General features: G+C 41.0%; 2 protein-coding genes across 6 annotated transcripts in view; both read left to right on the top strand.

Annotated features, from left to right (window-relative positions):
- The window catches only part of SLC38A2 (solute carrier family 38 member 2), a 14,205-nt gene extending 13,450 nt beyond the window's left edge, over positions 1-755 (top strand). For both annotated transcript variants that reach the window (XM_041736200.1, XM_041736201.1), the window contains one exon: positions 1-755. This exon is cut by the window's left edge and continues 2,260 nt beyond it. The gene's annotated coding sequence lies outside the window, so the exon portion shown is untranslated.
- Positions 756-41,137: 40,382 nt separating this feature from the next.
- On the top strand, positions 41,138-111,664 carry SLC38A1 (solute carrier family 38 member 1). 4 transcript variants are annotated; one of them, XM_041736251.1, is made up of 17 exons: positions 41,138-41,308; positions 58,657-58,771; positions 62,048-62,264; positions 72,413-72,488; positions 72,781-72,896; positions 92,992-93,065; positions 94,493-94,585; positions 94,897-94,978; positions 95,939-96,021; positions 96,966-97,024; positions 97,141-97,257; positions 98,477-98,556; positions 100,157-100,257; positions 102,583-102,701; positions 103,437-103,578; positions 103,680-103,777; positions 105,714-111,664. In XM_041736251.1, the coding sequence occupies exons 3-17, from the start codon at positions 62,143-62,145 to the stop codon at positions 105,813-105,815; spliced, it is 1,464 nt and encodes a 487-aa protein (XP_041592185.1). In that variant the 5' UTR covers positions 41,138-41,308; positions 58,657-58,771; positions 62,048-62,142; the 3' UTR covers positions 105,816-111,664. The 4 variants fall into 4 exon arrangements, with proteins under 4 accessions (XP_041592185.1, XP_041592182.1, XP_041592183.1 ...); XM_041736248.1 differs by lacking the exon at positions 41,138-41,308 and adding an exon at positions 42,236-42,450; XM_041736249.1 differs by lacking the exon at positions 41,138-41,308 and adding an exon at positions 42,564-42,818.
- The last annotated feature ends 32,515 nt before the right edge of the window (positions 111,665-144,179 follow it).

Genomic DNA, 144,179 nt, shown 5'->3' with positions numbered 1-144,179 from the left:
TCTTGTCTGCCTTGAGGTTCCTAAAACAGTGAATTCCCATTAATGAGCAGTCTTCAGTATTAAAACCACTGTCTCGTCACCTCATTTTGCATTACTGTCTTCCGTGGATGTTTCAGTTATAACTGTAATGTTATTTATAGAACAGCATTAATCCATTAAAGCTAACCTATTTTTCAATATTTATGATAATCTGTACATACATTGTCTGTCCATATGTATTTGTAATATAGGATGTATATAATGTCAAGTTTGGGTCTTGGGTTCAAGTGTATATATTCCTGTAAGTTTCTTAACTGCATTTTGATGAATTCACATGTATCTATAAGAATTGTCCCCAAAGTACCTGTACAGAGATTTCAATATAAACAAATTGACTAATTATGTAAACACTAAAAATTTAAAATATTGCCTAAATTGCATTTGCAATAAACAGACTGAATGAACATCACTTTTTTTCATGAAAACTTGGTGCAAATTCAGATCTCTTGTTTAAATTTTAAATAAGGTCTAATTTTCAAAATGCAGTAGTTTCAAAATGTGATCTAAGGTAACGGAATCAAATGTGATCTAGTGTAATGAAAGATCTTTGAGAACCTGGGTGTGTTAGCTTTCTGTATATAGTGTAAATACCCCCACTCTGCTGTTGGAGGCCAACAGTTCCACTAGGACTTGTTGGCAAAGAGTGCTACACCGTTTCAATGAAACAATGTATGTTTGTTTTAACTGAACTAAAATAAATACATGCTTAATCCTGAGTAGCAGTGTTTTCTTTGAGGTTATGGGATAAGCAGTGTCTGATGGGTTTTACATCGGTGCTGAGTAGGTCCCATATAATGATAAGGATTCTAAGGAAGAGGAGAATGGTCAGGGAAAGTTGGTTTTTGGTTTCTAAGGTTTGCAAAGTGAGGAGGCACCTCAAGGACCCAGGGTTGGACCTGCTATAGGTAGGCCACTAGCGCATCAGCATCATCTGAGAGCTTTCTGGAGCATGTGCCTACCCAGGTACTGCTGAGGGGCATGTGAAAGTAAAGGGTGCACCAATCCAGGAAGGGAGAGGAAGCGCGCTGGCTGCAGAGGAATGTGCAGACAAGCTGAGACTAGATGTGAGGGGAGTTGCTAAAATACACCAGGTAGTTCAGGTATGGCCTGCTGGGAGCCTGGAAAACCTAGGGCGTGTGCAGTGAGACAAAAAGCAAGATGCCTCAGAGCAGCAGGCGTGCTTGGGAGTGGTTGCAAAGGCAGGGGAAATTTTCTGCAAGAAAATAATCCCGTCGTGATAGTCAAGTGGGAAGGGGTTATGTGTGGTGAGAAAGTACAGCAGAATTTGCAACACGTCTGAATTGGACAAAAAGCCTGGAGGAGTTAGCAGTTACTTGTCTGAGAAGTTTTAATTGAATGCTTACTGCATACAATTAACATGCCCATGGGAAAGAGGGTGGGGTTATGTGTCAGACTCCACAGTTTTAACAGAATTCATACACTTGCAATGAGCCATTCTAGAAAAATGATACCGAAATGAAGCACCATGCCAGTTTATTAACCCCAAATAAATATATTTGGTGGGTAGGTCTACTCAAGGGACGAAAATACAGCTCTGCAACCAGGGAGTCAGCTATTCCCAAAAGACATTTCCAGTAAACCTGAGGAATATTCTAGGAATGTTTCTAACTAGAGAACCAGAGTAGACCTGACTAGGAAATACTCTTTCTTGGACAACTGGCTTAGTTAAGTTTCTGGTAACAGTAAAGAAAATCATTTAAATTAGCGTAAGCAAAAATGGTGGCAGAGGAAAAGAACTTAGAGGACCAGGTACCCCAGAGAATTAAAAGATAGGCTTCCCAAAGGTCAAATGCTAGATTTGTTCGAGAGACCTTCAAGACAGACACCTTCGAGAACTCACTGTAGAGCTCTGCAGTTAGATTCTGAGCAATTTCTTCAGCCAACGTCTCAAGATAAGCATTGGCCAATAATGAGTCCTGGTCTCTAATACAGGCAGGTGGGCAGGATGACACAGCCCTGGTGGGGAGAATAGTTCTCAGAGGGGGAGTGATAGGATCATGGGCTGGAAATAGGGTCACCAACTGTTGCAGCTTTGGCACTGCAAGTATTGCATCCTGGGGGACCCCTCAGTCCATGCAAACTGGGATGGTTGGTCACTCTTGTTAGGAAGGCACGCAGCAAAGTGATCAAACAACCTCATGATACCGATCAACTCATTCTCCCTGGATTTCCTTTTTCTAGACTTCTAGGTAGAACCACTGTCTTTTATGACTTCGCCGCAAGTCCATGATTATATCTTCCTTAAATCACATTTTTTTTCCTGATTTCTCCCACATGAATAGTAAGCTTTATAAGAGCAGACATCTTTTTATTAATTTACCCCCAACATTCACAACAGTCCAGCAAATACCACATTAAGTCCTCAAAAAAATTGTTGAATGAATAGACATGGCCTGTATCTCTTATAGCATAGTTGAGAGGAGGCTCAAACTTCTAAGGAAAAAAAAAAAAACCTTACTAGATGCTTGTAACATAAATGCAGTGAGTACTATGAAATTTAACACTCTGACTCAAACAAGATCGTTTATTCATCTCCAACCAGAAGCCTAGGCTGTGATCTGCCTCCAGGTGGCAGACGCCATCTTTAACCTCTACTCCATAGAAGTGATTTTGTGGCGGTGAAATCCATTTCAAATGCTAGCCAGACTTGGTTGTACTCCAGGTGTTGTGAGGGGAAAATTCACACAGCCAGTCTAGTTCTTCTGGTGGCTTGCTACTTATGTCTTCAAGGGAACCACGAATATTCCTTGGGCAACTTCTGGGAAAGTGGGCCTCAGAAGGTTTCTTCTGTTAGTGATTGACGATTCTGTTGCATACACCTGAAACAACAGACCAGGCTATACTGGCTTTTCCGGTTACTCTACACAGACACCAAGATTAATGATGTGCACCTGGTTTCATTGTTGGGGTCCTGAGGTTTGGTTGCCAAGACTGGTTGCCAAGCAGAATATGCCTACATAACCGGTCCCCCATAAAAGCCTTGGACCTTGAGACTCGTTTTTGTTTCCCTGAGGAGAGACATTCCACACACATCCCTGTAGTTCACTGCTGGAAAAACCGCACTCATTCCTGTGTGGCCTCGGCCGAGGAAGCTCTTGGAACCCTGTGCCAGACCCCTCTGGATTCCACTGTTGCATATCTTTTCCCTCTTCCTTTTGCTCTGTATCCCTTGCTGTGATAAATCTTAGCAGTTAGTATTATCTGATTTTGAGTCTTGGGAGTCCTTCTGGTGAATCACCAAATGAAATATGTGTATGGTATCTGTTTTTTTTTTTTTTTTTTCTACACTATCAGTTTGCAAACCTCAATACATCTTGCCTTCTCCAGGAAGAATCTATTCACAATGAAACCTCAAAGCATTACTGAGCACATTTCACTAAATATTATTTGGGGTGTGGGGTATCAAGAGGGTTAAATAGCAAAGAAAATTTCTTACATTGCACGTCCTACTGTGTGCCACTTTGTAAAATCCCACTTGACGTATTTCTCCTCCCAAGTCCCTTTGGCTGCGCTGTAACCTGGAGATCCTCTGTCTGCCCTTCATCCCACAACATAACACAGCCTGTCTTTGATTCCCGCGAGTAGTTCAACTCTGTCTTCAAACCTGTCTATCCTTCTCAGATAAACGAAAGTTTTTAAGTCATCAGGACTCACTTTCCTGAGATGGTTTTTTACTGGACATAAATTTACTTACTAGACTCATCTTAGTATCCTTCTTAACTACTTACTTTCCCTACAAGGAGTTCTGACAAGTTCAACTTTCCCATCTGATTATCTGAAAAATATTTGATGTAGAGTCCAATCTATAAAAGAGATAAAAGCAGAGCTGTGCTGGCTAAAATGGTGAGGGGTGAGGTCTACATCCTAAATGCTGTGGCTTCCAACCTCTCTCCATCTGATTAATCTCTCCACAATGGTCTATGAGGGAGCCCTGGAGCCCTATGGAACATGGTTTGAAAACATGGCTCTAAATTCTTTCAGGAGAACAAGACCCAAGATACTAAGAATCCTGCCAGTCTGAAGCTCACCTACTAAGTCACCATTTTCAAACAGTCTCTTCTCATTGACAAGGTGGGGGGGTTGTAGCATCCTCTCTGTAACCCTATGATCTTGACCTCTGTACCACCCAAAGACCTCAGATTGACACTAAGGTCACATAGAGGTCAAGTCTCCTTGACTATGATCATGTGGCTGAGGAAGGACTCAGGTCCTTCCAGGTATCTACCTCTAAGGTGGAGTAAGTAAAGAAATCAAAGTAAGGAATCGATACAGATATTGAATAATCTATTTCCTGCCCCCTAATCAATGATGATGCCATTGCCAAGAAGTGCCTTCCATTTGCTGAAAAAAAGCCGTAGTCTTTTCAAATAGGTAGGGGAAGAAATCTTTAAAAACATTGAATTCCTGTTAGATCTAGTTCTGGAGGTCTTTAGTTTTAAAAGGGCAAGTGATCACAAATGAATCCCGGGAATCATCTGTTTCTCAGAGGTTTCTGGAATTATTTTCAGGTCCTCAGTGTATAACTATAAACTTCCAAAGTTATACACTGTTTTTACTGGAAATGTGGCAAAATCATACATTGATATAATTTTTTAAAGTGAGGCATCTGGTCAACAGAAAGTAAAAGAAAGCAAATATATTGAAGATGCCTATTTTGAAGCTGTAATTCCAGTAAGCAACTGTTTATTTTTCTTGAGGGGAAAAGTACCCCTTAAGTTTTGGTAAATGATGAATTTTCTTCCAGTGTCTTCAATCTCCTGCAGCCTATCACAGAATTGCCCTGTTTTCCAAGCCAAGAACAAGCTATATTTGTTTTTTATTTCCTTTCATTTTCTTTGTATTTCTCCTCTAAAGTGACTGAAAGTCTCAAGAGATGTGGAACTCAGAGTTCACAACCCTTTTGCTCCAGATAGGGGGATTGTATTTTTAAACCAATCCCTAAATAGAAAGATCCAAAGAAGGAAATATGTGGAATATGAAAATCTCTTCTCAAAATGCATGAGAGCCTCATAAATTTGAAAACATTCTTCTCTCATAAACTGTTCCAAAAAGAAATGTTTAGTCCTTACTGCCTGTATTAAAGGCAATGAGGCAAGAAGAGAAATTCCTTCTTGCTTGTGAGAGAAAGAAAGCCTAATGAATTACATTTTAAACAAGCACCCTTTCTTCTTACACACACACACACACACACACACACACACACACACACACACCATAATACACTGAAAAAGTCTTGGGGAAAAGCATGACCTGGTAATTGTATTGTGTAAAGACAGGTGCAAGCTCTGGTCTGCCATTACCAGCTCTCTGATCTCCAGCAAGTTCCTTAACTTGCCTTTGGCCCACTTGGTTCACTTTGTAATAAAATCTAACATAAGTCACATCATTTAGTGCTTACTACCTGCCAGATAGCACTGAGGGTAATCACTACCATCCCCTGAGGCAGGAGCTTTTTTTTTTTAATCCAAATTTTGCTGAAGAAGAAATTGAGGCTTGTAGGTCAAGCCTCCCCCTTACAAGGTTAAGTCATTTGCCCAGAAAGTGATGAAGTTGAGATTCAAGCCTCAGTCCTGATGTCTTGCCATTAATTAACTTCCTATCAGAGTAAGGATGAACATTAACTGCCCATTGGGGGGATTGTTTTGGAGATGGAGTAAAGTAACCCAGAAAGTGCCTTTTGCTGTGTATATCACACAATGGAATACTGTAAGCGCTGAAAATGAACGAGCTACAGTTCATTTTAATAAGACTTTCGAGAGGGATGCCTGGGAGGCTCAGTGGTTGAGCATCTGCCTTCAGCTCAGGGCCTGATCCTGGAGTCCCGGGATCTAGTCCCACATCAGGCTCCCTGCATGGAGTCTGCTTCTCTCTCTGCCTATATCTCTGCCTCTCTCTGTGTCTCTCATGAATAAATAAATAAAATCATTAAAAAAAAAAAGCATTCAAAGATGGAGGAATTTTTCCCTTCTTTTAAGAAGTTCAAGATCAAGTGATCAAGCGAGGGGAACAGATGAATTGCAATTTAATATTAGAAGTGCTATCATAAAGCGGTACAGCAAATAAGAGAATGATTTATGTAGTATATGAGCAAGAGAAGGCTTGAATGCACACTTGGAATTTGAATCCCAATCCTGCACTTCCCAGATGTGTGACCTGGAGAATGTTATTTTCCTAAGCCTGAGTCTGCATCTCCGTAATGGAGAAGATAGTACATAGCACGTAGACAAGCATAGGATTCAGGGGGAGGGTTAGTACAGTAAAGCTTACATAAGCTAATATATATCATTTTAACTGTTCATTCAGTGGCGCTAAATATATGTGCAATGTTGTGTGACCATCACCATTCTCCGTGCCCGAAACTTTTTCATTATCCCCAAGAAAATAAATCTGTACCCATTAAACAACGACTCTCCTTATCCCCTCCCTTCTGTTCCTAGTAATTTGTTTCCTGCTTTCTGTTTCTGTAAGTTCATGAATTCTAGGTACCACGTATAAACAGAACCATATATTTGTCTTTCTGTGTCTGGCTCATTTTTTTATGTTTCTGGGTCCATCTATGTTGTTGCACATAACAGAATTTTATTCCTTTTTATGGTTAAATAATATTCCATTGTATGTAGATGCCACATTGTGTTTATCCTTTCATCTGCTGATGGGCACTGGTCGCTTCCATCTTTTTGGCTATTGGGCTATGAACATGGGCATACAAATATCTGTTCAAGTCCCTGATTTCAGTTCTTTTGCATACATACCTAGGAGTGGAGTTGCTGGATTATAGGATAATTCTATGTTTAACCTTGTGAGAAACTCCCAAAATGTTTTCCATAGTGGCCGCACCATTTTACATTCTGATAAGCAAAGCCCATGAGTTCCCATCTCTCTAACCTTCACCAATACTTGATCTTTTCATGTTTAAAAAAATCAGAGCCATCTTGATAGGTGTAACTTAAAATAAGAACAGACTTCAGCTTCCTATCCTTGACGCATGATTCACAGAAAAGACAGAGGGCCTCTTCGGACATGAAAGGTAAAACTCCCCCCTCCTTTTTCCTTCTGGGTCTAGTCTGGAAAAGTGCAATTAATGGAGAACCCAAAAAGAGGTGGGAAAATGGAAAACAAGGGTTAAGAGTAAAGGGAGTGAGGAGGAAGGAGAAGGTACATTTACAAGGCAGAAGGCTGAGGTACTCCAAGAGGCAACCAGAGGACATGCTTTGAGGATAAGAATGGGCAAGGGGGGTCCTGGATGGCTCAGTGGTTGAGCATCTATCTTCGGCTCAGGTCATGATCCTGGGGTTCTGGGATCAAGTCCCATATCGGGCTTCCCATGAGGAGCCTGCTTCTCCCTCTGCCTGTGTCTCTGCCTCTCTCTGTGTCTCTCATAAATAAATAAATAAAATCTTAAAAAAAAAAAAAAAAGAATGGCCACGGGACTTTTAAGAGCGATGTAATAACTTAAACACAATTATATAAATTGCATTTTTTTTGTTTTCTTGAAAAAACGACATAAGCCAAAAAAAAAACAAAAAAACAAAAAAACAAAAAAACGACATAAGCCCATGGTATAAATGAAAAGCCCCGTCTTTCACTCCTGAGCCCTCCAACCTCCAGGTCCCTCCCCCTTAGGCATCTACAATTAGCAGCTTCTTGTGTATTCTTTCAGAGATATTTGGCATAATGTTCAATTTTATAGTGTATGTTGTGCTGCAATGCAACATGCGACTGTTTTTCTCAAGACTTTGGTAACGACCTGCTACCCCCAACTACCTCATGCTAATGAGTGTGGTGAAGATAAAGAAAAGGTCCAGGTTCCGTGTTTGATATAAAGCTGAGTGATGACACAGGCAGGAGAAAAGATCCAAGTGAGGTCAGGGATTCAGGAGGAACGGAAATAGAAAAACAAGAAGACACAAAGAAAACAACCAAGCTCTCAGACATGGGCAAAAATCTTGGGGAAGACAGTGTTTATGGTAAGGGCTCACACAACATTGACTCTCATGCTAAAGACACAAAGATCCCAGACGCCTGGAAGACTCATTCAACCAATATTTGTGTTAAACAGACCTACACATGACTTATCAGGATTCAGTGAGATATTGTGGGTAACGCCTTTACCCTGGCACCGAGATATGGTAAGCATCCAATAAGTGATAGTTGCTGTCATCATTTATTGGTTACTTACTGTTTGCACGAGCTGGGAATACACAGATACACAGGGTCCTTAAAGAACTCACACTGATGAGGATAACAGAGAAGTGGGCCACCGATTACTGTGACTGGCTTCTTTCCCTTAGCGTAATGTTTTCAAGGTTCACCCATGTTGTACCATATATCTGTGCTCGATTTCTTTTTATTGATGAATAATATCCCATTGTATGAATATTTTTTGTTTGTGAATATACCGTATTTGATTTATCCATTAAATGATAGAGTTTGGGATTGTTTCTACATTTTGGAGATTATGAATAATACTGCTATAAACCCTTGCGTACAAGTTTTTGAACAGACGTATGTTTTCATTTCTCTTTAGTCATACTTCTTGAATTTTCTACATTTCTTTGTCTTTTTTAAAATTTTTATTTATTTATGATAGTCACAGAGAGAGAGAGAGAGAGAGAGAGAGAGAGAGAGAGAGAGAGAGGCAGAGACATAGGCAGAGGGAGAAGCAGGCTCCATGCACCAGGAGCCCGACGTGGGATTCCATCCCGGGTCTCCAGGATTGCGCCCTGGGCCAAAGGCAGGCGCTAAACTGCTGTGCCACCCAGGGATCCCTACATTTCTTTCTCTTATTGCACCCCCCTCCCTTCTCTTTCTCTCTCTCTTTCTCTCAATTGAAATTACTTTGGGGGCAGCCCGGGTGGCTCAGCGGTTTAGTGCCGCCTTCAGCCCAGGGTGTGATCCTGGAGACCCAGGATCGAGTCCCATGTCGGGCTCCCTGCATGGAGCCTGCTTCTCCCTCTGCCTGTGTCTCTGCTCTTCCCTCCCTCCCTCCCTCCCTCTCTCTCGAATAAATAAAATCTTAAAAAAAAAAAAAAATGAAATTACTTTGGGCCTGTCTTTGGTGGGACAGTCACATTTACCCTGAGCTAGTCTGTCCAACTGAAAAGTTACAGCAAGTGCCACCCTAACCAATACAGAGATTTTTAACAATATGTCCTATGGCTGTACATTGATTTGATCCTCGCTATGGGTTTGAGGGTTTTTTTTTTTTAATTTTTAAAAATTTTTAAAAGATTTTATTTATTATTCATGAGAGACACACGGGGAGAGAGAGAGAGAGAGAGAGAGAGAGAGAGAGAGAAATAGGCAGAGGGAGAAGCAGGTTCCCCTTGGAGCCCAATGTGGGACTCGATCCCTGAACTTTAGGATCATGCCCTGAGCCGAAAGCAGAGCTTAACTGCTGAGCCATCCAGGCAGGTTTGAGTTTTAATCAGACTTTGTCATCAGAGCATTTCTTTAATGCTACTTTTTAGGTTCAAGCTTCAGCAATGGTTGCCTTTTACAACCTTATAAAATTCCCAAATTTGTGGACACTCTATTCCCTTCCCTGCATGCAAACTGGCCAATTCTTTCCTAAGCTTATCTATTTCTTCTAATACCTTGCCAAAAGTCATCATCGGCAAGCAACATACATTCTATTCTCCAACCTCTTTTTCTTAAGCCATAAATTATTAGAAATTCGATGTGCCACACAAATTACTTCGGATGACAACTGTACCAAATGTTTTGCTCCTGCAGAGTACGGATATACATCCTTTCATCTTCCAGTAATAGTTTTCTACCACCTGCTACTGGCCCCTAAGCCAATACTTCATTTTACAGGAATGTAATTAAAATAGAAATTTCTATGACATCCCAAATCGGCTAAGTTATGCTCTGGTAAAACAAAACTCAACGAAACTAAACAAAAACCTGAGAATGTCAGCAGCTTAATCTTACAAAAGTTTCTTGCTTATGCTTCATGTCCAATGCAGTTCATCGAGGCAATGAGAAAGTAAAAATAGCTCGGACTGTAAAAATCCATCCTGCCATTCATCAGATTGGAATAAAAGACACAGATAAAGCCAGCTGCAGAGTTAACAGGAAACAATATTTTCCCCAAGGACACACTGCAGCTGTAAACTGTCATCACACCCCTCCTCCTTTAAGTGACTACTGCTTTCTCACTCACTGAGAAAGTATTGTCTAAAATCAGAGATGATCAAAATTTGAAATACTTTGATTTAAATTGTTTGAGATGATGTCAGTAAGAATGAAACAACCCACTTGCCTGGGGGGTAAGTTACTTGGACGCAGAGAAGCAATCTGGATTTACAGCCCAGGTGCAAAGCTTCAGATAAGGGGTTTGAGTACATAACATTCCACATCTATCTTAACTTTTGTTTCCCCCAAGGAAACAAGGCCTTTGGTCTCTTGCAGTCCAGACGTGATGTTAAACACTTTACCCAGCCTTGCTTTGCTTGGAACCTATCAAAAGACTGATTTATTTAAATTTTACCTAAACTCTACTCTCCTGGAATCGTATCAATCCTAACTCTATCTTTCCCTTTGTTTGGTGAGATGCCCTGCAGTTTCTCTAGTGTGTGGTCCCTCCCCTAGCAATGGGTCAATAAATCTGATTTTGCCTAATAAAGGGGTTTGTTTTTTAGTGGTTTGGAGCTGATTGGGCTAAGAGAAGACATTCAACTCATTATAAACTTCTGGCATTGGAAGATCTGTATTTTATATAATGAAATAATTGGAGGTTCTTGTCAAACCCTGTCTTGAGTCTAGAAACTATCTTTGCTTTCTGAAGATTGCTCCTTTCCTAGAAAAACAAAGCCAGCTGGTCCCTATAATATAAACCCTCACTCAAGAGCTATGAGGTTTAGAAATAACAGTAGCTGAAGTCCTAAATGGTTCATGGTGACTTGGGTCCCAGGTTGTCTCTAAAAATGCCATGGGTGCACAGCCAGACTACCCACTGAGCCCCTTTCTGTCTTTGTCCCTCTAAGACCAATGATCCGGACAGAGGAAAGCCCTGCACTGTGTCACCAGTAGCTGCCATCTCTCAATAATATTTGGAGAATGAAACAGAAGGAAAGGAACTGGAAATATGCAATCCTTTTTTCACTCCCCATCATCAATGTGGTCATTCCTAGAGAATAAGCAAGGTGTTCAGAAGTGGTTAGTAGGAATCGCACCAAGAAGCCTCAGAGTTAGGTATCAGGGAGATGCTCAGGGAAAGAAATAGGATGTCAGTCACTGTCCCCACAAGAAACAGAGGGGGGCAGGATTAAAGAGGTCAACGAGGAAAGATGAGGCATCTGAGACAAGTACTAGCAGGAAGCCATTATCACCACTTGTTCTGAAAAGGCAGAGACAGAAAGGTAGAGTCTACTGGGAGGTATAGAAGAGGGGTCTTTGGCTGTAGAGGGATGAAGCTATGGCCAGGATCACAAGGAAGCGAGGGATGGGAGTTGGTTAGAAAGACCATAAGGATAAATATCCCAGGGGACACCCCCTCCAACCCCCTGATGGCTCAATGGTTGAGCGCCTGCCTTTGGCTCATGGTGTGATCCCAGGGTCCCGGAATCGAGTCCTGCACCTGGCTCCCTGAAGGAAGCCTGCATCTTCCTCTGCCTATGTCCCTACCTCCCTCTCTGTGTCTCTCATGAAGTAAAAAAAAAAAAAAAAAAAAAAAAAAAAAAAAAAAAAAAAAGAATAAATATCCTAACCTCTCTACCTTCACCCTCCAGTCTGACTTCTGGTGCCTGCCATTGGCCAAACCCAACTGGACTCCAAAAAGCCAAAAACTCAGGAGCTGTTTTAGTGAAGCTCAACCTCTAGAAAAGCACAGTTCAGGGTGGAAAAGAATAAATAATCACATAAGGTTGAGGGTAAGGTAAATGGAGACTGAGAAGCATATGTGAGTTGAGGAAACAAAGTAGAAGATAAACTTGGACAAATACATGAGTTAGGAGAGGCACTGGTGAAAAATTAAGTCTAATGTAGTGAGTCCCAAGGTATTAGAAGCGAATAGGGGTCCCTAGTTCATGACCAGATATGGCTGCCTTGTCATTGGATGGGTCATATCAAAAGTAGGGCCACCAGAAGTGACTTCAGAAGTTTAAAAATGTATCATAAAGACTCGCTGGGGGGTGGGGAGGGCAGTCCTGGGTTCAGATGTCTCTAGTCCAGGAAGCTGTCCCTGGAAACTGGGGTATCTTTGCACTTCCACCATAGTCCTCAGGTATTGCTATATATGGAACTCAAGTGACATCAGCTGAAAAGAAAGCTGTTTGGGCTCAGGGAAGGATCATCTCATTTGACTTTAAGGAGGTTGTAAATGATTGATTCTGTCTCTCTATTTCTCATTTAATTTATTTTTGCTTTATTTTGGAGACTGTTCTTAGAGGACCTAGTAGTGGATAGGTTCATTGACTATTATAGATAATTTCTGATAATAACTGACAATAAAACTAGCTGGCAGGCTAAGAGGATTGGTGCTGTTATTTCTAATCTGTTTTATAGATCAGAAGTTATTTTTTTTCAAAAAGCGTGATTAAATGTATGATCCAAATAAGCTCTGAATCTAATCACATTATGTGCTTTTTTTTTTTTCTCTCTGCAGGAATTTTTCTATTGGTAATTAAGAAATGATTCCTAGTCCCAAAATATCAGTTGTCATACCTACAAGATTAAAGACATAGCATAATTTAAAGCCTGTAATATTATTTCAATGTAATTCCTTACTTTAACATATTGATGACATTGTTCATTTTAATCCTTAAAGAAGAGCAAATGGAAAAGCAATCAAATACTCAAATTCGTTTTTAGAGGAGACTTTATCATTACTTAATGGGTTTTCTGTTTCTGGAAGAAATTCATTGCTTAAATAAACAGGGCATAGGAAAACAAGCCTCACACTTACTAGTAGAGAACAGAGGTAGAATGCAAAAGCTTAGCCTCAAACTTCATTAGTCATTCTCTTTAATTCTTCATGTCAAATGCGTAATGCTGTTTTGGCATTACTCTTAATAAGAAGAATTCTTCTACCTCTCCAGGAAGCGGGAAACATTCAGAAAACAAACATTGCCTCAGAAGCTTCAACTGATGAATGTGAATAGAGAGTACGAATATTTCCATAATCCTCCAAGTGAGCTGGAGCAAATTTACCATTAATGTTGCCTGCTTTTCCTGGAAAATTCTGAATTTTATTTTTCAGAATAAATTGGCTTTATGTAAATAACCTTCAGGTTATTTATGAAAATGCTCTAACTCTGCTATGGTGAAGTTATATATAGATGTGATAAAAAAAAAAAAACAAACAAACAGGTCTGTGAGAACCTAGTCATGCCTTTCTTTTCCTTTTTCTGAAAGCAGCTTTAAAAAGGGGGTTCCTGGGTGGCTCAGTTGGTTAAGCATCCAACTCTTGATCTCAGCTCAGGTCTTGATCCCAGAGTTGTTAAGTTCAAGCCCCAGTTGGGCTCCATGCTGGGTGTGGAGCCTACTTAAAACAATAAATAAGTAAAATAAGATAAAAATGTCTAGCATTAAAAAAATAAAATAAAAAAATAAGGTGCTCTATTTTGATATAATCCACATACTATAAAAATTACCCTTTTAAAGTATACAACTCAGTGACTACAACAGAGTTGAATAAATACAAATATGTATATATTTATATACATACAGACATATTCCATTGTATGAACATACCATATTTTGTCTATTCATCAAGGGATTGACATTTGGGTTGTATCAACTTTTTGGCTATTATGAATAATGCTGCAATGAACATTCATGTACAAGTCTTTAGATGTATGTTTTCAATCCCAGTATACATTTACATAGCTTATTGACATATGCTTTTTTTCTTCTGCATGCCTTCTAAGAGAAAGACACTTTATCATCAATTATTCCTTCACATTCTCTTAAGTCTGAGTAAAGAAGAAAGTAGGGGCAGCCTGGGTGGCTCAGCAGTTTAGCACTTGCCTTCAGCCCAGGGCATGATCCTGGAGACCTGGGATCGAGTCCCACATCAGGCTCCCTGCATGGAGCCTGCTTCTCCCTCTGCCTGTGTCTCTCTGCCTCTCTCTCTGTGTCTCTCATGAATAAATAAATAGATCTTTAAAAAGAAAAAGAAGAGAGTAGCTAAGGAAGGTAAAAGAGAAGGTGACCTGGAACCCCAAATACCCCTTTCCTGATTCAAAATAAAGGGGTACATTCACCAAGGTCATCTGGCAACTGTACATTTCTTTTTTTTCCATAGGAAAAAAATGTAAGTAGGCAAACTAAGAACACAAGTGTGTGTGTGTGTGTGTGTGTGTGTGTGTATGTAAATACTTCATCCAAAAGGCAAATAAAAAGTGAGAAAAAAGACTTTCAAATTTAAATACTAATATTATTTAAATTGTATTTCTTTTGAATTTCTGATCTCTAGGTCTTGTGGGGGAAAACTAAGGCATACAGCTAGGTCTTGAAAGACTTTATTTTACCCTTGTTCTCAGAGGCCAAATGCTCACTCAGGCCCAGTTTGTGATTTTAGGGTAAACTCATGTGAAGTAAGTTGCTTTCTGTATGCTTATTTTCTAAATTTAATTGAAAGCTCATTCTCTCTTTTAGGAAATCCACTACAAATCTGCATGCTGTTGATATCATCTAATCATAAAGCAATGCTCTGGGTGTAATTCCCCTCCACACTGTAAAGTGGCTATATTATGCTGAATAGTGACTCATCACTAAGCAGAATGAGCAGGAGAGAATTCTGGAGCTTCTCAGTATAGTGGTAACACACCTTGGCTCTCACTGGTGTCAGGCTCCGTGTATTGTATCATTACCCATGCATTTTCTCCTTAATCCTCACAAAGGACCCCACAGGTAACTGATTATCTCCATTTCATGAATAAATAAACTTAAACTTGGAGAGGTTGCATAACTTCCCAAGATCACATAGGTAGTTCCTTGTGGAACTCAAATTCAAACCCAGATCTTCCTGACTTTTTCTGACTCCAGAGCCTAAATTTTTATCCACTTCATTACAGTGCCTTTATATATTATGAACCTGGAAGAGGGCAAAGAAACCTATATCAAATTTGCCAAAGGATTTCACCCATTTAGAACTTTGGCTCTTGGACAAACTCCTTTGCATAAAACAGAGCACAGAATCAGGAAAGAAACAAAAAAAATAAGTTAAAACGGAGTTTATAAATGTCGTATACTAAAGCACACACACACTGCTTGTAGGGATAATTCCTCAGGTTCTGTCTCAGAGATTTTTACTGTGCTAAAACATACATAATGTAAAATTTACCATCTTAGCCATTTTTAAGTGTACAGCTTAGTGGCATTAAGTATGTTCTTATTGTGCTATCATTGCCACCATCCATTTCCAGAAATCTTTTCATCTTGCAAAACTGATACTCTGTACTCATTAAACAATAATTCCCCATTCCCTCCTCCCCTCACCCCCTGGGAATCACCATTTTACTTTCTGTTTCTATGATTTGACTAAGTGTCTTTCTTTGGCTTATTTCACTTAGCTTAACAGTCCTCAAGGATCATCCATGTCGTAGCATATGTCAGAATTTCCTTCCTACTTAAGGCTAAATAATATTCCATTGTATGTATATACCACATTCTGCTTATCCATTTATCCGTCAAAGGCTACTCAGTTTGCTTCCACGCTTTCATGTTGCTACTGTGAATAATGCTGCTATGAACATGGATGAAAAAATTTCTCCCCAGGACCGTGCCTTTAAATTTTGGGGTATTTACCCAAGAAATGGGGTTTAATGGATTAAACTGAAATTCCATTTTTAAGTTTTTGAAGAATTGCCATATGGTTTTTCACAGCAGCGGTTCCATTTTACATACGCATCAACAGTGCACAAGGGTTCTAATTTTTCCAGACCCTAGCTAAGAGTTGCTAAATTTCTGAGGGTTTTTTTTTTTTTTTATAGTAGCCATCTTGGTGGTTTGAAGTAGTATCTCATTGTGGTTTTGATTTGCATTTCCCTAATGATTAGTGATGCTGAACATCTTTTCAAGTGCTTGTTGGACATGTGCATATCTTCTTTGGAGAAATATTTATTCAGGTTCTTTGCCCATTTTTGAATTGGATTTTATTTTATTTGTGGTTACCATGGGGATTACATTTAACATCCTAAAGTTATAACATGCTAATTTGGATTTATAACAGCTTAATGTCAATAACATACAAAAACTGCTCCTGTACATTTCTGCCCCTACCCCTTTCACTTATTGAGGTCATAAAATGACATCTTTATATACTGCATGTCCAAAAACATAAACTGATAATTTTTAAAAATGTGTTTGTCTTTTAAATTATGTAAAAAACAAAATGTGAAGTTATAAACCAAAGTTGCAATAATACTAGCATTTAGACAAATAATTCTTTTTTTAAATGGATCAGTCTCTTAAATCATGCAAAAGATAAAAGATGAAGATACAAACCATTGTTACAGAGATACTAGATTTTATAATTGTCCTTGTATTTATCTTTGTTGGGCTTTTTATTTCTTCACATGGTTTTGAGTTACTGTCTATTACCCTTTCATTTCAACCTGCAGGACTCACTATACCATTCCTAGTAAGGCAGTTCTTTTTTTTTTCTTTAAGATTTTAATTTATTTATTCATGAGAGATACAGAGAGAGAGTGAGAGGCAGAGACACAGGCAGAGGGAGAAGCAGGCTCCATGTAGGGAGCTCGATGTGGGACTCAATCCCGGATCTCCAGGATCATGCCCTGGGCGGAAGGCAGGCACTAAACCGCTGAGCCACCCAGGGATCCCAAGGCAGTTCTTTTTTAAAAATATTTTATTTATTTATTCATGAAAGACACACAGAGAGAGGCAGAGACATAGGCAGAGGGAGAAGTAGACTCCTTGCAGGGAGCCCGACGCTGGACTCGATCCCAGGACCCCAGGATCACACCCTGAGCCAAAAGCAGATGCTCAAATGCTGAGCCACCCTGGTGTCCCTCTAGGTAGGCAGTTCTAATGGTAACAAACTCCCTCAGATTTTGTTATCTGGCAATGACTTAATTTCTCCCCTTAATTTTGACAAATAGTTTTGCTGGATATAGACAGGATTCTTGGTTACTAGTTTTGTTCTCTTAGCACTTTGGATTCACCATCCTACTGTCTTCTGGCCTCCAAAGTTTTGAGAAATCTGCTTATAATCTTATGGAGGATCCCTTGTACGTGATGAGTCACTTCTCTCTTGCTGCTTTCAAGATTCTCACTGTGTGTTGATAGTTTGATTATAAACTAATCAGTTCAGTGTGAGTGTCTTTAGGTTCATCCTACTTGGAGTCATCAAGCTTTTTGAATGGTGATACTCATGTCTTCATAAAATTTGGAGAGTTTAAGCTATTATTTCTTCAAATATTCTCTCTGCCTCTTTCTCTCCTCTCCTTCTGAGACTCCCACAATATGTGTGTTGATCTGTTTGATGGTGTCCCACAGGTCCCTTCTACTCTCTATGTTCACTTGATGGTGTCCCACAGGTTCCTTAGACTCTCTATGTTCACTTTTCTTCAATCTTTTTTCTTTCTGTTCCTCAGACTTGATAATTTCCATTGAGCCATCTTCAAGTTTAATGATTCTTTTTTTATTTGCCTACTCAAATTTGCCTTTGAATCCCTCTAGTGATTTTTTTCATTTCTGTTATTGCAATTTTCAGCTTCAGAACTTCTTTTTGGTTTTTCGGGTTTTTTTTCTCTCTCTATTGATATTTTCATTTTATTCATACTTTGTTTTCATGATTTTCTCCACATCTTCTTTTAGTTCTTTCAGCATCTTTAAGACAGTTGCTTTAAAGATTTTTTCTGGAAGATCTGCCATCTGGTCTTTTTCAAGGACATTTTTTCCTTTGACTAACTGTTTTTCCCTTGAATGGGCCTTACTCTCTTGTTTCTTTGTGGTCTTGTGATATTTTTGTTGTTGTTAAAAACTTAACAGTTGAATCTAATAATGTAGTAACTCTGAAAATCGGATTCTACCCTTTGCCCAGGGTTGTCTGGGTTTTGTTTTGATTTTATTTGTTGCTTTTATTTCTGTTTTGATTGTTGTGAGCTATCTCTTTGTCAGAGGTCAACCTGCAAAGTAAAATTAAGGTGTTCTTAGGTCTTTTCTATGCATGTACTCTTCTCTGGGCATGTGCAGTGACTTTCTAATGTTCCCATATATGGACTTACTTTTTTTTTCTTTTTTTTTTTTTAAGTAAGTCCATGCCCAACATGCGGTTTGAACTCAGAACCCTGAGATCAAGAGTCAGATGCTGTACCAGCTGAGTCAGCCAGGCACTCCTGCAGTTGCTTTTGAAAGTCTTGAGATCTTTCTTGTTTTTCCAAAAACAAATTTTTGGCTTTTAATGTCTGACTCCCAGAAGGGAAAAAAGAAAAATGAAGGGGAAAAAAGGCCATTGGCCCTTCAAGTTCTCTGGAAGTCATGTCAGCCAGAGCAGGAGGGACTTGCAAAAATGGGGAGAAGCGCAACAACAACAGCCACTCCCTTCTTTGTCTGCATCTCTGTGATCAGAGCAATAATTAGTGATTGGAGTGTAGATCCTCAGTGTTTGGAGGACAGGGTTCTTACTGCCCACACCTACAAGCTGCATATAGGCTTCTTCTGGAATGCATTCATGGCTGCCTGTGGGGGATCTAGAGGGTGAGGGCTGGGTAGCTGAGACTGTGCTAAGAGCTGAAATTGACCAAAATTAACTACAATTTACTGCAATTTACCATCCAAACCTTCCTCTGGAAGTTGCAAGCCTTCAACAGATTCCACAGTTCCAAAATAGTTACATCAGACAGAGTCTGCCAGTATAATTTTTGTCTAGGTAGGGAAACAGATTTCTGGCACTTCCTATTCCACTATCATCCCAGAAACTTTTTATTGTTATTTTACCCAAAATTCTAATGAGATTGGGTATCTGGTTTCCAAGCCCAAAGTGGATCAGAAGCAGTAATTCAGAAAGAGGGCAGCAAGCAGCTACAGGGAGGCCCATGGCCTCATACATCATCCATGGTGCCAAAGCACTGCTGTCCCTACCTCAGTGCCTGGTTTTCAGCCATCCCTGCTCCACTGATGGTTATTGCCCTGCTGCCACCACCTCCCATCCCACCTCTCCCACCCACTCAAGGGCTTTTCTCACTCTCCAGCTAGTTGGAGACGCCTGCTTTTCCTGACCAGCTGTTTCAGAGAAAGTTGCCACAGCAAAGATGCTGTATCCTAGGTGATATTTTTTTTTCCTTTCCTTTATTACTATCTTCTTTTAAGAGCTCAGAAGCATGCCAGCTGCTTTTAGCAGTCAGATCCTGCTGTTGAACCTGAGCCACTCTGTCAGAATAAATCTTTACTCAAAAGAGACTTTTTTCCTCAAAGTCTCAACTGCATTTTCCTAAAGTTTAATACATCTTAAGAAAGAAAGATCTTTTGGGGGGATTCTTTTTTTTACCGTTAAAACCTTCTACATCTGAGGCCCATTTGTTGTAAATTGAATTCTGATTCACTCCCACTGAGCTCCTGAAACAACGCAAATCGGGAGATACAGTTAGGCATCTGTCTGCACATCCTGTGGGAGTCAAATTTCTGGAACTTTCCAATTCAGTTAGGAAGTTAGTTCACCCAGATCCTGCAGACTAGGATCCTCTAGGGAGTGGTGCTTCCTTGTTCCACATGCCAGCCTATCAGAGGCTTGCTCTGGCTTAACAAAAATGCTGTTACATCATCATTTGCTTTTCACCACGTTAGTAAGCATACACAAACACACAATGTGTGACATGCATGCAAGCATGTGCGTGGTACACGCATGCACACACACACACACACACACACACACACAAATTAACTTTAATATTCAATCCTGGCAACAATACAATAAAACTATTGTTTTCAAATATTGATGATGGCATTATAAATTGGAACATATTTGAAAATCAATATCGTAAAATGTATCAAGAACCATAAAAATGTTCATTGACACAGTAATTCTTTTAAATTATATGTATAGTCTCAGAAGATAATCTAAAATGTGAGAAAAGCCATGTCCTGCATTATTTATTATGCTGAAAAATTATAAGAGAATTAGTGGTCACCAATAAAGATATTAGAGTAAATATATCTGCTGACATTCTATTTTGAAATTAAAATATTTTTGATATTGGTATTAAAAGAATTATAAAGTCTATAGAACATTATATTTATGGTACGATAGCTACCATTCACGGAATGCTTATTGTGTCCGGGGCTATGTAGTAGCTATGTGGTGGATATTATTTCATTTCTGTCTCATAATAATTCTGTGAGGTAGGTATTACTCCCCTTTAAGGTTCTTTTCAAGGTTCTTCTTTTATCCCCCCTGCTTCCTTTCAATTATCTCTCCACACTGACTTCCCTTTCTACTTAACAGAAAGAAAATTCCTTAAAGAAGCTCCTACCTGACTTTGGAGCATGGGTTTTTAAGCATTACCCTAAACTGTCTCCTATTCAATATAATGTTAAACAGAGAGCAAAAAGAAATCAGATACAAAAGTATTATATCCCACACAATTTAAAGTTTAAAGATGTTGCCTCTAGAAAAAAAAACTTGGAAGAGAACATACAGAATTGATGACGGTTGTCTTAGGGTACTATACTATCCCTAGACAACTGTCTACCCAGTAGACAACTGTCTGCCCAGTTGTCTTAGGGTAGTGTAATCTGAGGGGGATGATATTTTACCCCAAAATTTCTGTAACATAGCTTCATTATTCTTTTAAGCATAAGCACTTTAGGGACGACTGGGTGGCTCAGGGTTTGAGCATCTGCCTTTGGCTCAGGGCATGGTCCTGGGACCTAGGATCAAGTTCTGCAACAGGCTCTTTGCAGGGAGCCTGTTTCTCCCTCTGCCTGTGTCTCTGCCTCTCTCTCTCTGTGTCGCTCATGAATAAATAAATAGAATCTTTAAAGACAAACAAACAAAAACACTTTAAGGCCCCCCAAATGAAAATAATAGGATTTTTTTTTCTTTTAAATAATTGGAGTCTTACATGATTGATCCTTTCCATGTTCTAAAGCATTCTTTATGGTCATTGTAATACTGTTTTCAGAATTTTAAAATATGCCAAGTAATAAAAAAAATGTGGTCTATTCCATTCACAAAAGTAACAGTGGTTAAGCTTTAAAGTCTTAGAGCTTAAGGAGAGAAGTAAGTGTACTCTCATACAAACACGTCAAGATAGTGTTTTTAGGTTTCAATTTTATGTATATTGGCTCACTTGATCTTTCTGACACCTAAAAGGTACAACTTCAACTTTCTGAAAGTTGTCCGGAAAGCCCACTCCCTAGGGTTTCAGGGTAGCCCCAGCTCTACCCTTTCTCCCGGCTGCTCTACGTGCCCCCAGAAAAGGGCCACTGGGGCACCTGCCAAACACAGCATCCTGCCCCACTCAGCACAGCTGGAAACACAGCTGCAAGCTGCAGCTGGCTGAGTCCCTGGAGTAATCATCACTGAAAAATGCTGAAGAGGAAGCTCTCCTGAAGGTTCTTCCCTCACCACCACTCCCTCTTTCTGTTCCTTTAGGCTGACTCTTCCACATAATAGGAAGAACAGTTAACAGCGGGTGAGAGAGGAGGAGCCTCACCCCTTCCCTGCTCTTCGCCCAGGGACCAATAACATGACAACGACAGAAATCCTGGGGACTCATACTGCCCCCGCCAGGCAAAAAACTCAGCCGAAACTGAAGCTTTTGTTCAGAGTTAAACACGGAATGGGGAACACAGAGGTTCTAAATGTCACTCTTCTTTTTCAAAAGAATGGGATTCTTGTGATTATACAAGGAGCACACGCTCAGCGTGGAGAAATGAAAATGAATTTAAAGAAGAAAATAAAATCCCCCTAAGTCTGTTCCACCAAAATGACCACTAACAGTTTTTGAAAATAAAGTCCTGCCTTTAAAAAAAATAAAAACGATGTGACAGGGACATTTATCAACACTTTTTTTTTTTTTTTTACTTTCACCATTTAAGACTCCTACAGCATCTAGTATTTAATTTTTTATTTAACATTCCTTGTAATGTCCCATTTTCCTAGCCATGCTGCGCAAATGGTTTTAGTGCCTTATGCATAAAATCATAACTTTAGGAACCATTCCCTGAAGTTGGGTTGTAATATTAGCACCATCTGACTCCTCTTCCTGTATTCCTTAACTCTGCTGAATCCTCATGGGCATTTAGCATTCTCTGGCTTCAGTGAGAATTGAGCACAGGAAGAGGAAAAGCAGGCCATCTGTGCAGGAAGGTAAAACCAGTGTAAATTAAATGGGGTGTGAAAAAAAGCCACTTATGCTCTTTAAATATGTGCTACTTGAGAGGAATTCTCACCTGTGTACAGAACTAATCACTGAACACACAGGCTTCAGGTGAATGACCAGTTCTGAGTGCTCTTTGTTCAAAAAGCAAAAGCAAAAGCAATGCTCTCTCTCTCTCTCTTTTTAAATAGTGTCTTGTAGCTCCAAAATGATCCAAGAGATTTTAATCAAACCTTAAACATTCCAAGGACAGTAAGCCGAAATCAAAACAAGCCTCTGTCTCTGGCACCTGTGCCGATTTCCTCCCAGCTCTGCTTACCGGCTCAGAGTTATTTTGGACTTTGTATGCTCATCCTGTTTGCTCACACACTGCCATCTCTCCTCATTGATGGGTGTTTGTTGGCTCCTCTCTTTCTTTTCTATTTCTCCCATCACACTCCTGCACCTTGTCTTCAAGGAGACACCAGTAATGGAATGGCATGGTGTTCAAGAGTGTCAGATTTTTTTAAAGGTTTTATTTATTTGATAGAGAGTGAGCACAAGCTAGGGGAAAGGCAGAGGCAGAGGGAGAAGCAAGCAGACTCCCCACTGAGCAGGGAGCCCAACGTGGGGCTCAATCCCAGGACCCCGGGATCACAACCTGAGCCAAAGGCAGAGGTTTAACTAACTGAGCCACTCAGGCGTCCCAAGAGTGTCAGGTTTGAAGTCACATTGTGCATTTGAATTCTGTCTGTGGCAACTTGAGCAAGTCACTATCCTCTCTGTCCCTCAGTTTCCAATCTGGAAAATGGGAATAACAGCATCCACCTCATAGGACAATGGTGAGAAGTGCATGTGTCACTTTCTGTAAAGCACTTTAAAAAAAAAAGATTTTATTTATTTATTCATGAGAGACACAAAGAGAAAGAAAGAGGCAGAGACACAGGCAGAGGGAGAAGCAGGCTTCATGCAGGAAGCCTGACATGGGACTCGATCCCGGGTCTCCAGGATCACGACCTGGACTGAAGGTGATGCTAAACCACTGAGCCACCCAGGCTGCCCTGTGAAGCACTTTCAGAAGAGTGCCCCACACTTACGGGCTCTCATCCTCCCCCTACGCCCCACCTGCATAATTACAACTACCTCTGTGCCAGTTGGGTGCTTCCCATCCATGTGCCAACCCTGTCTAAGCTCTTTATATAGTTTATTTTTATTCCTTACAACAATCTGTACACTAAAAATTACATTCCATTTCACAGATGGGAAAACTGACACTTATAAAAGTTAGAGTCCATCCTTTACAGCCTCTTGAAAATTGCAAAATCCTTTTTAGTTACATCATTTCTTTGCTCAAATGTCCACAAGACAGTCTATTAACTGCCTCCACATTGCTTCAGCTTTCCAATCATGGGAATTGGGTAGCGCCTGTTAATTCATTCTCACTGCAAGCAAATATGGCCATCCCATGTCTATTCCTGAAAACAGCTCCAGTCCTGAGGTTGCTTTTGGTTCTACTCATGCCCCTCTCTTTCCTCATCACCATTTTTACCCAAAGATTTAAATCTCCATCTTTTCCTAGAATTACAGTGAAGTGCTCTACCCCTATACTTCTTGGAGTACATACCCCATAGTTTGAACACATTCAGTCAGTCTCTTTAATTTTTCTTCCACAAGAAATGTTCACACTTTCAGCTAGAAAGAAGAAAGGAGCCATTAAAAAAGAGGAAGGAGAAAGAAGTTTAAGTGTCAGGAGTTTAAAAAATCAACACATGTGGTCAAGGATAAAAATGATTGGTGTATGTTGGTGGAATTTTGGGACAAAGCATCATTAAGATTTCCCAGCCACTGATAAAGAAGCATAGTGTATTTGCAGGTGGCTATGATGGCTTCAGTATGCGAGGTAATCACTTTGGGGTCTGGTTAAAATGCAGACTCTGATTCTGTAGGTCTAAGGTGCAACCTGATGTCCTGCACTTCTAACAAACTCCTGTGTGATGCCAACACTGTTGATTCTTGTGTAGCAAGAATTAACTGAAGAACTAATAAAGAGATAAAGAAATAAAAATAATGTATAGAAGACAAATACTCATGAAGGAACAGAAAGACTCAAAGTTTAAAAGGATTTCAACTACACATTTGACTGGATGTATGTTTTCTTCTTTTATATGAACTTAGACCCTAACTCTGTGCTCCCCTCCACCATCTTCAATCTGTTACTTGTGCTCCTCCTAATACATTCTGATCACTCCTGAATTCCGCATCCACTAGCACCTTAGAATAGCATTTAGGGTTCTTTAGGGATCGGGAACTTTCACAGGTACCTATGCAAAGTATTTAGGAAGTTGTAATGGATTGAAAGGAAAGGGAGAGAGCCAGATCAGGAGTCAGAATTAGAGAACTTGGAGGAATAGCCTCGTGGTCCAAAGCAACATCTTCTCCAAACAATATTTAGAACACATGATCTGACACTGGAATAGCCAAAGTGAGCACAGATCATATATTTGAAAATTTGAAAGTGCAGAACATATTGTCAACACACATACAGGGAATGATCAAGGGAACTAGAAATACTCATGCTGAGGCAGGGAAGACAAGCAGGTTAGGGTGGGGTTGGCCTGGGCCAGATGGTAGCTACGGAGAGAACACTCTTGAGAGGTTGCTCTTGAGTATCTAGTGTCTGTCGTGTGGAAAGGAGGGTTGGCTGGTGAAGGGCAGACCCAGGAGAAACAGAATAACCTGAAAACAAAACAAATAACCCCATGTGGCTAGACCCATCCGCTTATCGGGGATGTTGTAAAGGAAATGCCAGAGTCCCATCTTGGAAAGATGTATTTCTATGAAGCTTCCAAGATCCATCTGGCCACTCATTTAGCTGCACCTGTGTGGCCACTGGCACACTCAGGCAGGTCTGGCTGGTTCAAGGAACCTCCTGAAGCCCTCACTTAAACTTCTTTCTCCTTCCTCTTTTTTAATGGCTCCTTTCTTCTTTCTAGCTAAAAGTGTGAATGTTTCTTGTGGAAGAAAAGTGTAAGAGACTGACTGGATACCCGATGATGCCTTTCTGAACCCAAAGTAGGAACCCTTGTGTGTTGACACATAATCCGGTGAGGGAGTGGAAAGAGCTGACACGGGTCGTATTCAGCAAAGCCTGGTCACAAAACCCTGCCCCTCCAGAGGAGGAGCAGGTAGAGTCGGAAAGAAGGGCCCCACTGCTCCACCCCCCTGCTGCTGGCTCTCACCATGACCCTGACACGGGTTAAGAAGGTGGGGGGCTGAAGGGGCGGGAGCAGCAGAGCAGATATTGCCCCTTCCTACCTCCTGTATAATATGAAAAGGCCCTCTGGGAGCTGCATACCTGAGGTTCTCAGCAATTGCCTTAATTAGAGTTGGTACTTTGGCAAGGGCTCATGGCTAGAAGTCACTGAAACTGGAGACCAGACACAGGAGAGGGAGGGCAGGAGAGAGTGGGAGTGGCAAAAGGAAGGAAAGGAGGCTGATAAGGGAAGTGAGGAAGGCACCAGGGTTACCCTTTGCCCTGGGCTGGCAGCGCCACAGGCTGCTCATTCCTCCTGTCTTATCTCGCCCTTACATTCTGTTCCAGAAGTCAGCTCCCTTTCCTTTCCAGGGGAAATTCAGCAGAGGAGTAAGTGCACTCACTGCTGGTCTCCCCAGAGAACGGTCTGTAGCAGCGAGGACTCTGCAGCTGAGGTGTGTTTGTGCATGTGCGCATTCCAGTATGTGGGTGTATGTCTGAGGGCTTCGGGTTTTGCAACATCAACTGATCTGGAGAAGCACGTGTCTTTAACAAGCGGTGATGATGATGGTGGTGGTGATGGCGATGATAGCTAATATTTACATGGCTCTTTCTTGCTTTTCTTTCTTTCCTTTTTTTTTTTTTTTTAAGATTTTATTTACTTATTTGAGAGAGAGAGAAACTGGGAGCACAAACAGAGGGAGGGCTGCAGGAGAGGGAGGAGCAGACTCCCCACTAAGCAGGGAGCCCAATGTGGGGCTCCATCCCAGGACCCTGAGATCATGACCTGGGCCAAAGGCAGACATCAGCCAACTGAGACACCCAGGCGCCCCTACCCGGCCCTTTCTGCGTGGTACTATTACCCTAGAGGCTTTATAGACACGTACTCACTCAATCTTCACAATAACACCGTGAGTGGGAACTGTGTAACCTCCACTTTGCAGACAAGGAATTGAGGGATAGTGTGGCTAAGTAACTAGCCCAAAGTCATGCAGCCAGCCCAAGGAAGAGTCTAGGTTTGAATTCTGGCTGTCTGGTTCTGGAGGTCATTTTCTTAACCATCAGGCTCTACTGTCTCTCATGCCGACTACAAATAGAGTTAAATATGTGTTCACGTAAAAACTACCAATTCTTTTTTTTTTTTTAATATTTTATTTAATTATTCACGAGAGACACAGAGAGAGGCAGAGACACAGGCAGCGGGAGAAGCAGGCTTCATGCAAGGAGCCCAGTGTGGGACTCGATCCGGGACTCCAGGATCACGCCCTGGGCCCAAGGCAGGCGCTAAACCGCTGAGCCACCCAGGGGTCCCAAGACTACCAATTCTTAACAAGAGCTAATAAATAGTAAGCAATAAGTACCAGGCCCTATTTAATCTTGAATCTCATGTAATCCATACAACGAACCTATGAGATTGGTACTGCTCTCATTCCTATCTTACAAGTGGAGATACGCAAAGACCGAGGTGGTTAAGTCACTTCCGCACACGTGCTTCTTACATGTGGACAAGACTAGAATTTGGGTATATTTAGTAACAAAGCTCATGCTTGTGAGCAGGACCCTATACCAAAAGAAAGAATGAGTGGCATCTAATTTACTATTTTAGGTTCTTCATTAAAATCAACAAACAATTCAGGAATGCCCCTCTTTTTTTTTTTTTTAGATTATTTATTTATTCATGAGAGACACACAGAGAGAGAGAGGCAGAGGCACAGGCAGAGGGAGAAGCAGGCCCCATGCAGGGAGCCCGATATAGGACTCCATCCGGGGACTCCAGGATCATTCCCTGGGCCGAAGGCAGGCACTAAACTGCTGAGCCACTCAGGGATCCCCAGGAATGCCCCTCATAACTTGCATTTTTACTCCCATGATAGGAGTACAATTTTACTTTGCCTCCCTTTCAAAAATGGGTCACCTTTGTCTCCCTTCCCCATGCCAGGATATCCACCTTCATCTCCAAAAATCTATTTAAAGGTGTACCTTATGCCTTTAATGTCTTTCCGATGCTCACACTCATTTGTGTAGCTCAGGCAAGCCATCAAAAGAATTAATTACGTAACTACTTCAGTTACTTTGCCACTGGTACAGGAGCAAAATAGCAAACACCCTAATAATTAACGGGATGGATAAGCTCTGCAGATCTTTGTGACTACAACTATATTTCATTCATCTCCTTTCTATCCCAACAAAGAGTCAGGTGCGTGGTAAGCAGTCCATAAATATTCATTAAACCAATGAATGAAAAAAAACTGAGTTATGCTATGGGGGTTCCCCGGGCAGCTCTGTTGGTTAAGCATCTGACTCTTGACTTCCACCCAGGTCATGATCTCAGGGTTGTGACATCGAGCCCCACAATAACAATGGGCCCTGACACGCTGGGTGTGGAGCCTGCTTAAGATCCTCTCTCTTTCCCTCTCCCTCTCCCACCTCACTCATGTGCAGGAGTGTGTGCACGTGCTCTCTCTCTAAAATAAATAAATAAATAAATAAATAAATAAATAAATAGAATATTTTAAAGGCGGAGTTATGCCAGAATAGAGGAATAATTTCTAATTGTTTTGTCTGGTTCTATCCCTCATATTTACAGCATATAGAAAAAGACACACAGGCATTCAAAGCAGCCAGACCTGAGTTTGAACTCAGCTTAGCTGCTGTCTACGAAATTTCGACTAAGTTCCATCCCCTCCCTGCCTGTTCAGGAATGTATGGTGAACTTTGATCCCTTGCTATTCCTCCTGGCTTCATTTTATTTTGCTGTTTCACAAGAGAAGGGGATGGAAAACAAAGGAAATGAGCATCGAATTCTTCGACCCTAGTTTTTCATGCCCAAGAGTCAGATAAGTCAGAACAATGAGAACCCTAGGATCCTTCCTTTTTGTATTTCTTCCTGTTTGTGACATGAAGTACAGCAGGCTGTGTGTATTTTAAAACCATTCTCTCAAGAATTTTCTAATTTTTTAAAAAGATTTTTTATTTATTCATGATAGACATAGGGAGAGAGAGGCAGAGACACAGGCAGAGGGAGAAGCAGGCCCAAGGTAGGGAACCCAATGTGGGACTCCATCTCAGGACCCCAGGATCACACCCTGGGCCAAAGGCAGGCGCTAAACCCCTGAGCCACCCAGGGATCCCCAAGAATTTTCTACTTTTGCATTTACATTTATATTTCCTGAGTCCACACCGATGCACGATGGGGCAATCATAAGGCCCAATTTCAGTCTGTGCTACAGAGGACACCATGGGACACTGTCCTTGTCCTCCTTTGGAAGCCCACAGAAGCCCCCATTTATTTGCTCTTTTGCAGAAGTATCTTGACCACAGAAGGCTGATTGGCCCCAGGGCACCTATCCTGCCCCTCCTCTAACTCAAGGCCACCCTGAAGGCCTGTCACCGCTTGGGACTCCCTGGGGGTGTCCCTTTGTCTGGTCTTGCTTCCTTCCCTCCAGGGTAGATCCCAAGGTAATCAACTTCCCGCTCATTAGTCTCAGTCTTAAGACTGACTCTTCCCCAGAGAATCCAAAACTTCGACAGATACCTACTTTGTGGATTATTAAGTATTTTTGATAACTTGGACCGAGGCTCTCTTTACTGGAGAGAGCCAACCCAAGTGGTGTCTTTCATTTCGACCTACAGAATCTCCACGACTAGATCGGGGGTCGCTACGACCTGAGCGCATCTACTGCGGTGCGGGAGGCGGCTCGGCGTCCGCAGGGTGGGGGGGCCCAGCGGACCCCGTCGGTGGGGTGGGGGACACAGTGGACCCCGTCGGCGGGGTGGGGGACCCCGTCGGTGAGGTGGGGGGACCCCGTCGGTGAGGTGGGGGACACAGTGGACCCCGTCGGTGGGGGGTGGGGGGACCCAGCGGACCCCATCGGCGGGGGGTGGGGGACCCAGCGGACCCCATCGGCGGGGGGTGGGGGACCCAGCGGACCCCATCGGCGGGGGGTGGGGGACCCAGCGGACCCCATCGGTGGGGTGGGGGACCCTGTCGGTGGGGTGGGGGGACCCGTCGGTGGGGTGGGGGGACCCTGTCGGTGGGGTGGGGGGACCCGTCGGTGGGGTGGGGGGACCCGTCGGTGGGGTGGGGGACCCTGTCGGTGGGGTGGGGGGACCCGTCGGTGGGGTGGGGGACCCCGCGGATACTGTCACCGGGGGGGTTGGGGGACCCCGTCGGTGGGGTGGGGGACCCTGCGGACCCCATCAGCGGGGGGTGGGGGTACCCAGCGGACCCCGTCGGCGGGGGGTGGAGGCGGGGACCGTGACACGCTGCCTGGATCCGGCTCAGCGTCGGCAGGGGGGACCCCTGACCCGCGGACGCCCCTTCCTGCAGCCTCCCCCACACACCGGGCCACCGTGTCCTCAGCCCCTCGGCCCTGGGCGGCCGGCACCCTACCTGGGGCTCTGCTCCCGCCCCGCCCGCCCCGCACAGGCCCTCCTGCCCTCCTGCCCTCCTGCCCTCCTGCCCTCCTGCCCCCCCCCCCCGGGGCCGCCCGCAGACCCGCAGACCCGCAGCCTTCCGGGCACCCCCCCCCCACGTCCCCCTGGTGCGGGGGCTGGTGCCTGAGCCCCTCCGCGGCCCCGGGCAGCCGTGGACCAGGGGAAACAATAAAGCTTTTTGCAGCAAAACCCAAAACCAAACCCAACTCCCCTCCCCCCAAACTCAAGTACATAAGGTTATTTATGCTTTCCTAATACAGAAATGTAATTTGTCTAAAAATGGGTGCTTTACTATTATTATTATTATTTTAAGATTTACCTATTTATTTGAGAGCCTGGCAGTAGGGAATCTTCCCTGCTGAGCTCTGAGAGGTTGCGGGAGGCTCCATCTCAGGGAGCAGGAGGTCATGACCTGAGCGGAAACCAAGCTTGGGATCCTTAACTGACTGAGCCACCCAAGTGCCCTCATTTTATTGTCTTGAAAATGGATCTATGGGTCAGGGTGCCTGGGTGGCTCAATCTGTTAAGCTTTGGACTCTTGATCTTAGCTCAGGTCATGATCTCATGGGTGGTGAAATGGAGCCCCACTGGGCAGGGAGCCTGCTTAGGATTTTCTCTCCCTCTCTTGCCAGTTCTCTCTTAATAATAATAATAATAATAATAATAATAATAATAATAAAAGAGGCGCCTGTCTGGCTCAGTCCGTAGAAAATGAGACTCTTGATCTTGAGGATGTGAGTTCAAGCCCCATGTTGGGTGTAGAGGTTATTTATAAATAAAATCTTAGAAAAATAATAAAAATAAGGGTTATTTTAAAAGTTAATTTTCTTTTCCTTTTTTTTTTTTAGATTTTTATTTATTTATTCATGAGAGACACAGAGAGAGAGAGAGAGGTAGAGACACAGGCAGAGGGAGAAACAGGTTCCATGCAGGGAGCCTGACATGGGACACGATCCTGGGGCTCCAGGATCAGGCCCTGGGCTGAAGGCAGGGGCTAAACCACTGAGCCACCTGGGCTGCCTTAAAAGTTAATTTTCTATAAATTAATTTAGGAAAAAATTGTAACCTTCTGCCTGTACAGTATATTTCTCAATGTATTCAGTACGTCATTTATATATTAGCAATATTTTATACTTTACTCTTAAAGTGTGCTTCTTTTATATATATATAAAGATTTTTTTTATTTATCCATGATAGACAGAGAGGGAGGCAGAGGCAGAGGGAGAAGCAGACACCCTACTGAGCAGGGAGCCTGATGTGGGACTTGATCTGAGGACCCTGGGACCATAGTAGATGCCTAACCGACTGAGCCACTCAGGTGCCCCCCTCTTTTATATTTTTTAAAGTAATCTCTACATCCAATGTGGGGGTTAATGTGGGGGTTCAAACTTATGACTTCAAGATCAAGAACCACATGTTCTACCAACTGAGCCAGCCAAGCCCCCCTATATATTCAAAATTATAGATAGAGAGCCTATACATTTCTTTTACAGGAACTCTTAGATTTTTATGCGTTTTTATGGTAAAGGTTTTATGTGTATGTTCACATTGACTTATAGGCATAAAAAAGTTCAAATCTATGGTTTTTGTTTTATTGACTTAGTAATGATCTTAAAATTCATGTGGAATAATAGATAAGAATAACTAAGAAAAATATGTAAAGGCTTGTGCCCTAGTTGATATTAAAGCCCACGACAAAGGTCTACTAAATCAGCATAGGTGATAAAAGAATAGGCATATCAGCAGACAGAGTAGTTAGATCAGGAGTAGGAACTTATTACATATATATTTTAAAGTGTGATGACATCTGATAAAGGAGGCGCCACAGCAGTAGAGAGAAGGAATTTTCACAGCTGGTACTAGAATAATTGGTTAGTGATTTGGAACAAATCAATTTAGATTCTTAACTCTTGCTCCTAGGTGGATGAAAGAAAAAGCCCAAGTCATAAGAACTAAGGCCAAATTCTGGTTAATGTTGTATCTGTGAAATAAATTTGTAGGTGTAAGAAAAAAATTCAAGAGTTTATTGACATAAAAATTTTAACCTTCTGAACATAACTAAAAAGCAAACAGAAAGTTGAAAAAATGCATAATTAGCTACAATTATGACTTTTAAAATATAAAACGCTTGCACAACTGGATTTAAAAACACTAAAATATTGGAACAATGAGTAAAGCCTATGATATAAGAATTCATAGAACAAATTTAAAAAGGTCTAATAAGCACATTTTAAAACTTCAGTAAAACCAGTAACAAAAGAAATGCAAATTAAATCCAGAAATTCTTTTTTCACTTACTACTAAATTATGAACAAAATTATAATTCTCAAGACTGCTAAAGATGCCATGTCACAAGTACCTTTACATGCTATTAATGTTTTCTTTTATGGGAGTTCAATTTGCCAACATATAGCATATCACCCAGCTATTAATGTTTTAATGCATACTCTCTTTCTAAAAAGTGATCTTAAATTTGTATCAAATATTTTAAAATATTGCTACATTTAAGCCCTTTGATTCTACTTCTAGAATTTTATCTTACAGAAATACTCAGAGATGGGGAAGAAGTATTATACACATATATAATAAAACGAAAACCTGAAGTTAATGAGAATGCAAAACCATATGATGGGATATTTCATAGTCATTAAAATTTATGTTTTTGAATAAATGTTAATGATGTAATAAAATGATCATAATTTCATAAAATACAGAACTGGACATGATTCTGAATGTAGAAAAGATGGGCACAAAAACAAAATGAACTAAATGTCAGTAGTGCTTATCTAATGGTCTATAAACTTATGGGTGAGTTTGGTTTTCCTTAGATTTTACTGCGTTTTCCAACTTTTCTACAGTGAGTAGAAATTAACTTTGCAATTTTGCATATATGTGTGTTTGTATTTAAGGAATGAACAGGAAGTTAAAAAAATGGAAACATATTGTTAACTATTCTTTGGAGAAGCTTGCTCTCAAATAGAAGAAAGAAAAAAGCTGCATCTAGAGACAGATGTAAAATCAAGAGAAATTTCCTCCCTTTTTCCTTGTTTTTCTTTCCTCTCCTGTTTCCTCCCTCCTCATCCCTTTCTTTTCTTTTCTTTTTTTTTTTTTTTTTTTTTTTTTATCCCTTTCTTTTCTAATGATGAGAGGTCTGAATACTTTACCGTCAGTAGAGAAGGGAATGAAAATACAGTAGTAAAGAAATGAATGCAGGAGCAAGTTTCCAAAGATGACAGAATCAGTTAAAGAATGCTGCCTTTAAAAGGAATTAACTTCAAGCACATTCCTGGAAGACACGAATGAATGAATGAATGAATGAATGCACTAACACCATGCAGTATGATAGTTTAGCTGCAGTTCTGTTCCTTCTCAAAACTGAAATCAGTGGATTAAGAATAACAACTTGAATAGAGACAAAGAACTATCATATTCATGGTTAAATTGCTATTGCTAAATGGTTCATATCCTAACTATAGGATTATATCTAAATTCTCATTTTTGTATGAAGGGCAAGGAGGAACAATAGAACAAATTGGAACTTTTCTTTAAAGTACAAAATTTAATTGGACTCCATTTACAAATGTTAATTTCATTCCCTGTTTTTTACAGGGAGTATGAGGTGGAGAATGCTGGCACTCATCCCAATAATTCTGGAAGTAAAAACTTCCCGATCATTAAGGAAGTGGTTTGGGCTCTGAATTTTCTAGATAATTCACATAAGCTAGAAAACTGTTAAGCTAAATATACTACTTCTTAAACACAGGCTGGGGTTTTGTTTTTTGTTTGTTTCCTTTTAAGAATGATATTCAATAGACACCCTTGGTGTTTTAAAATTGTAAATTATTCATCATGGGATTCCAAAAATTGCTGTTCATTTGATAACATGTATACAGGCTCCTAAACTTTCAAAACTTAGCTAAATGTATATTTGATAAATATTTTATATTTTTGTTATATTCCTTGTCCTTTTAAAGACCTGACATTTAAATTAAACATGAAACAAGGGACACCCGGGTGGCTCAGCGGTTTAGCGCCTGCCTTCCTTCGGCCCAGGGTATGATCCTGGAGTCCTGGGATTGAGTCCTATGTCCGGCTCCCTTCATGGAATATGCTTCTCCCTCTGCCTGTGTCTCGGCCTCTCTCTGTGTCTCTCATGAATAAACAAATAAAATCTTAAAAAAAAAACATGAAACAATTAGAGCTACTTAACTATATTCTATTTACTCTTTCATACATTTATTAATTGCACAAATATTTATTGAGCTCCCATTATGCCTGAGGTGCTTGGAAACAAGTGAAAACATGCCATTTGACTTTATTGACTTTATGAAGTTTGGAGACTAGTGGGGAAGGGATCTTTGAATAAATAATTTCAATGTAGAGAAGCATGTAAGCTACTTTGGACTTCAGAAATGGCAAGTGACTTCTAAACTGCAGTGGAGACATTAGGTGATCAAGAGCAGTTAGACTGAGTTTTTGGAGGGTCTCAGGGAAGGCTGATGTGGAGTAACAAAGTGGACCTCGGGGAGAAAATACTAGAACTCCTGTTTAGATTAATACATAGACCATTGGTGACCCTCCCTCAGCCCACATGTTAGAAGGGCTCCTGTCACTCGCAGCACTCAGGATATCTTGAGGAAGGAGTCCAGGAAGGTATAATGGTGCCCTTGTTAATTTGTCTCCTTTTGGCATATTGTGATGTATTGCTTTTCTGTGTGCTTAGTTGATTAAATTAACAAATTATATTTCAGTTTAACTTGTCCTCCAAAAATGAACAAGTAGATTGAAAAGATCCGTCTAAAGAAACTTCAGATTTAGAAAAAATAACAATACAAGCATAAGGAAATAAAAAAAAGTAGAACTGACACTCTCACTCCTAGTAAGGGCTCTTTGGTTGGTCACACTGCAAGGTAAACCAATGCCTATCTAGTCAAAGTGATAAGAAGTCCATTAAAACAAACTCAGAATTATCAAGTAAGATTTATGGGCTCTCTTCCATGGTCATTAATGATGATCCTTATCTAAGTGTACATTTGTAGGTGGACAATGAATAAAATAAGTCTTTGTAAATTAGTGGATGAGATTGAGAAATGAATGGCTTCATTCACTTCTTCGGGAAGCTAACGGTGCACTCCTCCATCGGGACATGTGTTTTTGAGGTTCTTTCCCAGTTATGACAGCCATTAAATTCAGAGTCAAAATAAATCAACTCTGGGACCAGACTTGTGAACTGCTGTACCACGAACATTAAGAACAATTTTAAAAATAAGGTATACTGAATCAAATACATCCCATTAAAATGTTAACATTTTAGTAATAATTAGGAATATATTTTAGTAATAGAACAAAATATTGTTAAATAAATATAAAATGCAAAATCCTATTTAATTGTTAAAAACTTGGGGGAATGTTTTTAATGTATATAATAAACGGGACGGTAATACACATATGTTATTGACAAATATGTACATGTACATATCATGTTGAGTAAGTATAATCAGGTGCTTTTAATGATTCAATACATAATCAACATCCTTGGGAGAGAAGTTGGCCAGGAGTGAGTTGACGGAAGCTCATGCTAGTGATAGCCACGAGGATGGAGAAGATGGAACAGATGCAGAAATATTTAAGCGGTGGAGCAATGGGACTGGAGATTATTCCTTTGAAAATGCACACTGGACCATGTCCATTACCCTCTCCCTGTTCAAACCCTTAGCATAAAGAGGACAGAATCCAAACAAGTCCTCGGGGGAGCCTTCCTGACTCCCAGGCTAGTGCATGTTCCTCTGTCACTCTCACAGAATCATACTCTGAGTTCTTTTCCTCGGAGCATTCCTCTCCATCTGTAATTTTTACATCCACTGCCAAGATCATCTGAGGAATACTGGCCTCCCACTCTAACTCCAAGCTCCGTGAAAGACCAGCAAAATGCCTGGCACTGGGACGCCCGGGTGGCTCAGTGGTTGAGCATCTGCCTTTGGCTCAGGTCATGATCCTGGAGTCTTGGGATCGAGTCCCACATCAGGCTCCCAACATGGAGCCTGCTTCTCCCTCTGTGTCTCTGCCTCTCTCTCTGTCTCTCTCATGAATAAATAAATAATCTTAAAAAAAATACCTGGCACTTAGTAAATGTTAATTCAAAGAATTAATGAATTCAATGTGAAGAGTGAAGGAGACAGCCAAGAGACTCCCCTTCTCTTGGCTTGAGTGGTTGTGCCCATGATGGTGCTCTTTCCCAAGATGGCATCTATTGGAGGAGAAGACTTTGGGTTGGGGGAAGAAATGATGAGCTCAATCTTGGACATGTTACATTTGATTAAAGAACTTTGAGCATTTTATTCACGTGTGTATAAATAACTATATGTGTATAAATATACATCGTATAAATAACCATAAACATGTACAACACAAGACTATCAGTTTTACATCTCTTGTTAAATTACCCCCTTTGTGATTATGAAGTAGCTTCATATGCCTAAAATAAACTGAATAAAGAGTCCTTCAAAATGGATATTTCTGGTTATCTCCTATTTTAAGAACAATCATTTAGAATAGAAACTTATTTTAGTAAAGCATGTTACTCTACTCAAGTAATGAATAGGATTTTTCCCCCTAAGAATGCCTACAGTAAAAAATAAAATAACATGAAATAAAAACAAAAAGCAGCCCCTCCATTTCAAAGCTATCTTTTCATCAGAAAAGGCAAAAGCTGCATTTCCCCCCAGTGAGACTGCAGCATCAAAGAGCGTCAGGAGAGCCTCCAACACCCTGGGATGACCCAGCTCTAGTCCTGCCCTGATTGCTCCATGCCAAGCATTTCCAACTTGTTTCAGATGTTCCTGCCTCCTGATCTTGTCATTCATATTCTCATTTTCTTGTCTTTCTTATCTTTCCCTGGTGTCTTTCAACCACTTCTCTATCACTTTCCTTTCTCTCACTCTTGGATGCAGATCCTCTCTCCAGCTCTCTTGCGTTTGGATACCCAAACTGATAAGAAAGAAAGAAGGATCACATTGGATCAGAATAAAGGAATAGTCAGCTCTGTATCCTGTTTCCCAAAGTATCTCTAAGGGCTATGGAGGGTTTATAGCTCTGCCTAGCCACTGGAGCATTTTATTTCAATTTGTCATTTATGAATTTATGTCATCCTTGCTTTAAACGAATACTTGGGGGGGGGGGAATGAATGCTTGGAAACATGCCTTTGACCTTTACTTGTGTGATTCTAAAGCCTGTGTCCATGCCCTCTGTGCTAGTAGTGACATCTTTGTGTATTATATTTAGGGTGCAGTTTCTCAGAAGTGAAACTGATGAAATCTAAGTTCCTTCAACTTATTGCCAAACTGTTTTCCAGTAACAATTTTCATTACTTGTTGAATACTTAAGATATGTTGTGAACTCTCTTAAGTTTATTGACATACACATTTCACCTAACTTTATGAGATAGGTATTATGGTTCACTTCTGTTTTTTTTTTTTTTTAAGATTTTTAAAATTTATTTATTCAGGGAGAGAGAGAGAGAGAGAGAGGCAGAGACACAGGCAGAGGGAGAAGCAGGCATCATACAGAGAGGCCGACGTGGGACTCGATCCAGGGTCTCCAGGATCACGCCCTGGGCTGCAGGCAGCGCTAAACCGCTGTGCCACCAGGGCTGCCCTGGTTCACTTCTGTTTTAAAGATGAGGACACTGAGGCACAGAGACATTAAGTAACTTGCCCAAGGTCACAGAGCTAATAGGCTGTGGCGTCAGAATTAGAACTCAGGCAATCTGGCCCAGAGCCCACACTCAAACACCTAGTTTGCTGCTTTACAAAAAGTTGTACCAATTTCCACTGGCACCATTAGTAAGTACATGCTAAGATGCTACACTGCTCTGGAACACTTCTACTTTTTAATTAATACATTATTAGGTAGATCCCAAACTTCCCTTTCTCACCTTAAAGATAAGGTTGAGAGCCGAAATGGAGAGCTAACTATTCTCTAATACCATCTCTCTCCCCATTACCACAGAGTGGTGAATGAAAGGGAGTAGAGGCGTGGGCTTGATACTCAGTATGGGGTGAGGACAGTAAAGTACACATTGTGCCCCTAAATTCAGGCTTTTAACAGTCAGTGCCGCATGCTTTTTTTCTGCAAAGTGTGAAAATAATAAACAAATATAACTTACTGAGCACTTATGCCCCAAGCAAGCGTTATGGTAAGTATTCTGTAGACACTGACTCATTTGACCATGAGATGGGTATTATTACCCCATGTGGCAACCAGCTAGGGAAATACAGTCACAGTTGACCTGTGCAATGATGCCTAAATGTCAGATAAATTCGACATCAAACTTTCAGGACTGGTCATCAGCCCTGGTTCTTTATCTTGCCATACAGTCGCAATACTTAATGAACCCTACTCCCTGCTCCCCTAAGAGATGAAACAAATAAATGACCCTACAAAGCTGGCCTGGGCCCAAATCAGAGACAATAGACACCTTTAAAGAGGCTCGCTCTGGGATTTTAATTTACATTCAGCTTAGAGCTGGGATTGTTGACCTCCTGCCAGGACTAATCAACTACAAACCCAGCGAGGTAGAATGTTCATCTCAGTGCTGGAAGAAGGGACAGTAGGATCTGTCTGTCACAGTGCTACGGAGAAAGGTTAGTTCTCATAGTGCCACGTGTCTGGAGAAAGATGGCCAGGACAACTGGGAATGCCTTTAATGGCAAATTACTTTTTGCTGCGGCTGTTTAACTCCTAGTACCAAAATATTGGCATCTATGGATATGATCCAAAGAACAAGAATGATAAAAAAGGGTTAATCCGGCCAAGAAATGCGATTATATCAGTCAAAAGAAGAACCAGTAATTTCAAAGACCATCTGTGATTTTAGAGTAGATCCTATCAATAGGGATTTAAAAAAAACCAATTTCAGAATAAATAACTTATTTTCTAATAAGGTAAGTTTTGTTCACAGATGGCTGTACTGCTTCTGTTACAAGTAGAAAATGTACAGGACACTTATTCTGAATTAACCTCACCAGTCGACTTTTCTATTTTTTATCATTATTAAAATTCAGACTGTCCTGAAATAGTCCCTTGTAGATTAAAAGGAAAAACGACATATTCAGAAGATAGTATTAATCCTATGACTCAAGATTCATCCACAAGATGTCTGCTAGCATTGGGCCAGATGTATTTGGAAAGTTTTGAAGATGCACGGAGAAAGCACATTTTCTCCGTAAGTGCACAGCTAGTGGTGACCCTTCTAGCTATCCCGCCGGGCAACCCACCCAGGGAGCGAGTGCAGGCCAGGTGAGGACACGGTGAAGCTGCATTGAGAGCAGCTGTGACTTAAGTTTAGGCTGAATCCTCTTTGGGGATCTTTCTTCACAAAGCTACCCCTCCTTCCTGGAACCAAACAGAAAGGACCTATGGGGCTACCAGAAAACTCCCAGGTGACCCCAGGTGATTCAATTCTCCTTTCACGATACAGATTCCTTCCTCAACATCACATTCAGAGCAGACACAGAATTTTCATTTTCTTGGTTTCCTGGAGCAGTGTCCTGACTACCTTTGTACCATTTTGGGAACATTAGACACTATCGACAACAATGCCTTTGGAGTTCACAAACCCATTATATATATATATTTTTAAATTTTATTATTATTTTTTTTCACAAACCCATTATAGAGCAAACCGACTCCCTGGATTCTCTGGAAACAGGCCAGTGGTTTACCACCAGAAGGCACAGGGGCCTGGGACCTGTCCCACCCCTCGGCCCTCCAAAGAGGGTTGTTTTCACATTGGGCAACATTTTAGACCTAGACACAGAGAATCAGCTTTGGAATCAGCTCAAGATTCTAGAGCTAGATGGGCCAGTTAGACCTTGGGATAATTTCCTCAGTGTCTGAATCAGGGGTTTGGATGGCCGGCACCTCTTAGGAATGTTGTAAGGATTAGGTAAGAAACCATCTGTAGGGAGAAATGGGTGGCCCAGCGGTTGAGCATCTGCCTTTGGCTCAGGGTGTGATCCTGGAGTCCTAGGATGGGGCCTGCTTCTCCCTCTGCCTGTGTCTCTGCCTCTCTCTCTCTGTGTCTCTCATGAATAAATAAATAAAATTGGGACACCTGGGTGGCTTAGTGGTTGAGCGCCTGCCTTTAGGCCAGGGCCTGATCCTGGAGTCCTGGGACGGAGTCCCACATCGGGCTCCCCACATGGAGCCTGCTTCTCTCTCCGCCTGTGTTTCTGCCTCTCTCTCTCTCTCTGTCTCTCATGAATAAATAACATCTTTTTAATAAATAAATAAATAAATAAATAAATAAATAAATAAATAAATAAATAAAATTAAAAAAAAGAAAACCACACACTGCAGAGAGCAGGAAGTTGATCTGAGCAACCCCCACTCCGGCCCCTCACCCCCAGTTCCCCACGCAGGAGCAACCCTTCTTTCAGCTTCGTTCATGCTTACTTACACTCTCCTTCTAGGTTGTCAACTCATATCCAGATGAGGGCTGAAGCTCCTTCTCAACCCGAGGACCAAGAGTGTCTGCTTGCAACAGGCCGTGCAACAGGCCGTAGTGTCACGGTTTAAAAGACTTGAGCATAGATTTTCAGGAATCACTTCCAGGCTCCCCCCTTGCAACTGTGTTCTGCCTGGAGCGAACAGAGCGGATTCCGCCTCTTTGAACCTACTTTCTTGTTTATACAGAGAGGACAGGACCTAATGGAGCAGGCTGGAGGGATTAAATGAGATACTATTTACGTGTAAAGTTCATAGCACAGTAGCTGGAGAGGAGTAGCAGTTCCATTACTCCCGAATCCAATTAAAAAAAAAAAAAAAGGCTAGGTAAAAACTGCAGCCTTTCGGGTGCCTAGAAACCAGCAAATGATGGAAGGATGAGCTTGAAATCAGATTCTCTCCAAACAAATAGTGATGAACATACATCCTGCCTAATAAGGTAAAGATTTCAACAGCCTTTGGAACTATGCTCACAGTTTACCTACGAGGCCCCTTCAGATTTCTGTCCTTATTCATTAGAATCACTGTGTCGGGCAAAGGTGCACACTACTTACAATTACTTAAAATAAAAAAAGAAAAAAAGTTAACTCCATACCACATCAGCTTCCTACAGGAAAGGACAGGGGGTTGGAACCAACTCTTTGAAGACCTGTAGAATATTCCCGTGCTGCGGGTACAACTGACCCTCTGTTGTGCAAGTTGGGAAAACAGGACTAGGACAAAAGCGAAGCAGGTGAGGCCACCACGTCAGAGGCGGAATCTGAACGCAGGCCTGAGGTGAGCTCCCCTGGATTTCCCATTTCTCAAGCTCGTTCACCCACAGGCCTTCTCAGGGAGCTACTGCCCAGTGGATGGCTATTGCCATCTGCTGCCATTTGGGGGGATGGAGTGGGGGGGGGGAGACTTTGAACTACCAGGGGTTTGAATGGGGGGGGGGTGTCCTCTCACTTTTCCAGACGTGATTAACATTTTTTTCCCAATAAAGCGATTGGTGGCCGCTCCACGCGCCCGCCTGAGACGCCGCAGGTAGACTGATCTTCGGGTGATGATTCCCCTTCCCCTTCCTGTTTTGATGGAACACGGGGACGGCCCGATCCCTGCCCGTGGAGAGCTCGCGTCCCCACCCCGCAAACGGGCTTTGTGACCGCGGCCCAGCTGGCGGAGGCGCAGGTGGGAGCTCCGGGCGCCATTTTCAGGAAAACCCAACCTCGGGGCCGGGGGCGCCCGGGGAGGTCCGCGCCGAGGCCGAGGCGAGGGGAGCGGGCCCCGCGGCGCGCGGGCAGGTGCGCGCTCCCGGCTCGGCGGGTCGCGCACGGGGCTCGGGCGGGCGGCGGATCGGACGAGGGGGGCGCCCCCGCTGCGGGCCGGGGACAAAGGGGCTGCAGGGGCGCCCGTGCGCCCCGCGCGGCCTCCCCGGCCCCCGGAGCCCGCCCCGCACCCACGCGCTGCGAGCTGCCCGCGGCCCCCCCGCCCCGGCGTACCCCGAAAGCCGCCCCCCAGCCGCTCCCACTCGCGCCCCCGAGGGCTCCCGGTGCCCCGCCGCCGCCGCCCGACCCCAGGGGGGCGTGGGCAGGGTCCGCCGCCGTGCCCGGTGCCGCCGCCAGGGCGCCCAGCGCACGCCCCCTCCCCCTCCCCCTCCCCCTCCCCGACGCGCGGTCGCCGCACCCTCTGCGAGCCGCCGGCGGGGAGTCGCGAGGCGCGGCCGCCGGCGGAGGCGCCATGTGACGGGGCTCGGCGCGGGGACACGCGGCTCGGGCTCAGGGGCGGGCGCGCGGGAGGGGGGCGGCGGCGCGCGGAGCATGGCCTGACTCTCCCCGCCTTGGAGCCGTCACGAGCCATGGATGCGCCGAGGCGCCGCGCCGCGCCGGGAGGAGGAGGAGGACTGCGGCCCGGGACCCTCGGAGCCCGAGCGCGCGCGTGTAAGTGCGAGGCTGGCGAGCGGGCTGTGGGTGGGGGTTGGCGGTGGGGGGAGATTCTGATGCAATCGGGCCCGGGAGGAGGAGGAGGAGGAGGAGGAGGAGGAGGAGGAGGAGGAGGAGGAGAGCCCGAGAGCGCGGGCTGGGGCGGCCACGCCGCGCCGCCTGAAGGTCGCCGGGAGCCTCCGCCCTTCACCTTCCGCGGGGACCCGCCGCGCACGCCGGGCCTCCCCGCGCAGCCCGCCGCGACCCCCGCCGCCGCCCGCGCGCCCCGGCGGCCCGACCTCGCGCGAAGGCCGGCCACGGCGCGGGGCATCCCGGAAGGGCGGACGCCCGGCCTCCTCGGGCCGCTCTCCCCCGCAGTGCCCGAGGTAAGGCGATTTCGCTTTGGGGGCTGGGGGGCGGGCGAGCGGGCGGCGGCCGGGAGGGGAGGGGAGGGGAGGGGAGGGGAGGGGGGAGCGCGGCTCTCGCTGTCGGGACGAGCCCGGGCTCCCCTCCTGCACCTGTGCGGGGCCGCGGCTCCGCCGGCGGGCGCCGCACCGATCTGGCTGCGGGGGTCGGGGCCGCGCGGGGCCGGGCGCTCCGCCGTTACGCACGCGGGGTCTGGGCTCTCGGGGGGATTTCCTGCGTCCGCGGGGCCGTTGGAGAGCAGGTGATGCGCGCGGGGCGCGGGGCGCGGGGCGCGTGCGGCGGGGCGGGGGGCGGGGGGCGGGCGGCCCCCTCCTCGGGCTGGGCCCCCTCCCTCGGCGGCGCCGCGTCGGTCGGGGGGCTCGGGGGGCTCGGGGGGCTCGGGGGAGGCGGCTGGCGACGCGGGCGGTGATTCACGGTCGCTCCCCGCCCCAGGAGGCGAGGACGAGAGGCGCTGCTCGGGGAGCTGGCGAACAAAAGGCCGCCCCGCGCGGGTCCGGGCGCCGACCGCCCTCGCCTCCCCTCGCCTCGCCCCTTCCCCTTCCTCCTTCCTCCCCGGCACCTCGCTCGCGTCCCTAAACGTTGCCACAAAAGGGCCTTTGAACTCGCCGCGCCAGCGCCGGGAGGAAATCCTGCGCTCCGCCGCCCCGGCGCGCGCCCTGGGGGCCCCCCGCCCGCGCCCCCCGCGCCCCGAGCGCCCCGAGCGCCCCCAGCGCCCGGCTCCTCCGCACCCGCGGGGACCCCGCAGGTCACGGGGCTGCCCGGGCGCTGCTGCCCTGCGGAGCCGCCCCCCCCCCCCCCCCCGGGCTTGGGGTGACCTGCGATCAGAGGATGCACGGGAGCGGATGGCGGCAAAAGGAACTTGGCGGTCACCGCGTCCGCGCCCTTCGGGGCGCCTCCACGGGCCGTCTCGGGCTTGGGAAGGTGGGGCTCCCCCTTTGTGCCTCGCTCTGCGGCGCGGACCCCCTTTTGGGAGCGCCGCGTCTCGGGTGGAAGCCTCTGCGCCTCCGGGATCGCGCACTTCTCAGACCAATCCCTGGCGCCGCGCGTGGCTAGGAGTGAAAGGGACCCCAAGCGCGGAGAAACGGCATTTATTAGTATGCCAAGGGGTTTTGACATCTCTGCAGTGGAGTTTTTATTTTTTTTTATTTTTTATTTTTTAAAATCCTCTTTTTTTCCTTAAAAAAATCCTTTTTTAAAAATCTCCTCTCAGGGGGAGGAGAGAATAAAGCAATGGTTTGCAGACTGCAGGGTACAGCCAGGCTGTAATTTGTCACCTTGATAGAAAAAACCGGGTAGCAACTTGTGTTTCTGACGTCAGGACCACGGAAATAAAACCTGAGCTAGGTGGCTGGCTGGCCTCATTGTTAACACATCTCACTGCGGGGCGGGTACTCCTGAAATCTCTGTGAAACAGCCCAGAGGAGCCACCGATCCTGGATTTTGCTTCGGCCCCAACCTCAAAATGGCTTTGCCCCTCTCAGTCACATCAGTTCTCAGCATGTCTCCTTAAGGCATTTAGGAAACTTGCCTAGTCTGGTTTGAGATCTTAAAACCTTGATGCGGTTTATTCACTTCCCCTCCTGCCCCCAAATATTCAATAAATATTTCCTACTTGAGGACTTACTATACGTAACTAAAGTTCCTGTTTCTGTTTCCCTTTTTCCTAGAGGAAACCGGCAATAAATGCACGTATAATGAATTTCAGGTGTGTGTTAGCAGAATGAAGAAATAAAACAGGATCACATGATGGGGGAAGGTGCTTGAAATAGATGACCGTCTAGCAGGATCTGTGTGGGAGGGTGACGTTTGTCCAGAGACTAGGAGGCCAGGCATCTGGCTGCTCTTGTCGGGTATTTTCCTCCCCCTGGATGACACTTGAGGGCAAAAACCAGTCTTACTCATAATTGTTCCCCTAATGCCCAGCATGGAGTAGCTGCTTAAGAAATGCCTCTTGGCTTGAGACCTTAGCCATCTCACTCACTTCTTTATGCGACTGTTGACCATCCCTTCCTTTATTTATTTTTTTTATTTTTTTAAGATTTTATTTAGTTATTCATGAGAGACACCAAGAGAGGCAGAGACACAGGCAGAGGGAGAAGCAGGCCCCATGCAGGGAGCCCGATTTGGGACTCGATCCCAGGTTTCCAGGATCATGACCTGAGCCAAAGGCAGACGCTCAACCACTGAGCCACCCAGGGTCCCCATCATCCCTTTCTTTCTATATCACATAATTTGTTTCCCTTTCTCTCAAGTGAAAACTTGAGAGCTTTCTTTCTGCTTCTCTTTCCCTCTTACTCTCCTCCCTCTCCTGAGCACTTACCAGGCCCTTGCTAATGCCTCTCAAAACTGTCTTCTCATCTACATTCCCACTGCCCCAAGTTCAGGTCCCTGTCACCAGTCTTAGACATGGCAATGCAAGTGGTGTGTTGGGATACAAGGATCACGAAACAGACATGGGGGTGCTCTGAAGAAACCAGTGCTTCCTGCAAACACACGTGATTAAGAGTGGAGCAGGGAATTAATGAGCTGTAACAACTTTCTAGTTGCTCTGCTCCGGTACCAAGCCCCTGCTCCCTAATCAGTCTCCAGGCTTCCATGGATCTGTATTTCTTAAACTCAGTTTGCATTTTTTAGTGACTTTGCTTCTAAAAACCTTCAGGGGGTTCTCGTCGCCTAAAATTAAAGTCTCCATTCCTTAGCCAGTCAACTCAGGACCCTCCACGGTCTGATGCCTCGTCTCTTTCCATCTTTCTCACAGTTTACCCTGTGCTCTCCCTGTCACTTTGCTGCTTCAGCACCGGTGTGGATTCTGGACTGGAATGCCTCCTGTAATCCTGTGTATTTGTGAAGGCCTAGCCTGAGTGTCACTTTTCTCGCCCTTCAAATAAAGTGTTCACTGATCATCTCTTAGCATTTTCATAAGGATGTATCTCTTACTTTTTGCACTTTTGTCACTCCAGGTCTCAGAAGGCAGGAGATAAGGCCACAGGCTTCGAATTAAAAGTAAATACTGAGGGGATCCCTGGGTGGCTCAATGGTTTAGCTCCTGCCTTCGGCCCGGGGCTTGATCCTGGAGTCCCGGGATCGAGTCCCACGTCAGGCTCCCTGCATGGAGCCTGCTTCTCTCTCTGCCTGTGTCTCTGCCTCTCTCTCTCTCTCTCTCTATGTGTCTCTCATGAATGAATAAATACAATTTAAAAAATAATAATAATTCAGAACACATTATTAAAAAAAAAAAGTAAATACTGAGTTTCAACTTACCAACCAGCCCAGGGACATGGGGGCTTGTTTAGCATCTCTAAACCTTAGTGGTTTTGTTTTGTCTTTTTAAAAGATTTTATTGATTTATTTGAGAGAGAGAGAGCTGGGGGAGGGGCAGAGGAGGAGGGAGAGAGAATCCTCAAGCAAACTCCCCACTGAGTGTGGAGCTGGGAGCTGGATGTGGGGTTCAGTCTCATGGCCCTGAGATTATGACCTGAGCCGAAATCAAGAGTCGGCTGCTCAACCCACTAAGCCATCCAGGCGCCCCTGGCTTTGTTTTTTCATTTGTTAAATGGGAATGAAGGTAATGGTGATGGTGGTGGTAGTGGTCCCTATCTTCTTGAGGTATCCTGAATATTTAATTAAGATAACGTGTGTGAAGTGCTGGGCACCATGTCAGCACTCCATATATATTGTATTAAAAAAGGACTTCAGGTTTCTCATTTATCAGAAGTGGTGGGAAAGTTGATCAGTAAAGTTCCCCTTACCTCTGGTATTCTGTGCATATTTAATCATTTAAAATACTTTTCTGAAAATAACATCTTAATGGAAACTATGAAAGGTGGTGTGGGGGCGGGGAAAGGATGTGTGTAGAAGTAAGCACTTTCAAAATCGCATCACATACTTCACAAAAAGGCACCTTGGACCACTGACCCTAAACTGTGTCTTTTAAAAGTGCTGTTACACTTGCTTCTAAAATCTGATCATATTATAGTCATTGGTTTTCTAGTGACCACCTACGTGTAGGGCTGCTTAATAACAGTAAAGGAATTCAGTGATCAGGTGGGCACCATGTTTTGGGGAAACTTTTCAAGAACCAGGCTTACGATCAAGGAACTCTGCCTCAGTTTACCTGGTAAAGTTACAGTGTGTCTTTGCCACTAATTAGCTGGGTGCACTTGGGCAAATCATTTAACGTTTTTATGCCTCATTTTCTCATCCGTCCAGTGCTAATAAATAGTGTCCAAGCTGCCTAACCCACAGAGTTGTGCAGATACAATGAGAACAGAGCTGAGGAAATCCTTGAACAACTTCAAAGAAGTACTCAAGATGATAATCATCTTGAGTTAAATGTGCTGCTAATCCACAGCCTTAGGGCACAAGTTCAGATTAGTGATTCTCAACTCTGGCTTCACATTAGATCTCCTTGGGGTCTTTTATTTTTATTTTTCATTTATTTTTAAAAATATTTATTTATTTGAGAGAGAGAGAGAGAGAGAGAGAAAAGAGTGAGCAAGCAGGTGGGAGGGACAGAGGGAGAGAATCCAGGCAGACTCCCTGCTAAGCCCAGATCCTAGTACAGGCCTGAATCCCATGATCGATGAGATCACAACCTGAACTGGAACCAAGAGCCAGATGCTCAACCAGCTGAGCCACCCAGTTGCCCCCCACTCGGAGTCTTTTAAAAGCTACCAATGCCCAGACTCCATTTCCAGACCTTCAGATTTAGTTGGCCTGGGGTGGAGCCCAGATTTGGGATTTTTTTTTTTTTTTTTAACACTCAGGGTGATTCTAATTACAGTGGCTTAGATTTTAAAGCAAACAAAAAAAAGTCAGAAATTAAATGAAGAGCTCCATATGTTGTTTGATACAGTCTAAATAATGCAGAGCTGTGACCTTGAGTGACTTTTCCCTTGATTTTGACTAAACCAGCCTGTTGTTGACATCAGGAAGCCACAGCCTTAGATTACAATTTACAGCCTGAATTTTCCCAGGTATACAATCCTGCCCACTGATAGAGCCAGGGCCACATAAAGATTTAATGTGTGGATCTCAGTTTCCATCTTTTAGGAGTGATGAAGAAGACTGGAAAAGAAACAGACAATGGAAAGGAAAAGGAAAAGGATAGGGTCTGACCCAAGTATGGGAGGAGGGAGCTCTGAGTAGAAGAGACAAGGACAGAGCACAGAGAAAAAGTTGTATTCGGTTTATGGAACTCGTCTAGTTGAGCTTGTACACGACTGACTGTAAAGCCAAATAAAGCGTGTGGGTACATTTTATGTGACCTAGACTTTTAAAAAAATTGTTTGGAATTAGTTGTCAATATTTAAACTTCGGATATTCACTTAAAATCTGGATTTCAGGCATTTCTTGAAAAAAAAAAAAAACAGTAGTAAGATCTGGCTTATTCCTACTGAAATAGGTAGGATATGTGTTCTCCAGTTCCTTATGCTTCATCTGCCTTGCCCATTTGTCTCCCATATCCGGGCTGTGGTGGCACTTGCAACCCTTGCTCTGCATCTGTAGACCTTAGTCCTGGCTGCACATTCGAATCCCCTGGGGAGCATTTAAACTATCCATGCTCGATCCCACCATAGACCAATTAAATCAGAAATTGGTGTGTGTTAGGCTATTTTTTTTTTTTTTTTTTTTAAACTCTTGAGGTGATTCCTGTGTCTGTATCCGGAACTGAGGACTTCTAGCCTGGGTCACCTATTCAGAAGATTTGTCCACAAGCCCATTTCTTGTCTCTGAAAGTGATCCATTAGGAAACACTTGATAGCATTATAAATTCAGAGGGCCTTAAGACTGGAGATCTTTGATCGAGCATTGGTTAATGAGAACTTCCTAGTTTGGGACGCCTGGGTGGCTCAGTGGTTGAGCGTCTGCCTTTGGCTCAGGGCATGATCCTGGAGTCCTGGGATCGAGTCCCACATCGGGGTCCCTGCATGGAAGCTCCTTCTCCCTCTGTCTCTCTCTCTGTGTCTCTTATGAATAAATAAATAAAATCTTAAAAAAAAAAAAAGAACTTTCTAGTTTAAGGTGAGAAAACAGGCCTAGAGGGAAGAAAAACTTGTCCAAGGATTATTACATCATTTGGTGTTGGGGTATATAGTGTGTTTTATTATGTTTTCTATTTTCAGGCAAAGGCATATGTGTAATTTTTTTATAAATGATCCTCTTTATATGCACCACTTTGTGATGCTTTAAATTTCTTATTATTTCTGTTCTTTCTTGAATAGTTTGTTGGGCGCTAGCTGTCATAACTTAGCTAAGCCTTAAAAACAAAGAAAATTCCATCCAGTGTTTTTAGTTCAACAACAGTCCTTTTGTTCCTTTTTTTTTTTTTTAAAGATTTTATTTATTTGAGATTGGGTGGGGGGAGAGAGAGAGAGAGACGAGTGAGAGGGAGAAGCAGGCTTTCCACTAGTAGGGAGACTGAGGCAGGGCTCCATCTCAGGACTTCAGGATCGTGACCTGAGTTGAAGGCAGCCACTTAACCAACTGAGCTATCCAGGCTCCCCTCGAACAGCAGTTCTGATCAAAAATATTAGAGGACAGCCCCGGTGGCTCAGCGGTTTAGCGCCGCCTTCAGTCCGGGGAGTGATCCCGGAGACCTGGGATCGAGTCCCATGTCAGGCTCCCTGCATGGAGCCTGCTTCTCCCTCTGCCTGTGTCTATGCCTCTCTCTTTCTCTCTGTGTCTGTCATGAATGAATAAATAAAATCTTAAAAAATATATCATTAGAGCAAAAACATATATATGCAAAGAAAGATAATTTTCTCAAAAGCTGAACTATTCCAGGCTGTTTTCAACTCTGCATTTTGTAACTATTTTTTTTAAACATTTAAACTCTGCCCTTTGTAACTATTTAAATCTACAAATTTTCAGTTGATAAGAAAGATTTTTAGTTTTGTGGTATCCACACTGCTCAAATACACTCACTGTTCTCATTAAATAAAGTTTTAAGGGGATTTTTTTAAACAAATGTGATATACAGTTTGTCCTATATAGAAAGTTATAGATTGACTTCGCCAACTCTTGGTATTTATCAGTATTTTCGGTCTTAGAGAAATCAGAGTAGTTCTGAAACGTCTGAATATGGGGAGCACCTGGGTGGCTCAGTCTGCCTTTAGCTCAGGTCATCGATCATGGCATCGATCCTGGCATCTTGGGATTGAGGCCAGTCTTATAGGTCTGCTCAGCGAGGAGTCTGCTTCTCCCTCCCCTGGCTCTTGCATTCTCTTTGCATATCATGTCATGGCATTAACCTTGGTTAATGATAAATAACCTTCCGTTTATATAGTACCGTACAGTTTTAAATGTATTTCCACATAATTCTCACATACCCAGATTAAATGTGAAAGGAATTAAGTGGCAGACTTCATGGAAAGGGGCATTCATCTTGCTTCCTTTATCTTCCTGCTTCTATTTTATTTTCCTGGGAAAGTGTGTGAGGATCACTGATATGTTGTCTGCAGACAGATGATCATAGCTTGCTCTTTAAATTTAGTCATCACTATTATTGTTAACATATTTGCTAATACTATTTGCTAAGGGAGCTATCAGGTCTATGGTCCCTATTCTCAAGAAGTTGAGATTGTAATTAGGGAAGATGATAAGTACATAAAAAGATTGTTAACCTATATGAAAACCCTTGTACAGGCCAATGAGTAATCTATACAAAAATGTTGAAAGAATTCATCACAGGTACATAGTCATGGGTTGGTCATTGGAGAAAGATATCACAGAGAAGTTTGATTTGAAATTTTTTTTTTTTTTTTTTTTTTTTATGATAGTCACAGAGAGAGAGAGAGAGGCAGAGACATAGGCAGAGGGAGAAGCAAGCTCCATGCACCAGGAGCCTGATGTGGGATTCGATCCTGGGTCTCCAGGATCGCGCCCTGGGCCAAAGGCAGGCGCCAAACCGCTGCGCCACTCAGGGATCCCCCTGATTTGAAAAATTTTTTATAAATTTATTTATTTATTTATTAGAGAGAGAGAGAGAGAGACAGGCAGAGGGAGAAGCAGGCTCCCTGCAGGGAGCCCGACTTGGGACTCTATCCTGGGTCTCCAGGATCACACCCTGGGCTGAAGGCAGTGCTAAACCGCTAAGCCACTGGGGCTGCCCTGATTTGAATTTTTTAAAAAGAGCACGAAAGCAAACAAGCTGGGCTTTGAAAAAACCCATAAAACCCATATGTTTTATGTTATACTTCCAGAGGAGTGGACTTCATGGGAAGGGGGAGGGGAGCAGTTCGGGGTCAAAGAAATGGTGTGAACAAAGCAGAAAACTGCCTAAGACTAGATCCATTGAGGGAATGGAGGGCCCAGGAGGAATGTCATGGGAGAGCAAATTAAAGAGCTAGTTATGAGCAATCTAGGATTGCTTTGGAAGATTCCAGAGATTAGGCTTCATCCTGTAGACGCTGGGAAGTTATGATTGGCAAGAAGAGAAGAGGAATGTGCCAGACACAGGTTTTCAGGAACAACCTGCCTCTGTAGGGGAGAGAGGGTAGCAGGGAGGAAAGTGAGTTAGGATTGTGGGCCGAGGGGAATAAGGGGCAGGAGGGGACTATGAAAGAATGTTGATGGGGCTTGGTGACTGATTAGATATTTAGCGGCATTAAAGCCATACCCGGGCTCCAAGTCTGAGTGATGAGGAAAAAGAACATTATCTTTAACAGGAATAGCAAAGCCGACGTGTGAGGTCAGTGATATGTTCAACTAAGCATGTGGGGTTTGAAGTAATGGCAAGCATCCACATGGAGAAGTCCAGCGGGCAGCTGGCGTCTAAAAGGAATTTGTGGAAATTTTTCTGAGCAGGAAGGAACCCGAGAGATCCTCTCTCCCTCCAGCCTTCTCATTTTACAGATGAAGAAACGTGTGACATGTTAAGTGACTTGATTATTACCAAGTAGTATTTATGAGGGAGAGCCTATTTCATAATGCAGGGGAATGCTAGTTTTAGCAAATGAAAAAGACTGGGGAAAAAGTCTGGAAGATGCCTTTGTGGGCTGAAATCTGACACTACAGGCTTGAAACCTTAGAAAGGAAAGAATTCGGAGTGTATGCTGGAGGAGTGACCCCTACACTGCAGGCGGGAGAAGCAAGGGGGCCGGCCCAGGAGGCCCAGAGGCAGTGCTTAGGAGCAAGTTGGAGTCCAGGAAGCAGTGCTCCCTGCCTGCCTGGAAGGCATTGGAGAGAATGAGAACCCAGAAGAGGCCACTTGCCTTGATTAGGAAGTGGTAGCAGGAGTAGCAAGTATAGCCACAGTGACCTTCGAGAACCAGGCCAGGCACTGTTGTAGGTGCTGCCCATGGATCCGAGCGTGGAATCTTTATAATGACTGTATGAGGTGGGTGGTCTTCATCTCCAGCTTACAGATTCAGAAACTGAGGCAAAGAGAAGTTGACCTACTTGCCCAGGGTCCACAGCTCCTGAACGGTGGAGCCAGAATTTGCCAGTTGAGCGTGGTTTCAGAGGAGCGATGAGGACAGGAGCAAGTTCAGATTGTTGGCAGTAACTGGCGGATGGGGGCTGGTATTTCAAGGTTATAGACAAGGTCACTTTCCAGATACGGAGCTGAGAGTGATGGGTGGAAGTCAGGGACGTGCGTGGAGAGGAAGTGGTGATAGAAAAATGCTAGCAGAGCTAAGAGCACTTGTACTTGGTTAAGCCATGAGTCATAAGAAGAGAGAAAACACCTTTAATTGGAGATTGCTTCTTGGGTCCTAGCCTTTTTATTACCAAAGACCTCTTTTATTATTTCCCACTTCCCAAAGATCGATCTTTTCCTTCTTTCTTTCTTTCTTTCTTTCTTTCTTTCTTTCTTTCTTTCTTTCTTTCTTTCTTTCTTCTTTCTTTCTTTCTTTCTTTCTTTCTTTCTTTCTTTCTTTCTTTCTTTCTTTCTTTCTTTTTCTTTCTTTCTTTCTTTCCTTCTTTCTTTAAGATTTTATTTATTTATTTATGAGAGGCACACAGGCAAAGACATAGGCAGGGAGAGAAGCAGGCCCCAAGCAGGGAGCCCAATGTGGGACTTGATCCTGGGACTCCGGAATCACGCCCTGGGCCGAAGGCAGGCACTCAACCCCTGAGCCACCCAGGCATCCCCCAAAGATCTTTTTCAAAGATTATAAGTATCAATTTTAAGCATTTGGTCTTTAAAATTTTTTAATTTAAACTCAATTTAATTAACATACAGTATATTATTAGTTTCGGATATAGAACTTACTGATTCATCAGTTGAATGTAACACCCAATGCTCATTACAACACGTGCCCTTCTTAATGCCCGTCACCCAGTTACCCCGTACCCCACCCCCCTCCCCTCCAGTGATCCTTAGTTTGTTTCATATAGTTAAGAGCCTCTTATGGTTTGCCCCTCTCTCTGCCTTTGTCTTATTTTATTTTTCCTTCTCTTCCCCTATGTTCATGTGTTTTGTTTATTAAATTCCACATAGGAGTGAAATCATATGGTATTTGTCTTTCTCTGACTGATTTATTTCACTTAGTGTAGTACCCTCTAGTTCCATCCACGTTGTTGTAAATGGCAAGATTTCATTCTTTTAGATGGCTGAGTAATATTCCATTGCATGTATGTATGTGATATATATAAATATATGTATATGTGTATCACATCTTTATCCATTCATCTGTCAGTGGACATCTGGACTTTTTCCATATTTTGGCTATTGTGGACATTGCTGCTATAAACATTGGGGTGCATGTGCCCCTTTGAATCCCTATGTTTATATCCTTTGGATAAATAGCTAGTAGTGCAACTGCTGGGTCATAGGGTAGTATATAGCAATACAGGCTTTTCTTAAGAAACAAGAAAAGTCTCAAATACACAACCTAACCTAACACCTAAAGGAGCTGGAAAAAGAACAGCAAATCCAAAATCCAGCAGAAGAGAAACAATAAAGATCAAAGCAGAAATCAATGATATAAAAATAAAAAGAAAATAGTAGAACAGGTCAATGAAACTAGGAGCTGGTTCTTTGAAAGAATTAGTAAGATCAATGAACCCCTAGACAGAGTTACCAAAAGAAAAGAGAAAGGACCCAAATAAATAAAATCATGAATGAAAGAGGAGAGTTCACAACCAACATTGCAGAAATAAAAGCAATTATAAGAGAATCTTATGAGTAATTATATGCCAACAGATTAGGCAATCTGGAAGAAATAGATGCATTCCTAGAAACACATAAACTACCAAAACTTGGGCAGCCCCGGTGGCTCAGCGGTTTAGTGCCACCTTCAGCCCAGGGCATGATCCTGGAGACCCGGGATCGAGTTCCACGTCAGGCTCCACGCAGGCTCTCTCTCTCTCTCTGTGACTCATGAATAAATAAATAAAATCTTTAGAAAAAAAAAAAACTACCAAAACTGAAACAGGAAGAAATAGAAAACCTGAACAGACCCATAAGCCCTAAAGAAATCAAAGCAGTAATCAAAAATCTCCCAACAGACAGAAGTCAGGTGGCTTCCCAGGGAACTTCTACCAAACATTTAAAGAAGAATGAATACCTATTCTGAAGCTGTTTCAAAAAATAGAAATGGAAGGAAAACTTCCAAACGCATTCTATGAGGCCAGGATTACCTTGATCCCCAAACCAAAGACCCCACCAAAAAGAATTACAGACCAATATCCCTGATGAACATGGATGCAAGAACTCTCACAAAGATACTAGCTAATTGGGTCCAACAGTACATTTTTAAAAAGATTTTATTTATTTATTCATGAGAGACACACACACACACACACAGAGAGAGAGAGAGAGAGAGAGAGAGGCAGAGACATGGGCAAAGGGAGAAGCAGGCCCCATGCAGGGAATGTGATGTGGGACTCGATCCTGGGACTCCAGGATTACACCTCTGGCCAAAGGCAGGTGCTAAACTGCTGAGCCACCCAGGGATCCCCCAACAGTACATTAAAAGGATCATTCACTATGACCAAGTAGGGTTCGTTCCTTGGCCACAAGGGTGGTCCAACATCGGCAAATCAGTCAGTGTGATACACCACATTAATAAAAGAAAGGATAAGAACCATATGATCTGCTCAGTAGATGCAGAAAAAGGATTTGACAAAATACAGGATCCTTTCCTGATGAAAACTCTGCAGTCTAGGGATAGAGGGAATATACATCAATATCATAAAAGCCATATAGGAAAAACCCACAGCAAATATTATCCTCAGGGAAAAACTGAGAGCCTTTCCCCTAAGATAAGGAACACGACAGGGATGTCCACTGTCACCACTGTTGTTCAACACAGTACTGGAAGTCCTGGCCTCAGCAATCAGACAGCAAAAAGAAATAAAAGTCATCCAAATTGGCAAAGAAGTAGTCAAACTTTCACTCTTCAGAGATGACATGTGATACTTTATTGAAAACTCATAAGACTCCACCCTAACATTGCTAGAACTGATACAGAAATTCAGCAGAGTCACAGGATATAAAATCAGTGCACAGAAGTCCGTTGTATTTCTATACACTAAGCTTTTAACTGAAGTGTAATTTATATGCGATGCAGTATTCAGATTGTAAGTATACTGTTTAATGAGTTTTGCCTACAACTTGAATATATCAGTTTATGTCCTGGTTTTATTACTCAAAGAAATATAAAATTGCTGGTCAGAATTTAGGCTCATCACACCAAGTTAATGCACTCTAGCCCAAAGCAAGAATACTTGACATTTTAGTCAACCTCTTTGGCCTCTTTGAGGCCTTTTGAGAAACAGAAAAGCAGTTCATAGATTCATATTTTTACCATCTAAGAGTCAGATGATCCAAAGACCTCAAATGGGTAAACCGGCTCAGTTATGGGAAGAGATGGCAGGAAGAATAGGAGCATCTTTGGCCTTAGGCTTCATGCTTTCTCAAAACTACTGACCTAACTACCGTAATTGATTCTCAGCAGTTGAGCTAGGAGAGGTTTAATCTAATTAGTTTTACAGAATAAAAAACCAATAGTGATTCATAACAATTTTAAAATTAAGTGTATGTGACTGGATATTATTGATACGAAGGAATTCTTGTCATTTTTTTAGGCTTGATAGTGATCTGCTGGTTATTGTTTTATAAAAGTTTTCCTTCAGAGATATGTGCCGAAACATTTACAGGGGATAGGATGTCCGAGATCTGCTTTAAAATAATTCTCTGTGATGGTGGGAGTAAAACTTCAGTAAGACTGGCCTGAATTGATAATTGTTGAAGTTGATTCACGGGGGTTCATTATTCCATTCTATCTACTTGTGTATATGTTTAAAAGTTCCCATGATAAAACATTTAAAAGGGTGGGGGGAGTAAAATTAACAACTATCAGTCAGGGTTTAGTTGCACGTAACAGAGATTTTTCTATGTATGGTAAGTGTAAGGGATTTAATACAGGAAATTAAGTGCCTGTAAAATTGTCGGAAGAGGAGACAGAGCAGGCTGGGTCTCCAGGAATAATTATGGGAATACCACCACTTAAAACTAGTCTGCTAAGGGAACTGCCACTTGCGACTCCATCAGGAAGCCAGGAAACCATGAAGCCAGTTTCTCACTATCTCAGCTACATGCTCCAGGAATACATCATTTGAGCCACACCTGATGATCAGGAGTCCATAGGCGCAGGTTCCAGAGCCATGTGTTGCACCTGCTAGAATTGTACCAGCCACATGGATGCCTTGCCCCCACCACCTTGGTCTCTGATTGGTGGAATCTGTATCATACCTAGAACCCTAGCTGCAAAAGAGTGTGGGAAATGTAGCTCTCAAGTTGCCATCATCTACAGAACTGAACTAAAAGAAGTAGGAACAAATACTGAGCAGGCCAATCCACTAGAAAGTCTATTAGCAGTTGAAATTGTATTTTTCCCAAGAAGTGATTTTTTTTTTATTGGAGTTCAATTTGCCAACATATAGCATAACACCCAGTGCTCATTCCGCCAAGTGCCCCCCTCAGTGCCCATCACCCAGTCACCCCAACCCCCTGCCCCCCTCCCTTTCCACTACCCCTTGTTCGTTTCCCAGAGTTAGGAGTCTCTCATGTTCTGTCTCCCTCTCTGATATTTTCACTCCTTTCCCTTTATTCTCTTTTACTAATTTTTATATTCCCCAAATGAATGAGACCATATAATGTTTGTCCTTTTCTGATTGACTTATTTCACTCAGCGTAATACCCTCCAGTTCCATCCACGTCAAAGCAGATGGTAGGTATTTATCATTTCTAATGGCTGTGGAATATTCCATTGTATAACATAGACCACATCCAAGAAGTGATTTTTGACATCGAGTTACAATATATTCTTTATAGTTTGGCTTTCCCTATACAGTATTTTATTTTATCTTATTTTATTTTGTTTGGTTTTAAGTAGGCTCCATGCCCAATGTGGAGCCCAGTGTGGAGCTTGAGCTCACAGCCCTGAGATCAAGACCTGAGTTAAGATCAGGAGTTGGATGCTTAACTGATTGAGCCACCCAGGCATCCCCCCTACAGTCTTTTAATCAGCTTTTACCAAACCTATAAAACTTCTGTTCCTCAAGAACATGTCCCTTGCTCCCTCTGCTCTAGCTAGGTTCATCTGAATGGTCGTGTAAGGCTGTTCTGTGTACATTTGGCATGTGCTGTTCCCAGTACAAGTAACGCCTTCCCAATCCCCCATCTAAGTCTCCTTGTTTTTAGATACAGCTCAAGGCCTAACTTTGTAAACTCTTTGCTGATTTCTCCAGGCCCTATTTTTTCCTTCCTTCCTTCCTTCCTTCCTTCCTTCCTTCCTTCCTTCCTTCCTTCCCTCCTTCCCTCCTGCTCTCCTTCCGTACACCTGGAGGCATGCATATCTCTGAAATCTCTGGATTTATTCTTTGCTCTGTCATAGAGTTAGCAGATATTTTATGGTATGCTGTCACCTTATATGGGATAGTCCTGCTCGCTTATATAGGGCTTAAGCAATGTAAGGCCAGTTTCTCTGTATATCTTCTTTGATATGTAAAATATCAATACAGTTTCTCTGTATATCTTCTTTGATATGTAAAATATACCAATGGGCATACCGAGATAATGTTTGCTCAAGAGTACCTCACAAGATTGTGGTAAAGGACAAAGGTAAAGATATTCTGTGCCGATTAAACTTTAATTTGCAGGGTATCCCTGGGTGGCTCAGCGGTTTAGCGCCTGCCTTTGGCCCAGGGCGCGATCCTGGAGTCCTGGAATCAAGTCCCGTGTCGGGCTCCCTGCATGGAGCCTGCTTCTCCCTCCCCCTGTGTCTCTGCCTCTCTCTCTATCATAAATAAATAAATAAATAAATAAATAAATAAATAAATAAATCTTTAGAAAAAACTTTAATTTGCAACCTATTATAAATGTTGAGAGATTGTAATTATGGTTGGGCTAACATCAAGATCTTCACACAATAACCCTGGTAGGCCTTTTAATTAATTCTGTTGTCTGATAATCGCCTCGGTAATTTCAGTGAAGCTCTCATTCTTTGCTTCTTGAACTCAGCCTGCATTTCCTGCCTGTGCTGTTGACCATGTTCTCCTTCATTGAGAAGTCTCAGCTCAGCGCCCCCACCCCCCCAGTCACTTGTCTGCCAAGCAGTGTGGCTGTCCAGATGGAAAGGGCTGGATGTCAGCTTATAGCACAGTCCAGCAGATAAGCAAGCATTTGCAGCAATGGTGTAGCCCCGTGTTCACTATCTCAACCTAACTCAGGAGAGGAGATCGTATCTTGTTAAGCAAAAAAATGAAATGTTTTCGAGACTCTATGATATGATTTCCATTTTTGTAAATGTAGACCTATTTTTTATTTGTACTCTTTTCATTTCACAGATATTTATTGAGTGCCTACTGTGTGCTCGGCACCATATCTATGTGCACAGAAGAGCCCCGGAAGGTCATACTCCAGTATATACACAGTGATCATCTCTGTTTGCTGACATAACAGGTGACTTTTTTCTGTTTACTTGCCCCCCCCCTTTCCTTTGCATGCATGTTTCTTCTAATTTTTCTACCAAAGCCTATATTCTTTTTAAATAAGGAACTAATGTGGTTTTAGAAAAGATACCTGTTCTCCAAAATGCTTATAATGTAATGCAACATGAAGAAAAGTAGGTTAAAAACAATCTAAAATCCCAATGTTAAAAAAAAGGGGGGGGGGAGGAACTAGAGAGGGAGAAAGAAAAATCAGGAAAAGAAAATGAAGAAAAAAGAAGAAGAAGAGGGGAGAGGAAGTACACCAGAGTCTAATAGTGACCCAGTTTTGGGTGGTGGGATCTCTTTTGCAAGGCCTGGTTCTGAAGACTTCCTGGTGTGTATGTATTAGTTTTAGAATAAGAAAAAAAAAGTCTTTTTCAAGGGCTGGTCCAAATGTGACTTTTCTTTGAGGCTGCCTCAGATTCCTGAATTTGACCTTTCTCAAACTTTGAAATCCCTTTATCATCGAGCCTCAGTAAATAGATGATAAATTGAACAGTGAGGAATTTCTAAGTGTGGCCTCAGCCTTGGTGAGAGGTGTCACTAACTTTGTTAATTTACCCAGTTTTGCAGTTTTCATTTTCAAGAACGAGTTAGATTTCAGATAGGTTATTTCGTAACAATAAAAATTTATTCTTGGGGAGCCCACGTGGCTTAGCGGTTTAGCGCCACCTTCAGCTCAGGGCATGATCCTGGAGTCCTGGGATCGAGTCCCACGTTGGGCTCCCTGCATGGAGCCTGCTTCTCCTTCTGCCTGTGTCTCTGCCTCTCTTTCTCTCTTTCTGTGTCTCTCATGAATAAATAAATAAAATTAAAAAAAATTATTAAAAAAAGAAAGATTAGGACACAGACAACACACAGGCAGCAGAAAGACCATTGAGAACACAGAGAAGCAGCTCTATCCACAAGCTGTGGACCATAGGCCTCAGAAGAAACAAAACTTGCTGACTCCTTGATCTTGGACTTCTAGGCTCCTTGACTGTGAAAAATTTTTTTCTGTGTAAGCCAAAGAAAAAAACATTTATTCTCTGTGATTAACTTAGTACTGGCATTTGCTTTATACTGACATCATCTTAGTGGCCAGGACTTCCTTTTTATGATGCTTTTGCCTTTTTTTAATCCATTTATTTAATTGACCATTTATCTATATATATATATATGTTATTTGTACACACATACACATGTATATTGATACAAAAGTCTAAATTCAAACAATAGACTCCAGATCTATTATTAGTCAACTTTTTCTCCCCTCAGAAAATTTTTGTCCAGCATCCTCTTTCCTCCTGATCTGTCAGAGGAGAGGACTCAGCCCAAATTGCAAACACCACCCACTGAATCCACTTTCTACGAGCCCCGCAGTATCACTTCAGTATCACTTCAGACTCCGAGGGAAGTGATACAGAAGAGAGACCTTGTGGCAGGGCTCCTGGAAATCACCCAGTCTAGCCCATCTGTGTGGCTTTCATTAAGGCGGCCAACAAGAGTGCGTGTTAACACACTGCGACGTTTATAAAGAGGTTGTAAATGCTGCTGCTGTGTGAAGGCACTAAAAACAATTAGAGATGGGCCTAGTTGCTAGTACTACCATTCCAGCTAGAGAATCAGCCTAGGGAGATCTCCCACACCACCCAGGGAGACGTGGGGCTTGACCCTCCCTGCCCTGGCCTCCTGCTCTCCAGGAGAGGCCCTGCCCTGCAGGGAAGTGGAGCTCCCAGGACCTGAAGTATTAGGAAGTGTTTTTTTTTCTTTTTTTAAGCCTATTTTCCCCAGTCGGCAGTGAGAATGTCTTCACCAGCAGGGGACAGCAATGGCCCCCTCTCCCTGGGGGTATGGTAGGAAGCTCTAGGCCCCCACTGCAAGGTCCGCCTATCCTGGCTCCAAAAGGCAGGGGCAGTCTAGCACGCCAGTGCGCAGGTTTAAAATGTATTTTCATTGGCTTTGTCTCCAGTCTCGTCCATGCCTGGTTTCTAGGGTTTTCCCCATCCCCTCATTTGGGGGTCCAGACTCAAGAGGACAGGTGTAAAGGGGAACAGAGGTCACCAGCACTGAGGTGAGTCTCCCTGTTGGAAGTTGTAAAGGATCCTGGAACCAAGGGAATTTCATGCTAGATAGGAGTTGGTATGAACAAAAAGGAATACTGCGTGCCTTAGTTGTAGGAAAGTGAACAGTCTTAAAAAATGATCATTTTGAGGTATTTTCTACGGGTCCTGAAAATTTTGTCAATTAGCAAAATACTGGTTGGGATGTACCGGGATGCTTACCTGGGCACATTAGGGTTTTGACTCTTAACTAGGCTATAGTCAGCTTATGGAATTCAGGATCAAAGTATCATCCAAAGGGGTTTGCCTTTGGTGGTAAAAAGAAAAAAAAAAAACAAAAAACTTTCTTGTTTTTCTGCTTCATTCCCTGGTGTCCATCACCTCACCGAGATGACCCTGGTGAGGCTCCTGTGTATACATAGGCCTTACTTTTCAGGTCACATCTAGCTCTTTTTGGTTGCCACCTGCTTAATTTGTGATGTGTCTGAAGCTCTTTTTCCCCTTATATGCCATCAAAATGTAAGTCCCAGTCATCCATGTAGGGCAGACTAGGAACTCTACAAGTCTTTTGTTTCTGGAGAGGAAATACAGTTTTAGGTAGATTAACCTAAATCCCCTGAGTATGAGTTTTTAATTCCCTAATTCCCTGATATGGAGTGATTTCATGGAAGAGATTGATTTAATCTCTTGCAGTTGATGGATAAAGTGTTTGCTAAATTTCAAAACACAGGTTTGTCCTTTGCTGCTTGACCTCCAGGTTGGGTAGTTGATCCCTCATGATGCCATTTATTGAGGATTCGCATTTTTATTAAACGAGGATTGCTAGATCGGAGGTGCTTTTGTGTCTGTGTAGTCTGCACCCACTGTATGTGTGCCCTGTGATGGGATGCATTAAAATAACTGCATCCCTTTCCTTTTAAACAGTTTCATAAAAGGCATCTATAATGCCTGCAGCTGACTTGGTATTCCTATAAATGTGAACGGGAAAATTATGGGACAGGACTCATCTTGCAGTTATAAAGAGGGGAGAGTTATGACAGGCATAAAATTTAGAGATAAGCCTCTATAACTTGATGTACAAAGACTGCTCAAACGCATTGAAGAGCAAAATGTATAAGTTATCAGTAAGTTGACTATTGTTTACTTGTCACAGTTTAATCAGTAGTGATATTCATATGTTTATTTTTTATTGTGTTGTATTTTAGGGGTGTCAAGCTTATATTTTTGCTGCTATCCATTTGTAATACACTCAGAGCAGAATTTGGACTAATTTTTTGACTATCGATACTACTTTCTAAACATGATGCATTTCAAAAGTGGACTCGAATTAACGGAGTTGCAGAACATGACAGTGCCCGAGGATGATAACATTAGCAACGATTCCAACGATTTCACCGAAGTAGAAAATGGTCAGATAAATAGGTGAGTATTTTTCAGCTAACACTCTCAACCCTATGAAAGAAATGTCTCTAAAATATTATTCTGGTGTTAGGTTATTCTCCTGAATTATTCATTACTAAAGTTATGCTCCATTTGAAGACGTAATTTGAATTTCTTATGTGACATCTGTTGGGCACAGTCTGCAATAGCAAATGAAGCAAATAGGAAAGTAATTTATTCATCCTTTCAAATGTTTCAATTGAGTCTAATAAAAATATATAAATACACTGGACCCCAACCAGACCTAACTTTTCAAAAGCTCTATGCTTGTGAATCAGACAGGCTGCTAGAATTTTGCTGCATCTCATATCTGAGCATGTACTACAGTCATCTGCCCTCACCCACATTTTTACTAACAGTCAACATCCCATTTGCCAATGATCCCATTTTAAAACTGCAAATACAGCATTACAAGCATGATGTCTATCACAGATTTTAAATAGTAATAATAATAGTTGAGCCGCAGTAGTTCTCTGAGAAACTGTAGTAGGGAATTAGTACATGAAACAGAAAAAGAAGAGAGCATGAGTAGGAGGAGGTAGATGGGAGGCAGGTGGGAAGAGTCTGCCCCAAAAGCTCTCAGTCCCAGTCATGACCTCAGCAGGTCCTTGCAACTCTTGGGTCTTGTGTTTCTTACGTTAGAAGAGAAGGACTGATGTCTTTTTTTCCCTCTTTTTTAAGTGATCTGGGCCATTCTCTGACATGCTGATTTTATAGCCAGTGTCTGTGGATCATTTCACAGGAAGCTCTCTAGCTTGGGACTCAGTGATGTGGTCCGTTTAAAACATGTAGCCTCCTAAAAGGTCAGGGGAAGAGAGTGGAATAGACAGGACCACTTACTAGAACGTTCCAGAGATGTACATATTTGGCGGGTGATCAGACGGAAATGGGATGGAAGAAGATGAAAACCTACAACAGCTAACCAGGCATCTTTGTGGAAATTGTTTCTGGAAATCTGCTCTATGCTTAATATGGTGTGCAATTGGAAGGCCTGCTGAGTCCTCAGCTGTGGTCATCACAAACTCAAAAGTTCCAGCCCTGCTTCTCCCTTTTCTCTTCCCTAAATGTTCTCAGAGGTTAAGTGTGCAACCCAGACACTTCCTCATTATCATCCAAGTACCATTCACTGGGTTGTGACATATCTTACTGTTGGAATTAAATTTGCTTCTTGGAATTTTTCTGAGTAATTATCAATAATAACTACCATTTCTTGAGTGCGAAGTATTTTTTGCATATATTGCCATTTTTCCTTATAACATTCTTTTGCAAATAAGGAAAAATTTAAAATGCATTTTACAAATCAGGACGCTGAGACTCAGAGAAATAAAATAACTTGCCCAATAGTGCACACAGGTTCTGTCAGAAATCCCCGTCTTTCTGCTCTATGCTGCTGCCTCCGACTTTTGGGGCATTAATGAAAAAAGGGTAGTCTTTCCCAGTTTTATTAAAATACCAATGCTATTTTAAGCTGCGTACACCCAGAGTGTTCTGCAGTCACTACTGACCTCCACTTAACAGTGGATGGGAGTCCAACCATTTCACAAGACAGTTTAGTTTTATAATGAAGCTTCATTGATTGCGCAAGCAGTGCAAACTGTAAGGACCTTAAAATGAGTCATTATAATGTTCAGTTTAGAATCTGAACTTGATCTTTAAAAGTTGTACTTAGTAAACTAAATATATTAAGTTGTTGAGGAGATTCCAGCTTGCAATAGCTGGAAGCACCCATTCTCGCCCATGGCTTGGGCACCTTGCCTGAGCTCACTTCCTCACAGACTGTGATTAAAGCAGTAAGTGGGTACAGCGGGAGAGCTGGCGGGTGTTGACCACTTGCTTTGTGGAATCTGGTTCTGCTACTGCAAATGCAGTGTGATGCATTTCTTTCTTTATTTTATGTCCTCTCTTTCACTGACATAGTTCATGAATCTTGCTTCCTTTCTGGCTCCAGGACAATTCAAATTAAAAACAGCATATGGCAACATGAAGCCAAAAGAGGCCAATGAAAGAAACAAAAGATCCCCATCATGATTCCTGCAAAAGCTACACCTAAATACCTCTCACTCTTCTTGTGGCGTTTTCACATGGGAGTGAGGAAAGTAGGCTCAGTTATAGGAATCTAAGAGGGCCATCTGCCAAAGCAGTGAACTTTTGGGGTCACGGTCCCTCTTTTTACAAAGCTAGAGAGAATGTGGAAAGCAAATATTGATCTCTGCTTACGTGGCATGTAACTGATGGCTTTGCCTGAGAACTCCCCCACTAGGGTACTGTAAGAGTCATCTTTTTAAGTTTAGTTAAAAATAGAGTAGAGCCATCCGGGTATTAGAACTCCTGCCCTTATTCCAGTTCAGTTGTTTTATTTCATGCCCTAATTTTGGGGTTGTAGTCATAGGAATCTTTACCTGAAACAGCAAAACCTTTCAAAATGTCCATGGGACCAGTACTGCTGACATTTTAATGTGCATACTCAACACCTGGAAGCCTTGTTAAAATGCAGATTCTGGTTCGGGAGGTCTGCAGTGGGGCCTGAGATTCTATTTCAGGGCCTGAGATTCATATTCATGTATGTTATGCCCATGTTGTTGATCCAGGGACCACACTTCAGAGAGGCAGGCTCTAGACTCTTTTTCTGGATGTGAGCTTCTTGACAGAAAGAGCCATCTTAGTCATCTTTATATCTCTTATACCTTGTAATGATATGATAATAGTGCCTGGTACAGGGTGGATGTTACAAAATATTAGTTAAATGAGAGAGAGACAGACACAAACACACACAGAGAGAACAGTTAGTGCATGGTTTGGATTTGGATTTGAATTGAATCCTGGCTCAATCAGTAGACCTTGTGCTTTGAGCCTTAGTTCTATCCCTGTGAGACAGAGATAATAATAATACCTTACCTCATGGGATCGTTGGGGAATATTAAATGCAATACTGTTATACTATTTATAGGTTAAGAATTCAGGCTCTGGGGCAGCCCGGGTGGCTCAACAGTTTGGCGCCACCTTCAGCGCAGGACGGGATCCCGGAGTCCCAGGATCGAGTCCCGCCTCTGCCTGTGTCTCTGCCTCTCTCTCTCTCTCTCTGTGTGTCTCGTGAATAAATAAATAAAATCTTAAAAAAAAAAAAAAAAAGAATTCAGGCTCTGCATCCAGCCTGCTCAGGTTCAAATCCTGGCTCAGCACTTTACTTATTAGCGATGTCACTTTGGTCAAGTTACTTAATTTCTCTAAAATGGGACTAATGATAGTACTGATCACATGTAATGATTGTGAAAATAGATGAGCAAATCCATGTACAGTGTTTGGCAGAGTGTCTGGCAATAGTAAGACTTTTAGTTTAGTAGGAGAAAAAGTTTGTATCAATAATAGGGCAACCCTCTTTCTTTGGGAAGCACTTCTGTGTTCTCCACCCCGAGGAATAACAATTTCGCTTTAGCTTTTGGAGGGTTGCTGGTTATTGTTACCCTAAAGCTGTTGAAATACTAAAGTTGTCAAAATATTCATAGATTATCCTAGCTGTATCCATGAGAATATTCATGTATGTTATCTACTGTTGTTCTGGTCTTTATGTAGAGTTAGTGTTGTTATGACCCCAGAAGAGTCTTTAAGATTTTTCTTGAAAGAATCAGGGACAAAAAAAAAAAAAGAATCTGGGACATCTCTTGTCACTATACCCTGCATCAGCCATTGTTTGTTTTGATCCCTCTGTGTATCTTCCAGAAGAATTTATGTACTAAATTCGTATCATTTGGAAGGACGCTTGAGAATGTAATATCTTTTCTACATGTTAAGGATGAAATTTCCACAACTTCTGTCTTCAGTTTTCATGTCAGAAAATTCTTTCCTTGCTTTAATGGCTTTTGTTCCCTTTCTTTTCAGTAGAGTTTGACTGTCAAGTAAGGCTTTGTTTACCCTCTAGTCTTTTCTTTATTTTTTTTTAAGTTTTTTAACTTCCTTTTCCTTTTTAATAGAGTGTTAGAATTTCGGTAAAGAACTACCAAAGGTCATTTAAGTTCAAGTTTTTTTTAAGTTATTTATTTATTTATTTATTCATTTAAAATAATTCAAGTATAGTTAACAAACATATTAGTTTTGAGTGTGCAGTATAGTGATTCAGCAATTCTTCAGCAATTCTATACATTATTCAGTGCTTATCACTATCACTGTCCTCTTAATCCCCTTCACCTATTTCCCCCATCCCCCCCAAGCCCCTCCCCTCTGATGACCTTTGGTTTGTTTTCTATAGTTAAGAATCTGTTTTTTGTCTCTTTCTTCTTTGTTTGTTTCTTAAATTCCACATATGAGTAAAATCATACTGTATTAGTCTTTCTCTGACATTGTACTTAGCACCATACCCTTTAGGTCCATCCACGTTGTTGTGAATGGCAAGATTTCATTTTTTGTTGTGTGTGGCTCTTTGTATGTACCTTATCTTCTTTATCCATCCCATCTATGGATGGATGCTTGGGTCCCTTCCATAATTTGGCTATCCTAAATAATGCTGCAATAAACATAGGGGTGCATATATCTTTCAAATTAGTTTTTGTATTCTTTGGGTAAATACCCAGTACGGGAATTACTGGATCATATGGTAATTCTTTTTTTTTTAATAAATTTATTTTTTATTGGTGTTCAATTTACCAACATACAGAATAACACCCAGTGCTCATCCCGTCAAGTGCCCCCCCCCCAGTGCCCGTCACCCATTCACCCCCACCCCCCGCCCTCCTCCCCTTCCACCATCCCTAGTTCCTTTCCCAGAGTTAGGAGTTCTGTCTCCCTTTCTGATATTTCCCACACATTTCTTCTCCCTTCCCTTTTATTCCCTTTCACTATTACTTATATTCCCCAAATGAATGAGAACATATAATGTTTGTCCTTCTCCGATTGACTTACTTCACTCAGCGGTAATTCTATTTTTGATTTATTTTATTTAATTTTTTGAGGAACCTCCATATTGTTTCCCAGAGTGGCCACACCAGTTTCCATTCCCATCAATAGTGTGCGAGGGTTCCTTTTTCTCCACATCTTCACCGATACTTATTGTTTCTTGTGTTTTTTATTTTAGCTGTTCTGACAGGTGTGAGGTGATATCTGTGGTTTTGATTTGCATTTCCCTGATGATGAGTGATATCGAGCATCTTTTCATGTGTCTCTTGGCCATCTGGATCCGTCTTCTCTTTAAATGCCTTCTGTTTCTTTCATTCTTTCATGTTTTCCAATCTCTTTGTTACATCTTTCCTCCGGTTCTGTCTTCCTTTTCCTTTTTAATAGAGTGTTACAATTTCGGTAAAGAACTAGCAAAGGTCATTTAGGTTCAAGCACTCATCTCTTTTGTGTTATGAATCCTCAAATGAAACACTATCATCTAGTAAGAACCTGATTGGTAGAGATTACAATAGGAAGATTATCTTCCTATCGTACAACCCATCCTTAATTGGATTGTTGTTGATTTATTTTTAGTTTTAAATAACTGCTCTGTATTTCTCTCCTCCTTTCACACTATCTCAGTATAACGCCTACATCCTTTATAAGGCTTTGTGTATTGAAGGTCACCACGACAGCCACTGTAGGTTTTATTTTGTTTTGTTTTGGACACAGAACAATTGGTTCCCTAAGAGTTGTTGAATTCTGCTTTGTAGGTACAGACCGACCCAGTGGAAATTCTTCTTTTAATAATACTTCTATCATCTGAGACCATATGTCAAAGGCACCTTCACCCATAGCCCATTTTTAAGTCAATAAAAAAGAAGTTTTATTCCTATTTCTTTGCCAGAGGTCAGTGGTTTTTAACATGCAATTGCATTTTTTTTTAAATGGTGAGATAACAGGAACCTGTAATAAGCTGCATGACCTAGTTATTTTGAATGGACTTTTCCATTACAAAAAGGGTTGGTTTTATTTGTTTTAAAGACATTTACAGAAGTACAGAGCAAAGCTATAAAGACTACAGGGAAGAAAAATTTGGAACAACCAAAGGGAATAAAGAGGCTTTCTTTAAGTACTTCATTCTTGTGAGTTAGATTTCCCTGCAGCCTAAGCTACTCCACAGTTCCTTAAAAGAAGATGCCTATGCAGGTTATGGAGGGTCTTCTGAATTGCAGATGCATGGGCAGGTACGTATAAGGAGAGAGAGTGAGGGTGCCACATAACAGCTCAGGATGCAAAATGACCTCAGGGCTCAGTCTGTGCCACAGAAAAATAGTAAATAGGTCAGAGTCAGAAAACTCCATTTAGACCAAAGTATAAGAAGACTCATGGAAGGTGAGAGCTTTGAACTGGCAGGATGGTGCAGGCTGAGAGGAGGGTGGAGGGTCTCCTGAGGTGAGAGTGGATTCCTACTAGAGTTGATCCTTGAACAACATGGGCTTGGACTGCATGCGTCCAATTTAAAAAATTTTTTTTTTTAGTAAATACAGTACAGTCCTGTAAATGTAATTTCTCTTCCTCACGATTTTCTTCATAATGTTTTCTTTTCTCTAGCTTGCTTTCTTGTAAGAAAACAGTATGTAACACGTATACAAAATGTGTGTTAATCAACTGTTCATGTGCTTGGTAAGGCTTCTGGTCAACAGTAGGCTATTAGAGTTAAGTTTTGGGGTATGCTGCAGAATGCACTACTGGCCTTGCTTGTCTCAGTTCTCACTTCTCTTTGGAAGATCATTTTGAGGGTCAGGGGGAGCTGAGATTGGAGCATTGAGACAAAATTAAATTAAGCAATACCTAGAATTGCAGGGTAGGGAATCTGTCCTTGAAACTTTCTCAGTGGGGGAGCCAGTGAAGATTTTGGGGGAAAACCGATTAAGCCACGTGGCAGAAAGTAGACTGGGAGAGGCAGAACCAGGGAGGCGCCTGACACACATTTTTTTAATGTGCTTTGTAATGGTAACTCACTACCGCAGCTCTGAAAGTTAGTTTGGTTATTCTCATCCTGCAGAAGTCCTGCAGGGAAGACCTGGCAATCACGCAGGGACCTTATTCTTTATCCCACTCCATTGCACGGTGTTTGACCCTGGTGGACGCCCCCGGTGTCACGGTGCCTGTGTCCCATTCTTCTCTGCCCACCAGTCCTCTGCCACCAATTCTGAGGAGAGCTGCCGGGCTGGGAACTTGGGTCTGCCATAAGTTGGGTCACCATTTACTGGTGTTTTGGGTGTCTTCTTTGAAAACATTGGGGGCTTTCCTCTTGATTTAAAAATAGTGGAAATGCTTTTTGGAAATCAAGTCCCTCTACAAGGAAGGCAAATGGGGGACCTTCTGGATAAAGATTTGGTTAGACTTGAGTTGGTTGTCAAAGTCAGTCTGATTAAATAATCTTTTGTGTAATAGCAACACTAAATAGGAGTCCCTTTCATCTTGGCAAGTCCAGCACCCATGTTTTTTGGGTCTGCCTGTGTGAAATGGAAGACAGCCTTCCTTTGCCTCTTTTCAGCCAGATCTGTTAGCCTCAATTCTGTATAAAGATTTAAAATGTTAAGGGCAGGGGCACCTGGGCAGCTCAGTTGGTTAAGTGCCCAACCCCTGTGTCCTGGGATTGAGCCCCTTGGCAGGCTCTGTGCATGGTGGAGAGTCTGCTTGTCCCTCTCCCTGTCCTTCTACTTCTCCCCCCACTCATGCTTGCAATGTCTCTCTCCCTCCCTCTGTCTCTCAGATAAATTAAATAAAATCTTTTTTTAAAAAATGTTGAGGGCAAAAGGAGGGCCACACCAATCATTAATAACAATGCTATACAACTGCCAGATTGGTCTCCAAAGATACTGGTTTCCTGATGCCATTCTCTTGCTAAGAACCTGTAATACTCTTTCTTAGGCCTCTGCCTTTAAGTTTTGTCTGGCTAATTCTACCGATAGAAGCAGCTTTTCCTTCTCTGGATTCCTTATCTCATCTGCCTTTTGCACAGCCAGACCTCCCTATTCTGGGTTTATCTGGGACAGTCTCTCCTACGTTTCAGGAGACAGAGATTCCCTTCTACTTCCTTTCGCTCTCTCACCCTAATAGGACAGGTTGCAGACACATCTGCCTAGATGCCAAAGGGATAAACTGCAGATTGTGCTGCTTATGTGAGGTGGTGGCCCCCCGGGGAAGTTCGTAGTCTGTGTGTCACCTCTCTTGAGGTTAGTTTGGCAAAATAAGGCGAACTTGGGAAGTAAGGGAAGCCAGACCCCTTGGATCAAAGATGAAAAAAGGTAGCTAGGGATCCCCGGGTGGTGCAGCGGTTTAGCGCCTGCCTTTGGCCCAGGGCGCGAACCTGGAGACCCAGGGATCGAATCCCCACGTCGGGCTCCCGGTGCATGGAGCCTGCTTCTCCCTCTGCCTATGTCTCTCTCTCTCTCTCTCTCTCTCTGTGACTATCATAAATAAATAAAAATTTTAAAAAAAAGGGTAGCTAAATTAAACCAACATTGATGATATGTATCTTTCATTTAAAAAATGTTTTATTGTGAAATATAGCATCAATCAAAACATATATGGAAATGTAGTGCACAATTTAAAGATATCTGAGTCTTTAAAAAGCCCAATTCAAGTGGCTTTACATTCATTGGTGAAAAATTCACTGTGATTAGTTCTTGCTAAAACTGGGCAATCAAATTTTCAGAAGAGCTAAAAAGCATCCCTTAAGTGTCCTGCTAATCCATGTAGCAGTTTACCCATGAATGGACTTTTCTTTGACAATAATACTTGTTTTGTTAATGGAGATATTTTTAAAAAGATTTTATTTGAGAGAGAGAGAGAGTGCACTAGAGCAGGGCAGGGGAGGGGCAGAGGGAAACCGAGAAGCAGACTCCCTGCTGAGTATGGAGCCCCACCCGTGGCTCAATCCCAGGACTCTGGGATCATGACTTGAGCTGAAGGCAGACACTTAACTGATTGAGCCACCCAGGTGCCCCCAGGATTTTTTTTCTGACTAGGCTCAAATGTGGGGCTTGAACTCAGGACTCTGAGATCAAGCAAGACCTGAGTTGAGATCAAGAGTTAGCTGCTCAACCAACTGAGCCACCCAGGCACCATGGGAATTTTTTTTTTTTAATTACGAATTTAGGCCATAAAGTTCTCATATTAATCATGAATATATTTGATAGTTCTTAGAGCTTTCTGAATTTCTGTTTCTATACGTTTGTATATACTTGACTCTAGGCAGCCTGTCTGAATCTTTCCATCCCAACTTAAGTCCCACTTCCTCGGTGGAGAGTAGTGATTAGCATCTATTGCTGTTACTCTGTGCCTGGAGCTGTACTGATGTTTTACTCATGCTCTCTTACTTAATTCTCCTAGTAATGCTATGAGATAATGGAATAGAGTTACTCCCACTTCACAGATGAGAAAACTGAGGTAGCATGGCTCATATCTCTGTCCCTCAGAGCTAGTGAGGATTCGAGCTCAAGTTCTAAATGCCATGCTTTCTTAAAGCCCTAACTGCCCCTCACCATGGACCATATGCCCTGCCTTCCTCCTCACCATGATCTCTTAGCCTGAACTCATATAGCCTAGTGTCTGCATCATTTATTACATAGCCCCATGTCTCCTTTACCATCTGGCCTGCTGACTTGCATATAGCAGTTGCTGAAGGAATGTTTGTTGGGGAAAGAGTTACTTTCTTTTTTTGCAGCAGAGAGGGAATGCTTATTTAAGTTTGTGCGCCAGGGATGTGAGCTCCGAAGGAGATCTGTTTCCAGTATTCTTTTAAAATGCCAGCTTTATAGTATCCTTGACATCATCTAATTTTCAGTTAGAGAAAAATCTATGTGAAAGTTAACTTATAGTGCATATAGTGTTTTAATTTATTAGTATTGAAATGATTTGAGATTATTGTTTTTGATGAAGGTGGTTGTCTTTCATTTCATCTAAAGATGGACACCTGCTACTAGCAGCGTTTTCTACTAAGTAGAGCGAGGGGTATAGAAACAAATGAAGCAACGATCTGCCCTTGGAGACTCAGTTTATTTGGTAAAACAAGAGCGTAGACGACTATTACGGGCAAAGAACAAAGCAAAACAAAACAGAAAAGTGGTTGAATAGGGCAGTAAACTCTTAAGTCACCCTCTCATAACTTTTTATGTGTGATATCTTGATAAGTTATAATGTTAAGCTTCAATCATCATTGTGATGTTAAATTATTATACATGTCTTTACAGCAAGTTTATTTCTGATCGCGAAAGTAGAAGAAGTCTCACCAACAGCCATTTGGAAAAAAAGAAATGTGATGAATATGTAAGTGTCATCATAATAAAGTATGCTTATTTGTTTTAATCACATAAATTGGAACAGATGTTTTTAATTCGTGTAGCATAATATCCAAAGTACAGCTATTTATATTCACCAGGGTATTCCTCTGATCCTGTGTATTTTCTCCCAAAACCCATTTTAGAAAATAAATAACTAGACCGCTAAGGAAGTATTTCTTGAATTTTATTTCTCCACTGGTTCCTAATAGTGCTTTAAAGACTTTGGCATGAGGTACTTTCTTGGGGACTGTTGTGCTTATGTGTGTCTCTTTGTTTAGATTCCAGGAACAACGTCCTTAGGAATGTCTGTTTTTAACCTAAGCAACGCCATTATGGGCAGTGGGATTTTGGGACTCGCCTTTGCCCTGGCAAACACCGGAATCCTACTTTTTCTGTGAGTTTTGACACTACAGTACTTTCCATTTTAAAACTGTATTTTCTGTATGTTTCTGATCATATATGGAAGAAATTGGAAGTATTTCCGAATATTTCTTTTTATGTTTTTAGTAATTTGGTGAAGTCATGAGTACATACGTTTATATTATTTGTTGGAATGATTTTCCAAGTTGCGTCTAATGTTTATAAGAAAGTGGAAAAGAGGAAATCTTTTTATTTATCAAAAATACCAAAATAAGCCTTTATAAAAAGGATTAAAAGATTTCATAATAGCACTTTTGGTATTTTTGGATTCCTTACCTGTCACTTTAAATCTCAGCTAAAAGGTCATAATATTTAGAGGTGTTTAATCCAGCCACTCACCACTTTGGTATTTGGATTGCAATGGAACATGTACCATATCCAAGGGTAATTGCAAATTTGTTTATAATAAATAGCCAAGAAGCACAGACGAGAAATTAGCATGTACTTTTCCTCTGAGAGTTAGTTAAAAGAAAATAGGCAATTTTGTTTTATATAACTTTTTCTCGCAGTGTTGAATGGGACTTTCTGCAGATGTACAGAGGGCTTATTTTCAGTTGGACCAAGGTGAAAACAGATCCTAGAATTGATGCCAGGAAAATACTCACCCAGCCTGATTCCCCTCTCAAACCTCATGGAGTATTAGTGGTGTTTTGCCTGATAAGGCAAGGAGGAAATTCTCTCCTCCAGCCTTTTCCCACATGACTACGCTCACGTTCTTCATTGGCCTCACTCACTAGTCTTCATTGCTGGATTGTTTAGATGAGAGCATCATTTCCTTGGAAGCAGTGACTGAAATGGCTAGTACTCCTACAAATTGTGTATGTTCCTTTAGAAAGACTTAGAAAACTGTTATGAAAGTACATTGGTATCTATTCCATTACTCAGGGATCAGTGATGTCCATCCATGATGTGCCGTATTGGTCAGTAGTGCTAGGGATTAAAATTCTTCCTCTTATGTGTAAACCCACTAGTTACCTCCTTTCTGGAATTAAAACTCTGTGATAGGACAGTGAATTCAATACATTTTCCTCCTCATTGTCCGCCCAACTCAGTAAACCCAATTGTTGCCTCTTCTCTTTATTGTGCTGGGTGGATCATTCTATATGGTCTTTCTGTTTATGTGTATCTTGAGCCAAGTGCTAGGTTTTAGGGTAAAATCATGGAGTTGGTCAAAATATTTCTATGGTGACTTTTTTGGTATGTGTGGATCTCTGAGGATACCTGAGGGTTTGCTGCACTTGTGATTTTCAGAGCAATGGCCAGGGACACCTAACTGCCAGTCCCAGCTCTTCTAAATGGCTGTGTAGTCTTAAGCAAGTTACTTTTCCACTTTGAGCTGCAGTTGTCTACTCTGTAAAACAAGAAAATTGCACTAGAAAAATCTCAGAACCCCACCAACCTTTGAAACCCTATGGTTCTGTGACTGTTTTCAGTTTTTCTAAAGTTGGAAATACGTTCAGTTCAGAAATGTGTTTTCCATTGATTTTTTTCAGTTATTGCATTATATCAAGTAGTTAGTTCTATGTTAACATAGTAAGAGTCAATTCTTTGAGGATGGTAACGACAGTAACTCTTGTAGCTCTTACTTTGTACCAGGTACTACTCGAAGTGTTTTATGCTGAATCCTTGCAAATCTCTGAGATAGGTACTAGTGTTAGCTCCCCACTTTACAGATAAGAGAACTGAGGTAGAGGGAACAGACTTTCATTGTGGAGTCTCTCCTTGTCACATTCTGGGAATCCCCTTCACCTCTCTTCTCGGCTAGATCCCTATTCCCTGTATTTCACTTCTTCCTTTTTCTGGATTTACTTCCTTGTTTTTATTGCTGAGAAGGGATAAATAGAAATAAGGTTTTTTTTTCAAGACCTTCATGTCTGCACAATGTTTTTATTCTACCTTCACCTTTGATTGGTAGTTCGGCTGGATATGGAACTCTATATTGGCAATAATTTTCCTCCAGAATTTGAAGGTATTACTCTAATGTTTTCTGGTTTCTTCTGTTTTGAAGTCCTGTATCCTTCTGATTCCTGCTTTTTCCTCTACAGCCAGTGGTTTTGTTTTGTTCCATTTTGTTTCTGGAAATTTGTTTCTAGAAATTTGTCCCCCATGTTCTGCAGTGTTACAGTGATGTGTCTTTTTTTTTTTTTTTTAAGATTTTATTTATTTATTCATGAGACAGAGAGAGAGGCAGAGGCATAGGCAGAGGGAGAAGCAGGCTCCCTGCAAGGAGCCTGATGCAGGACTCAATCCCAGAACCCCAGGATCATGCCCTGAGCTGAAGGCAGACACTCAACCACTGAGCCACCCAGGCACCCCTACAGTGATGTGTCTTAATGTGGGTCTTTATCATCTATTGTGTCAGGCATGTGTGCCTCCTTTTCTTTTAGAAGTTCGGGGACTGCTTCTCCCTCTGCCTATGTCTCTGCCTCTCCTGAATAAATAAGTAAAATCTTAAAAAAAAAAAAAAAAGTAGTTTGGGGACATTCTCTTACACATTATTGTGTTAATGAATTCCTTCTTCCTCTTTTCCTTTTCTCTGTTTCTGGAACTGCTCCCCAGATTCTGGACCTTCTGGACTAGTCCTCTAATTTTTATTCTTTATTTTCATTTCTATGATTTTTCACTATAGCTTCTGGGATTGTCCTCAATTTCCCCCAGCTCTTTACTGAATGCTTTATTTCTGTTATTATTGTTTTATTTATAGGAGCTTTTAAAGATTCTTGGAATATTCCTTTTTATATTATATTATTTTGTTTTTTGATGTCAGTGTTTTCTCTAAGGCTTCTAGTGAATTTCAAGCATAATGTGGAAAGAAGAGCATAAAAGATTCCCATGTTCCCTTCATCCCATGGCCTTTCTTGTTTAATCATCCCCCTCACCTGGTTTGTCTTGAAGCAAATCCCAGCTCTAATATTATTTCATCCATAAATATCTCTGTATATGTCTCATTTAAAATATAAGGTTTACTAAAACAGAACCATAATATGTCACAGCTAAAAAATCAGTTCCTTAATGTCATCAAATATCTGAATAATATTTGGATTGCCTATCTATCTCATTAAAAAGAACAACTGGGTTTTCCAAATCAGTACTCAAATAAGGTCCATACAGTACAATTGGTTGATGTGTGTTTTAATCTCTTTTAGTCTATAGACTAAAGACTTCCCCACTTCTCTTTCTCCTTTTTTTGTATACAGTTTAGTTGTTAAAGAAACTGGGCCATTTGTCCTCTAGAGTTTCCCACAGCCTGAATTCTACTGAATTCAGTATCTCTCTGGTGCAAGTTGATTTTTTGTTTGCTTTGGACATTATCTTTCATTTTGTAGAATCTTTCCTCAGATGTCAAGTGGTCCTTCTTTGTTATATTCAAAAGTAAAGGATGAGGAAAACAAGATTAATTTAGGCCTGCTACAGGTGGGTGGGGCTTGTTGGCAATAACTTCATTTAAGGTGTTGTCAGCAGCCCTTTTCTTGGGGAACTACCAGTGTCAGTTACTCTTTGGCTGTTTGGAGCACCCAGGGTCTTCCAGTCACCTGTCCAGAGGGGCTGAGCATTGCTGCCGTCTTTCTGGGAACCAAGTTGGAAAGGTTTGGGGTGAATATCTCAGTTGTATGTGTTCACCAAATCCCAGTTTTCTTGACAGTACCTACCCCCCCATAAGTTGTGCTGAGTCCCTCACCTAGAGACCTATATTTGGCACTTTCCAGAGAATGTATCCTCAGTTAGATATCTTTTGCTAGGTGGGGGATGAGCAATGACTCAACTTTACGGAATAGGTGCCTGGTCTGAGGAATCTAGCTCTTTCTTGAAGATCCTCTTTATTTTAGCTCATCCCTTCCATTGTTCCCTACTTCCAGTAATGCCATCAGGGCCTTTTGGGAATTCTGTGGTCTTGGCTTTCTCCACTGCCAATTTAAGGTTCAGCTTTGTCTGCTTTCTAGTTCTGAAATTTTGTGATTCTTGGCTCTTCTTGTGTTCTTAGGAGGGAGTAGGAGCAAGTTCTTATATTCAATCTACCATTCCTAGGATTCAGTTGATTTTTAATTATAGTGATTCAGGGATAACTGATCTCTTATCTCATGACTCTTCAGGTTCTGACTGAAGCAAAGAATTGGATAAACTTGACTCTTTGGTTGCAGGAAGACTTCCCTGTATAAAACTCTCATAAATTATTTGGTTATTTGCGAGATGCATGAGTAGCAAGCACAACACACCAAATCATCAGGTGAAAGCTCATAAGGTAGTTGTATAAAGACCCAAACTTATAAGCTTTTCACAAAATGTTGAAATCTCCTACCTTAGAACAAGGACTCACTCTGTGTGTTGTAAAACCAGCTGCTCCTACAGCTGCTCAAAGCCAAGAAGCAGTTGGCAGGATCAAGATATTTCATCTGGTACAGGGCCCTGTTCCAGACTCATATTAGCCAACCCGAAAAAGAGTCCAAGCTTGTCCAGGCTTCTTTAGAAAAGCAGCTGGGAAGGCTCCTCTGAGTCTCCCTGAGGCTGGGTGCGGAGCTCTTCACTCGGGTCATCTGAAAACTTGCGGGAGTGATTTCTTTTTCTTGGATGAATGTGGGGCTCATTTTTTTGACCTAACCATAATGGCTGTCATCCCTGTTTAACACACATCTGATTCAGTTGGATTCAGTGAACTCTGCCCCATTGGAAAAATGCAGTTAGGTTTTGTATTTTCCTGAATTCTGAAGCCCTATAATTCCATCTTAGGAAGAGGAAGTATGGGAATGGGAATCTCAGCTTACAGCTGTTCTGACAGTATGTGTTCTCTGTTAGAAACAAAATAGGGCTATACCCTGAGGCAGCAGTTTGGGGATGTGCTGAGGTACAAGTTTCTCAGGGTAAAATGCACCCTAAGATATGGGATCCAAGGAAAAGGCTGTGGGTGCTAAAAACTCTTCTATTAGCTCTCTCTTCTATCACTGATTTTTTTTACATAGCTTCTCTGTAACTCCAGCTTGGCCATAGTGGCATTAACAGTAAATATCGGCAGGGTGTCTGGATGTCTCAGTGGGTTAAGTGTCAAACGTCTGATTTCAGCTCAGGTTGAGATCTCAGGGTCTCAGTGATTGAACCCGGACTAGGGCTGTGTACTAGATGTGGAGCCTGCTTAAGATTCTCTCTCTCCCTCTTCCTCAGCCCCTCCCTCCCAAAAAAAGAAAAGAAGAGAAAAGTAAATATTGGCATGGAAGAATGGTGGGTTTTGTTTTTTTTTTTTTTTTTATTTCACCTTACCATCTGCCACAAGCTGGCCTGAAACAGGGAAGTTACATTTCTAAAGGTATCTATTAAAAAGGTATGCATTGGGATCCCTGGGTGGCGCAGCGGTTTGGCGCCTGCCTTTGGCCCAGGGCGCGATCCTGGAGACCCGGGATCGAATCCCACGTCAGGCTCCCGGCGCATGGAGCCTGCTTCTCCCTCTGCCTGTGTCTCTGCCTCTCTCTCTTTCTCTCTGTATGACTATCATAAATAAATAAAAAAATTTAAAAAAAATAAAATAAAAAAATAAAAAGGTATGCATTTTATAGAAAATGAATGTCTTTAGAATGTACAATTTCTTCGTAGTAACAAGTAAATGAGAGGCTTATTAAACAATGTCAAATCTGAAAAGCAATAAATGCTTTATATTTTTCCATAACTTATTAGCAGTTATCATTGTTTATTATTACTTTAATAATATAGTCCTTAAGTGTAAAACCATGAAAAAGGAGAAAGTAATTGATACTTCTGAGAGTTCAAAAGATATGATCATTTATCGTAAACACTGAGTTTATAAACCATCTGTTTGAAATGATAATTGTGAAATAACATAACAATCTATATAGATTGTTTAAATTTTAGTTTGGTTTAAATTTTAGTTTGGTTGATGACCATTCCAGAGTCTCTCATTTTTTGAGCTTTTGAATTTTTTGTCTCGTTTGGCATTTTTTATGTCACTTGGTTGTGAGGATAAAAAGATAATATAGCTAAAGATACACTTTGAAAAGTGGTATGCAAGAAGACATTTATTAATTAGTATCAATCCCATAGGGCTGCCGTGAGAGTGTGTGTGTGTGTGTGTGTGTGTGTGTGTGTGTGTATGACAGAGAAAGAGTGTGTGCATGTGAGAAAGAGAGAGATGAAGGGAACACAAGTAGTGCCTGGCATATAATAGCACTATATAGTACGTGTTGCTGAAGTATTAATTAGGTAGTCACTAAATAATTGTTAACGTTTATTGAACAGTAATTATACATGCCGTATATCTCATTTAATCTCCATCAATAGGGCAGCCCAGGTGGCTCAGTGGTTTAGCGCCGCCTTCAGCCCAGGGCGTGATCCTGGAGACCTGGGATCGAGTCCCATGTCTGGCTCCCTGCATGGAGCCTGCTTCTCCCTTGGCCTGTGTCTCTGCCTCTCTCTCTCTCTCATGTCTCTCATGAATAAATAAATAAAATCTTTAAAAAAAATAATAATCTCCATCAGCACTATGAAGTATTAGCTCCATTTTACAGATGAAGTTAACTGAGGCTTAATAACAACTTAGCAAGTTGGAGAGCCAGAGTTCCATTCAGGCTTTTTTTGACCCTAGAACCTGTATAATCTAAAACACTGTACTGCTTTTCAGGAACCAAATTTGCATAATTAATATACATCATGAGAGAAATTTTATTCTTATCAATAGATACTTGCAAGTTAATATTTTAGCTTTAAAAATCGTCTTGTATAATCATCAGTATTCCTGGGCTATTTTACTACTTTTTACCACCCTTATTGTAAAGGAAATAGTTTTAGAATATCAAGTGCATTAAATTGTAGCTCAGGGGTAACCAAGTTTCTGGTCACAGCCAATGAAATATATGCCTAAAATATGTCATAAAATTAATAAACATTCTGAACTTCTTTGTACGTGTCATATCTACACCTGACTTGGCCTTGTGTGCTCTTAAGACTCCTTACTCTGTCTTACCCTTGGATTTAATTCCTTCCAAAGATTTAACTAAATTATTGTTATTAAGAATTAAAAACCAAGTACTAGCAAAGTCAGATAATACCAAGTCCATTATGAGAGAATTGGTTAAATAATCATAGTAGTTCCATAAAGTAGAATATTACATGACCATTTAGAAGAGCAAGCTGGGGGGTACCTGGGTGGCTTGATTGGTTAAACATCTGCCTTCAGCTCAGGTCATGATCTCAGGGTCCTGGGATCGAGTCCCACATCAGGGACCAGATGCAATACCGAATTGCATCCGGTGCTGTCCCTGCTCAGCGGGGAGTCTGCTTCTCCCTTTGCCCCTCACCCCACTCATGTTCTTATTCTCTCTCAAATAAATAAAAATCTTTAAAAATAAAAAAGCAAACTGGATTTCTATGTACTGGTATGGAAAAACTTCCCAGGAATAATATTATGTGGAAAAACCTGAATGTTAAGTGGAAATGAGCAAGGAGGGAGGTTGTGTGTAAATGCATATACCCTACACAAGTAAGCTGTTGACAGTGGTTACTTTTGGAGAGTGACACAGGGGCTGGGGTGCAAAGTTTACACTCTCTGTATTATCTTTGCTACCATGTGTTTTTAGGGGAGGAAACTAATTTAAAAAAAAAAAACTTCTTTTTTAGGGAATTTAAAACCTATGCAGTAAGACTTTCCCCCTCTTACAGAAAACTTGAGGAAGAACAGATTTTCAGTATTGATATTTAAGACCATAAGAGTGAAAATAAGCAGTTGGTGCTGTGCCACCTGTTCCAAACTATATTTTCAACCCCATCTCCCTTCTGATAGCCTCTGCTTGAGCCAGGCAACCTCTTTCTCTTTTGTAAAGGCCTCCTGCCCCGTCCTTGTCACCCTGGCCTTTCCCCCTCCTTATTCCCACAGGCCTCTGGGCTTCTGAATCGGATGCCATCTCCAGAAATGTTTCCCCATCCTCCCAGGTACAAGAGAGGCTCTCTCTCTCTCTCCTTTCTCCTTTCTTAACCTTTCCAATAGCAAGTATTATGTCCATTAATTATGCATTAATTTTGCCTTCCCTATTGAACTCTGAGCCCTACGAGGAGCAAGATTAATGTCTAATTCTTACTTTTTCGAGTCATCCCCCCTGCCCCAATAAGATCTAGAACGGTTGCTTGCATCTAGGCGATTCTCAATAAAGTTTCATTGAAATGAGTGAATGAATATGCATTGAAATGAGTGAATTAATTAGATTTAGCAAACACCAAAACAGGGCATAAGGGCAAAGCGATGGCTTTCATAATGTTGTAACCTTCTCATAGGGCAAATACCAATAGAAAGGTTTGGCTCACTCTCAAAGTTTAAGTGGGCTATGGGAGCTGTAATGATAATAACCAGGTTAGTAGAGGACTCACTACCAAGTGGTTACTTGGTTACTTCCCTGGGAATGCCTCCTTCATTTGAAAAGTCTAAATAGTTCAGAGCCTATTAAATCCTGTAAGAGGTTAGTATTACATTGCTAAATGGGCATTTGTTGTTAAATTGCTACTTGCAAAAAGGACAGTAATTGTCATTTTCAGTTTAGAGCAATTACTTTCACTTTGTGGTGAATTGTTTGCTTCAATTGTAGGTGAATTCTGTCTCCCTTTTTCTTAATATTTATCTCAGTGGACCATTTATCATTATCCTACCACCAAAAAGATGCAACACTGTATTACCTATAATGACACTGTTTACAAACAAACCAGTAAATAGCCATGTCAGTGAGGGTCAACCTAGAATATAAAGATCTCTGTAAAGCAAGACAAGACTAGCAGGGGCCTTCTCTCTTTAAATTCAGTGTTTTACAGTTGAGCCTACAAAAGGGGAAGATAGAAATGGAATTAGGACCACAGGTCCATCAACACATTGCCCTAAGTTCTGTTTGTATCTTGTAGGTATTTGATCATTATTATCCTGTCCCCCAAAATGGGCTTCTTATGATATCAAGAGGTTTGTATTCTTAAATAATCGCCTCAGTATAGCTCTAAAGTCTAACATTTTTTCAACAAATTCTACTAGATTGGAGTGAGATTGCAGTGTACCTTCGCCAGTATGTACTCTGCATGTTCTTGAACTCTCCTTGCTTCATTACTTCATATATATTCTGAAAAGTTTGAATCACGCCCACCAAGATGATAATTTTGCTCTTAGCAGTAACAAAGATGGTCTGTGTGATATTTATCAAGTTATTCCTCATAAATGTTAAGTTGTCTTTCTCTGTGAGCTCCTAAGCAGGCAGTTCTTTGCTTCCTGAGGAAAGACCAAACTGGATCTTGTGATCTAAAAAACCATGCTATTAAAGAGGAAGTCAGTAGGGAAACCCGACGCTTCCGGTGATCCTAGGAGGTCCAGGAGTATAGACACATTCATCTTCTCTTTCTTGTCAATCAGTTAGTTGTTTTTAAAATTCTTTGAGTCATCATCACTGTTCCTTAGAAATGATCTGAAGAGAAAATTGTTGTCCTTTAGCTGGCAGCAAAAATCATTGGCATCAGAGTCTCTTGTTTGGGAATAATAATAATACTGGAAGGGGAGAAATGGCACATTCAGGCTTGCCAACATTTGAGATACATGTAAAAAGGACAGTGGCAGTGCCATTGAACTCTATTGAAATTCACTGGATTAAGAAGCTTTTCAGAAATAGGGAAATAGGAAAATGGTTCGTGTTGTGCTAAAAATGAGTGCCTATTTTGTAAACGAAGAGGGTTGGCAAGCGTAGGAGATGAGTCCCACCCATTGTTTTTAAAAGTTGAGCAGTTATGCTTAGTTGGGTGAGTCATCTAAGATGTGTCTGATAAGGGGTTCCAAGAAGGCAGTTCTCGTGGCCCCAGAAAGGCGGGCGAGTGTGTGCACCGAGTGCATGCACAAGAGCATGTGCAGGGAGTATATGCTCAGTCCTTTCTATACCGAATTGCATCCGGTGCCGTCGTGCTACCCAAGGACAACAGCATGGCCTCCGTTTTGGAGCATTGTGTCTTTCTTAGCCAGCAAGAACCAACTTAACTATACTGTCTAAGGTTTTGCCATCATTCAGCCTCCATGATGATGCATGGAGGCCTCCTTTTCGTCCACTCTACTGGGTTGCAGTAGGCCAGGTGCATATCAGCACAGTAGGTCAGTATAGTCCAGAAATTTGGATTTTCAGGGTTGACTTGAATTTTTATTGCTCACAGAGTGGTAGTTGGTTTAGTAGAGTGGGAAACTGCCCTCGTGTGGGCCAGTTAGTTGTGCCTTGTTCTATAGCCACAGGCTTCATTTCACTTTGGGTACATGGTATCAGTGATCTACATCTATATCAGGGGTTCGCAAACTACAGCGTACCGACCGAAACCACCTGTAACCTCTTTTGGTATGGTTTGTTAGCTGGGAAAAGCTTTTATTTTTTTAAAGAGTTAGAAAAAAAGATCTTATAAAGTGTACATGTTTCATGGGATCTTTATAACAACCCTATGTAACATCCCTAACTTATAGGTAAGGAAACTAAGATTCACAGGGGCTAAGGGACTTGCGAGGACGACACTGTGATTGGTGGTGGGGTGAGGGAAGGGAGGGCAACAAGCCCATGGTGTAGTCCTCCTAAACTCTTCCATCTCTTTTTAAATGTGCGTTGTTACCATGGAAACAGAGCAGGAAAATATGAATGAAGCCCCAGCTCCATCATTCCTGCTGGAGTGAAAGTCCGAAATACCCACCAAGAACAGCATACTCCCTTATTTAATGGTTACATGGAATTTTTCTGTCACTCGGGAGTTAACATCTTAAGAGCGTGATAAAGGGGGGCATCATTTTCAAAGGTAAGGATCTAGGTTTGAGGGGAAAGGAAGCCAGTTACTCTTGTGGAGTAGAAGAAGAGGAAGGAGGACATGTCAAGAGTTATAAATGGAATGCCCGCAAAACCCACAGCCCTCTGCCAACGACTATAGGCAAAAACAGGAAGTGGTGGTGTGGCACATGGCTTTCTTTCTTACCAGTACAACTTCCTCATTTATAGTCAAGTCCCCTCCTAACCTCACAAAGTATCAACTAAATTGATAAATTCTAGTTCTGTCTGCATACCTCTTGTAAGTACTTCTTTCTTTTTAAGATTATACCAGATATTATTTGGCTTGGTCATCAGTGAGGCATATTTCTTTCATTAGACAAATTGAAATACGTAACCAGCAGTGAGGGCGGTTTAAGAGCAGCTTCATACTAGAAAACTTAGATTGACCTACAAGGAAAGAAATGGAAGGAATTGTACAAATAGTTGATCCCTGCCTCTTCCCAGCTCAGCATTTTAAAACCATCCCTTTCACTCTCTAGTTTAATGTGTAAATATTACAAATAACTGCATGCTACTAGGTCCTGGTGTGCTGGTCTTCTGACCCCCAGAATGTTGAAATCTAATCATGATCTAGTGACTAGGAAGTGTACTTTGGAACTGAATAATTATATGTTTCTGCTCCTTTCTTTAAGTATTTGGTGAGATCCTTCAAGGAAATAGGGACTACATTAATGATTTTGAGGTTTAAACAGATGCAACTCTTAACTGCTCCCCCCCCTTCCCCGTGAAAGGAAGATTTGAAACAATACTACCATCATTTGAAAGGTTCTTTTCATTTTCATTTTAATAATATTATTGTAAAAGTAAGATAATCATTAAAGACCATTTTGAAAATGCAAAAAATAAATGAAGTATAAGTAAATCACCCAAAAGCTCACTGTTACAACAGGCTCTGTTAACATTATGATGTATTTCATTCTAAGTTGTTTGTCTTCTGCAAGGTTTTCCTTTTTACACTGTCATTCCTCTGTGGACATTTGACTTTGGCAGACAATAGAGCATGGGTGGGTAAGGTCTTTGGAGTCAGACTATGAGGGTTTGAGGGCTCTTTCTTTTTTTTTAAGATTTATTTATTCAGGGCAGCCCAAGTGGCTCAGTGGTTTAGCGCCGCCTTCAGCCCAGGGCATGATCCTGGAGACCCAGGATTGAGTCCCATGTCGGGCTCCCTGCATGGAGCCTGCTTCTCCCTCTGCCTGTGTCTCTGCCTCTCCCCCCTCTCTCTCTCTCTGTGTGTCTCATGAATAAATAAATAAAATCTTTAAAAAAAAAGATTTATTTATTCATGAGAGATATACAGAGAGGCAGAGACATAGGCAGAGGGAGAAGTAGGTCTCCTCCGAGTCCAATGTGGGACTGGATCCCAGGACCCCGGGATCACGTCCTGAGCTGAAGATAGACACTCAGCCACTGAGCTGCCCAGGCATCCCGGGTTTGAGGGTTCTCATGCTAACTGTGTGACCTTAGACAAAGTACTTAATCTCTCTGAACTTCAAATTTCCTTATCTGTAAAATAGTAATAGTACTACTTATAAGTGAAATATTTTAAAAAGTGCTTAGTGTGGGCCTGATATAGTGAAAATGCCCTAAATTTATTAGTAGTAATGATCAACTTGTGTTTTGTTAATTATATTGAGTTCTCATTAAAGTCAATTAAAGTTCTAGGAAATGGATTTGTTTTTTTTTTTAATATTTAATTTATTTATTCATAGAGATGCAGAGAGAGAGAGAGAGAGAGGCAGAGGGAGAAGCAGGCTCCACGCAGAGAGCCTGACGTGGGACTCGATCCCGGGGCTTCAGGATCACGCCCTGGGCTGCAGGCGGCGCTAAACCGCTGCTGCGCCACCGGGGCTGCCCCTAGGAAATGGATTTGTATGTAAAAGAGAATTTTACATTTTCCAAAATATTTAAAATTTTCGTATGGGTTGGGGATTCAGAACACCTGGTCCCTCTCTCCTCACTTTCAGGCACATCTTCCATTTGAGCTCTCATTAAATAGATGATTCTTTCTCTGGTTGCCATTCTTCTCCCCTTAAGCCTCCTAGTGGTATGGCTCCCCTGGGCCAGGAACCATGCTGCACCATCCTGCCTCTGCAGTTACCCTCCAGATATCCTACTTCTGACCACAATGCCCTCCACTCCCAGGCTCCTTCCTCAGGTACTCCCACTGGGTCTCTCCTCCAATGTCATGGAGAACCATTGTCTCTGAGAACCTCACAGAGAAGCACACTTCCTTCCCTGTCCAGCTTAGATGTCACTACCCTTCACTTGAAAACCCCCTCTCTTTCCCACACCCTAAAATTCCCTTCTCCACTGGTTCTCTGTCACACTGGCTGGAAACCACCCCCGAATCTGAGCTCTTTAACCCACACAATGGGTAACTCTTTCAAAGTCCTCCACCCTGCCCAGCCCTCCCTTCATCCCCAGCTAGCGCTCTGCTCTCTGCAGCAGTGTTTTTAAATCTTTACTCACTTCACATAGATATTTCCCTTTGGAGGAGTTGGTGGGGAGGGGACGGAAAAGCGGAGAGAGTTAGTGTAAAAAAGTGGAGGGGGAAAGACAGGAAGGTGGACACAGCTTGGAAAGGTAGGAAAAAGGGAAGAGGTAGAGGAGAGTAAGATAGAGGCCAGTAACAGAGAAGGATTGGAGGAAGATGGTTGGCCAGAAAACAATATGTTCCTTACAGTTTGTCCAATTCCCTTGTCCTGGAGTTTTTAGATTTCTTATACATATTTTGCCTTGACCAGCTTGTATGTGTCTGAGTTGTGGAGGGAGGGGCTGTAGATTGGTGGGAGATGATGGTAGATAAAAGCAAGACTAGTAATAAAGATTACTTTTCCTCTAGTGCAGGGAGTTTTTCTATGGACTATTCTAATCATGAGGGTGTTAAAAGTTTTATACTTTTAACTGCATTTAAAAGAAGAAGAAGTATATAGTGTGGTGAGCCTCAGATCCCTTTTGGAAGGAAAGAGACATGGCTGGGATGGGGGAGGGATGTAGCATTGGAAATAATTTTATTTATTTGGGAGAGAGGGAGAGAGAGCACACACATAAGCCAGGGTGTGGGAATCAGAGGACCTCAGGACCATGACCTGAGCTGAAGGCAGATGCTTCACCAACTGAGCCCCCCCAACCAAGGCGCCCCTAATTTTAGAATATATATGTTGGTGAGGTATATAATGCCCTAATACCCTGAGGAAGTTGACCAAAGGAAGTTGACTGGACCTCTCATTCACGCTGAGAGCCGGTCAGCATCCCACAGGAGTGATAATGCTCCAGCTGTAAATGCTTCCCTTCACTGCAGTCCCACCTGGACAGCGTGGGGTGCATGTCATAGGTAGTCACACTGTGACGTTGGCATGGCACCCTACCAACAGTGTGGCAGGCGATGTGGCACAGCAGTCGTGAGAAACAGAAACACCGAGACGTATGTGTCGCAGTGCCCATGCTTGCGGCTTTAAGTCCTCGCTGCTCCAGGTGTGGCCCGTGGAGCAACAGCATCCACGATACCTGGGGGCTTGTGAGAAATGCGGCGTCTTGGGTCCCACCCCAGATCTACTGAATTAGAATCTCCAATTTAACAAGATCCTAAGGAGATTCGGATATATCATTAAACTTTGAGGACAGCTGCTTTAAACTTTGGCAAGGGAGAGCACAGGGAGAGTCATGCAGGGAAGGTTGGGAAGGGTTCTCTTATTTTTTTTTTTAAGAGGAATGGGTCCAGGAGGAGTTGAAAGCACTCACCTGCATGGCAGCCCCAAACACCCCCATCCGAACACCCCCATGGGATCTATTTCTGGATCCACAGCGGTGACTGCTGCTTCATCTCCACCTCTTTCAAGGGCTCCGATGGATGCTGGGTGGGGAGTATGTCATAGGATTTCTTGTTATTTAGCGAGACTTAAAAGATAGTCTCATCATCCTTGAAGCAATGTGGAGTTGTTTTTTTTTTCTTTGAGGCATAATTTATATACAATAAAATTCTCCAGTTTAAAGGATAGGATTTGATAAGTTTGCCCAGATACAGTTGTGAAATCACCATCACAATCATGGCATAGAACATTTCAATTACTGGGGTGCTGGGTGACTCACTCAGTCCATTAAGTATCTGACTCTTGATCTCAGGGTCGTGAGTTTAAGCCCCTATAGCCCAGTGTGGAGCCTACTTTAAAAACAAAATAAAACATTTCAATTGTCTTAAATGTTTGGTTCCATTTATTGTCACAGTTTTCCATTTGATTAGCATATAGTACTTTAAGAAATGAAATTTATTATAATGTTCTCCATGTAATCTTTGGGTAAGTTATGGGAGAACAAAGAATTACAGTCTTACCGATGTGATTCAAAATAATAGCAAATAAATGTTTTTAAAACAGATGTTTACATGTTATTGCTTTAAGGTAGGAACCAAAATTTTCTTGCACCAAATACACTAAATATATCTGGGACCACGGTCAGAAATATTTAAGAAATCATGAAGAGCAGGAGTATCACCAGCGGACTAGAAATGGGCAGATTTCATCCCAGCTTTCATAAGTGGTAAAACATAGATCCCAAGCAATATTCAAGGGCAAATTCTTAAATAGCTTATTTATATGCAAATACTGTAGAAAATATTGCTTCATAGTGGTCAGTAGGGTTTTCCTAAATGGTTTTGCTAAACTAACTTCATTTTTTGAGATAATAGTGAACTAGTAGGTCACAGAACTGTCTTAGGCAGAATGTATTTTGATTTTAGCAAGACATTTGGCATAATCTTATATGATTTACAAATGAGATGCTAATATTCTGTAAATTCACTTATTTTTAGCCAAGAGTCTGCTATGTGCTTTGCTTGGTATTGTATGTAAATAGGCAAATAAGATGGGCCGTGACTCTGAATTAAACTGTCATGGCCTGTCCTACAGTCTAGTAATGGAGGAACATAATAGAGCAATGAAATAAAAAGATTCCTTTGGCTGTCAAGTGGAGGAAGGACTGGGCGGGGGGGGGGGTGTGGGGGGCAGGAAACAAGAAATAGATAGTGATTACTACAGTTGCCCAGAAATTAGAAGTGATGGATTAGAGTAGTGGCGGTGGAGATAGAAAAAAAATGCATATGGATTTAGGATCTATTTTGGAGGGAGAAGTAATAGGACACTTGTCAGCGATTAGATATGAGGGATGAGAGAGTGGATAAAAGATCAAGGGTGACTTCCAGGGTCTGGCTGGAGCAGTTGACTGGACTGGGGGCTGTTTTTTAGATGAGGGTCTTGTTGTATTCAAAGTTTGTACCAGTGACTTGGATGAAGGCGAGTTCAAGATACAAAGCTTGATGAGACAGTTGATACATAAGTAAAAAGATCAACAATTTTAAAAGATATCATGAGACTGGAAAGATAAGATGTAATGGAAAAGTGCAGAATCTTTTCAAAAAAAGTACATGAGACAGAGCCAGGAAGAGTAGCCTAATAGCCGTTTCCAACAGAAGCTCAGTAAGAATCAGGTGTGGCTTGGCTGCTGTAAAAATGAACGACAGGTTCAGGTTGCCTTCAAGGAAGCATGATGTCCAGCTCAAGTTAATAATCTTAACACGCTTTGCACTATTTGGACCAAAACCAATGTGATGGCATTTGCATTTGGGGGCACACAGCTATGAAGAAGGATGGTTGAGGAACTGGACCATGACTCAGATGTAAAGAGCCTGAAACCTCCATCACAGGATGATAGCTGGGAGATTTGGAGAGATTTAGGTCAAAGGGCACAATGTTAAAATGAGCACCATCAGATGGACTATTTGGTGGAAGACGGTTTCCATTTCAAGTAGATTCGAGTAGGTCAAAAGGGTGAAATGAGGACCCCGAGGATAGAAGAGCAGCACTAGTTTCAGCTCAGTCTCTGTTCCCTATGTGTGACTCTTTCCAGAAACAGGATGGGGTGAGTGCCACAATGTGTCCCCTGTGACACACTTCACAGACCTGGATGGATGCCTGTGTGTTGGATGGAGGAGCATGGAGCATTCCTGTGCTGGGTGGAAAGCTGGGCAGGGCAATGTTTAAAGGCCCCTCTCTGATCCTAGAGTCTAGAATTGAGGACTCTTTCTCCTCAGGGGACACAAGCTCTCCACGGATTGTCCCCGGACCACCTCTTTCAAGATGTTGCTGACATGCGAGGGTTCTCAGAAGTTCCTGACCACGTTCTTCACTAGAAAACTCTCCTGCTGCTGCTTCCCCAGTGCCCGTGTCCAGATACATGTTCTGGATCCCATCTCTTCCAGGGGAAAAACCTAAGTCTGAAATAGCAACACTTTGAGAGCTCAGATTCTATTGCAGAGGTTCAGTTGCCACCACAACACCTTTTTCAGCAGGCAGCTTTTGCTCTAACCACGTTAGAACTTGTAGTCAGTGATTAGAGGTGTGCAAGCAACCATGATGTCTGGATGAGATGAAAACCTGAATCACTCATCTTCCTCTTAGCACAGGAATACCTGCGTATATTTCTCTTCCAGCAAACCACAATAATATGTACAAATATCTAACTGGACAAAGAGGTACAATCATGCTCAAGACTGGAGAAATGTTCAAATAAGTCATCACATTCTGGCAAATCATCCCTCCTGCTCCTTCTCTTTGATGTTATGCTTTATGTCTTTGACATCCCTGGATCCCCTTAAACTACTCTAGGGTCATTGTAGCCAGTTAGACAACTTAGCGCTTCGTTCTAAGAATCTAAACAAGGAGATGTACTTCCCTAAATTTTAATTCCATTGATATTACTAGGTCTTTTTCATAGCCTAAAGCCATCTTAAAATTTTATATCCGGATTTTATCTCTTATGACCTGCTAGAAAGAGGGTTTGCTGCATATGAGTTTTCAGTTTGTGGAGGGAAGCTCTATATTTTGGGAGGGATGGAAAGACCATCTTCAGCGATGGGATGATTAAAGACAGAGGCTGTCAGACTTCTTGCTACAGGTCTTTACATCTAGGGTACAATGTTTATGTCCTTAAACAGGGGAGCACAAGGGTCATTTTCATGACTGTGGGAGAATCTCACTGTGCTGTTAAGTGTGGGGGAGAAGATAGGTGAAACTCCCTGCTAATGTCCTCCCTGACCAACACTTTTCTCCCAGAAAGAGAAAAAGACGTTTTAGGAGTGAAGAAATCTTTCATTTCTTGTCAACGGCCACAGGCCAGCTGAGCATCAACCCAGTAGAATGTGTTAAGAGGCAACCATGTGCAAGAACCATGTGATCCCAGGGGCTACTAGCTGAGTGAACAGATGTTTCCTTATGTTTCTTTTGCTAATAAAGACCCAGTTCTCCTCAGCTTAGGGCCTTTGGTTAATCATTATGTAGACGTTAGTAATTATCCCTCCCGCTAGGCACACAGCTCCTCCAAGGTCATACTCTTTACTCATTAGCCTGGGGCCCAGTGGCAAGATCCCCTCTCCCCACTAGGTCAGTCCCGGGAGAATAGACTCAACAGGGCATGTGATCACTCTAGAACAGCCCATGGCTAATCCGAAAATTCCATCTATCCTATCCCAAGCTTGAAGCCCATGCTGGTCAGAGAAGTCCTCTATGGCTTGTCACATGTAGGAGTTGCCAGCTAGTGTTCAGTGTCCCTAAAAAACATGAGTGAACTTCAAAATAAATATGGCTTCTCTCTTATGAGATGAAAGAAAAATCATACCACAGTTTTGTCCTGTATCTTCCTCTCTGGCAGAGCATATCCAGTTGTGGTCCATTACGTATCTCAACACTACTGGGATGGTTCATAAATGCCTGCTCTCAGTTTCTCCTTTCCCTAAGCCAGAATAGATAATAAGGGACTTACCCCTTATTCACCCTCCTACTCAAGGACCTTAGATAAGTCCATATATGTCTGAGTGCTCTTCCTTACAATCATACCTTAACCCAAATTCCCCTTCTTATTAGCTGGTCAGTTTGGTCTTCACCCAGAGTGTTAGGTTTTCTGTTCTTTCCCCCAGCGTTTGTTTTTACCTCTGCTGAGCTCTGTCCCCCTTTTACGTTTTGTGACCAATCTATGGCATTCCATCTTCTCTGCAGTTGACCATTCTGTAGTCCCTCCCTTATCTCCTTGTGGCTGCACTGCACACAGGAGCAGCAAAACGCCATAAGACATGAGAGAGCCTGAGAGAGCCGTGGAGCTGTCTTTCTGCCTGGGGCAAGGGAAGGCACCTAAGAAGGTGACATCTGAGCTGGGCCCGAGGACAGTGGTTCAGCAGGTGTGCGGGGTGGGGGAAGGGGTTAGGAAGAGAGAGCTCACCCAGAGAGAATTGCGTGATGTGCCAAGTGCCTCCCAACTGCACTTGCTAGAAAAATCATTGCCTTAATTACTCAAATGTGGAATCAACTGCCATAATATATTGTTCTAGGACTATATTTCCCTACATCAGGGAGTAAGTGGTTTCATTTGGGGGACTGGTATTTTTTTTCTTTTTAGTAAATAGGCTTTATTTTCAATTACTAAGTGTGTCTTAACCAAATGATTCAGAAATAATCTATGCAATCTCCCACACCATTTTAGCTGTGTTTTTTCTCGAGGAGGGTTTGATAATGAGCCATATGTACTAAAACAAAAACATGAGTTTGTCAAAAAAGTCTTTTCAGTTTGCTTGTCAAGATTTTCCCATCCGTTAAAAGAAGTGCTTAGTCTTTAAGAGGAACCAGGTGCAAAAAAAAAAAAGAATTATCTCAGTGGTCCAGTGTATCGATTCAAAAATAACCACCGAGTAATTAGATGAAAAGAACCTCAGACATCATTTAGCTTGCGTCTGTGCTATAGGTGAGGCCTCTAAGGGATGAGAGGACTGAGCAGGTTGCCTAAAGGCACGTGGTCATTGACCTAAGAGTCACTGCAAGCTTTTCCCTCTACCCCCGCCACCACCCCCAGTCCCCACACCCTTTTCACACTTTCTCACTCAGATGTAACAGAAAGTGCATCATAGACAATAAAAGCTTTCTTTCATAATACTGTCTGAAAGTCATCTCAACTGAAATGACCTCAGAGAGCTATTTAGGCTCTGAATTATGTAGAGGATTTGCACTGTTAGGGTTACTCAGATTCTAATGAACAGTTCTTTATTTGGCTGAGCATTTTTATGGAGGATTTTAAAGAGGGTGTGACTAATAGTTTCCAAAATTTGGATGTTCCCAACATATAGGGTTAACCATATAAATAAGCCTTTGCCCTTCGAAAATGTAAGGTCTGAGTTATGTTCTTTCATTGTTATTACAAGACTTCTTTTCTTTGCTTTAGGATACTTCTGACTTCTGTGACACTGCTATCTATATATTCAATAAACCTTCTTTTGATCTGTTCCAAGGAAACAGGTAAGCTGATAATAAATGTCTAGTTTTGTTAAAGCCAGGGTGACTGATTTGCATGGTGATACTGTAAACAAGTGATACCCTCCCGATTCAGCAACTGATTATTGAAGAGTACTTTGACCTACAGTCCCTCAAAAACCTACAGTGGTATTGACCCAGAGAAATAGACACAGCACCATGGACATTGCATTGTCTTGGACATTGAGAGGATAACGTTGTCATGTAAAGCAAACCCCCAATTATACCTGTTTTTCGAGTTTGAGATGCCTCTGTTTGAAAGGCTTCAGTTTTTCCTTAGGTCTTAATAAATTCAGAACAAGGATTCCATGTTTTGATATTATAGCCTTCAAGATTTTAAAAGTAAACAGAGCTCTCATTCTTTTTTGTGTATATTCCGAGGAGAAAATGTTACGCCTGAGGCAACGTGGGAGTGAGGGTGCTGTGGAAAGGCTCCAGGTTCTGGGCAGTGTAATACCTGAAGTGTTTATTTTCTATTCCTGGGACAAATGGATTCTGTTTGTAATACTTTGACTTTGACTTTAGCTAAAACCACATTGGCCAACTATTACTGTACATAGATGACTCCATTTAGCTGGGACATTTTGTAATAAATTGAGGATCTACCATTGTCTTGTGTAAACACCAGTCTTAGGAGAGATTAAACAAAGCTTTAATTATAGTCTGACCTATATTGCTTTCTGTGAACGTTTTAAAAATGTGAGCCAAACTGTCATAAAGAAATATAAACACTTTTTTTTTAAATGAATGGCTTAGCAGCTTAGTATTTATTGAGATGAGACCATTGAACATGTTAGGATTTTGCTGTAGCCAAATTATTCTTTTGACAGATTTACCTATTGGTCTCTTTTCTGAGTTGCGTATCTTTGAACTAAATTTTACAAATGATCAAAGTTCTGGTGTTCACTCTTACATGTTTGTTCCTGTGTTTAAGACACATGAGGCATTCGTGGAATGTGATTAAGATAATTCCTTGTTAGCCTCATCGGTTCACATAATTAATTCAGAAGGGAACTTTCATCCCAGCCATAGGATTTGTATTTTTAAATCAAATCTTTATTTTAATGATATCATCAGACCTGAGAGGGAGATCAGAATAGGAATTTCCCCCCAGTAAAGTAAGAAGACAAAGACTTTTCGAGATAGTTTAAAATAAGCCTTATGACCTATTAATTTAATTGTAATGCTTTTGTAGCCAACCTGAAAAAGGAGAAATGGTGGTCATGTCTGACATTTTAAAATGTCACGAGGTTGCAACGCCTTACCCCTTGCAAAGCCCCAAAGGCTATTTGTGTGATTTTGAGAAAGACAGAATAACTTGGGGAATAGTCCATGGAATGAGGAAATCTTGGCTTTCTTTAACTTTTAGAACCCTGTCATTTCTTGTGTTCTCAACTATGGTTTTTAAATAGGCTGCATGGTTTATGAAAAGCTGGGAGAACAGGTCTTTGGCACCACAGGGAAGCTCGTAATCTTTGGAGCCACCTCTCTACAGAACACTGGAGGTAAAAAGAACACGCTTTTCTATACATAACTTTAAAAGTATGTGAATATTATTATCTTTTCTAATTCTGGTGGTTGGGTGGCCGGATGAATTTTAACAAAATGGAAGCAGGATCGTTCTCATTGCTAAAATGGCACATGGAAAGCAAAGCGGAGAGAGCAGTCACTTATTTAAAACCAAGTATACGGAGTAGCTAAAACTGTCTTTGTGTCTTACTGAAGGTCAGTCTAAGAACAGGCTGCTAGCCTTTTATATAGCTTGCAACGTGAGCCTTAGTATCTTCTTTCTAAAAATGTTCTCATTTTCCTCTAGCAATGCTGAGCTACCTCTTCATAGTAAAAAATGAACTACCCTCTGCCATAAAGTTTCTCATGGGAAAGGAAGAGGCATTTTCGTAAGTTATAGACCATGTTTTTTGTGAAATAACTAAAATGTGTTTAATTTAAGTGTGGGCTAACCGAAGTTTTTGAGTTTTCGCTAGGTTTTTTTTTTTTTTTTTTCCTTCTTTGTTGCTCCAACAAATTTCTCTAGGGCTATATAAATGAAAGGCATTTGAATATGAGCATTTAAAAGGTAGATTTATCTGTCAGGCTGCAAACAGTAGATGCTGCACCTCCCAGAGAGCCTGAGATCTATATCTAGTTTCTACAAAATAGAACAGATACGGAGTACTTTTAACACAGACGTATATTTAACACAGAAGTGGAACACGCATTAAGACCGTTGTCTCTTTCTTAAAGAAGGGAGCAAAATTTACATGAGCCAACTTTATTGAAGATACAGCTAAGCTTGGAAAATGTTGGAGGTACACCTGGCACATCGGTTGTTTTGACTCCCTCTTGTTTAACAGTTCTTGTCAGTCTAGTTTTTCTGTTTTCTTTCAAGGGAGAATCATAGAAGCCAGAGTTCCTTGTGTTCTATCATCAGGACTCAAGGTCAAATATAAGAGGTTAGGGAGAAAGCAATGCCTACCTGTGCTGACTTGTTTGTCAATGGTATTAGCCAAGCAAAACAAAAAGGAACTTATCTTTAAATAATTGATAAGACATGTTGTAATCCAACAGAATGCAGTGTGTGCATTCAGCTTTGAAACCATGTAAATAATTCAAAGGAACGCCACATTTAGCTGATGGGGGAGGGGAAAAATCCCTTCTACCACTTGGGAGCTAGACGATAGTAAATGAGGAGTGGCTGGGTTCAAGGGTTTGGATAAACCTGAATAATGATAGAAATTAATGGTAAAAATTAATAATAGTAAAAATTCATTAAAATACATTGTGAAATTTTACATTTGAGGAAAAAAAATACAACTTTCTGCAAAAATGTGACCCAACCATTTAAATGCCTCTTTCAGAGCCTGGTATGTGGATGGCCGCGTTCTGGTGGTGGTGGTTACCTTTGGCATAATCCTTCCTCTGTGTCTCTTGAAGAACTTAGGTAAGGAAAGAGCTTGCTTTGATCATAGTCTCTACAGTGCCCAGATGAATCAGAAACCGGATAAAAATGAACAACTTTGCCAACTCTACTTTCACTCGTGGGGTAAAGATTTAAGTGAATGATAAATCTACAAGTATTAATCAGGCTTAACTTTAATATGGGATGAAGACACTGGTCAGTATGTGACCCTCCTAAGCAATCCTTCTACTGAGATATGGAGCGGAGAAGTGAAGTTCTGGGGCCAGCGGCAGACACGGTGATATATCCAATAGCACAACTTACAGTCTCCTCTGAGAAAAGTACAGAAAATGGAATTCTCTTTATACAGCATCTTAAATATCTGGATTATTTAGATAAGTAGATTTTCAAATCTAGTATCAAGACAGAAAGTTGCTTCTGTGCAGCCTCCCACATACAAGTTAACCCTGCTTTTGTGGAAATTATGGTGGTTGGGGGATTCCAAGGGTAGCAAGGTGAAGAGCCCCAGATGCTCAATTTATTCCTAGAAATCACTTCATCTCCCCTGTGTGTGCCCCTCATGTGGGAAGAGAAGTATTATAGCTGATATTCACTATGTACACAATAGGTACATAATAAAGAACTATGGAGTAGATCAAGGAACAAATGCATCTGGCCATAGGTCTCCGTCAGAGAGTATAGCAACCGAGAGCTATGGCCAAATTTGGGGCCAATTTTTTCCCTGGATCTGGGAATCTTCATTGTCTAGTGTATCGGGGAAAACGAATCAAAACAGTAATATAATGTTTTTATTTAAAGTCACCATTTTTTTTTTTTTACCAAATAAAGTAGCACTCTCAAATAATAAATCTTATGTTCACACAGGCATATTTGCATATTATTGGAACTATGCTTGAAATAATGCATTGAAAAAAACAAGATGATACGTGAAATAATAACAATAATTTTTTCACCTTTTCTTTTAGGGTATCTTGGCTATACTAGTGGATTTTCTTTGAGCTGTATGGTATTTTTCCTTATAGTGGTAAGTGCTGATGAAAAGGGTTGGTTTAGTTTTGCCATAGTACAGTGCCAGTTATTCATTGTTTGGCTTTAATTTGATCAAGTCCATTTTGTCTCTCCTATATTTCTTAATACCAGGTTATCTACAAGAAATTTCAAATTCGCTGCGATGTTGCAGAGCTAAATTCAACAATAAGTGCTAATTTAACAAATCCTGACATGTGTACACCAAAATATGTTACCTTCAATTCAAAGGTAAGTTTCCTCATCTTTTAAATATAAAAAAGAGCATTTTATTAAGGGCATTGTAGTTCTCATATTTGTTGTAATTAAACTGCTTTGAAAGTATTCATTCTCGATAGGACACCATACCACTGCTTCCCAAATTCCATAAATTTAGAGACCTTTGAGAAATAGACAAAGATTGTATTTCATGCTTCCTTTTATCCAGTTTATCTATAGGACAACCTTAAGCATTCTCTGTGAAAATCTCTTTCTGGATCATTAGCTCAGCTCCTCTTTTCCTTGTAGATTTTGAAAAAACAGATTAATAACATCCTTAGCCCACTGCTCTTCCCTCGTAGTGACGGTAAAGCACACCAGCTCGCACAGTTGTCAAATACGGATACTGCCACACATTGGCACTTAGAAAACTTTCATACGGTTGGGATGTTGTTAGTAGTATGGGGAACAGTAGACTACAGAACCAGTCAGGCTTGGATTCAAATCCTTTGGCAAGTTACCAAATTCCATGTAAAAAACTAGAATTCTGTGTCTTCCAGGGTTTTATAGAATGGGCCTGGTATAGAGCTTTTGCAGAATTAGAGCACGAGGAATGTCAGTTTTTCTTCCTTCTTTTTGTATCAGAAGTTATATTGAGATTGAGAGCTTTAAAAAGCCTTATCTGAGAAAACGAAATAGATACAGATCTCTCTCTCTCCGGCAACTCTAAGGACACAGCCTAAGTAACGAACGTGGAAGTAGTTGTCTTGTTGTCTTTTTAGATGTCATCTTTTAAGTCTGATTTGAGGTACCCTATGGAGCAAAGAGCCATGGAATAGAGGTGGAAGTCCTGGGTGTGTCACCTAAATTTTTGGAGGGAGTCAGAAGAGTATCGGTGGTCTGTCTACTGCTCAGGGTTGTTGTAGAGACTCAGTGAAATGACGTAGGGAAAGCGCTGTGTGACCGCCCAGCACCATGTAAATATGGGATGATGCTATGCCTGAAGTAGGTGCAATACACTGTGGGTGAGGTGAACCTAAAACCCCTCTGTGCCAAGTGCCTCACGTCTCATGCTAGATAAGCTCTCTTAGAAAAGCTGCTTCTATTTTAGATATCAAAGCCCTCCTAATAACCAAATAATCCGGGGATTCTGAAGAGCTGTCAGACAAAAATCAGCTCAGAGATACTGGAGCAGAATAATTTTTCGAGTAAAAATGTTTCTTCTTAATGTTTATTTTTCTCTTTCAACTAGACCGTGTACGCTTTACCAACCATCGCATTTGCTTTTGTATGCCACCCGTCAGTCCTGCCAATCTACAGTGAGCTTAAAGAGTAAGAGATTTGTTTTTTTATCTTAATCATTTTTTACATCCCCTCATTAATAGGCAGATATTGTATTAAAACAAATAGACTTGTATAATAAACCTCCATGGACTCATCACCCAGCTTCGACATTTACTTTCTGCCATTCTTGAGCAAGTACTATAATAAAGGAGAAAAGAAAAAAAGAACCAAAAAAAATCAGAAAACTGTAGTATATTTTGGCCATAAACATATAAAGTGGCCAACTATGTGGACTTTTTTGTTAAATTAGTTTTTCACGTACTATGTTTCTTAGGAGAGTTCAAGTATTCGTGTTACTTTATGTTACTTATGCTTATTTTACAAGTGTATAATAATAATCAGCATCTATAAACTACAAAATGCTTCATGTCTGATTTGCCTCTTACTGGTTTAGATGGAAAAGGCTGTGAAATCAGGGAGAAAGAAATCAATGTTAAGGCCACAAACTGGATAAAAGAATACTATTGTTCATTTTAAACCATGAAGATGATTCTGTGGATTTGTTTTTTGATTGCTGTTTTAGAGAAAACTAAAATCCTGCTTATAAATTTCCTCCTGGATTCTCTTTTTAGCCGACTCTTAGCAGACTTTATAGATTAAAATAGTCATCATGGCATAGTCTTAAGCTCAGAAAAGATATACCATGTAGCTATCTATTTCCATTTTGAAAAATGAAATAGATGTCTGTTAGCATTGATTCACTCATGACTCTTCCTCTTTCATATGTAATTGATATGTGGGTATATTTGGAAATACCTACATCTACCTATATGTACATCAGTCCTACTTTATGATCCTATACTCAGGATCATAAATATTTAAATATGTCTTTGACCTCTTTTAAACCTAATAGTCCAGCTTTTAGTTTGTATTTTTTCTGATGTGTATACTTCTCTCAATTTTTCCTATTATGACGCAAACAAATGTTATGACTGTCATGATCTGTTATTGACTACAGGCCTGATAGACTAATTTTTTGGGCCATTAAAGAAACTTAAAGTTCACCCAGAACTCCCAGAGTAAACCTGACCTGAGAGAGAAAGAGCCCTTCACCATCACAGCTGTGATCACTTGGGTACTTATTGGTCTGGAAACACAGACCAAGGAGTGGCAGGTGTATCCTGGGGCCGCACAGTGAGGGGAAAAAGGAACCTAAGTAGCAGCTGTAGCAGCAGAATACCTGAGGTCAAGTTCTAGCTGTGCCGTTCATCTCTGGGGCCGCCCATTTGAATTTATTCTGCTCTTTTCCCCTTACATGCTGAGTGTGGAGATAATATCAAAAACAAATATTAAAAAACATTCTCCGCCTTTTGATGAGAACCTGATATTCTTTTGAAAGAATGGGGAAGGACATTCAAGGGATCGGTAGTTCCATGGATCTCTCTCACAATATCCGTTTGGTATAAAAGAAGTTATTTTAAACTGGAGTAATTGCTGGGGGCAGTGAGTGTAGAAGAGGGGTGATCTCAGCTGGTCAGATCTTCCCTAGCCTGATAGAACGTTGTTAGTATTCTTCTGTGTTAGCACTGGTAGTTAAGCTCAGTAACATGGTTTGTAAGTTTTACAATTCCCTTATCTTTGTTCTTAGTCGATCACAGAAAAAGATGCAGATGGTTTCCAATATCTCCTTCTTCGCCATGTTTGTTATGTACTTCCTCACTGCCATTTTTGGCTACTTGACGTTCTATGGTAAGTGACTTCTGTTAGCGCGTAAATATAGGTATCTGTGAATAAATTAGTGAAAAGCAATATCCAAATAACTTTTAACATTTTTTAAAAGATTTATTTATTTATTTGAGAGAGAGAGAGAGAGAGAGAGAAAGTCTGAGTGCAGTGGGAGGGGCAAGATGGGGGAAAGAATCCTGAAAAGAATCCTGAAGTAGACTCCTTGCTCAGCCCAGAGCCCAAAGCACAGCTCAGTCCCAGGACCCTGAGATCACGACCTGAGCTGAAATCAAGAGTCAGCCGCTTAATCAACTGAACCACCCAGGCACCCCAATATCTAAATAACTTTTTAACATGATAGCCCAAAAAAGCAAGAAAAAAAAAATCTACCCATTGATTGTGCAGGTCTTTTCTTCTGCATAAAGCAAGTGGTGATGATTCCTTTGTATTTTGTGCAGACTGCACAATAGAATAATTACTGAAACAAGATACTGTAATTTTTTTTCTCCTAATACTGTCCTTAAAAGAAACTGCATTTTATAAGCATGCCACCTTTACTGAGGAAAGTTTAGAACTATACCGGAGAAGGCTCTCCTAATTGCTGTTGCGAATTGGGTCAGATTCCATTAATAGAGAGACAGAGACAGATGTTGAAAGTGAGAAAGAGCAGAGTGCTACACTCATGACACTTGTGTTAATTAAAAATAAAATGCCTAATTGTTCACTGGAAGTGGGAGCCCTGCAAAGATGTGAAGGAATGGCAGAGAAGGTTCAAAGGCATGAGATCTGAAAAAGAGAACAACTAGGTTTCATTTGTAACTTATTGGCCCTGTGGGAATAGTTTTCCTTCTTTTACTAGGTCTTCATCCTCTCCTATTCAGATTATCCTCAAACTGTATTTAACATCTTTCATTACCATTATGATTTGGGACTTGATTTAAATTTAAATACATATATTTCACATTGTTCTTTATTAAATCGTATTTCTTTGGGGCATTTTTTTTCCATAAACCCTAATGTCTCCAAACTTAAATAGGTTTGGAGACGATTAATTCAGCCTGGAGAAGATTGGCTACCCTGAATATACAGTTGTATTGTTACTGTTTTTGTAAGCAATGGCAAACAGCACTGTCTGATAAATCCATAAATACCATGTTGAATTTCTGCATAAAAATAGTGTTTCTAGCTTTCCTGCAGAGTTGCAGGGCTGGCGGTAGGTAAAGGGAGGGAGGGAGAGCTTCCCTGTTAATTGAACAGTCTCACTGTTACCCCTTCATGCATGAATTTTCTTTGCAAATCCATTTTTCCCCCACAAAAAATAGAATATCAAACCCTTTTATACTCTTTGGTTAAAGAAAGAGGCTCAGCTATTTTTAGATGGTTATAAATTCTGAATCAAGAAAATTAGAACTAATGAGACTCTCATTATAACCTAGGGTCCCTTTTCCAAAACTGAGACCAATCTATGGCACAGAATAGAATTGGAATTCCACCCCCAGAACCTTGAGACCAGTATAGTGAGAAGACCTTACGGGAGACATGCAGGAGGGGAAGATGCTAGACCTTACGGGAGACATGCAGGAGGGGAAGGTGCTAGACCTTATGCGAGACATGCAGGAGGGGAAGGTGCTAGACCTTACGGGAGACATGCAGGAGGGGAAGGTGCTAGACCTTACGGGAGACATGCAGGAGGGGAAGGTGCTCTGGTCGAAGGAGTGAGCATTTGCAGGGACTGCCATTCTAGCTTTGGTTGTCTTTGAAATCACGTCCTGAAGTTCAGAGTTAAGAAAAGTTCAAAATGCTACATAAGCTAAGTACTTTTTCTTTTTTAATAAGAAAAACATGTATGGAAGAGAATTCTTTCCTGCTGGTGGTGAAGTTAGCACCTCCTTCTCTTGGCCCCTGGAAGTGGAATGATAAGAGGAGGGTCTGAATGAGGCTCTGCGTGGCGTGCAGTCCTCCTGGCAAGACTGCAGAGGTGTAGCGTCGTTTGATGAGTGGCACCAAGTGGGGAAATGTCTAGATGAGGAAGGTTTTTGTGCTTCAACTCTGTTATTTTTAATTCCGATTTACTCCCAGGTTGAATTTAGTATAAGCTGAGCATCCCCACCCTGTCTGTGTAACTGCTTCTAGAAATTACTGTAAATTCCTTTTAAAGTTACATACGGACAAGTGGAGCCTGTCTCACACGGCATTTTTTTCTTTTCAACTTCATAAATTGTTGTAATAGTTACCTCAACACCTAGAACGTTGCTTTCCTTGCCCTTTTGTTTCCAGATTCTGTGTTGTTAGGAAAAACTGTCATTCAGCAATGTGTTTGTTTCTTTCTAATACTCTCCCTCACTTTAGAAAACGTACAGTCAGACCTCCTCCACAAGTACCAGAGTAAAGATGACATTCTCATCCTGACAGTGCGGCTGGCTGTCATCGTGGCTGTCATCCTCACAGTGCCCGTGTTATTCTTCACGGTGAGTAAGAGGCCTCCGAGCTGTCGACATACAAAAAGCCGAGGCCTCCCCTCTTCTCCTGTGTTCAGGAGCCCGCTCCAGAGAAAGCCTGCTGAGGGTGACTTCCCAGTGTCACTGGAACCATATATAGTAGGGAAGGACCCTGAGACTCGGTTAGGGCCCTTCAGAGAGAAAGTAGGGTCAGTGAGATAGGGCAGGCTCTGATGGAATAAATCTTAATTCTCATAATCTCTTCCTTCTTCACAAAGAAATGTAGACAGAATGATTGTTTTTAAAGATTTTATTTATTTACTTGAGAGAGAGAGAGTGAGCATGAGCAGGGGGAGGGGCAGAGGGAGAAGCAGACCCCCCACTGAGCTGGGAGCCCGATGCAGAGCTCGATCCCAGGACCCTGGGATCACGACCTGAGCAGAAGGCAGACGCTTAACAGACTAAGCCACCCAGGCATCCAAGACGGAGTGTTTGAATCTTCCTCGTACACGATGAGAAAACAGAAAGGGACCGGAAGAGAACACTTAGTCATAGATAGAAACAGAAATTACCCCTCACCAAAGCAAACTACCTATTTGTAAATAAAAATACTTTCCTTAAATCAAGACCTTTGCTTGTAATACTGTGCAAGGCCTTGCAAAACATTTCACAGATTCCTGTGCACCAGTACATGAGTTTCTGCTGAAAATGTGGAGGTTGGCAGGCCGGAGGCCGTCACGGAGTCTTTGTTTTCTTTTCCTGTAGGTTCGATCATCTTTATTTGAACTGGCTAAGAAAACGAAGTTTAATTTGTGTCGCCATATCTTGGTTACCTTCATACTCTTGGTGATTATCAACTTGTTGGTGATCTTCATACCCTCAATGAAGGATATTTTTGGGGTCGTAGGTATGGCTTGATGACTTTACACTTATCAGGACTCTACAACAGCTGTTTAGAAAGCTAAAATTTCAGCATAACAACATCAATTTTTTTTTCTTATTTTACAGGAGTTACGTCTGCTAATATGCTCATTTTCATTCTTCCTTCATCTCTTTATTTAAAAATCACAAGCCAGGATGGAGATAAAGGAACTCAGAGAATTTGGGTATGTCTCATGCCTGCCACTCTAATTTTTCTGATTAGTTTTTCATGTAAATTTACCAAATAAATAGCCCATCTCTCCCTTACCTGACCCTACTGGTAGCAACCTCAAAAGGGGAGCAGCAGTCCTATAGTTTTACCCTTTGGGGGATTTAAAATATCTTATCAGAATCTGATCTATTCTCTCAAAATGTTACTCTTACCGTGTTTTAACTTTTCCCTGAGCGAGGGTTGGGCCACCTGGGAAACTGGATGTTGTCATCGTCTCTGTAAGGCGATGCCTTGTCTTCAGCAAGCTAGGAAAGGGAGAGGGACTCAAAGATTAAGGGCAGCCCACTGCTTCTGTACAATTCGTGGTCATGTAACTCCTTCCAACAGCCCAGGGAGTGTGGGACGCCTTAACTTAAGACGGCTGAGTTAGCTTAAAGAGCCTTTTTATGGTTTGACAGAAATACTTTGGAACAACAGACCTGGATTCAGAAACTACCTTTCTACATTGGGATTCTTGTTTCCAGGTCTGATGAAGTTCAAAGGCATCTTGAAGGTGGTGCACTTGGAGACAGTAAGGGAAGCAGGGGTGAAGTGGCTGCTACATGAGTACCTTCTGGAGCACCATTTTGTTTGGCCTCGGAGAAGGCTTCTCAGCTGCCCTCCCAGATAGTGTAAGCGCTCCAACTGCACGTATCACCCGAGTCAACAGACCCGGGTGAGAGATGTAGGCAGAAGGGATCATCCTTGTGCATTTAGGAAAAGCAGCACTGATGCTGGTACAACATCTACTTCCCCAACAGGATTATCCCTGAAGCCAGAAGTCCCAAATCCTACTAAACCATACCAGTAGGGGCTTCACAAGGACAGAGAAGGAGCCCGTCAAATACACTCAGATTAAATCTGAACATGGTAGAGGCCTGTTGCTCGTGAATTCTCTGGGCCTCCTTAACCCCGCTCCCATGTTAAAACTGGTAGTAGGATCTAGCAGGTAGCATTAGACAAGGGCTCCTGTCCATGTGGGGCCCCACTGGGAGTTAGACCAGACCTGTGATGGTAAGCGGTGTACAGCCCTGCCTACCATTTGCCTCTTCTCCTTCCCTTAGCTCTATCCCCCAGGTTCCAGTCCAGCCCCCTTGGCTCTCCTGTTACTTCATCCTTCTTCCTGCAAAGCTCTCATTGGATACTTTTTTTTTTTTTAAGATTTTATATATTTATTCATAAGAGACACACACAGAGAGAGACATAGGCAGAGGAAGAAGCAGGCTCCCTGCGGGGAGCCCCATGTGGGACTCGATCCCGAGACTCTCGGATCACGCCCTGAGCCAAAGGCAGACGCTCAACCGCTGAGCCACCCAGGCATCCCTCATTGGATACTTTTAAGGCCAAGCAATTTCTAATCTCATGTTCTCCAGATTTTGGTCCCCTCTTCTGCCTTCCTGAACTCTTAAAATAACTTAGTTGTGGACACCCATTTCCTATTTCACTTGCTCAGATTGACTTTGCTTTTATATAACTTTTTTCCCACTTTTCCAAACAGAAATGTTAGCCTGCCAATGATAACCAACCTTGGTTGGTTCATTAAAAAATAACAAAATGACCTGTATATTTTCAGAGGCTTTTTTTTTTTTTTTTTAGTTAGGAGCTTAGTTTGAAAGAAACTATAAGGATACCCAGAGAGTTATAGAATGGATATTTGTTCTGAGGTGACATGAAGTCAAAGATCAGAATGTGGAGGATGGCCCTGCATAGCTAGTTCTTGTTTTCCCATCCTTGAAGAATCCGATCCATACAATCTTGGGATGATTCTTACAGTTCAGCAATGGTTGTAACAAACTCCAAATTCTGGGGACACACAAAGAAGAGGGAAAGTATTTCTATTTTTTTTCCCCAGGTGTATGTGGGAAATGTTGGCCTCACTGAAAATAACCCATGCCTTTGTGTTGCTCCAGGCTGCCCTTTTCTTGGGCCTGGGGGTGTTGTTTTCCCTGGTCAGCATTCCCTTGGTCATCTACGACTGGGCCTGCTCATCAAGTAGTGACGAAGGCCACTGAGACCAGCTGAGGACAGGAATCGTTCCAGCCCGCTGCCCCGTCATGTCACCACACATCAGCAATCTCTCATCACTTCTTTCGCAAGTTTACAGAAGCAAACAGAAATTCACAAGACACCTAAAATGGAATAACACTTCGGTAGCAAAACAAAAAACCTGTTTGTATAATGGTTCCTGTTCCTCTAAGATTTGGGATCGATTTCAGGATTGTGGTGTTTTTTGTTTTTTTTTTTTAAAGTTTCATGCAATTGTATTTCTTAGTATTCTTCACAATCAGTTATTCTTCACCCTCCTAACTCTATTTTTTGTGACTTCATGGTCCTTTAGAACTTTGAAAACATAATGATCAATCATGTTTATTTATTATGCATCTGGATTCTAAAATAGTTTTCCTGCCGATGTTCCACTCACACCATCTGTACCTTTTTAGAAGAGAAAACGAATCTTGAATTGTATATAGTTATTTTGCTTTACAGAAAAAAAAAATGGTTTCATAAATATTTTGCCTACTTTGGTTAACATAGCACACAGGGATAATCATAAGAGAGTGACAGGGTGTGTGCCATTGCTGGATCAGAACCTGCCCAATATTTGAGGTGGCTCTGATCAGCTGGCAGCCAGGTTCCGGCGGGCCAGTGGCCTCACTGGTACTACATCCTGCTTCATGCAGAGACATTCTCCAATGAGTGTTCTCAGCTGGGGAGGGGGTGAGAATGATTTCTTACCTTGGTAAATATTTTAAACTACACATTTGGGTTATCTAGCAAATGGAGTTTTGTTTCCCTCTTGGCCAACTGTGTCAAATTCCAATCCAAGTCACCTTCCACTGAGGGAGACCCGTGACACCTTTGTAATAAATCGAGAAGCTAGAGTATTGCAAAAAGAGCATCCAAAATGCCTAAGAAAATATTCCTCTGATGCAAATAGCCTTCAACCCTACGCCTGTATTGTTGAAGAGAGAGAAGACATTTTCTTAAATTATAAACCCAGCAGCTTTTACTCATGTCCACCAGCTTTTTGCACAGAGAATAATGTGTATCTAACCAAGGATGATCTAGGATAAGTAATTCCTGTTTTATATTGGGTACTTTAGGGGGTCTTTAAAAGACTTGTTTTATATCTATAAATTTAGGTTATTACAAATATAAGATTTTTGTACCTTAAATAAGCCTCATTCCTATTTCTTCTCCATCAACAATCCACTCAGAGTCTTGGGGAAAAAAAAAAAAGAAAAAGAACCTTCAGAGATAGCTTTTGAGAAGAACTTGTGACAAAATCAGTGTACCTTCCTTCCCTCCGGCGGGGACTTTGGTGCCTGTGCTGTCTCCTCTTCTCATCCCTAACCAAGGGGTGGGCCATTACCACCTGCCCAGCATCACTCACACAGAAGGACAGCGTTGCCTCACACCCTTACCCCAGCCCCACTGCCTCCTAAAGGGGGTGGAAGGAAATTACACAGAGACTGAAAAAGAAGAGAGTTGGGGACAAGGCATAGCTTGGAAAGTTGGAGGACAGCAAGGAAACCCAGAATCGCATCCCCCCGAAGCTGGGCCACCACCTGTGATTGGACAGGCCTTATCACACAGTAAGAAATGTTTGTGCTCTTGAAATAGGACTTGTGCTTTATTCATATTCTGGTTGAATTTCTCAAACTTGTACGTTCACTGAGCACAGATTTCTTATCCAGAGATAAGTAGGATCTAAACCGTAGAACCTTGGCGGGATTTCCAAGCACTTAGCTCTGCGTTCTGTTCCTCCTTTACTCAAATCCCCAAAGATCTTCACTCATCATTCCCCAGGAGTAACAAGGAACTGTCCCTCCCCATTTACAGACTGATGTCCCATAGAAAGGGCAGGCCTCGAAGCACCTTGTGATGGAAAGGTTATTTCCTGCATTTCTTGGTAGGATCATCATAGCTTTTAATGTAATGCTCCTGAGTTCTATCCACGTTAGGTCAGAGTTCAGGTATTTAGAGAGGAATACCTACTCATACATGAATACGTAGCCTAGTAAAATCCACAGCCACCTCTGGCCTTTTCAGCAGTGTCTTCCATGCTGGATGAACAGGGAGAGAAACTGAGCAACACAAGTCAGTTGGCCCTCAGAGGCTCGTCTAGGGCACCGAGTAATGAAATAGCCAGGTAGTGGCCTGACCCTCCGTTAAAAAAAGTACTGAGTTTAGTTTGCAAGCAATATTATGCTACTTTCTATTTTCCTCATTAATTTATAACAGCTCATTTGACACAAAGTCAACTTAGAGAATTGTAACTCTTGGGATGTGTAGTGATATTTTTGGATCTCTGGATTTTATGTGTCAGTACAGGGAACTTTTATTATTATTTAAGATATTTATTTAGAGGAGGCACATTGTTGTTGATGCCTGTGATACTGCAGGTTTTTAAAATCTTCTTTGTATGTTTATCTAAGTTGATTTTTGACTGAATATAATAGACCCTACTGTAATTTGTCAAATACCACAGATTAATCACATCATTTGTGTGGGATTAGCTGTAAAGTGTACTGCAATAATTCTTCTTGTTCAGAATAGTGAACTGGTAGCCAAAAATACATGTATCACAGATGTTAGGTAGAATTTAAACAACAGTCAAGTGCTATAGAAGTTTTTCTGCTAAATTAGTAGACTAAAGAATATTATACCTTGGCCATTGGGAGCAGCACGTTTTCCTTTGGTAGCTAGACCCTTAACACTAGTGAACAGTGCCAGTTTCATACTTTGGATTTAGACCTGTTCTCTAGTTATTATCACAATATACTAGTAAATCCCTAATTTAACGTAGTGTTGGGAGTGGGGTAGTAAAGTGTGTACGGGAGAGAAGTCGAATCTCATTAAACACAGGCTGTCCCCGATTTATAAGTAGATCATGTTGCAAAACCCTGTTAGTTGGTTGTTTGCAACCTGGAATGTATTTTCCTCTAAAAACCAGGTTATACGTGGTGGTTAGGCCACAGAGCAGCTAGGAAGGATGATCAAACCCATCATTTAGCAGAATAAGGATAATAAAGCGTGATTGCTAAAAAGCCTAGCCACCAGAGAGAATACTGTTTCTAAGGAGTATTTGTTCAGAGTTGCCAAGAAGACGTCACTCCTGTTCATGGAATCTGGACGGCCCACGCTAGCCACACACCAGCTGCTGGACGGTGGGGGGAGGGTGACCACCAGTTAGTGGAGACCATGTGGCCTGAAGCAAGGTCTCCGGCAAAGGAGGGGAAGAGTGAGTCCAGGGCCACCAGAGAACCTGGTGGGAGGAGGAGGAAGAGGAGGAGGAGGATGGGGCCTCTTGTGGGTTGTAAACCGCCAGGGACGTTCATTCCTCGGCTGGTGTCCTTTCTTTTGCCTAGAGGTCTCAGGCTTGGCCTGACTTTTCTGTTTTGTAGGACCTGTTGCTCCGTGGTTTGTCCCCCACCCCCACCCCACCCCAGTTACAGAACAGGACGCTGGCCAGAGCTTCCCCCGAGTGCCAGCCCACAGCACTTCGAATGGGTTTCGGGCTAGTGAACCACCGTTTAGCCTCCTAGTCAGCAGATCGGTGTCAAAGAGGCTCTCTACTGACTTTCCTTCTCTGTGTTTGCGGACCCTGTTGAGAAAGGCACACGTGGGTGACGGCCACGGGGCTGGGGGTGGACGGGACTGTGGTGGGATCCCTGTGTTTGAGGGGACACCGCAGAAATGGCCCCCACAACTGACTTCCTTCCGGAGTTGGACTCAAGCCTCTAAGGCCGTGGTTCTCAGAGTGCTCCCCGGATGGGCCACAGCAGCAGCACCCGAGGACTCGTGGGAATGCAGGGTTTGGGGCCCACCCCAGAACCAATGGAATCAGAAACTGTGGGGCGGAAACCCTCGGCAGTCTGGGTTTGAACAAGCCCCCCATGTGACCCTGATGCACGTCAAGTCAGAGAACCACCACAGGCCAACTTGTCTCTCTTTGCTTCCCCCCAGTCGTCCTACCTCAGAGTGTGGTGCCTAGGAAATGCTGGTGCTGACGCACAGTCGTAAAGGAAGGCTCCCCGCACTCGGGTCTACCGGGCTGAGGTGCCCTGGGATTACCTTTCTTTTGAAGCTGTGAAGACATGAAAGTGAAGTGTCTCTGTTTTTGTGGAGAACGCAAAGAAAACCCCCTTGGTAAATGCGGCCTTCCATAGAGGAGATCCTGAATTCGTGCCAGGAGTTAAGTTCTCCACAATGTTCGTGTGCGTTGTGTAATGATCCATCCTGCCCTCCTTTTAAAGTGAATTCTCTAGAAAGGTATGCACCGCATAAGCATCGACCAGCTGCTCGGAGAAGGCTGGGTTTCAGTAGGTCACAATGTTGGCCGCCCACTTATGGGGTGGGGAGGAGGTTGAGGACACCATCAGGTATTTGATCTCATGCCTCAGAGCAAAGCCACTGGCTTCCCTCAGTTTATCAATGGAAATGGCTTGAGGCTTGGAAAGGGCGGAAGCTTTGAGAGTAGAATGCCTCCATTCCACTTCCCTGTAAACTTGTAGCCACTCTCAAAACAAAGAAGACCCAGACTACATCACTGAGCAGGGCCAATGAATGGTTCTCCCTACGGATGGCAGATCTGAGGATCCTTCAGCAACAGAACATACTTCCTCTAAAATACACGCAGTGAATTATTGATGATGACATAGGGCTTTAGGTACAAATTGGGAATGGGGTGGCTAACAACGGAAAAACCTCCCTAAGTCTCAAAGGGAAAGTGCTTGAAAATTGTAAAATTCACAAGGCTCAGTCCTTCTCCTTCTTTAGGGTTTTCTCAGAGGAAGGGCTGTGAACTGGGCCCATCTGTCTACAGGCTTGACTTTGTGTTTTTAAAAGGAAGAATCTATGCAGCTGAGGTTTATTGTAGGAAATATTTCATTTGTATGTAAATACGTTGTAAATAAATAGGAGGCTGTATATTTTTGCAGTTGTTGATTCACACTGAAATAGAAGTCTGCATATCAAGAATCTAGTATCTGCATAACGAGAATAAATGTTGTCATAGATATTAGTGGTTTTGTTTGGGAATTAGGAAAATTTACATTCTTGCCCAGGTAACATCATCCTCTCAGTGTAAACTTGGATTCTAAAAATCTTACTTAATTGTTTAGAAAGCAAAATGTCTGAGAAATAGTTGCATTGATTTCTTGTATTAAGATCAATTATTTAAGAGATAATCCTCTGAGCTACAAATAAGGAATATTTAGACCCAAATTACTGTCATATAGACATAGGTATACCCAAAAAGACAAATTGTTTCTTCATAATGCTCTTTCGCCGTTAACACTGATACCACTACACAGTATTTATGAAAACAGAAGTTGGGGAGAATTTTTCTTTTCAAAATTAAATTGAATTGCTGCATTTCCCAAACCTTGGGATCTTTGAAAGGGGGAAAAAAACCTGAACATTAACTATGAGCACAAATTTGACGGGGGGGAAAAAAGACCTTTATTTTATCAAGCTTTTGAAAGTCTTGCATGTTTGCCTTTCATTTTCAGCGTTGACGCCAACATAGATTGTCTTAAGTCATTTTTTTCCCAAAACACTTGAATCTTGATCGTTGGTACGTAGTCCACGCTCCAGGGTCCAGTTGTATTTTAGACTTCATATAAGTCCAGTATGTGTAGCACACCACTGTTTTATTAATATAAAAACTTGTAAATGACTTTCAGATGGGTGATAGAAGTAAGTCACAAGTCACAAAACCTTGCTATTCATGGTTAATCAAACAGTTTCTTTTCCCCCCAGGATGTGGTGTAAATAAAGAAATATTAAGAAGTTCTGTTCTATAATTGCTCTGTTAACATAGTTTTTAAACATTAAAAAATGTGAACTAAAAGCATTTTTGAGTTTTGCCTTCATTCTTTTGGGATGCAGTACTAAAATGGGGGGCATTTGATTGTTGGAGACAGATTTGCACACATTTGTCAGTGTTCTGGAACGTTGTATGTTCATGAAAACTTATATTTACATATCCAAACTTGAAAAAAAAACCTCTGATAGAAATATGATCTGAAACATATTACATATTTCTCCATTCTTTGCAATCAGGGTAAACTAAACATAATATTTCCTTTTTAAACTCAGGTTCATCTTTATGGATCAATTTCTATGCTATATTGTAATAGGGACTCTGGTCTTCCTCTCCTCATATTGTAGCCATCCGTAACAGAAAATTCTATCAACACCTCCATTTCTCTGAACTATTACGGGGAAAGCTTCTTCTGCACCTTGACCTTTTCTTTGTCTATTCCTGGCTCCTCCTCCATGATCTTAGGAAAGGTTTATCAGACCAGCAAGATGGCCAGATTCTGATATCCAGATTCCTTTTGCAGACGGGGTTAGTGCAAAAACAACCTGGACCTTGATGGTATGACTGGGTATGCAGCCCTTCTTGCCTCTCCCTGAGCTGCCTGGATGACAGCCCATTCTGCAGAGCACAGGTGCATGTGTGGATCTCAAGGTGGAAATTCGGGGCACAGGAGCTGTTATTCCAAATCAGCTTCATTGGCAAGAAAGCTGATATTTTTATACATGTATTCCTTGTCTATTCCTTAGCCAATCAAAACCCCCGAGGCAAAGAGTATAAGTAATCATTACTTTCAAACCCAAGTAGTTGTTAAAATGCAAACATCCAAAAGGCCATTGAATATATGAGCTGGTTTTGTTCTAAATCAAAAGATTCGATCCTCCAGTGCTTTTGACAGTTCTGACTTCTTCCACTATTACTCCGTGAATGTCTGCCCATACTGTTCTGTTGTGCCCTGTTTTACATATTACATTCTGGGTGAGGGTTATCCTCTCTCTACCTCCCCTATGGGATAAACTTCGGGCTCACTGACTTTGCAACTCAAAAGACCTGTTTACTTACCTTCTAGACTCATAATTGTATTTTGTCTGGTTGGATAATCTGGAAGAGGTTGATGAGACCCAAATAACAGGGCAATTTTTTTGCATACCAATGTTTTATCATTAGTTAGTTTAAATTTTAGACTAATCCAAATTGGCAGGACAATCTGTTCTTCCTCTCTGGGCTCAGTGTAACATCAAAATAACCTGTCAGATTATCAGTGTATTATAAAGCTGTAGCACCTACAACAGATTTTTACTGATGTGAAAATAAATAAATAGATCATAATAGAAAACACATAAATGGTCCAACTAACACCAGAACGGTGGCCTTTAAATTAATAGGGGAAATAAGGGTTATTCAATAACTATGAAAAAAATGATTAGCTTTTTAAAGAAAATAAAGCTAAGATCCTCTATTGCCCCATTATATCTAAAGACGGCTCGAATACACAACACGTGGGCAAGTATGTTTTTTTCACAAGTGTAAACCCATGACTCTCATAAGGCTGTCATGCGTCAAAAATTTTATTTAGCTCACTATTAATGAAGGAACAAGTAAGATATTTTAAAAATGGTTCAAAGGATAACTCAAAGAACAGGCACATATATAAGCAATCGGGGGAGCTGAAATGAATTTGCTAATAGACACAAAACTGGACTAACCCACAGGGAAATCAGTTGCATCTCCACCAGCAGAATTCTTTTCCTTCTCTGGGCAGTAATCATTTCTACATCAGTTTGGCATAATTTACAAGGCTATAACATAATTCAAAACCCCCATCTCCCCAAAAAGGCAAAATATGTACAGACTCAGCTAACCCAGAAGAGATATCAAAAGTATTCCCAGTAGCCTTTTTTGCTGCTTCCAAAGTCTTTCCAATTTCCCTAACGGCTTCCTTTTTTTGTGACTATAAAAATCTCAAAGATTGTTTTTGATAATAAAAAAGGGCTGGACTCATTAGGTTTAGCCTGATTATTTTCTTAAGTGAGGCAAGTATTAATCATATAGGGTTCTTTGAATTTGCATTTAAATCTCATAGCCATGTAGTACTGAACAGCTACTGGAGCCACAGAATTGTATGTTTAAATGTCTCTATTATTTACTAGCTCAAGGCTGGGAAAGGAACCCCAAGAAACTACCATATTTTGCCTGCACTGTCTATAAATTTGAGTGAATTCCTCTTTACTTGAGTCCCGTCCCCCTCCCTACCCTCTGACCGGCCCCATTTTCACCACCTTTAAGGATTGTACTCGGCCAGTTTTGCTGGGATGGTTTTGTAGGCATTGGCTCCATAAGTAAAATCAACCTTTGTTCCTTAGAGTTGTTTGACATAACTGAGCATCATTCTCGAATATGACATTCCAGGAAAGGCCATCGTTACACGATCAATTTTTTCCAATTATGTACTGGTAGAAAGGAAAAGATTCTTGTTGAACCTACGCAAATAAGTATATTGCTGTGAAACAGTATGGGAACTCAGCTTTTTACTTTGGTGGTGGTAGAAAGGCCAGTGAGAAGCAGGGAAAAAAAAAAAGTTTAACTTCACTTTACAAGAGCAGGGTCTACTGGATTGTTGTAGATTAAAGGTCACTTAAGAAGAAAAATGGCCTCCTTATGGATTCAGAAAATAGAGCATTTAAGACAGCCTCAACAACCACAGTCAAATTTCTATCAGCTCGTTTCATCCTGTGAAATTCTATTCTGTGGGATCTTGATGTAGCATTCTGCTCTTATAAAGATGTCTGCTTCTGGAACCGAGTCCTGGATGTCCACCCACACTGCACAGGTACAGCCTGAAATCCATCCAAACTATGTCAGCTCAAGCTTGTACCCAAACATCTATTCTTTGAAGTGTCAATAGTTCAATGTACTTGGCACAGTCCAACTCCCTGAGAATCCGGGCAGTTGGTCTTTGCTAAAGAACCAGATTTTTGGCCTGAAGTTTGTTGTAGAGCCTCAGGCAAGTTTCAGGAAGCAGAAGTCTAGTTGATAATGAGACTGGAAAACTGTTGCTAACAGACTGTAGCCATGAATGGATATCCATCCTATCATCAGTGTTTTTCCACATCACCTTGAAAAGCTGTATAGTGTGCCACTGAAAGATCATCTGGCCATCTTTTTTTTTTTTCCCCCACTTTAGAGTCTTTCAAAGTTTTTCTGGCACTACCTATCTATATCTCATATATATAATATCTTGGGAGAAAGGAAGGCCTTTCTTGGTACAAAACACAGGAGTCACATAGGAAATAACTGACTAATCATAATTTTAAAACTCTCTATGTATGGTGCACCTGGGTAGCATAGCTAAGGGTCCGACCACTGGTTTCAGCTCAGGTCATGACCTCGAGCCCCCTATCCGTCTGTCTCTATGCTCAGCACGGTGTCTGCTTTGGATTCTCCCCCTCCCCCTGCCCCTCTTGCTCATGCTCTCTCCCAAATTAGATAAATAAATCTTTAAAACTCTCTATGATTTATAAAAGTGCCAAACAGAAAAAAAATCCAGAAATTCCAATTGAAAGATGAAACACATTTGCCATAACACATGTTTCAACTGCTATAATCTGACTCTCAAATTTGAGGTCAAAATTATTCAAAATATTCTCCTGGTCGAATTATCAGGATGCCCAACATGTCTTTCTTGATACTCTTGCCTTCAAATTGTCCAAGCAGAGGTGCCTGCTTCCAGATTCCAGGTAAAAGAGAACTGGAGAATTTAACCCATTTACATCAGGCAGTGCAGCTTCTGTTGCTGCCACATGTGGTCACTGTTGAACACCAGCTCTGCACAATTTCTTATGTGTGCCTACTATGGCAATAATACTGTCACCGGCTCACAGTTCTATGAGGGCTGAAGTCATAGAGGAATGATGACCTTAATCCATGCAGTGCTATGATAGACATCACCTTGAGAGCCCAAGCAATGAAGAGTGCCTCAGTTTGCCAGAAGTTCATTCCCAGCTCATGCCCTCCAGAAGGGGCTCAGAAGGGGCTCCAATTATACTTGCACACTGTATCAGAGCCACCCCGGCCCCCTTCCCCATCCATGGGCATTTAAACCTGATATTGATCTCAGGTCTCAACTCCAGGTGTCCCTCATGGTGAGTTTCCCTTTGGGACTCTCAGGACTGTTTCCTGTCCCCTCTGAGATCATCTCAATCTATAAGAGAGGTTCGAAAACAAAACTCAAAAGGAAAGGAATTGGGTAGAAGACATAATATTATCTTCCCGGGAGGCTTCCTGGTGCCTCGGCAAATTTGCTTGACCCTTTCAACGGTTACTGTTTCAACATACCAAGGGATATTTGGCTTTGGACAATCATAGATAAACCACAAAAATGTTCCAGTTACATCTTTCCCTAGGGGTGATGCCTGCCAGTTTGGCTCCTATTTGGAACTTAAGAGGCGCCATTCAATTGACTTTTCCTTGTTTAACAGTGACTAAACTATCTTCAAAAAGAAGCACCTAGAAACTTCCTACAGTTCTGCCTACATAGTCTTTGACATAGAGCAAATCTCCTTAACAAATCTAGTTTTAAAAATCACTAAGAAGGGGATCCCTGGGTGGCTCAGCGGTTTGGCGCCTGCCTTTGGCCCAGTGTGCGATCCTGGAGTCCCAGGATCAAGTCCCGTGTCGGGCTCCTGGCATGGAGCCTGCTTCTCCCTCTGCCTGGGTCTCTGCCTCTATTTCTCTCTCTATATATATATCATGAATAAATAAATAAATAAATAAATAAATAAATAAATAAATAAATCTTTTAAAAAATCACTAAGAAAAACAAATATATATAAAGCCCAATAGAAAAATGGGCTACACAAATATAAAAAACGAACAGAAAAAGAAATAAGCCTTGAAAAGATGTTCGATCTAACTAAGTCGTAGGTAAATAAATGAAAATTGGAACATCTGTGTATACCTTTTAAAACGACTCCTTTCATACTGGCAAAATCAAAACAATTGCTATTATAGTTCAGGTAAAGATGTACGAAACATTCATTTTCATATGTGGCTGATGACAGTGTAAACTGTCATGACTTTTTTTGGAGAGAAATTTAACAATATCTATTAATATTGGAAATGCTCTTAACTTTTGCCCCGTCAATTCTATGATGAGGTTTTGTAACTCCTAAGAACAATATGCTCTCAGATTCTCTTCCTATGTCTTTATCTCATTTCATACTCGGGTCTCTCTTCTTCTACTGTTTTCTGTTGTCCTTTATGCTATTTCTTCATCTCTTCTCTTTCCTCAATAACCTCTTGAACAGTCTGCATGTTAATTAACACTCCCTGCAACTAAACCCAGACCCACTCCTTGTTTTCTATCTTCAGGCTCCCAGTTAGTCTAGCTCCATCCATATCACAGATAGAAACTAGAGACAACTCTTGGTCTTTTGCATCAGAAAATCTCCATTGGTAGATCCCTGGTCCACCATAGTTTGACTCTTCATAGCTGGTTTCAAAACAATGATGGGTAAGTTTTACGTATTTTATGAATTTAGGACAACTTTAAAACATAGTTATGCCAGGGACCTTCTTCAGACCCATTAAATTATAATCTCTAGTGGTACATCCGAGATATTTAAGAAATTATCCAAAATTTAGAAATAAGACAAAGAGAGGACATAATATTGGGCCAGGATGTCATTTACCAATCTCACTTATGTATTATTTAATCATCTAGAGGAATCTGCTTTTGTTTGATGTGCTATTTACTATTGACTAAAGGCCTAGATTTTGCAATAAACCTAAATATGTTGTAAAATTATATATTGTAATATTTAAATGTAATAGATAATTACATATTTACATATGTGATTCTGTCTAGGTGAAATATAACCTCAAAAAAATCTGTATTTAATTTAGCAATCTTATTCTATCATTCCTTTTTAAACGCCTATAAATAACCAGTTCCTCAAAATGCCCTTTATTTTTATTTTATTTATTTTTGTTACAGATTTTATTTATTTATTTAAGAGAGAGAGAGAACTAGGGGAGGGAAGGGGGAAGAGGAGAAACAGAAGCAGAAGCAGAATCACCGCTCAGCAGGGATCCCAACATGGGGTTTGATCTCAGGACCCCAGGATCATGACTTGAGATAAAGCAGATGCTTAATAGACTGAGCCACCTGGGCAGCCCTATTTATTCATTTTTTAAAGTAGGCTCCACACCCAGCAATGTGGGGCTTGAACTCACACCCTGAGATCAAGAGTCGGATGATTAACCAATTGTACCACCCCTCCAAATCCCTTTAAATTGGTTTTTTACTTCATTTTACTTCAGGTTGGATGTGTGTTATCTTTGGCTTATTATTTGCATTAAGGAAACTATCCATAGGATGTGAAATTTCTCTCTCTGTTGTGATATTTTATGTTGCCATACTCACTGTCCCCCTAGCATACGTTATTTTATATCTTGGATTCTCAACCTTTTATTCATAATACAAACACTCTAAACACAGAATAAATTTTTAATACGTTCTTTGTGGGCAAAATATATCTTATATGCAGACAAATATTGCAATTCCGATTTTTAAACATATTTAGCTAAAGGAAGCATGTCTAAGAGCAGGAGAGGTGCCTGACCACTAGTGAGCACCTTTTTCCTCAATCGGGCACCTGGCAACCAAGTCTGCATGAACTCTCAGCACGTGGGAGTTGGGCATCAGAGAAAGTACTATGTACTTACTATCTATACCTTTTGAAAAGATAGCTCTTCTGGGGCACCTGGGTGGCTCAGTCGGTTCATTGCCCACAGCTAGGGTCACAATCCCAGGGTCCTGGGATCAAGCCCCACATCGGGCTCCCTGCTCAGTGGGAACTCTGCTTCTCCCTCTCCCTCTGGCCCCCCCACCCTCGCTTGTGCTGTCTCAAATAAATAAATCTTAAAAAAAAAAAAAAAAAAAAGACAAGACAGCTCTTCTAAGTAGTTAAGAAACTGTCTTTTCTGCCTGGAAAAGCATCTTGTTTTCACTTTTCAAACATCCAAGCTGATGTTTGACCTAAAGGTTTATTTTTCTGTGGAAGCATGATGGTTTGCAGAACATGAAGGAAAGAGTGAGATATACTTTCTATTAATAGTAGTCAAATGATGTCCTTATCCTGGATCTTTTCTCTTAGAGATTTTCAGTGGAGTCCACTCGGGGATGTGTATGCCTGAGGATCTAGCATTTCTTCTCTTCCCACAGCACTTGATCAGTAAGTGATGTAAGGTGTCATTGATGTTAAGCTGTGGCATAAATAGCACAGCAGCCTCATGGTCCTCATGGGGCCAACATGGAGGCGTACCTACTGTCTGCAGAACTCCCCTGTGCCATGGAGCCAGTTTCCCTTCAGGCTTTCTTGATACCACATGCTTCCTTGCTTGATTCCTTCTCTTCCCAGCCCCACTCTCTGACCTCTGTAGGTTCTTCTTAGGAACACTCCCTAATAAATCAGTCTTAAAATTTGCTTCTGGGAAACCCAACCTAATACCCTAAGTTTGCCTGGGCCCATAACGTATAAAATGTTTTTGAAATAATAATTTCCTCCACGTTGTTCTGAGCTCTCTTGACAAACCAAAATCCTGGGGGTTTTATTTGTTTAGTTTTGTTTGTTGGGGGAAGGAAGTCAGGCCTTAGGTAGATCCTATGAACCACCTTCCCTTTGCTGAACAATCAATCAATCAAACAAACAAACAAACAAACAAACAATATTCCTTCTGGAATAAAATGTCTTTCTCAGTTTTCTAAGGTTCTTTCTCTGAATGGGACAGCCACAAAGCAAACCACATGGATGACACATTTTGTCAGCCGTGTCCATTCAAACGAGGATGGGATTCCCAATCAGTCTCTGGAATCTCACTCAGTTGCCCTCTCAGACTTTCCCGACAACATTCCCAGGCCATTTGAAAATTCTCTTTTCTGATAATGCTTTCAAGAGACTCTCAGTGGAGTGTTTATGTGGACTGTGTGGAGTGAACAGCAAACACTTTCAAATCTGAAATGACCGACTAATATTCATCATCGGTTAGTAAGTCAAATCATGTCACGGTCTGTTCAACATCCTCCAGTGGTTTCCCATATCACTCGTAGAAAAAATTAGATCCTTTATTTACATAGTCAGCCCATGACCTTCTCCTCCTGACCACCCCGACCCCACTCTGACCTTGTTCCCTGAACCTACCAAGCATACTCTGATCTCAGAGCCTTTGCACTTGCTCTTCCTCCTGCCATCACACTCTTCGCACAGTTACCCATGTGGCAGTTACCTCACTGCCTTCAGTTCTCTTCCCAAATATCACCTTATCCCTAAGACCTTCTCTGACCATTCCATGAAAAATAGCAACTCACCTACCTGTAACACTCATACCTTAGTTCCTGTATCCCTTATCTTGTTTCATTTTTGTTGCTAGAACTCTTATTTCCATCTGAAATGCTTTAATTAGCTTGTTTGCCTGTCTCTTTCTAGCTGGAATGCCGAGAGCAGGGTTTATGTCTATTTTTTTTTCACTGCCATATCCCTAGCACCTAGAACAGGGTAGGTAGGTATTCAATAAATACTTGTTGAATGAGTGAATGAATAAATTAAAGAGGTTACATTAAGTCTATGTTCCTCTCCCTCTGTAAGTGGGATAATTAGATGCAGGATTCAACATCCTACTCCCAGATTTGTTTTTCTTCCCCCTTTTAATTTTCTTTTTAAGTTTTTGTTTTAATTCCAGTTAGTTAACATAGAGTGTTGTATTAGTTTCAAGTGTACAATGTAGTAATTAAAGCACTTTTTAATTTTTAGTTATTTATTTATTTTTAAGATTTTATTTATTTATTCATGAGAGACACAGAGAAGGCAAAGACATAGAGGGAGAAGCAGGCTCCATGCAGGGAGCCCGACGTGGGACTCGATGCTGGAACTCTAGGATCTTGCCCTGAGCCGAAGCCAGATGCTCAACCGATGGGCCACCCAGGTGTCCCCAAACTCTTTTTTATTTTGAAATTTAATTTTTAAATATTTTTCTTAATAGGTGTTTTAATAATTATAAGCCCCTCCTTGCAATAAATCAAACATTACAGAGATGTATTAAAAAATGGTTAAGAATCTGTTTTTGGAACACTAGATTGATACTAAACATCCAAAATATAACTTCTGACACAGTGGCTACACACATGGATTCTAAAATCAGACTGTCTGGATTCAAGTTTATTGCATCTGCAAGCTCAGACATGTTACTTCAATATCTTGATGCCTGATTTTGCTTTTGTACAACGGAAGTAATAACAGAACCTTCCCATAGAATTGCTGTGAGGATTAAATGACTTCATTAAAACATGAACAAAAACTCAGAATAGTATATATCATACTGTAAACACTAAGCAAATTATCTAATTTTTTTTCCCACTTAACAATGGATCTTGGAGTTCATGCCAATCACAGTACCTACAGATTAAACTCATTCTGTGACTAGATGCATTAGCATTCCCTGGTATGCATGAGCCAGGGATATATATTTTTTCAATCTTTTTCCATGAGAGACATACAGATTTTTGTGGTATATGTGCTAAATTAAATACCCATGACTGCAAGACCTATACATTGGTGTATTATTTCTCTAGGATAAAATTCCCCAGAGTGAGACTACTGGACCAAAAGATCTGTCTTATTTAATTTTAACAGAAGTTACCTAATTACTTTCTAAGCTACTAGTAATAATCCACACACCCACAAATAATATATATCTGTCCCTTTTTCTGCATCCTCACCAGAAATGGAAGCTGTGACACTTTTAAAGTTTTTGTCAAGTGATGACCAAAAAATGGGATCTTGTTTTTATTTATTTTAAATTTCCAAACTATTAATGAAATTGATCATTTTTTTCAAATACTTATTGCCATTTTCATTTCCTTTCTTATAAATGCCTATTCACATTCTTTATCCATTGTTCAGTAGGATTGTTTATCATTTACTCACTGACTTGTAAAAGGAACAAAGGAATGCTTTGTTTACTACATATATTGTAAAATATTAATTTTTTTCTATTCTATTTGTTTCTGGATTTTGTGATGCATCTTTTTATTTTCTGCTTTCATGTGGCCAAATAAAGCTACTGTTACTTTATGGATTTTGGCTTTCCTGAGTCTATAGTTTTTTTTTTTTTATCAATGATTGTTTATTATTTTTTTTAAGATTTTATTTATTTATTCATAGACACAGAGAGAGAGAGACACAGGCAGAGGGAGAGGGAGAAGCAGGCTCCATGCAGGGAACCCGATATGGGATTCGATCCCTGGTCTCCAGGATCACACCCCAGGCTGCAGGCGGCGCCAAACCGCTGTGCCACCAGGGCTGCCCCCTGAGTCTATAGTTTTTATAAAGAAATTCTCTCTTAGTGCCAAGTAGTAAAAATATCACTCTAATTTCATTTAATATATTTATTATTTATAATAATATTATATTATTTCATTTAATCTAATTTATTATTATATTTATTTTATTTTATTATTTACAATATAAATAAAATACTTTTTATTTATATTTTTTCATTTTATATATTATTATTTTATTCATTTATTTATTTTTCATTTACTATTTATTATTTAGTAATATTCAATCCACTTGTAAGATATTTGTGTATGTGAAAGGAGACTAGAACTTTTCTTATAGATAGGTAGGTAGTTAGGTCAGCACCATTTATTATATAAACCATCATTTGTCCTTGTTTTATTAAGTTCCTATATGTTGATCTGTTTCTGGACTTTCTATTCTATTCTTTCTTTTTTTTATTTTATTCTATCAATATTTGCAGTCCTGCACTAAAACTGTATGAATTGGAGTCTTTTTTTTTTTCATTTTTATTTTTTGGTTTTCAAAATATTTTAAATTTACTTAATTCTTTTTTTCTTGTTTTTCAGCTTTATTGTGCTACAACTGAAAAAATTGTAAAATATTTATTTATTTTAAAGATTTATTTAAATATTATTAAAAGATTTATTTATTAAAAGATTTATTTATTTATTTTAGAGAGACAGAGCATCATGGGGAGAATGGGGAGAGAGAGGGGGAGAGAGAGAGTCTGAAGCACAGCTCAATGTGGGGCTCAGACCCATAGCCTGGAGTTTATGACCTGAGCTGAAACCAAGAGTCAGGCACTTAACCAACTGAGCCACCCAGGCACCCCAAGATTTAAGATATTTAAAATGTACAGCATGATGATTTGATATGTGTGTACATTGTGAAAGGATTTCTGTCATCTAGTTAATTAATATATCCATCACCTCACATATGGACCTTTTGTGTGTGTGTGCGTGAGAACATTTTACTTCCACTCTCTCAGCAAATTGTAATTACACAAGATGGTATTAACTACAGTCACAGTTGTTTCATATATTGTCTTAATAATTGGTGAGATGTGTCCGTCTCAGTCCTTCTAAAAAACTATTGGTCACATTTAGATATTTAACCTTCTATCTTCACTCTGAAGTATTTTGCCCAGGTTTTTTTTTTTTTTTTTAAGCTTATTGGGATACAAGTTAGAGTGCCAATACATGAATCTCATTTATCTGGAAAGAATAGACATTTTTCTTGGAGTGAGTCTTCCTCTCATCCAAAACAAAAATGTCTCTCAAGTTACGTGCATCTTATATTATTCAGAAAGATTTTCCAGTCTGCTTCATATAGGTCCTATACCTTCCTTTTAAAAGTTATTCCTAAGAATTGTATAGTTTTTGTCACTATTATAAACTGAATCTTTTTCTCCACCTTTAAAGATTTTTTTAAAAAAGATGTTTATTTATTTATTCATGAGAGACACACAGAGAGAGGCAGAGACACAGGCAGAGGGAGAAGCAGGCTCCGTGCAGGGAGCCCAATGTGGGACTTGATCTGGGATCCAGTGATCACGCCCTAAGCTGAGGGCAGATGCCCAACCATTGAGCCATCCAGGTGTTCCTTATTCAAAGATTTTATTTATTTATTTATTTATTTATTTATTTATTTGAAAGCCAGTGAGCAAAGCAAGAAAGAGAGAGAGAGAGAGAGAGAGAGAGAGAGCACACACAAGCAGTGGAGGGGGAAAGGCAGAGGGAGAGGGAGAAGTAGACTCCCCACTGAGCAGGGAGCCCAACTCTGGGCTCAATCCCAGGACCCTGGAATCATGACCTGAGCTGAGGGCAGGCACTTAACCAACTGAGCCACCCAGGTGCTCACCTCTCCACTTTTCTTTCTTTCTTTCTTTCTTTCTTTCTTTCTTTCTTTCTTTCTTTCTTTCTTTCTTTCTTTCTTTCTTCTTTCTTTCTTTCTCTTCTTTCTTTCTTTCTTTCTTTCTTTCTTTCTTTCTTTCTTTCTTTCTTTCTTTCTTTCTTTCTTTCTTTCTTTATTTTTTTTATTTATTCATAAGAGACAGAGAGGCAGAGACACAGGCAGAGGGAGAAGCAGGCTCCATGAGCCCTGAGCCCAGGCAGATGCTCAACCGCTGAGCCACCCAGGCGTCCCTCCACTTCCATTTCTAATTGATTATTAGCAGATTCTAGATTCTTTGTTTTATTATGTCAGGTAGAAGAAGCATCTCATTCCCAGCATTATCAAATTATCACAGATATTCTTTTTTCTTTTAACATTCATCATCGTTCTAGCTCTAAAAATTTATAGTGCATTTGGAAAGCTATTTCTGCTTTATATCATGTGCTTTATATATAACTCATAGATTTTCCTTTACCAGAAAGGTTTAACATAGTGCTTAGTTTTTAGCTATGAACCAAAAGGTATGCTACGTGAATATTTATGAGAAGGAACTCTAAGCATGGAGGATTTGAATTGAACCTAAGTTTCTCTGGAAAAGATTATGTGTCTAGTACCTGCCACTTCTGTGTCCATTTATAGATCCTCCCTTGAGTAGTATTTTATAACTTAGTCCTCTGACTCAAGGTAAAATGGCCTCATAGCAATATGAACAAGTAGGGACGTTAAGAGATTTTGCATAAGGATAAGCTCTTATGGGAATCCACCCAGCTGCCAAAACTGACTTTGAAGGTTTAGCGAAGTGAAGGAGGCCCAGAGGGACTGTCATACAGTATCAGTCATGATCAGCCATCTGTCAAAACTACAGGGTCCAAGGAGAAAGTGTCCAGGTTCCTCCTAGCGGTGAAACTCTGCAACAGCAAATCAGAAGTGATTCCCAGGTCAGGATAATCCTAAACATTGGCCAGGAAACTTAACCAAAGACAACAGAACCACAGTCAACTGTGGTTTGTACCAAACAAAGTACTGGTTGGAACTTGGCAACCAGGACTTAGGCCAAAAATCAGGGCTACCAGTCAAGGAAGCAAGCAGGAGAGCAAGAGAAGGATCCAGCTGTCATATCTGATAACACTAAGCAGTGGTCTGGGAGTAGCTCTTGAACCCAGTGGCTGCCAGTATAGCACCAGATCCCAGGTCTGACCCCTTAGTTCCTTGACGTCTCCACTCTCAACGACTTTGTTGAGATTCCACCCACCCCATCCCACCCACTCACTCACATCATAATTAATATCTAGCCCTTGTCAATGTCAATACCTGAAACTCCTCCACAATCTCAGCTTTGACCTTTTGGACCACCTCCTACCTGTACCTCCTGTCTTCACTCCTTCTGCTACCTGAAGGCCAACTATCCTTCACCCTCAGCAGATGGCATTTCCTCTGCACTCTCACTGTCCCTCACACCCTTGATGTCCTTCTCTCTTCCCTCTTTACCCACTTGAATTCCACAGGCAGCCATTATAATCACTCCCTTGCGTGTTGGCTTGACTCACTTGCCCCTGACTCACTTCAGTGTACTCGTGGGGCAAAAGCACAACTCTGGTCCAGCTGGAGATTCTTCTGTGTTTGCTCCTCCACATCCACTCTCCATCCTTCTCTACTCTGCTCTGTCTGGTAGGTGCTGCCTTTTACAGATGGTTGCACAGGACCCTCTTACCCTTTAGCTGCCAGCTACATTCAACCAACGAGAGGTGCAGGCAGGAAAGGGGAGGAAAGAAGAGTAGGGGTATTAATCCCCTGCTCCCTCCATGTCAGGCTGCAGTTCAGCAGCGGCTGAGTTTCCCTAAGGCCAGAGCCTGGACTGACGGGTCCTCCTCCTGCAGCTGCACCTCTCAAGGAGTTCTGATAACTGCCCATCTCCTGCCCTTTCAGCCTGGGTGTGATAATGGCTCCCTACTGCTGCCAGCCCTCAGGTGCTGCACCATCCTTGCTGGTCCCCTTGACGTTGCTTGTACCTTTGAAAATTGGTCCTCCTTTACATTTTCTTCACGTAATTCCTCTTGGGAGTACCTTCCCTTTTCTTCCTGGTTTAAATCCAATTCTTAGCCCATTCTGTGTCTGCACCTGTGTAGCTAAATATGACCAGAGAAAAACCACAAACTCTAGACAAGTTGGACTTTTAAATTTATAAACAGAAACCACAGCTGGGCCCCTAATGTCTACAGGCAATCATACCGTATATCTCAAGATCCCTTATTCTCCCACTCTCTCAGATAGTCTTTCACACCTTCTCCCCTTTTCTTAAACCCCCAAACCTCATCCTCATCTTCATTTTAATAGGTTTTGTTTCCTAAATCACTGGGAAAATGGAAATATCAGAAGAGAACTCCCCCAGACTCACACCATCTCATGTACTTACCAAATGGCATCGTCTCCCACATGCTCAGCTTTCCTGTCTATGGCCATAAATGAACTACCCAAACTCTGTACAAAGCCAATCCTGTACATGTGGACTCTGACCCTTTTCATCTAATCAAGAACATTGCTCTAGCAATTTTACTTTGTCTCTCTTGCACTTCAATTTTTTCACTCTACTTCTATTTCTATTTCTCTCTATTCTCTCCTTATAAGTCATATTTCTCCCATTTAAAAACAACAGTGAGGGGCCCCTGGGTGGCTCAGTCAGTTAAACATCTGCCTTTGGTTCAGGTCATGATCCCAGGGTCCTGGGCTCAAGCTCAGCAGGGAGTCTGTTTCTCCTTCTCCCTCTCTCCCTCCCCCTGCTTGTGCTCTCTCTCTCTCTCTCTCTCTCACTCTCTCACAAGAATAAATAAAATCTCTAAAAAATAAAAATAAAAAAATAAAGATAACAGTGACAACAGCACCTCTCTTATTAGTTCCTGCCCATTTCTTTTCCTTTCCATTTGTAGCAGGATTCCTAGAAAGAATTGTATATACTAACTGTCTCCACTTACTTTCCTTTTATTCTTCTTGAGTCCTCTCCAATCAGGTTTCACTCCCAATGACTCCCCTGAAATTGCTTTTGGCGGGGTCACCAATGACCTTCATGTGGCTCATTACAATGGGTAAACCTCAGACCTTGGCCTGCCACCAGCTTACGATGCTATCCCTCTTTCTTACTATTCTCCCAGCACACCACATTCTCTTGCTTTTCATCCTACCTCTCTGGTTGCTTCTTCCCAAGTTCTGTTGCTGTTTACTTCTCTTAGTTCATCCTCTTATTGTTCAAGTTCCTCAGAGCTCAGAATCAAACCTCTTATCTATCCTCATCTTGATAACTTAAATCAGTTCCATGTCTTTAAATAAAATCTATATGCTGATCATTCCCATATTTACATTGCTCTTGAACTCCAAGCTCAAGAACCCAAGTGCCTACTCAAAATTTTGACTTGGTGTCTGATAGTTTCAAGACAAATCTCTCTCTATCTCTCTCTCTCTTTTTTTAAGATTTTATTTATTTATTCATGAGAGACACACAGAGAGAGGCAGAGACACAGGCAGAGGGTGAAGCAGGCTCCATGCAGGGAGCCTGACGTGGGACTTGATCCCAGGACTCCAGGATCATGCCCTGGGATGAAGGCGGTGCTAAACCGCTGAGCCACCAGGCTGCCCAGTTTCAAGACAAATCTCTTTATTTCTCCCTATTCCCTAAACTTGCTCCATGTCAACACCCCCTCATCCATAGTCCTTCCTTTCTCAGATGATATCCACTCCAATATTCTAGCAGCTTGCAGAAAAAAGATGAAGTTTTTCTTGACTTTCCCTACAATTACCTCTTATTTTGTCTCCTTCTTTAAGCCTCTTGTTTAATCTGTTCCAGCTACACTGGCTTCCTGATTATTCTTTGAGCATGGAAGGCACATCCCTGCCATAGGGTCATTGCCCTAGCTTATCCTCTGGCTACCGTGCTTTCCCTCCAAATATCCTCTAACTTCCTCCCATCTTTTAACTTTGCCCAATTCTCATTTTCTTAATAAGGCTTACCCTGACTGTTTCATGTAATACCACAACACACAAATACACACACACATATGCATGTGCACACCCCCTGATCTACTTTCTCATTTTCTCATAGCACTTATGCCTTAATCATGTTGTTTGTTGTCTCTCTCCAGTACTGGAATATAAGCTCTATAAGGTCAGGAATCTTTCTGTTGGATTCACTAACGTATCCCAAATGTTTAGAACAGCACCTGTCACATAGTAGGCACTAAAATATTGAGTAGGCACTCACATGTTGTTGAATGAATAGGAGATAAATTAAATACTAAATCTTGCTGGCTTAGTGTAGGAATTCAAATCTGTTAACATCCTGCTTATCTCAGACAAAATGGGATCAGCCACTAGGCCAGGTCAGAGCTTATAGATGCAGTCTAGCTCAATGGATCTGGACAGGAGAGTCTAGTCAATGCAGAGGTAGATGTAGGGAAAGGAGGGGGAGAAAGGGCCAGAAGCTCCCCCAAATCTTGGAGCAGTGTAAGCCTTAGCTGAGAGGTCCCTTGTCACTGCTGGTTAGAGTTTGGAGAGTTCTACATGGTCCAGATGTGAAGAAAGTAAGAGAGGTCAAAGGTTTATGCAAAGTGAAGAAAGTTTTTGCTAATGATAAAATAAGCATCTCAGAATATATTTGTAGAAATATTAACAAGCCTAGAAATTATAGATGTGTGTGTGTGTGTGCGCGCACACACGTGTGTTGTTGCTCCCACATTTTCCTGGATGTCATTTATCTAATCCAAAGGAAATGAAACCATATGTAAGCTCCAGACCAAAGATGGATTCCCAAGATTCTCTGTTCAGGATCCTCTACCTCAAGTTTCACTCCCTGAGGAAATGCTGTATTAGCATCTACAGACATTAATCTCCCCTCAGATGGTTTCAATATCCTTCAGAGTATGATCTGTGGGTTACCTGAATAAGAACAGTTGGATGTCTCTTAAAAATGTAAATTCCTGAGTCCCTCGCAAACTTATTAAATCATATGGTAGGGCCAAGAATGTGCATACTCAATAAGCTCCCTAGACAATTTTGATTCATTCTAAAGTCTGAGAACCAGTGCTATAAATGAAAAGAATTGTTTTGCCCTAGATTAATGTGTCTATACTGTTTCATCTTTTATTCTGTGTCTCGTCCTCTCTGTTTCACTTTTAAAAATATAAAAGGAACACTGTATTCTGAAAATAACCCATGTTTGGGATTAGTTAGGAAGTTATAGATGAAATTGGCTTGATTCAATAATTCCTGTGACCCATTTTATTCTGCTCCACTTATTGTTAGATAGAGGAAAAGAGGCACCAACCCATATACAAACCAGGCATACAAATTGCTCTTTTCTTCTGGTTGGACCTGTGATGAACTTTTAAATTACCTTGCCCCCAACAACAGACTACTAATTCCTTCAAATTTAAGGACTGCCTCTTGGCGAAAGTGGACAGTTTCACATCAAATATAAGAACACAGAAGAAACAAGCTAAAATATGATTCCAAATATCAGTTAATTCAAGACCAAATTATTCTAGGCAGACTAGCATCTGTACGTCATCCATTATTTAGAACAATTCATTCACGAACTGCAGTCCTTGGCTATGCTTCCCTTACAGACCAACCCACTGACTGAGCAGCACACAGACATAAGATCATAGCTAAGAAAGTTCCTCCAAAAGTTATCATTCAATTTTATTTTAGCAAATAATCGGATAATCTTAAGATCTTCCAGAATATTTCTTAAAGAGAAGTTCAACAGAAGAGATTTCAGTAATAAAATTCCTATCATTCCAGCTTTTCTCTAAAATAAAACAAGTCAGCTTTCATCAAAGGGGGCTTCAGAGGAAGTTCTTTTTGCCCAGTTCATCTCTTATCTTTGAGGCTTAAGAGAATTTAGCGGACACTGGGATCATTCCAAACAGATCCATTTTGATGTTGAGTTAGCTCTCTCCAAATAATACCCCAACTACCTCTGGCAATCAAGCGGAATTCCAAAATCAGAGAATAGGAAACTCTCAATATACCCTGTTTCTTTAGAACCTAGTTGCCTTGAGAAAGAAGAGTTCTGTTTATCACCATTTTAGAGGGGTATGCTGAAATGTTTGTCATTTTGGAATTCCTATTTATTCAGTATTATTTTTTTACCTATTTCGTAAAGTAGGCTCCACGTCCAACATAGGGCTTGAACTCATGACTTCAAGATCAAGAGTCACATGTTCTACCGATTGAGACAGCCAGACACCCCTAGTCTGTATTATCTTTTAGTTTTCAGTTCTCAAAATAGTACTATAAAATTGGCTCCTTTTCCAATTTTCCTATCTTTGGGGCAGGTGGTTGAATGTCTTGTAAATTTATTAAATCTAAGCTAGAATTGCATAATGCTATTTACTAAAGAGAGGAATTGATAAGCAGGGAGGTCCATCTTATATGGCAGGTTGGTAAAGGGTAGTGTTAACTGACAGAGAAGGCTGTCCTCATAAGGCAGTGTCACCTATACACCAGTCCTACAGCACTGCCTCCAAGTGAAGCCTTAGAGCAAACCTCCACATAAAATGAGAATAACATAGGTGATATGGTTTCCATCTTGTCAAAGAGGCATCCTTCATACTCTGCTTTTTAGGGAACTGGCTTGGGCCTCCCATTTGGAAAGTGATCCTTAGGGGCCTGGGGTAGGGGAAAAGCTTTATCCTTGGGATAGAGAACTGGCCTGAGCAAGATGGTATATCAGGGCCACCCACCGCCTGTTGATGCTTCAAGAAAGGATTGTCTTTTGGAGGGAGTTGGTGCCTAAGCAGAGTGGTGACTCCCTCTCAGTCAACCCTACAAGTACTAAGTCCATGTTTGATTGGGAGCAAACCTAGACTTGTGTGTGTGTGTGTGTGTGTGTGTGTGTGTGTGTTTGTGTGTTTAATGCCCAATCTTCTATTCCAAAAGTCCCCACACAGCCCAAGAACAAATGGCTTGCCTAGGAAAAAAGGTAAGAAAGTAGGAACATGGCTTTGAACTCAGACTGACCTTCACTGGAATCTGGCCTCTACCACATACAAGCTACGTGACTTTGGGCAAGTTTCCTCAGTTTTTCTCAGGCTCAATTTCCTCAATCATAAAATGGGAAGAATCATACCCCACAGAATGGTTGTGAGGAATAAAGGGGACAGGGGGTCGTAAATCGCAGTACCAGTCACGTAGTAAGCCTGCAACAAAGGTTACCTCTTATCATTACGATGCTTTTATCTGCGGGCCTGTGTTCCTTGTTTCAGCAGAAACCAGTGAGAAAACTCTACCCAGCAATAATGAAATCACTGTTTATACCACGTTGGAGGCCAGTGTAAAAGCCAAAAGAATGCTGTGGTTAAAGAGAGCCCAAATGCAACCCTAGCTCTTCTGAATTCGCAAATAGGCTACTCAAGGTAGAGCTGTCACAGAGTTTGGGACTAGACCATTGTACAAAAGCCAAATACACCCCATGCTTTAGAGGAATTCTTTTCACAAGGGTAATTGATGGAGACTGAAAGCAGAATAGAGTCTCCTCAGGAAAGTGTGTCCACAGCAGAGACTCCTGGCAAAGGACAGAGGGCATTACGTTGTAACATCAGATTTGTGGTCTGCTGAGCCATATGAGCAGGGCCAGAAGGGCAAAGGCTTACTAGTAAAAATGAATGCCAGTGGAAGGTTAAGAACGCCAGTCTCCAAGAAGCATGAAAAATTCACATGTGCTGCAGGACAGCCAGTTTCTTTAGTGCCTGAGATCATTGTCAGATTCAATCTTTTCCCATAATAATATATGACCTCTATTAATTTGCAAGATTCCAGGGTGAGATAATACGAAAAGCACTAGATGCTGCGCAAATGGCCCCTTATCCATAACTAGAAATTACGTGTGTGGTAATTAGTTTGCTGTAAGTAAAACTGCGAGCCCCAACATGTCAGTTTTGTGCTCCATGGCATTAGATGCCTGAGCAGTTTTATTTTAGTTTATTTTTTTAAACTGTCTTTGGCAACTGCCCAATAATACTTGGAGTGAAGCACTACCCTCCCTTCCATTTAGCCTGTTAAACAAGCCTGTTGAGCAATAAGGGCAGGAAAGTGGAACCTTCCTCACCTTCAGTCAACCTTTCCTTAATTGGGCAACAATGCATATTTCCACTCCTGACAAAAGAGAAATGCAGTTTTGATTTTCCAGGAGCATGCTATGAGGATCACAACTCATTTATCTTAATTCTCGTTTCTTAGGTACACACATTTACTACCAAAAAAAAATGAGCTTGCATGGATGTACGTACTCATCTTCATATTCATACTTATTCATACTTCACTTTCCTTGCTTTTTCAGCAAGCAGAGATTTAAAATCATTTGCTCAAATACAAAAACATTCTTAATCTTTAAACATTAGCCTTTTACTTGCTTCAGGGTCATTCCGATTTGTGATTGAAATAATAGCCCAAAACACCTATTTGAGTGATTGTGACTGCATAAATATTTTTGGAAGAATAGCGAACTCCAATAAGACATTATTGGTGAAGTGTTCTGAATAATCAGTTGTGCAAGTGTATTCACAATAGAGAGGGTTTTTTTTTTCACTTTTATATTCCCACATAGTAGGCGCTATTTAAGCGCCTGAAGTGGATTTGCAGATTAAAAAGTCACAAGCTACCCCATGGACTAGGGATAGTGGTTTTCAAACATCAATTTGTGTGCCCCAGGACTGACCCAAGATCTGATTTTCATTGATCTGGAAAAAAATGAGAAAATGAAGGACATTAGAGCAAAACTTTTTTATGTATTTGAAATTATTCTGTTTAAAGGGCTGGCCTTAATTGCAGGATCTTTGATCTTCGTTTATCTCCATACTTCTTTTATTTTTAATTGTACTTGTCCATGAAATCTACATTCTGGGAACCACTGCTGGAATGTCTAGAAATATGAGAGCCTGTCAGTTAAGAATTGGCTGAGCTCACTATATTCATATTGTGCCGGCCACAGAAAAGCTGCCAGCTTCAGGTCAATAACAATCTGGCTGAGCTAGCTGAAAATATCCCCAGATGGTGTCCAGTCTTTTGCCCTTCTCTTGGTTTATTAAATCCACCCCCTTCTGGAACCCTGACCATCAGTAGATACCTTCATTTTGAAATATAGGAAACCTTGGATCAAGCTCATCTTTCATTCGATTCCAAGAAGAATGAGTGCCGGGTAAACCACGCTGAATCCTAAATGACAAAATAATCCCTGAATGAAAATGGAGGGAAACAAATATTCAAATATTCTCTCCTCCCTAAAAAAAAAAAAAAAAAAAAGTGATGATGATCAGCCAACACAAGAAATCTGTACGCAGGCAGCACCATTTTGATTCAGCTAGACATTTTCACACTAGTGAAGAAAACATTTTGGCAAAAAACTATTTTAGCCAAGAAGTAAAATACAAAATTCCAATCTTAGCTAAGGCCATCTGTTATAACCCACATGAAAGCACATCGGAAGGAAATCTCTCTATCTATTACATTGTAGTATTACTGATGCTCATTGGCCCTCTTAATGTTAAGCCCCGAAGTGAATACTGTAACAGCAGCACAGCTTGGGCTGAATTGGCTGAGAAATTGCATTCCCTAAAGAAAGGAAGAACATGAGAATCCTTTGAGGTAAGGATCCTAGTGGGGACTCTGGTTATGAGTTCAGCCCATGTAGAGTTCGGATTGTTTGTAATGTTTTTGTTTCTACCCAATTTTTCATCACTGAGGGGAAAAAACCCATTACAAAATCCTTACTTCACAGAAGATATTTTCAGATTCAGATTTTAGATAACTCCCAGGTTCTTTATTTTTATTTTCATTTATTTTCTCCCCAGGTTCTTTTACACAGAGAACAAGATACATATAAAATTGGATAAGTTCTAGGGAAAAGTTAATATGATTTTATAATCCTACCTACTGAGTTTCAAGAGCCATCCCTTCCTCCCTCTCCCCCACAATCAATTATCTGCTCTGGTTAAATGATAGTCTTCACAGTGATTCTTTTGGCTAGATTTTATACAGTAAGGAAAGCAGAGTTTCTGGATTTGACACACTGAAAACCTTGGTTTTAAGAAGTCTAAGGAATTGAGAGCATTGATTATAAAGCAGAAGTCTGGGGTGAGAGCTTGTAACCATCTCCTCCTGCCCCATCTTGGTCATTTCAATCTTTTCTCATGTTCTCCTACTTTCTCATGTTCTTCTCCTTCCTTCATGTAGTACTTCCTACTCCTCCCCATCACAAGGTCTGAGGAGGCATTATTTAGTGTAATGAATAATGGTTTTTGAGTAGCTCTTTGACATTCACCAAGTATATTCACTTTTCTGCCATATTTCATCATCATGGAAGACATGCAGCAGATAATTTTACTATCCTCAGCATCTAGATGAAGAAATTGAGATACAGAGATGGGTCACAACACCTAGAAAAGGGGGTAGAAGTGGAACTTCTATCAGCTTTTCTAAATTTTTTATGCCAAGTTTTAAGTAACATTTGAGGCCACAGTAGTCAGGATTACCTGGTCTGAGTAGGGATCCCAACTTTGTTGGTTAAACATACTTACTTTTTTTCTTAAATCTCTAGGGCTTTGTAACTCTCTGAGTTCCCAAGACGAGGTAAAAGAACAACAGCAAATCTGAGTAGCCAGGACCTCGTCATCCAATTCTCCTCTTCTCTCAGGAAATTTTAGCCAATAGCAGGAAAGAGGCAGTAGTAAGCCAAGAAAGGCCCTGAAAGACACAGGGGAATATACAAAGGCAGGACAAAAGTAGTAGTATTAACTCACAAGCTAAATCAGAAATCTGTGTCTGGAGCTGGGGAATGGGGCAAAGAAACCAAGAGTTCCCTCTAAGGGTTGAGGACACGACACCAGGAGAAAACAGACTACCAGAGCCAACCTGAACCCCCAGCACATCTTGCCTGTCTGGCACAGTGTTTGAACAGAACAGAAACATTTACTGATTCTCAGAAAATGAACAAACAACCAAGACTATGCAAACATTTGAGGAAAATTAACACCTTGGAAGAAAGGCCAAAATTCAATAAACAATTTTGAAGAATAAGATTTTAAAAAGCTTGTAAGGTTTCAGAATAAGTGTAAAAATATCTCTGGAAAAGTGTAGGATACTGTAGCTGAAACATTAACTGAATATTGTAGAAATAAAAAAATTCGATAATTAAAATAAAAAGATCAATTTGAGAGTTAATAGAATAGACACATATAAGCAGCATTTTGAAATACCAAGTTGAGGAATAGTCTCAAAACATAGTGGGAAAAGACAAGAAGAATATGAAAGAAAAGTTAACAGACATAAGGATTTACGGATTTCCATGGCCATTTAATAGCAGTTCCAGAAAGAGAGAACAAAGAGAATATGAGAGGAAATAATTGAAAAATCAGTAAAATAAAATTTCTGTGAGGAAAAAATTTTCATATTGATATCTAATAGGTTATAAGCAGGATAAATGAAAAAATAATTTATATCTAGATCCATTCTTGTGAAATTTCAGAACAAAAAGAATAAAGAGGGCATTCTAAAGGCTGTAGAGTTGGGGCACCTGGCTGACTCAGTCAGCAGAGCATGCAACTCTTGATCTCAAGGTCATGAGTTCAAGCCTCATGCTGGGCATAGAGCTTACTTAAAAAATAAAATAAAATAAAATAAAATAAATAAAATCTCTAGAGAGTAAAAAAAAAACAAAACAGATAATCTACATGAGAACAGAGATTAACATCAGACCTCATCAATAATACTGAAATCAAGAAGAAGTTAGAACATCTTCAAAATTCTGAGGGAAAAAAACCTGACCCTCCAATTTTAACCTAGTCAAAGCATGAAAGTATGAAAGAAAAAACATTTTTGTAAATGTAAAGTCTCAATCATAAATCATTTCTGAAAAAAATAGTAAAGAATGTACTTGCAAATAATGAAAAATAAACCCAAGTAGAAGACATAGGACAGATAAAACAAGAAAGAAGGGTGTTAAGAAACCAGAATAAATTATAATTAACCCTTAATGATTATTGGAGGGATGATAAAAAAAAAAACAATCAGAAATTAAAATCCCAGATGATCTCGGTGTAGGAAATGGCAGCCGGAGTAGAGGGAGCTGGTAAATGAAAGTGAGCAAAAGTTCATTTTTGTCTTGGGTGAAGTCAAATGCTGCATAATTCTAGGTAAAAATATGTTGAACAGGCATATTAAACATATAAAAATAACCATTCGAAAAGTAGAAATAGATTGTGTAACTTCCAAGGAACTAGAGCAAATAAATGTAACTAAAATCAAACAAAAATAAACAAAGAACTTCAGCAACTGGATAAAAGACTAGAAAGAAGAAAAATAAGCAATGAAAAATACAAAACCCACAAAACAAGATGATAGGAAACCCAAATGGAGGTACATTCTAGGAAAGAACTGACCTATATTCTTTAAAATGTCAAAATCATGAAAATAAAATAAAGACTACAGAAATGTTCCAGATTAAAGGATACTAAAGAAACATGACAACTAAATGCAATGCACAATCCTGGACTGGAAGCAGGGATGGAAAAAGAATTGCCATAAGGCATATTACTAGGAAAAATTTGAAGATGAATTCTCTCGGTCAAATAATGTAACATAACAATGTTAAATATCCTTATTTTAATAATGGTAATGGTCTGTAATAATAATGGCCTGTAGCGTAATTTTCTTTCTTTTAAAATATTCACACTGAAGTACACAGGAATGAAGGGATATGATCTTTGCAATGTACTCTCAAATGGTTCAGAAATGAAAAATAACTATATGTATAACTTTGTAATATATAATACACATACATGACATAGGTGTGTGTATATATATCAAGAGAGAAAATACTCAAGAATGTGGCAAAATATTAACAGATGGTGAATCTGAGTGAAAAGCATATTGAAGTCCTTTGGATTATTTTTACAAGAATTCTGTAAGTATGAGACTATTACAAAAAAAATATTAAACTAACATGGCACACATAAGTATAATAATCAGTATTTATGATAAGATGAATGGATTGAATTCCTTTATTTAAAAAGCAGAGATTCTCAGGCTGGTCTAAAACAAAACAAAATAAAATAAAGAAAGAGACCTCAACTATATGTTATTTGTAAGAGACACAGCTGGAACAAAAAAGGGGGAAAAAAGACATTTTCTAGGCAAATGCTAAGAAATGGAAAGCAAGTATAGCAACATTCATATTAAGCAAAATAGAATTCAAGACGCAATGTACCAAGAAGAAAAACAAGGAATGTTTCATATTGATAGAACAATTCACTAAGAGGGTAGAGCAATTATAAATCCATTATGTCTCTAACATTACAGCATTAGTAAATAAGGGAAAGACTGGTGGGCATGCAAAGAGATACCAAAAACTCCCAATTATAGTGGAAATCTCTAGCATGCCCCTCTTAGAGATGGATAAATCAGGTAGGCCAAAAGTAAATCGCATAGGATTTGAACCATGGTTAAAAAGCAGGTCTGATAAATAAAAAGAAGTTGTGTTTGTGAAGCAAGCATTATATATTTTTTATAAATTTACCTGAGGTATTAAGAACAATGAAAACAGGCCTTAGAGGGAGGTCTCATTTTAGAATAAGGCATCCTAGAAGGAGGGACTCCTTGATCTTGTAACTCTCGTTCCAGGAAAGGATAATATGGAACCCAGGCCTGTCCAAAGCATCTGCCTCAAAACCAGACACTTGAAAAGCCAGATCAGATTGCTGTTTCATATATTTATACATTTTCTTCTGATGGGAATCATACCTTCCTATAACATGTTACACATGTAACAGCTCCAAGATTGGCTGCCTGCTGTAGTGCCAAGGAATTATCACAGGAACTCCATGCTACTTTAGTTTACATAAATAAATAAATAAATAAATAAATAAATAAATAAATAAATAAATAAATATGTTTTTAAGTTTTATAATTTATGTACTACAAAATTCATTCATTTAGAGGGTACAGTTCAATGGCTTTAGTATACTTTCAGAGTTATGCAATCATCACTATAAACTAGTTTTAAAACATTTCATCACCTCCAAAAGAAATCTTTCATCCATTAAAAATCAATTCCTACCCTCTGTTGCCTCATCCTCCAAAGTGGTTGTACCATTTTGCATTCCTTTTTTTTAAGTTTTTATTATTTTATTATATTTATTTTTAGATTTTATTTATTTATTTATGAGAAACAGAAGGAGAGAGGCAGAGGGAGAAGCAATCTCAATGCAGGGAGCCTGATGTGGGACTTGATCCCAGGACTCCAGGATCACACCCTGAGCCAAAGGCAGATGCTCAACCGCTGAGCCACTCAGGCATCCAAATCATTTTTGCATTCCTATCAGCAGTGTAGGAGGACTCTAATTTCTTCATATCCTCACCAATATCTGTTATGCCTGTCTTTTTTATTATAGACATTCTAGTACATCTGGATTGGTATCTCATTGTGGTTTTGATTTGTATTTCCCTTGTGACTAATGATAGTGACTGCTTTTCATGTGCTTATTAGCCATTCACGTATATTCTTTGGGGAAATGTCTATTCTAGTCCTTTGCCCATTTTTAATTTGCTGTTATTGTTGTTGTTGAGTTGTAAGGGTTCTTTATATATTCTAGATATGAGGGTCTTCTTAGATGTACGACTTTCAAGTATTTTCTCCCATTGTGGGTTGTCCTTCCGTTTTGATAGTGTCCTTTGAAGCATGAACATTTTTAATGTTTATGAAGCCCAACTTATCAACTTATCATCTTCTAAGACTTGTGCTTTTCGTGTTGTATCAGAAAAGTCATCGCCTAACCTAAAATCATGAAGATTTATTCTTGTTTTCCTCTAATGGTTTTATAGCTTTAGCTTTTATATTTAGATATATGGTCCACTAAAATTTATGTTCTAAGTGTTGTCACAACAGTCTAGGAGTTGGGAAAGGAGCCTATTGGGTTTGGGTGGGTAATGTGATGCTGTTCAGCCGATCCCTTTGCTTTCTCTCACTTCTGGTTGAAAAGATTAGAAAGCTATGAAAGAAAGGTAGTGGCCCATGGCATAAACCTTGTTGTCATGATTTTTTAATGTTGGGTCTCAATTACAAAAGTCAGAGTATCTTAGGATTTGGGGGACAAGCTCCATTATAACTCCATAATCCAAGTTTTACTGATTCTTTGCTGATGATCAGTCGGTTTTCTAACTGATTAGAATTTCTTCTGTAATGTATTCCTCTTCAACAAAAATTATTTTTCCTTCTGTATATGCAATTCATTCTATGAATAAATCGTTCTGTTCCAAAACAAAACTTTATTTGAATTCTAATAGGTAAGTATGGTATTTTTCCTCTTCTTTCCCTGGAGAATTGTGTTGTTAACCAGGAACCTGGCCCTTTGTGGGCTTTTCTACTAGATTCCATAATTTCATTTATGCTCTCCCTAGTAACTCACCCCAGTCACTTGGACTTGATGTTCCTAAACACAACCAGTTTGATATTCTTCTATAAAACATAAGATTTCACTTTGTCAGAGTTCTACTTTATTTTTGACATGTCTCATACTGTGAATTTTTTTCAAAACCTTTGAAATCTGCTTTCCTCAAGCTCATGTGCATTCCAACCATGCTGAGCATCCCCTTATTTAATAATCAAAGCTTTGAGATGATGCACTTGCTTTCTCACATGGTCACAAGGTTCCTGTCTCATTCCCTTAGTGCATAGGCTCCTTTAAGCTGGTCAGAATTCAGGCCAAGGTGGTCTTTGGAGCATCCCAAGAGACAAAACTTGTCTTTAGCAAGAGAAGCTAAAAAAGTGTATCCTATTCTCTTCCTCATATCTATAATATCATGCCTTAGTTTTGGTTTTATAATCTGCAGTAGGAAAACATCATCTATTCCTTCCATCTGGCCAGTAATTCCTTGGTCTCTGTCATAGCAACTTTTCTATTCCTGTGTCTTTTGATTTGATGCTCACCAAATGTTTTTCATCATGCTCTATCCTAAATTTCAATGTTATTTGACTTGGACAGTTTCTAAGAATTAGATAATAGTAATGTGTCAGTGTTTATTTCCTGATTTTGTTGGATGTATTGTAATTATATAAGAGAATGTCTATGTTTGTAGGAATTATACGTTTAAGTATTTGTGGGGATCCCTGGGTGGCGCAGCGGTTTGGTGCCTGCCTTTGGCCCAGGGCGCGATCCTGGAGACCCAGGATCGAATCCCACATCGGGCTCCTGGTGCATGGAGCCTGCTTCTCCCTCTGCCTGTGTCTCTGCCTCTCTCTCTGTGACTATCATAAGTAAATAAAAATTAAAAAAAAATTAAAAAATTAAGTATTTGTGAGTAATGGGGCATGATGTTGGCAGTTTAAGACCAAATGGTGAGCAGGAGTTATTGTCCTTGCCCCCCCATAATTAATATCTTATGTTGAATATGTGACTCAAGAGTTGTTGATCAATTATTGATTATTGATCAGTGAAATCTATTATGGGAAAGAATGTTTCTGTCCATGCAATATATTTCTGATCTTAGCCTATGGGAATAATAACATCCAACAATCCCTATTTAGCAGTGTGGCTGGCCCTGTTGGTTGCCTACTTGTCATTCCTTCCTTTAGTGCTCTCTTGGTAATAGAACCCTAATTTCATTGAGATAGGACATCTGATCCTTTCTTCTCCCATAAAGTGAATTTTTTTTTGGTCTAAAATAGTCATGGTTTAGGCATGGGCATGTGAAATATAATTTTGGTTAATGATATATGATACATGAAAGCAAGTCTGCTGGAGTGGTAGTAGGGGTGCCTTAAGGAAAGATTTTCCTTGTTAATAATAAGAGGTCACAGAATGAGATAGCTCTTCTTCTGTTTGATGGGGTTATGGCTACATATAACACCTAGAACTATAACAGTCACTTTGGAACTATGTGGGGAACATAGGAGAAAAGACAAAATAGTGAAGATAATAGAGCAGAAAGATAGAAAAAAATCTATATTCCTTTTTTTTTAAAGATTTTATTTATTTATTCATGAGAGACACACAGAGAGAGGCACAGATATAGGCAGAGAGAGAAGAAGGCTTCCCACCAGGAGCCTGATGTGAGACTCCATCCCTGGACTCCAGGATCATGACCTGAGCCAAAGGCAGACGCTAAATCACTGAGCCAGCCAGGCATCCCAAAAATCTACATTCTTGATAATATCACTGACTGCTAAATTAAGTAACCCTATAACCACCCTATCCCCTTGCCTATGATTGATTTTGCTTGTTTAAGCATATGCGTTTTATTTATTTATTTTTAAAGATTTTATTTATTTATTCATGAGAGACACAGAGAGAGAGAGGCAGAGACATAGGCTGAGGGAGAAGCAAGCTCCCTGCGGGGAGCCCAATGTGGGACTCGATCCCTGAACTCCAGGATCATGCCCTGAGCCAAAGGCAGATGCTCAATTGCCGAGCCACCCAGGCACTCCCAAGTATATACGTTTTAATATGCCTAAGTACATATATTAATTAATATATTTAATGTTACATCTCTATTAATGTTTTTGACTTATAATTATAGATACAGATTTGAAAGTGGCCATACAGGTCATCTATACTCTAGTCCAATCCTTTCATTTATTTATAAGTACAGCTTAGACGAGTGAGGCACCTTGCCCAAGGCCAAAAGTTAATAGTTGATGAGATTCTAGAATCCAAGTCTTTGAATTCCTTTCTGATCCAGTGTGTTGTCTACTCCACCAAAAACAGAAAATAGTTCCAAAATTTTCAGGACATTTTGGCTGAGGGAAGGGGCACAGGTGTCTACTGTCCTGATAGGGAGTGGCTGATTTTCCTACAGTGAGTTTCGTTCCATCATTTTTATACGGGCCTCTGCCAGGGTAACAATTTCCACACAGGAGACTAGGCCCTGCCCAGATTCACAGAACTGCTGAAGATCCTTTCCAAGAAACATTTGGGTTTTATCTAATTTAAGTAAATATATGGTGATATTTTTCCCTTAAGCATCCACAGGTATTCAGAAAGCCACATCCAGATATTTGGGCATTATTTCATATAGGAAATTTTATAGAAAGATATTCTTGCCTCTTAGGAAGGGACTTTTGAAAATAAAGACATGCAAGCTTTACTTTTTTCTCTTTCTTTCACACCAAGGAGGCCAAACTGAAAACAAAACGAAACAAAACAACAAACAATAACAATAAAAGGTTATCTAAATTAAAAGCAGTGCTACTGGCAGTTATATATTGCTTGGCTTTAACAGTCTGCTTCCTTGTTTGAATTTGAATAGCGCTGCCATTTTAACCACCTAAGTAATGCTTTTGTCTTGAATTTTGCATCTTTTCTACAGGTTTTTATATCTTCATAAATGCAGCACTGTGTTTTGCAAAGATAAGGGCATTTTCTGGACATTTTACTTTTCAAATACAAAGGATGGTGATGCACATTTTTACATTACTACTCACTATAAATAAATATACCACTATCTTTTTGCTAAGTACATTGCTGATTAATCACTACAGATTAAAAAAAAATCACTACAGATTAAAATAATCCTATATTGAAAACAGTAATTTTTCAAAGGTTAAAAGAAATTGTATCTATATTGTATTGTTGTTTTAATAGCTTAATTTGCAAATAAAAGAGCAATTATAATAATTTACCTCTTAAGAAAAATAAAAGATTTATAAAATATTTTCCTTCATGAAAACAGCACCACCATCTGGAATTTTACAGCTTGTGCAATAAATTACAAGGTTTCCTTGTATTTTGTGTTAGCTGGTAGAAAAGTAACTTGTCTCTTCCTAAGAGATTTTACAGATAGAAATGATGCAGAAATAGCATTTTGTTATCAAGTAAGAAATAACTATGTTCTTCCCTCCCTGCAACACCACCAGGGATTCATGTAGTTTGTGTCCTTACAGAAATCCACGGATTTAATTGGTATCACACTCTCACATGGTTTCTTTCATAGCTAATGTTATTACAAAATTAACATTTCAACAGGGATTAAGTTCATATGTCCTCCTGACTGCATTTTCTCCCTCTCCCCCCACCACCTATCCGACTGCATTTTCTTCACATTAGAAAAATATATTTTTTTCTTTAATCTCATGTTAAATAAATTTGTTGTTCCAATTTTTTTTCAAAAGTAGATATTAATCTATGCACATGAAGAAAAACAATTGAACCAGCTCTCAAACATTTAAAAAGGCTGTAAAAGAATTTTAAGCACTATATAAATGCACAGAATTATTATCATTATTATATAATGGGACCATTAATGGTGTGGTATATCTAAGTATATACATGTGGATCAAATATAGTTCTAATAGTTTTACTAAACAGTTTATAAAACTACGCAAACTTTAAGTTCTTCAAAAATGGAAAACACTATATAATGTTTGTTAAAATCCCTACTATTCTCATGAATGGAACAAAGCAATTCATTCAAGAGTCAAAAATCACATCCAACAATCTAAACAATTATTTTCTTGTATTGTTGGATTAGGATGTTTTAATCAATGGCTTTATTGCCATTGTTTTTCATAAATCAGCCTTGAAACTGAACACTCCAGTGTTCCATTCAGTTGCCAAAATCAGTCTCATCCTGCACTGAGCCATGTGCATCCTCTAAAGTGGAGCCAAGAACAACTGAAACAACTGTTTCCTGAAAAACAAAGGCGAAGATTCTCCAGCAGGGTCAGATGAACACTATGGATAAACATGCTTCTATATCTATTCCTCCCCCACATTTAAAGATGAAGAAGCTGAGGCCCAGTGAAGTTAAGCAAATTTGCCCTAGGTCACACAACTGAGAAGAGGCACACCATGGATTTCAACAAAGGAAGCCTCATTTCTAATGCCCTAATTTAAACCATTCTAATGCTGCTTCTTAACTGGTATATGATGGCAGGGTTATCGGTTGCCTTTGATTTTGGTTGCCTCTTTATATTTTATCAATTTTTATCCAGGCTTATCTTATTTTGCAGTAAATATCAAATCAATTTTTAAGGCTTTTTTCCATACATAATATTTGCTTTTGTCCACAGGTTTAAACTTCTCTTTTTTCAAGTCTTTCAGTATTCAAAAACTATTGAAAGCCAACTATATAATTCCTAAAATATTACCTAACTTTAAAAAAAATCTATGGTTCAGTTTGGCATTATCTATCAAAAATTATGATGCACATATACTTTGAATTAGCTGTTCTACTGCTATAATTTTCATATATATGTAAAACCTCCCATGTGTCCTTAAAGACAAATGTACAAGAATGGTCATTTTATCGCTGTAAAA

Source organism: Vulpes lagopus, chromosome 21 (genome assembly GCF_018345385.1).
Source record: "Vulpes lagopus strain Blue_001 chromosome 21, ASM1834538v1, whole genome shotgun sequence".
NCBI classification, from domain to species: Eukaryota; Metazoa; Chordata; class Mammalia; order Carnivora; family Canidae; genus Vulpes; species Vulpes lagopus.
This window is presented reverse-complemented; position numbering and strand designations above follow the sequence as displayed.

Excerpts from the sequence above, each read along its gene's own strand:
- SLC38A1 (XM_041736251.1), top strand. The coding sequence starts at position 62,143 with ATGATGCATTTCAAAAGTGGACTCGAATTAACGGAGTTGCAGAACATG. Across the intron at positions 72,897-92,991 it reads ACCGGAATCCTACTTTTTCT|GATACTTCTGACTTCTGTGA; the intron begins GTGAGTTTTGAC and ends TCTTTGCTTTAG. Across the intron at positions 103,778-105,713 it reads AAGGAACTCAGAGAATTTGG|GCTGCCCTTTTCTTGGGCCT; the intron begins GTATGTCTCATG and ends GTGTTGCTCCAG.